Source organism: Mustela erminea, chromosome 16 (genome assembly GCF_009829155.1).
Source record: "Mustela erminea isolate mMusErm1 chromosome 16, mMusErm1.Pri, whole genome shotgun sequence".
Classification (NCBI taxonomy): Eukaryota; Metazoa; Chordata; class Mammalia; order Carnivora; family Mustelidae; genus Mustela; species Mustela erminea.
Genome location: NC_045629.1, coordinates 35,779,072 through 35,923,250, shown reverse-complemented (window position 1 = coordinate 35,923,250; position 144,179 = coordinate 35,779,072). Strand labels below are relative to the sequence as shown.

The 144,179-nt window shown below is 38.8% G+C and overlaps 2 protein-coding genes across 4 annotated transcripts; one reads left to right on the top strand and one right to left on the bottom strand.

Moving 5' to 3' along the window:
* The first annotated feature begins 54,077 nt into the window (after window positions 1-54,077).
* Window positions 54,078-65,492, top strand: CA1 (carbonic anhydrase 1). Its single transcript, XM_032316801.1, has 7 exons — window positions 54,078-54,211; window positions 55,047-55,244; window positions 56,782-56,900; window positions 59,543-59,638; window positions 61,730-61,792; window positions 62,854-63,009; window positions 64,777-65,492. Exons 1-7 carry the CDS (start codon window positions 54,175-54,177, stop codon window positions 64,891-64,893), a joined length of 786 nt encoding a protein of 261 aa, XP_032172692.1. The 5' UTR covers window positions 54,078-54,174; the 3' UTR covers window positions 64,894-65,492.
* Window positions 65,493-92,709: 27,217 nt separating this feature from the next.
* On the bottom strand, window positions 92,710-141,267 carry CA13 (carbonic anhydrase 13). Of its 3 annotated transcripts, none has more exons than XM_032316556.1 (8): window positions 141,058-141,267; window positions 136,525-136,722; window positions 128,714-128,832; window positions 122,502-122,597; window positions 120,929-120,991; window positions 120,243-120,398; window positions 93,318-93,400; window positions 92,710-92,867 (listed from the first exon to the last, which is right to left on the bottom strand). In XM_032316556.1, exons 1-8 carry the CDS (start codon window positions 141,092-141,094, stop codon window positions 92,804-92,806), a joined length of 816 nt encoding a protein of 271 aa, XP_032172447.1. In that variant the 5' UTR covers window positions 141,095-141,267; the 3' UTR covers window positions 92,710-92,803. The 3 variants fall into 3 exon arrangements, 2 of the variants coding, with proteins under 2 accessions (XP_032172447.1, XP_032172448.1); XR_004279674.1 differs by having other exon boundaries at window positions 92,853-92,867; window positions 93,236-93,400; window positions 141,058-141,266; XM_032316557.1 differs by lacking the exons at window positions 92,710-92,867; window positions 93,318-93,400 and adding an exon at window positions 107,998-110,231 and having other exon boundaries at window positions 141,058-141,261.
* Between the last annotated feature and the right edge of the window lie 2,912 nt (window positions 141,268-144,179).

Here is a 144,179-nt window from a genome sequence, read left to right as displayed (position 1 = left end):
TTTGGCTAAGCATGATACCCTCTAGTTCCATCCATGTCATCACAAATGGCAAGATTTCATTTCTTTTGATGGCTGCATAGTATTCCATTGTGTATATATACCACATCGTCTTTATCCATTCATCTGTTGATGGACATCTAGGTTCTTTCCATAGTTTGGCTACTGTAGACATTACTGCTATGAACATTTGGGTGCACATGCCCCTTCAGATCACTACGTTTGTATCTTTAGGGTAAATACCCAATAGTGCAATTGCCTTCACTATTTTTAAAGATGATATTCCCTCTGTTTACAGTAAGTCTGAATTTAGTCCATAGTCAGTATAGGCCACCTCCATTCCTAGCATTCATGTCAGCTAGGAAAAATCCTACTTAGTTACTTTTTTTTTTTTTTAAAGATTTTATTTATTCATTTGACAGAGAGAGTGAGAGAACTCAAGGAGGCAGAGCAGCAGAGGGAGAAGGAGAAGTAGGCTCCCCACTGAGTGGGGAGCCAGATGCGGGACTCAATCCCAAAACCCCAGGATCATAACCTAGCCGAAGGTAATTGCTTAACCAACTGAGCCACCCAGGTGCCCCAATCCTACTTAGTTTTTCACATCTTCCAATTCAAAACACCCCTGCCAGATTCAACAATCTTATTTTCCTCTCCTTCTCTCCCTTACCTCAGAGTTACTCTCTTCTCCACACTTCTTAGCATTTTGCACCTATCTACTTTTTAGCAGTTGTCACATTATATTGAACTTAATTTGCATTTTCATTTCCTCCACTACACTGTATATCTCCTTGAGAAGGGAGAGAAATCCACTCATTCTACAGTAGCCAGGGCCAAAGACAGGTCCATACATTTTAGTTGCATGACTGTATTTATTTTCTTTTTTTCCTTTCTTTCCTTCATTCCTTCCTTCCTTTTTTCCTTTCTTTTTTTGTATTTATTTTCTACTAAATTCTTATCAAAATAAAAACATAGAAATGTTACACAATATGCATGAGGACAATATTTAAGTTAATTTTCAATCATGTGTTAGCACTGTGCTAGCATTAAGGAAACAAAGTTGGTCATAATTGAGCTTATAAAAGAGATAGGTTAAGGTCATCATAAAGATTTGTGGGATAGGTAACCCCCAAATGCTCTGATTTATCAAATCCTTATTTTGTTCAAAATCCAAAAGGTCTATTCTTATTGGAACAACTACATTTAAGAAGGAAGCTATGAAGGAGAAAATGTTTTTATTGAATAGCAATTCTGTCTTGGCAAATGAATTTATAATATACAATCCTGCTCAAAGACCATACTTCTGGCTAGCAGACATAACTGGATAAATTTATGCAGTGGATTAAATTTGCTTTATTATCCCAATGTGTTCTTTTCTTTTTTAAAAAAAATTCTTTATTTTAGACAGAGAGTACATGCACGTGTGTGGGGAGAGGGAGAGAATCTTCAAGCAAACTGCTGAGTATGGAACCTACATGGGCTCAACCCCAGAACCATGAGAACATGACTTGAGCTGAAACCAAGAGTCAGATGTTTAACCGACTGAGCAACCCAGGCACCCCAGTGTTCTCTCCTTTTTTAAGGTACCCACAGTAAGCAGGTTCTCTTGGATGTGTAGAATAAAGACCATCCATATAGCTCAAGCAAAGGAGGGTAACTGTAAGGATACCAAGACTAAAGCCAACAGGATCCTTATTTGAAAAACTGTGAGGACAACAACTACAGGACAACTACAGAGAAGGGAACTGGAAGGGTGATAACCATATGATCTGTCCCATCGCCAACAACAGTCCCTATGTTCTGCCCCTAACCCCGTTCCAGTCACCTACCTTGGTGCTCTCTACCACTACTTACTCTATGTTTCTCTGCCCTGAGGTCTCTGCTTACATCAAAATTAAAATTTTCATGACTTTGGCCTGACTCCCTCATGGCATCTCTCAGAGTAGCCAGTCAACTTCTAGTCTCCTCTGTCAGTGTACAGATATGCATCATTTTTCTGAATTCAAATTCACATTTGTCTAGAGCTTTCCACAGGTCTGCTCCCAAGCTATGCGCCAGCCCTGATACTGGCTATCTCACTCTTTTGGAAAACAATGTTGTGTCAGCATAAGACTGAAGGATGAAATTTACATTCCTTTGGAGCTTTTCATACTCATTAACTTAACCTTTGTTTTAAAGAGAACAGGAACTTTTAAGATCCTAATTGGTTGACTTTTTTTTTTTTTTTTTTGCTAGATAGACTTTTTTTTTTTAATGACTCAACTGTGCTCTAATCACTATATAAAATCTTTTGCCTTTTTTTTTTTCTTTACAACACTGTTGCAATGGCCATATATTAGCCATTACCCATCTCCATCCAAGATGGCGGGTTCAGAGGTGAGGCTTTCAGACTTGAGCCTCTCCAACTACTTGCCGCTTCCTAGTTGCAAAATTACCTGCCCAGTATTTCCATCCTTACCTTCTTTCCCTTTGTCACACAGACACAGACACAGACACACACACACACACACACACACACACACACACACAACATTTATCTGAGCTCTGAACCACAACTCTATCCACATATTTTTCTCAGTTTTCCTTTTATGTCTTCTACACTTTCCTCTTCACCTATATCTTCTCAGCAGGCAAATAAGCTTGATTCACTCACATCTGACAACATACAAAACTAAAAGCCACCAATTACCCTGTCCTCTCCCTTGCCCTCTCAGTTTCTCCCCTAGGAGCAGTTGGTCTACCCCCTTAACACAACCTGTTCTCTTACCATTCAGTGTTGCACTTGCTGAATTTTGCATGCCTATTCCACTGAATCTGTATTCTTTAGGGTCAGCAGTTATTCATTAACTGCAAAGTCCAGTGAATACTTTTCAGCCTTGTTCTGGGTCTATTCCAGTTGCTTTTGGTGCCAGGTTTTAACTTCTTTCCCAATTTTTATCCCCCACCCCTGCCCTTTGGTCTCATCCAGTGACTTCTGGCACCTGAAAAGTCAAAAGAGTTAGCTGGGTAATACAAAAATAGTAGCTGCAAGAGGCAGAGGCCAGTCCTGCACCTGGGGTTGGGTTCGTGGTAACTGGAAACTAAGGGAAAGGGTCCTGAGAATTGAAATCCAGGTATTTTAGCAGGAGGTTCAGCCCCCCTGGTGCTTTAGTAGTTCAGAAATGAGTCCCCACCAAGCTAAGTCCCAGATTTCTGAAGAGGGCACACTGGCTGATTGGAGCTGGCATCTCAGGGCAGGAGGCAGGTGGTTATAAGGTGATTCCTTGAGTGTGGTAACAAACTCAAGATGGGAACTGACTGTCCCTTTCAGGTTTAATAACTATTTCTGGAATGACTCCAACAGGAGTATGGAGCAAAAGGGGAAGGAAGAGCCCTTTCTCTCTCCCTTGGCCTTTTAATCTATCAGGAGTCCAGGCAGCAATGGAGAAACGTGGTTTGCAGAGTCCTAGTCCCAGTACCAATAAGCAAGAATGGAAGGACAATAGCTGAGTACTTGGCATCCAGACAACGTCCCTATTTGAGGAAATGCCAATTTCCTCATGGAATTGATGGTTTCATGATGAGAAGTGGAGCCCCTGCTTCTTACTCTGAAGGATGAAGGGGGAAGAGCACTCATCTCTCTGAGCTCTCTGCAACTAGAGCATCTCTGTTCATACAAATTAATGCGCCTCCTATGAGTTTATCCCTGGAATGAGAGGTGGAAGCGGGGACAGCACAGAATTCATTTCAGGTGTGGCTCTGGCAGCATTGGAGTCCAATGTCAAGAGGCAGTGAGTGATCTTAAAGGAAGCAGTGATGGCAACCAATGACAGGTCCAGGAATAGCAGACCACTGGTGGGGGTGCCCATGGTCCAACAGTGTCAGCTCTAGCCACCCGGTGTCCCCTGGTTTTTCCTCTAGTCTGAGCTTAGTACTTTAGACTTCCTGAGAATTCTGGAAGCTAGGCAAGCATCCTTTCAATTAACTCTTTTCTGCTTCAACTAACTAGCATCAATTTCTATTGCTTGCAAAAGTATCCTGCCTAGTACACTCAGCATGCTCTCTCATATCTCATGCCTTTCCCATTTTGCCATTTATGAGAGTCCTAAATTTCATTTGTCTTCTTACTTATCTTCCTCCACTCCCAAACAGATGTAGGTACTTCCATTGCAAGGAGGGCATATCTTTACAACAGCAGAGCTCATTTTGCACTTTTCTCATATGTTACCATGTTTTCTCCTCTAGTGCTAAACTTGAATTAATGAACGAATGGCTTTAAATTCTTCAACATTGCTCATGTTTAGTTGTTAATGTTTAGATATTTTCTTGTACAACATGAATCATAACTATTAGTGTCAAGATTCACCCTTCAGGGCCAAGCTACCCCAAAATTTCAATACATAATATTTAGAAAGTTACAAGTGTTTCTCTCAGATCTTAATCTTGTTTCCATCCTCTTTCAGTATACACCTTAGGTTAATACATTCACATATTTCCCTGGAAGTTATGTTTATTAATCAAAACATTGACTTCAAAAAATTATAAGCAATGCAGAAATGACTCCTTTTCACAATGTCCTATGCATTATCATTTACCCATATTTATGATATTTATACACCGCATCCATGCTGATGGTTCCTTTAACAACAAATGATCTAGGGATCTAACATCACTTTTTCCTTTTCCGTGAGCCTCCACGATCCCAAAGTAGAGGAAAGATTCTGTTCCATGTGCCATTTACAGAGACGTCCTGTGTAGTTAGATGATTTTTCTCTGTCCCTCCTCACCCTCACAATGCCCTACATAGCCACTGACAGCCAACTGTGGGTGGTTCTGAAAGATCTCCAGGGCTAGCACGTTCCTTTTCCCTTTTACAAATCTGATTTCTCCAACCTCTATGACACTCTGTGCTGGCAGCTTCCTAGAGTACAAAGCTGATCCTTGTGCCGATACTTTGGAGCATGCTCTGCAGGTTATGTTAGAATAGAGCTTAAACCTACAAGCCTTGGCACTCCTAAACCAGAGAGTTAAGAGAACTGATAGCCTTTTTAAAAATTATAATCTAGAGAGAGAGTTCTAAGGGTCATGTGCTTTAAGGGCATTCATGGACCAAAAGTTTATTAAACATTTACTGTGTGCCCAGAACTTTGCCCTTACTTTCAAGTCTGAGCCCAAGTATCCCTGAATGGATTCATTACCCTCTTCTTACTACCCTGGTGTAAATGGAGGAAAAAAAATCTTCTGTTTCTGGTTTCTCTAGGAAAAGCAAATAGATCTATATTTTCTCAATAGAGTGAGGTGGGGCTCATTCTCATCCTTTTCCACCTATGGAACTATACTTAAATGAATGGAACTTTGAAAGACTGATTGGCACCTTGTCAGCCACAGAAAGGCTCAAGAGGACCGAAACTAGAGAAATGAAAAAGATTGATTAGTTTTGGCAGGACTTAGAGTACAAATTTTGCAATTTTATGAGCACTATTCCAAAAGTCTTCCAATATTATACTTTGTTCAGTTGGTGGAGCCCTTCATAGTCATATTCACAATGTAAATCATTTGCATCTGGCTTATTTTATTTACTGTGTCCCAACACATCTTGAATGAGAGAGTTGCAGAAAATAATAGGATTGGCTATATTCTCATTTTTTTCTCTTTGCTGTATCTGGAACATATCTCCATAATAAAATTTTCATGATTGAATTATAAGCATTCGTTTGCATTCTTGTCACTTCCATGACTCCGCACCCTCACTGAGGGTCAGCTTGGCGCTTACTCATCTTTGTATACTCAGCACCCAGCCTACTGCCTGACCCCTAGAAGCCACTTAATAAATGGTTTGTGAACACTTACGTAAAAATTTCTGAAAATTCAAGAAAGGTAGACAAGACAACTCTTGCCTTCAAGTCTGAGTAGAGAAGAATCATATACATTGCATAACTGGAAAGTTACTGTAAGGCAAGTAGTCATGCCCAAGACAGTATTCTGTCCATTTTGACAATGAGGATTAAGGAATTCCAGAGAAGGAAAAGCACCCATGTTAGGGTTCAATTGGCCTGAGCAAGGTTTCATGTCTAGAATATTGAGGTGGAACCGAAGAGACAGGATTTGAATTAACAAAAAGAGTAAGAGTTTTCCATATAGTGACAGAAACTAAACAACGTTATGGAAATGGAAATTTATAGACAATATTAATGATTATATTATAAGTCTGTTGGATAGAGTCATGAGAAAAAGAAAATTTCTCCTGCTTGGAAATCCCTTCTATTCCCTTCCCCTTTTATAATATATATTCCATCCATTCTTCAAGACTGTGTTTATAACGCATTTCCCTTCCCCAGCTGAGCCCTAATCATGCTCCCTTGTAAGAACTATTTCCTTTACATTTTTTTCCTGTGCCATCTGGTGCTTCAAGTATACTACATTTAAGCAGGTGAAAGTAGTGGAAAGAGGGTCCAAAAATGAACATTTCATTAGTTTTAGCTCTTCAACCTACTGGTTTGGCGATTTGGGCTAATCATTATTCCTCTCTGTGTCTCAGTTTCCTGAATAATTTTCAAGGTCTTTACCAGACATAAGAATCTTAAATTTTTCTTTTGGGACTTTTAGCGGCAAAAGTGAAAAATACCAGAAAAATCTTCCAAATCCTACCAGTTTCCCAAACTCGTAAATACTTTATAACCAGTCTGTGTCTTATCCAGGTTGGGGAGGTCTTTCATAGCCTTCTCTAGTTACACAAGGTATTCGTTTAGTCTCTCATGTCAGATTGCCTTGCTTTGAATTCAACTCTACCACTTTCTAACTGTTTGACCATGGCAAGTTGTTTAACCTTGCTTTCACCATACACTAAATAGGGCTGTAAGAGTACCTGCTCCACAAGCTTGTTGTGAGGTTTAAAAGAGGTAATTGATGAAGAATTTAGCACATGGATTCCCAGAAGATAGCAAAAAGAAGTGATTTTTCTGCCTCTCTTCCAGTTTGCTAAGACAGTGTTCCAAGAATTATGACTATCTCCAAAAGCAACTTAACCCATTAACTTTGCCATACTGACTTCTCCCACATTCTTGGTCTTTCAATTTCCAAGCTGCTCTCTATACACTTTTCAATAAGAAATGTTGTTTATGGCACCTGGATGGCTCAGTCATTAAGTGTCTGCCTTTGGCTCAGGTCATGACCCAGGGTCCTGGGATCCAGTCCTGCATCAGGCTTGCTGCTCAGCGGGCAGCCTTCTTCTCCCTTTCCCACTCCCCCTGCTTGTGTTCCCTCTCTCACTGTCTCTTTTTGTCAAATAAGTAAATAAAATCTTTAAAAAAAAAAAAGAAATGTTGTTTAACTTGATTCACAGGCAGCAGTAGTGAGGAGAAATGAACATAGCACCTATATTCAACTTCAGTTTCTAGTTCTTTCACTACTAAAATGTAAATGTATGTCCTACAAGTACTGAAGTTGTGTTGCCCTATATTTAAGGTCCTTCAAATTAATCAACCCAAAATTAATGAGACTGAGGAGTGAGGACTTAATTTAATAGGCAAAGAAAAATATATAAATTCTTAAGAGATGAGTAGACAAGGAAGTGACACTTCAGAAAAATTCAGTGTTTAGCAAAACTAGAGTTCAGCAAAAAATGGGGTGTGAGATATACTAAATTTGAGGGGGGAAATGGGTCTTCTGTTTCACAAATGTGTATATTCTGGTGATATTAAGATGTGTTATTTTTAGAAACACTTGGAAAATATGATCTTACCCAAGGACCAAAGTCTAATTAGTAGAGTTCTACTCTGGGAAACAAATTTAAAAAGGAAGCATGGGAGGGACAAAAGGGCAAAAGGATAAAGGAAAATGGGAAAGAAGGAAGGAGGGAAGGAAGGGAGGAAAAAAAGAAAGGAAAGGAAAAAGATGGACCAGAAGGTGCCTTTTTGTCAAAAAGCTCTATTGCTATAATCCCCTGAATAGAAGTTATAAACTGAAGTGTTAGTTTCTGACCTAAACAGATTTTAAATAACAAGGTTTTCATATATGCCTAGGTTCTAGAATTCAGATTAGTATTTTGAAGAGTGTGGGGTAAGGCTGGAAATCATTGTTTCAACAGTATTTCACTTTCAGAGGAACAAACAGACTGAAACCTTTGAACTAACGTGTTTTATCTTCAGTAACCGGTCATTGAAATACCTAGTGAGTAATGTATATTTTGGAAACTAAGGCCAAAGCATAGCTGGTTTGGATAAGGCAAATAATTTAGCCATTTTAGCAACTATTCATAGTGAATACAATGAAGTTCCATTTTCCTTAACCAAAAACAAAAAACATAAAAATGAACTGCTTTGCACTAAAAACACCTGGAAAATAATAAATTCATTTTTCTCCAAATATAACATATTTTTAAAAACGGAATTCACCATTTGAAAAAAAGACATAATTCCTGGTAATTACTTAATCATTTCTCAATTTGATTTTTATTCAATTGATTAAAGACTATGCTTTATTATTCATAAATCCAAAAATAGAATACTTAGTACCTTAGTACAGTTCTATTTTCATAATTATAGTGAATTAAATGAGGAAATGTAGCACTTTCTCTTTTTTCTCTGAATAAGGATTATACGAGAAGAAAGTATCAGAAAAAGGGAACAAACAATGGATTTTCATAAAAAGAAGAAACCTGATGGATAAGAAAGAAAGAACTGGACGAATTGGTACTTTCAGATCCCTTTGGAGAAGCATACTACTGGTTCCTAATTCAGCTTTAAGAGAGAACAAAAGTCAGATATAAATTCCTATGGTCCTGTAAAATGAGCAGACATACAAATACTGCAAACATGTATCAGAGTAATCATCTTGAGCTGAGGCAAACATAGACAAACTATGGAAGAGGTCATACGCACAATAAGTAAAATAAGAATTTGTCCTCTCATTTTCCCTTCTAAATTACTGTTTTTATTGATACCCATATGTCTACTGCCTCAACTCTGGGCCTAGATACTATTTTCCTTCAGCTTTTTAACTGTGCGTATTTGAAAGGTTCTTGAATGTAATCCATTATCTACAGCTCTGTGCCCACCTGCCATGTCTATAATCTCTCCGATGCCTCTGTTTAAAAGAGTTGATTCCTTTCAGACCTCTTAAGTGAACCAAATTTGCCCATGCAGAATTATGTATATAACTATGTCATACCTGTAAGGGAGTTAGGTATATCACTTGCAACTTTATCGAAGATGAGCTATCATGGCCTAGGAATGTAGAGTCACTTGCCCGAAGTCTGAGTAATTTACTGGCAGAGGCAATATTTCCAATCTATGTTCTCCTTCCTATTGTAAGTTATTTTTTAATTTATATGAAAAGTTTGACAAATTGTATTATGGCTTCATGTCTTCCAGCTGGAGTACATAGGACTTAGGAACACATGAAAATAATTCAAGGAGTAAATTCAATGACATGAGTTTTAAAGGTCTCAGTTTCCAGATCCTTACATTCAATGCGTGCTTTCTCTAATACTCATTTGTCTAAGAATGCTCTTGTGGTTGAAAACTTTGATACCCTTTCTTGTTTTCACTTTCATAATTGACCATCTCTCACTTTATAAAAGAAAAGTATCTTTCTTACCCTTTTCAATTTTATCATGCATCACCGCAGGTAAAAAAGGACAACCCAAAATGTTGGTATCATTCAGACCTCCCTTATACCAACACATCAGACAGCATAGTGAGGCTTTGTAACTTTCCTTCCTATAAATATATTTCTGTTGAGACAAAAATACAATGTTAAGAAAAGAACATTTTTATCGATCATTGCAATATTCTGAATAAGATTATGTTATAAAGTGGAGGGAAGTGATACATTTTGCTAATGACCTCTTGTGTTCTATCCTCCAACTATTGTCCAACTATTCATTTTTTTTATTAACATATAATGTATTATTAGCCCCAGGGGTACACGTCTATGAATCGCCAGGTTTACACATTTCACAGCACTCACCATAGCACATACCCTCCCCAATGTCCATAACCCAACTACCCTCTCCCAACCTCCTTCCCCCCGGCCACCCTCAGTTTGTTCTGTGAGATTAGAGTCCCTTATGGTTTGTCTCCTTCCTGATCCTATCTTGTTTCATTTACTCTTTTCCTACCCTCCAAACCCCCCATGTTGCTTCTTGACTTCCTCATATCAGGGAGATCATATGATAATTGTCTTTCTCCGATTGACTTATTTTGTTCAGCCTAATACCCTCTAGTTCCATCCATGTCGCCACAAATGACAAGATTTCATTTCCTTTGATGGCTGCATCATATTCCATTGTATATATATATACACATCTTCTTTATCCATTCATCTGTTGATAGACATCTGGGTTCTTTCCATAGTTTGGCTATTGTGGACATTGCTGCTATAAACACTGGAGTGCAGTTGCCCCTTTGGGTTCCTACATTTGCATCTTTAGGGTAAATACCCATTAGTGCAGTTAGCAGGTCATAGGGTAACTCTATTTTCAACTTTTTGAGGAACCTCCATGCCGTTTTCCAGAGTGGTCAACTATTCATTTTTAATTATTACAAAAACTGTTTTCCTGAGGGAGAGTCCTATGAAGCAAAGAAGAGTATCTGTAAGAAAAATTAAAGGTAATGTTTCATTTCATTTCTTTTCTTCCTCCCTCCCTTACTTCCTCTCTCTCTCTCTCTTTCTCTTTCTTAAATCTTTGATCCATTTGATGTTTATTCTTGTGTGAGGAATGAGGTATTAATCTGACCATATCTTTTTTTCAAATGGTTTTCCTCTTTACCCAGAAATTTATTTAAAAGTAGATCTTTTCTCTGGGTGATTTAAGATGTCACCTTAATTATATACTAAATTTGTGCATGTATTTGGGTCTATTTCTGGATTTTCTATTTGATTTCACTAAATTGCCTATTCATGTGCCAGTACCACACTGTGCTAATTATAGCCAATGGAGCTGTTTTTAAAAGAAAAAAAAAGAGAAAGAGGAGGAGGAAGTCAGTAGGACTTCTCCCAGATGTCCTAAAAATCTTGAAATTTTCCTAGAAACCCTAAAAGCCCATATTATATTACTGAATTGATAGTAACTATAAAATCCTCCAATACTTTGAAAATTGCTCACATTAAACTGCATGGGTATGAGTTTAAGAAAATAGACTTGGGAAATCAGGATTAAGGAATAGTGAGTTGGGCATATGGAAGCCAGGGCCAGAAAGGAAAACATGATCTGTTGGACAGTTCCACTTTCCAGAAAGGAGAAAGTTTACCAGTTCGGTGGGGGACACAAAGTTTGTTGTGTTTTTTTTTTTTTTTTCCTGTCACTAACACCTAAAAGTTTTAAAAAAATCTTATAGAAAGAGCTGTAAGAGAATTTAACATGAATAGTGCATAATATGCATATTTTAGGATTATAACTATAATTCAGTTCTTATCATTACTTACACTAGAAATATATAATATCTTATTTACATGTAGCATGTTAGATTTCAGAAGATTTGGTGAAGGTAGAGAAAAAATTGAGTGAGGACCACTACATTTACAAATGAACAAATCAAAATGTAGGAGGTTTTAAATCTTTAAATGGACTCCAGGCTCGGAGTTGTGATCATTCATGAAAAAGGGCTATTATTAATCAAACATTTTAGATAGAAAATCTAATTCAGCTCAAAAGCTATGCATACAAATATACAAAATTTTTGTATTTTTTAAAGTAATAGCAGCTACAGTTTATTGAGAACTTGCTAAATTCTAGGCACTGCCTTGATACTTTAAGATGTTTTATTACTTAAGCTTTACAAGCATCCTATGCAGTTGGTATTTACAACCACTATTTTAAAAGATAAGGAAACTAATCTATGAAATATTGGGAATTTTATCAAAGACCCACAGTCATGACTGGTTCATGGTGGAACCCATCGCTCTGACAGGTGACTAGACTTCACACAGCAGGGCTCCTAATAATTGATACCTGCCAATATGGTACCAATATAGCACATGATATGAATAAAGTAATGTAAAGTCAGATATACAAAAGAGGGACATTTTACCACAATATTTATCTCTTTTTTTTAAGATTTTATTTATTTATTTGTTAGAGAGAGAGAGAGAGAGAGAGCACGAGCACAGGCAGACAGAGTGGTAGGCAGAGGCAGAGGAAGAAGCAGGCTCCCTGCCAAGCAAGGAGCCCAATGTGGGACTCGATTCCAGGACTCTGGAATCATGATCTGAGCCGAAGGCAGCCGCTTTACCAACTGAGCCACCCAGGCATCGCCACAACATTTATCTTTGATTGTTTATTTAATCATTTATCTTCTAAGAGATTAGGCTGATCTCTTTTCGCTGGTTTCCTTTTTGTCAGAAGCAAACTCAGTGTTGCATAATATAAAATTACCTTTCCGAAAGGCAAGGTAGTCAGAGAAAGCCAGCAAGGATATGATACCGGACATTAAACATAGCCTCAGCCAGACTTGGATTTCAGGTGGAGCCACTTGTCTGCTGAGAGAAATGTCATCGTCACCAATAAGGATTTTTAGATTCCAGTTTCAGAGGCCTGGACCCTGAGTGACAGTTCCAAATGGCCAATTAAACTCTGAGATCAGAAAGAGCTTCATTTTGAATTTTACAGTCATGGCACGAACCTAAGAGCAAGATGGACCGATTGTACATTTGCAGACTTGGATGCTTTCACAATGATGACAAAGTAATCAACATTCATCTCTCCTTCCTCTGAGATTTATAGAAAACACTTTATGGGGGACATTTTCTTACCTATAGAGAAATGCTGTCTGGCTTTAGTGTCACTCTAACTTCAGGACTGACTCAGAAGCTTTTATGAACACTAAAGAGTTTAATATTTTTTCCACAATAATGCATGTTTAAGATATTATAATAACAAAAAAAGTTAGAATAAAATACCTCTAAGCCATTCATAACCAATTCTAAACTAAAGTAAAAGCTGAACACAGAATTTACAAATTATCTAGATTCTATGTCTCTCCTATAAACCTGTTGGCCAGTTATTAAAAGCTGCATGAGGAAAAAAGTAATGCGGAAAAAAGCTACATATGATTTTTAAAAACAAAAGAACTTGAACACGATTGCACTCTAGTTATTTATAAAGTTTTCATGTTTGTTACCTATGCCTGTTATCCTCTGATTTAAAAAAAAAAAGTTTACAGAGGTTTCTTCTTTGAGTATATTTAAATTTGTGTTCTAAATTTTAAATAAAATCATAGCATTTTGGGTTTTAGTGAGCACACACTTCCCCTTTAAAAAATAAAAATGAAAATGACTTAAGAAAAAATATGGGGAAAGTCAATACAGAGCGCCCTTTTTATCATTTTTGGTGATCAACTGATCAGTAATCTAATTTGTCTTACACACACACACACACACACACACACACACTTATCTGTAGATCAGTTAAAGTAAACCTGGAGCTCTATGCTCATCCCCTGCTGACTCCTAGTGTCTTGACCTTGGACCTTTTTTCCTTGAGTGTCTGCAATTCCAGGCTAATGCATTGCCATTACCCATGAGTAGTGCAGGTTGTCTATGGCTCTCAAATATTGCCCAGGTCAGATTCTCTCAGTCCAGCTATGTGTCTTCTGAAATGACCTTCAGCCAGGCTGATCCTGGCATTTATATAAGAACAGAATATTAAAACATACCCTGTGCGTGTTTAAAGTTTATACTCACTGCTCAGTTATTTCAGAAACTTTCTAGAACAACTGCTCCATCTTCAAAGTGTTTGCAGACAGGTGTCCTGGATGGACCGTCCAAGAGGGTCAGAAGCCATCATAGCATTATTTAAAGTCAAAGCATGTCAGTGATGTTATTCACAGAACACAGTCCCAAAACTTGTAGGTCATTAAGTCCACCTCTGTCTAATTCAAGAACTCCTTCTCTACCATTTATGGAAGGAGGTAAGAGAGGAAAAGAGCATGGAATTTGTAAAATCAAAAGGCCTTTACCTGAATTATGACACCAACTCCTTCAACTCTTATGTTACCTTTGATCTTAGGCAAACCCCAAGCCATCTGAACCTTAATTGTACATGTAAGCCCTCAGGTACATAGTAAGTGCTTAGTAAAATAATTAGTGAATAAACATGACAATAACATTAGACTTTCAAAGTACTACAGATTTCCAAATCATTTCCCCAGCCCCCGGTCACCACTCACCACTCTTCCATTTCACACCTCTGCGATTTTCAAGTTTCTAAGGTGTCTCATATAAGCAGAATCATATGTGTATTAGCTTTTCAAGTCTGGCTTTTTTCACTTACCAGAGTCCTCAAGGTTCACCCATGTTGTAACATGTATCATTTCTTTTGAAGGCTAAATAATAATTCATTATATGTACATGCCGCATTTTGCTTATCCATTATTATGTCAAGGGACATGTGCATTGTTTCCACATTTTGGTTATTGTGAACGATACCACTAGGTACATGAGTGTACAAATATCTATTCAAGTCCCAGCTTTCAACTATTTTTGGTATAAATGAAGGGGAATTGCTGGACCATACAGAAGTTCTATGTGCAGTTATTAGCAATCACCATACATTTCCTGCAGTAGCTGCACCATTTTATATTCCCACAAACAATGGGCAAGAGACTTCTAATTTTCCCACATCCTTGTCAACACTTGTTATTTTCTAGGTTTTTTTGGGGGGTGGCGGTATATTTTGTTTTGTTTTGCTTTGTTTTGTTTTGCTTTGCTTTGCTTTGCTTTGAATAATATACACCTAAGGGCTCCTGGGTGGCTCTGTCACTTAAGTATATCCTACTTATGGTTTCGGTTCAGGTCATGATCTCACGGTCTTGAGATCGAGCCCACCCACTCAGGGAGGAGTCTCCTTCCCTTTCTCTTCCTCTCACTCTGCCTGTCCCCCAGCTCATGCTCTCTCTCTCTCTCAAATACATAAATCTTTAAAAAAAAATAATATCCATCTAATGGGGGCAAAGTGTATCCTTTTTTTTTTTTTTCCCCAAAGAAAAGCCCCCAAACCTGGTTTTCCCTGGACTCAGGTCTGAATTTCAGCTTCGCCATGTTATATGGTTGATTTACTCAATTTCTCTATGCCTTTTGTTCCCTTATTTGTAAAATAGGGTAATAATAAGCTTGTCTCTCTTGGAGCACCTGGGGGGCCCAGTGGGTTAAACCTCTGCCTTCAGCTCAGGTCATGGTCTCAGGGTCCTGGGATCGAGCCCCGCATTGGGCTCTCTGCTCAGAGGGGAGCCTGCTTCCCCCTCTCTCTGTGCCTGCCTCTCTGCCTACTTGTGATCTCTCTCTGTCAAATAAATAAATTAAATTAAATGTAAAAATAAGCTTGTCTCTAGAATTGTTTTGAAGCTTTGGTGAAATAATATATGTGAAAGTTTTAACATGGCGTCTATACCGAGAAAGTGGAAATAACTTTGTTATTATTTATTTAATTTCCTCACTCATGTTCTTATCAGCAAAACCTAGCTTGGGGACCTAACACACAGTGTTTAATAAATATTTGATTATTGAGCTTTAAATTATCTGCAGACCACAGTCTACAGTTTTTTCAGCTACTGTGAATATAGGAGTTCAAAGTTCCTTAGCTTAGAAGAATTGAATGCATATAACAGAACTTCGATGCTCTGTAACTCACTGAGTGCAATTAAGTTCTTATCAATATAATGCAGTCTTTATTGTTCTCTAATGTTCTCTCATGCTCAGGGAGTGATTTTATTTTTCTCATAAAGTTGTAAATGAAGAACTCTTTCTGGGTATTGCTTTAAGCAAATATTTGTCCTAGGTGGACTCTACCTGACTATGGCTGGCAAGATTTGGGTGCTCAAAGTTCAAGATGGAATTAATGGTATGGGCTTTAAGATACTGCTTCAGCTGGGCTGATCGCCACTTAGGTACACTGCATGTGACATTAAAGCCTGCAATATTCGGATACCCCATTCCTAGGTGGGACTTAGGTTCATAAAAATCCTAAAATGGTACCTAAAACTGGGGTGTGTATGTCTATGTCTGTGTATCTGCAAATACATGCATTTCAGGGGACAAAGATACAACATCTATTATAATCTCAAAGAAGTGTATGACCAAAAAAAGATTAAGAATGACAGATCTAGGGGCAAAAGCCTCTGCCTTCAGCTCGGGTCATGATCTTGGGGTCCTGGGATCGAGCCCCGCATCAGATTCTCTGCTCAGCGAGGAGACTGCTTCCCCTTCTCTCTCTGCCTACTTGTGATCTCTCTATCTGTGTCAAATAAATACATAAAATCTTAAAAAAAAAAAAAAAGAAAAAGAAAAAAGCATGCCCTGGAGCACAAGATCCATTATCAAGCCAGAGCCATAAGTTTAGAGAGAGAAAGCCAGATCTCTATACAAATTGTGATATAGGTTCAGGTCTTATGCAAGATAGAACCCCAATTATGAGGACTAAGCCATAGAATTAGTTAACCAGTTCCAAGTGTCATTTAAACTGGTAGGATAATTTAAGTCTCCTTTGAACTCCCTCTACCTACAGACAAGTTTGATCCATAGCCTGCAGATCAATCCTAAAGGTGGTAGTTAGGTCATAATAGCTGGCAGCCATACAAAAAGGCAGCAGGAATCACACTCACCTGAAATTTTATATGTTAGATGCAGGAAACCAAATATCATAGAATTATGATGTCAAATTAAAAATTCCAAAAGTATCCAAAATAGTATGAAAACTAAATTTAATACCTCTAACATTCATTAAAATGAAAAGGGCTTTTATTTGTATCTATCGTTCATGACTTAACTACCCTATTTTTGTGTTTTGATCTGATAAGATCCCATTTGAAATTGTTCATCTTTCTTTTCTTTTCTTTTCAATTTTTTATTTACCTTCCAGTTCGTTGAGACACCTGGGTGGTTCATTCATTAAGTGTCTGCCTTTGGCTCAGGTCATGATCGCAGGGTCGTGGGATTGAGCCCCGCATCGGGCTCCCTGCTCAGCTGGAAGCCTGATTATCCGTCTTCCACTTCCCCTGCTTCTGTTCCCTCTCTTGATGTCTCTTTCTCTGTCAAATAATAAAATCTTTAATAAATAAATAAATAAATAAATAAATTCTAGTTAGTTAACATATAGTGCTATATTGGTTTCAAGAATGGAATTCAGTGATTCATCACTTACATATGATACCCAGTGTTCATCACAGCAGGTCCCCTCCTTAATACCCATCACCTATCTATCCCCTCCCCCACTCACCTTCTTCCATCAACCTTCAGCTTCTTTTCTATCATTAAGAGTCTCTTACAGTATGTTCCCCATTTGTTTTCCCCCCTTCCCATATGTTCATCTATTTTGTTTCTTACGTTCAACATATGAGTGAAATCATATGGTATCTATCTTTCCCTGACTTACCTCACTTAGCAAAATACATTCTAGCTCCATTCACATAATTGCAAATAGCAAGATTTCATTTTTTTTGATGACTAATATTCCAGTGTGTGTGTGTGCATATGTGTGTGTGTGTGTACTATTTATATATATATAATATATATATATTGTTGATAATGCTATAAACATTGGGGTGCATGTATGCTTTCGAAGCAATAGTTTTGTATCCTTTGGGTAAATACCAAATAGTGTAATTGTACCGTAGGATAGTTCTAATTTTAACTTTTTGAGGAAACTCCATACTGTTTTCCAGAGTGGCTGCACCAGTTTGCATTCCCATCAACGTTGCAAGAGGGTTCCCCTTTCTCTGCATCCTCACGAACCCTGGTTGTTTCTGTGTAGTTAATTTTAGCCATTCTGACTAGTGTGAGGTGATATCGTAGTTTTGATTTGTATGTCCCTGATGATGAGTGATGTTGAACATCTTTTCGTGTGTCTGTTACCCATCTGGATGTCTTCTTTGGAACAATGTCTATTTATGTCTTGTGCCCATTTCTTAACTGGATCATTTTGGGGGGAGGTGTTGAGTTTGATAAGTTCTTTATAGATTTTGGATACTAATCACTTATCATCAGATATGTCATTTGCAAATATCTTCTCTCATTCCTTAGGCTGCCTTTTAGTTTTGTTGATTGTCACCTTTGCTGTGCAGAAGCTTTTTATCTTGATGAAGTCCCAATGGTTCATTCTTGGCTTTTGTTTCCCATACCTCCAGTGACATGTCCAGTAAGAACTTGCTACAGCTGAGGTCAGAGAGGTTACTGCCTGTGTTCTTCTCTAGGAGTTGGATGGTTTCCTGTCTCATATTTATGTCTTTCATCTACTTTGAACTTATTTTTACGTATGGTGTAAGAAAGTGGTCCAGTTTCATTCTTCTGCATGTGGCTGTCCAATTTTTCCAAAATCATTTGTTGAAGATGCTTTCTTTTTTCCATTGGATATTCTTTCCTGCTTTTTTGAAGATTAGTTGATCATATAGTTGTGGGTCCATTTCCAGGCTTTCTGTTCTGTTTCATTGATTTATGACATTGTGCATCCTTAATATAGGACTGATAAAATAACTTCTGGAAAAGGACAAAAAATAAGTACTGACTAAAAAAGGAAAAAATCCTAAGACATAAAAAAAAATAGTGTATCTGTACACATTATAGAGATAGTACTTAATGTTTTTAGAAAGCTGAAATTACTTTCTATTTAGTTTGTATAAGTAACAAACAACTCTACTTTTATAAGCAAGCCAAGCCAAATAGACCGAGAAATGATTTCTGAGTTCCATGCTTATAGAAATAAGTGAGGATGTTTCACTGTCTAACTACAATAAAATCACCCAAAGTGACCATAAGGATTCCATCAGCCTTATTTTAAAAATTAAAATAAAATGGAAAAAAGAGAAACTTTTGTTTTTAAAATTTTAAAGAACTTCTGAAGCTTCTGTCCTAGAAGGGAAATTTCTAAGTCTGGAGGACTTTGACTTGGTTCCTCTGATTCTCACTCTTCCTATGGTAACACTGTCACTGTGATTCTTTTCTGCAGGAACCTTAGTGAAGTCTGAACAAAGCTTACCTTCAACTTATTCCCCTGCAGACCTGAGTTAGGAAGGGATTTTCAAAGAGAAGGGGAAAAAATATAAACGAACATGAAACACAAGTCCTGATGGGCTTGTAACACACTTCACATACAACCATGCCTCATTCTGTAGCATAGTCTTCACCCCTTCTACATACCATCTAGCCCTAAGGAAGGTACATCACAGGCACCTGGTTCAGCTCCCTTGCCTTTCAGTTCTCAGTCTAATTCCAAAAGCATCAGTGCGTGTGATTTCTTACCACACAGGAAATGGATACCTCAACATCTATGCAGCCAAAACCCAGAGACCTTAGCTTAGCTGGTCATATAAAGATACTAAGTTTAGTCATATATAAGTTAGTTAGTTGGTCATATATAAGCTACTTATAGAACTATAATCCTGACCTCTAATACAGGTCAAAGACTATCACAGTTTCTTAATCATAAGCAAATGTAACTTACAACTCGTAAGGAATACACTAACATGAGTTACAGGAGTTGAGGACGAATGGAGGACCTCAAGCTCAATCCACCATACAGAGTGCCCTGGTGGCTCTCAGCCAGTTAAGCATCTGCCTTCAGCTCAGGTCATGCATGACCTTGGGGCCCTGGGACTGAGCCCTGTGTTGGGTTTCCTGCTCAGCGGGGATTCCTTCTCCTTCTTTGCCTCAACCCCTCTCTGTTGCTTATGCTCTCTCTGTCTCAAAAAATAAATAAAATAATTTTTTTTTAAAAAAGATCAATCCATCAGAGTGCAGAGTGCCCTTCAGGTAGAGACTAAAAATACAGGTTGTTCATTTGTTTCCTATTAAGTACAACTCTTACAGCATGTCAAGTTGGAATGAGGGATCCTGGGAAGATGTTCTGGCCAAAAATCTCTTCTTTGCTGTCCTGTACTGTTTCATGACATTCCTTTGTTTACATGTATTTCTTCACTTTAAAATCACCATGTAAAACACAGATGTGACTGGGAGAAGTTAATTATGGTTACTAAACCATTTTCTGTCATTAATACAGAATTTGTGAATTTGTTTCAAGATGGCTAACTAACCAAGGTTAGAAAAATTTGGACATGGGCTGGAAGTTGTAAGAGATATATTATAGGCAATCTGGGATGACTTCGAAAGTAGTATAGCTACGTGGTAACGATAGGAATCTGTGAACCTATAAAAGAGAATACCATGAAAGAGAAAATGGATATTTCACAGACCTGTTAACAAACGGCAATCTTGACCTCTGCTTTCCCCTAAAATGAGTAAGAGCTTTCACAATGTTATTTTATTTTTTATTTTTTTATTTTTTTTTTTATTTATTTATTTATTTATTTATTTATTTATTTATTTTTATTTCCAGCATAACAGTATACATTATTTTTGCACCACACCCCGTGCTCCATGCAATCCGTGCCCTCTATAATACCTACCACCTGGTACCCCAACCTCCCACCCCCCGTCCCTTCAAAACCCTCAGATTGTTTTTCAGAGTCCATAGTCTCTCATGGTTCACCTCCCCTTCCAATTTCCCCCAACTCCCTTCTCCACTCTAAGTCCCCATGTCCTCCATGCTATTTGTTATGCTCCACAAATAAGTGAAACCATATGATAATTGACTCTCTCTGCTTGACTTATTTCACTCAGCATAATCTCTTCCAGTCCCGTCCATGTTGCTACAAAAGTTGGGTATTCATCCTTTCTGATGGAGGCATAATACTCTATCCCCAGGGGTACAGGTCTGTGAATCACCAGGTTTACACACTTCACAGCACTCACCAAAGCACATACCCTCCCCAATGTCCATAATCCCACCCCCTTCTCCCAAACCCCCTCCCCCCAGCAACCCTCAGTTTGTTTTGTGAGATTAAAAGTCACTTATGGTTTGTCTCCCTCCCAATCCCATCTTGTTTCATTTATTCTTCTCCTACCCACTTAAGCCCCCATGTTGCATCACCACTTCCTCATATCAGGGAGATCATATGATAGTTGTCTTTCTCTGCTTGACTTATTTCGCTAAGCATGATACGCTCTAGTTCCATCCATGTTGTCGCAAATGGCAAGATTTCATTTCTTTTGATGGCTGCATAGTATTCCATTGTGTATATATACCACATCTTCTGAATCCATTCATCTGTTGATGGACATCTAGGTTCTTTCCATAGTTTGGCTATTGTGGACATTGCTGCTATAAACATTCGGGTGCATGTGCCCCTTTGGATCACTACGTTTGTATCCTTAGGGTAAATACCCAATAGTGCAATTGCTGGGTCATAGGGCAGTTCTATTTTCAACATTTTGAGGAACCTCCATGCTGTTTTCCAGAGTGGCTGCACCAGCTTGCATTCCCACCAACAGTGTAGGAGGGTTCCCCTTTCTCCGCATCCTCGCCAGCATCTGTCATTTCCTGACTTGTTGATTTTAGCCATTCTGACTGGTGTGAGGTGATATCTCATCGTGGTTTTGATTTGTATTTCCCTGATGCTGAGTGATATGGAGCACTTTTTCATGTGTCTGTTGGCCATCTGGATGTCTTCTTTGCAGAAATGTCCACAATGTTATTTTAAAGTAGTATCTAAGATGGCCATGCAATCATTATGTACCATTTAATTGCAACAGGACAGAAACTTAGGGAGAAGGGCCCGAGATCAGAGTACAAGTCTTTTCGAGGAGAAGGAAAGTGGCTACTTGCTTGAAAATGTCCGTAGGTGTCCTGGTCTGCCACTGAGCTGCACGTTTCAGATTCCAACTGCAAGGGAAGCATTTTTTGAGCCTCCTTGGAGAAAACCCATGACCCCAAGCCCTCCTGTTGAAGTTCTGTCCAGGACTTGGTATTGGTCCGGGGAGAAAGTCTGGCTTCATTTCTGGGAGGCAGGACCTTGTTGGGAAAGTTGTAAGATTGACATGATGGTGACAAGTCTGGAACCTCTTGGCTTGAAGGCATAGCTCTTGCAACATCTTAGGGATGGCATGCTGCCACCCAAAATATCTCAAAATTATATTTAACATCTTTTTTCTTTTTTTCAATACAGTTTAATTTTAAGAAAGACAAAGGGTTGGTCTTGAAAAAATTATAGAGAAACCCAAGAAAGCACACTGTGCATGTCAAGTGTCTCAGTCACAGTGAAATGCAATCATCAAAAAGGCATTAATGGTTTGTTTTATGCAAAGAAAATGGGAAAATATACTTCCATATGCTTAAAGGAATTAAATACCGCAACGAAAGACAGAAGTTTTTTTAATTAGAAGTGCAATTTACAAATATTCTCCCTTTTCTTTTCTTCCAATATGCTCTGTTTTTTTTTTTTTTAATTTTCTAATGTGACTAACTAGCTGGAAACCGTACAATTCATATTCTCTTATAAACAATGAAGAGAAAATAGATAAAACTTGACATATAAGTAACTTTCTATTTTGCTTGCAGGCTTTGGATTTGTTCAGTGCATTTGTAGTATCACAACAAATGCAGGGTAACAGGGAGTTCAGCCGCAGTATCGTTTTTTCTTAAACGGCGGGTAATACCTATTTTCCAATCCCGTATCAGGTAGCACCTGTATATCTCTTGCTTTTATTTCTGTTCTTGCTTTTGGAGATATCTCGGTCATTTCTGACAAAGGGCATATAAGGGATATTTTTAAAGCAGCAGTTCTCCGAGTGTAATTCTCAGAACTACACCAATAGCAGCAGTTGGGGATTCATTAGAAATGCAAATTATCAGCTTCCGCCCCAGACCGATTGAATCCGAGACTTTGAAGGTGAGGCCAGGCAATCCGTGTTCTAATAAATCCTCCAGGTGATTCTGATGCATGCCAACCTTTGAGCCAGTGATGTAAAGAAACCATGGAACAAAGATTTTGTGTGTTGCAGAACTATGACTCCTTTTTTTTCCCTAATCACTAAATATGAATGTTTTCACTTCTTATGCCATGGAGCTGAGTGGGACTTTTTCACCTTGGTTTTTTCAAAGACATTTTTTCTCACCTAAGAGTGTAATTGTCATGTCGATCAGGTGAAATAAAATATCTTTCCATGTGTTCCTCTGGTGAGGAGATTCCCCAGTTTTTAAGGTGATAAAACAGTTTTCAGAAGGAAGCACATTGGCTGGATTCACATGTGTCTGTGGATGGAGGAAAACTGCAGAAATGGTTCTTGTTCCTTTTGTGAATTTTTAAATAGGAGGTTTTTAATTAAAAATTATTAAATAATTTTATTACAAAAGTAGTTAATGTTTATAGACATAATACACATGTAAACTGAATAAAAGCTCATTGCCTCTCTCATCTCTCCCCCCTTCAATCATATTCCCTTAGAGGCAACACATGATATGAGACTGGGGTTTAGCCTTCCTCTCACTCTTCACTGAACGCATGTGTATATATAAAAAAAATTATATACAAAATCAACCTCATATGGTGCTGCTGTTCTGTCATTCATTTTTTAACATCTAAAATAATACAAACACAACTGCCTAGTGTCAATATTTCATCCATCTACCTTAAAGTTATTTCAAAATGCCTGCCTTTATACACCCTGATTCAATTAACATCCTTGTACCTATATTTCAAATTTCTCCTGTTAGTTTTTCAGTAGCCCGAAATCTCATCTGAAGATGAGATTTGGGGCCCCAATTCTATGTCCACTTATAATTTAAATAAATATTCTAAACCAATGATTCGAACACTTCATGTTTAGTATTTAAAGAATACTACCTAGGTTTTGAATTTTTCCCCCATCTTAGTGGTCTCCCATTGTTTTGATTTTCATCTTCCTACACAATCTTCCTACACAATGATCACGTAGAATATCTTTTCACATACTAGGGGCCATTGGTGAGCAAAGGGCCTAAAAAGTCTCTTTTTGGAGGCAAAGGGGGAAAGGGGTGACCTCCGTATGTTCCAGGAGAAGAAAGGGATGGTAGGCTTCTTCCCTCCTCTGCTGTGTGGATTAACAGGTGCAGCTCAGAGTTGCAGTTCTCCCCTGGGCCTGATGGAATTGAAGGCTGCACACTGGAAGCTGGCAGAGGCAAATTCTCTCCAAAGACTAAGGGGGATCTACTGGGCTTAACTGGAGAGGGCTCATGGATGTGCAATCAGATTGTCATCTTTCCCAATATCTAAGTTTTCTCCATCTGTGTGCTCAGAGATTATGGCCACAGTTGTTCTCCATGAGCTAAAAAATAAAGTAACAAGTCCAGGCTATACTAAAGATAAAAGAGAAAAAAAATTTAAATATTAAAAGTGGATCAATGCTTATAACTTTATTTAGAATAAAACACCTGCAAAGTCTATTAAGTGCTGTACCAATTCTTCCAACTGCGAATCTTCAATTGAAAGTTCTGTGTGCGGATGCGTGCAGAACACTGCGGCATGAAGACCATATTTGCCTTCCCCAGGCTGCAATGTGAGAAATTCCTTTTACCATAATAATATGAGGGCGGCTGTGTCCAGCCAAGCAGGGTTCACTTTCTTAAGTCATGGAGGTTTATCAGGTCAGGCAAAGTTTCAGAATCACTTAATCTCACCTTTCATCAACCATTATGGTGGAGCTGAAGGTATCTAATTCTAGATTTATGTGCCCGTCATGTTTTCATGTTGCTCTGAAGTGATGCACCAGTAAGTGCACTCCCCAGATAATAGGAGTTATCCTTTCTCATAACTGATGTCAATGAGACTCTCAAGCAGATACGGTAACTCAATTCAGAGATCCCTGCCGTTTTATAGACTGACGATCTAATTATCCTGCTTCACCCAAAGCCCCTGCCCCATCTGCCCTCCCACCATCTCCTCTTGGACTTCTGAGCTGTTGGAGCTTTTCTCATCCATCTTTTGGTCCTAGAGGGAGGGCAGAGGGCTGCCTACAAAGCCCAGGGACAGCTGTTGCTGCCAGTCCCATGAGCACACACTGAGCACACACCTCCTTCCCAGGCTTCTCTCTAGCTCTCTATCCACAGGCCCCTCGGCTGCCACTGCAGAGTAGCTAATGCTTGGGCTAATTTGATACTCTCTGTCACAGTTTATGATCTATTAAAAATTGAAACTTATTTATTCTCCAGTTAGAAGGTTTCAAGTTTCTGGTACTAAGATTAGACCAAGTCTTAGGTAGAGAGATGATATCTCTTCCCGAAAATGGTGTACTAAGATTCTGGCACATTTTCCAGAGATGAGATATTTCATAGCTTCGTGCATATTAGAGCAGTCTTACTTGATTGAAAATTCTGTTATTCCAGTTCTTTGTGGGGCTTATTCTGGTGGGCTCCAAGTCTTTGTTCACAGTATCACAAGTGATACATGGAAATAAATGAATAAAGTCACCTCATTTGTTGATCTATCCCAACTTTTAACAACTGTTTATTGAGTATGATTGAGTATCTGCTAAAGGTAGTGGAAGATTCCTAGAATCTTACCATTTAGTGGCCAGACACTAGTGGGCTTAGACCCTGCCCCTCAGTGATGGGTCCGATATTAACTGCCATATTGGAGGCAGGAGGAACAGTCATGAGTTCATTGAAAGACAGAAGAGCTCAGAGTACCAGCAAGTCACTCAGTGCCGATGCTTTATCAGAAAGACTGACGAGATGAGTTTTTAGTTAACACAGTAACATTTCCACACATATGACTTGAAAGTATGTAAATCTGCATTTCTTAAATGACCAGCTGATAGAACATTTGACAGCATCTATTATCTGCATGAACAGAAATATTTATTGTGCTGTGCATTTGTGCATAGGACTCTACCAGGGCTGGGAAAAGATGGGCAAAGGTTAGTTTTTAAGTTAAGAAACTGGAGTTTTTTTTCATTAGTTGTAAAAGCAACAAGGGACGACTTGAAGCAAATATGTCGAGAAAGAAAAATGTTCCCTTTACTTTCATTCCCAATTGTGAGTGAATAGATGTGCAACAAAGTACCAATCATAATGACTTAGCAAATCAATATAGACTTAATAGCTCTTATTAAATGTGACTCACATCCAAATCAGTCTGATTCACTTTCATGGTATTGTGCCACAGGGGAATAAAGGTGAACAGTGCCCATGGATGATTTTATTGGTAATCTTTTTGCCAAACCACACATTCTTAGTTCTTCTCAATCACTCTGTTTTTTTTGTGTGTGTGTGTCCATTATTGACACCAGCATTGATTGACGTTTTCTTCAAAATAATATACAACATGTTATCTGCTTAAAATATCCAATAGGATCAGTGGGTGACCAATCAGAATTTTAAAAATTCAGTAAGATCACCAGATAAAATAACAGTGTGGAAAAATCCACTTCTTTCTGCTATATCAACCATAATCAATTGAAGAATATCCAAAGAACAATATACTTCACAGTAATAATAAAACTACCAGCTTATAATATTATTTCAACTTCCTCTTCTTCCCTCTCTGCCCATACCTGCCCACACACACACAATTACACCTGCATTTTATTTATTTATTTTTTAAGATTTTATTTATTTATTTGACAGAGAGAAAGAGCACACAAGCAGGGGAGCAGCAAAGGGAGAGGGAGAAGCAGGCTCTCCGCTGAGCAGGGAGCCCGATGCGGGGCTCAATTTCAGGATTCTGGGATCATGACTTGAGCTGGAGGCAGTCAATTAACCGATTAAGCCACCCTGGCACCCCTATACTGGCACTTTAAAAAGCAAAATCCTTAGATCTTTTTCAGCTCAAGATGAAGCTAATTTCCCTGAATCTTTTTTCCTAAATGTGCCAATCCAGCTATGCCCAGGGCTGAAATTCATTCCCATTTATCCAGTTTCCTCCTCAGAGCCCCATCTACCACCACCAATCTCCACCACTATTTAATGACTCCTTGAAAAGTGCTCTCTGCCTCCACTTACCTTGGGCTGAGTAATGACCTCCAAAGATGCCTATACCCTAATTCTCAGAACCCATGAATCTGTGATCTTACAGGGCAAAAGAGAGTTTGCGGAAGTGATAATAAATTAAGGATGCTGAGATGGGAAGATTATTTTGGATTATCCAGGTTGGCCTAATAAAATCCCAAGTTTCCATATAGGAGGGAAGAGCAGAGAGAGAGAAGATGCTTTAAGCCAGCAGGCTTTAAAGATGGAGAAGGGGTCACACGCCAAGAAATGCAGGCAGTTTCTAAAAGCTAGAAAAGGCAAGAAACCAGAAAGCCACCAGAGTCTCCAGAAGGAACATAGCCCTGCCAACACCTTGATTTTAGCACCAAGACTCATTTCAGTCTTCTGACCATCAGAACTCTTAAGAGAATAAAATTCCATCCATTGCTTTGATTCAAGCCAATAAATTTTTGCTATGTGTTGCAGCACCAATAGGAAACTTCTATGTTCCCTCTAGGTATCATTTGCCGCAAACCTAGGACCATAAAGCTGTTCAGAGAGAGGGAACTTGCATGATCAGTTGCTCACCTCAGGGTGATAGTAGTTGGAGAACACGTGCTAAGAGTGCAGGTTGGGAGAAGAAAGGAAGTGGAATCTGAATGGAGCTTCTAGCAGTGAACTCCCACTGCATTTCAGGTATTGTGCTAATGAGTGTTGATGATCTTTAAATTGTGAGCTCATTATTTGATCGTTATTTGTGGAAGTCCTAAATTATGCCATCTTCCCTTCAGAGAGGTCAGTAGCCAATGACCATCACCAAATAGTTCAGTTCTCCTGTGAGACTTGGCTCAGTAGGAGAATCATGGGTTCAGATTCCAGGGACCCAAGCCTCAGAATTATTATAGGGTTAAAGAAGATAAAATTTTCAAAATCCCATAATTTTTTTTAATCTTTCTGGAAGGATTTATGAAAGAATGGCTATGGGATTTGTCCCCCAGATGAGCTGATGTAACGGGATGTCAGGGGACCTAAATTGTTCTTTCTGTATCTTTATCTCTTGTTTTGTTTTGTTTTGATTTCTTCTTTTTAATCAAATGTTACAACCAGGAAACATATTGTGTATGGAACATCAGCACACACTTCCACATTTCTTCAAGGAATTTGTTTTATTGGTGTATCATATATAATACCAGTAATTGGTTTCGAGCCAGTTATGTTTATCTTGGAACTCGTTCTTCCAAGAATCTGGATGTTCCAGGGTATCTAAAAGAGGCCAGGGCTCAGAGATACTACCTGTGCTCACATTATCATGAGCCTTAGCTGAATGAGCTTCATTGCAACTCCCACTGAGCTGTCCACAAGCTGAGAAGTACCACTGCAAGCAGCTGCCACGGGGTTTTGCGCAAATGAAGAGATACAGAAAATAACCCTTTAAAAAATTGTTCTCTTCCTTTCTGAAAGGCTTTCCTTTCTGCCTCACCTCAATTTCCAAGTAGTGTCTTTCTCCTTTCAAACCTTCCCCACCAATTAAGATAAGAAAGATCCTGATGTTAGCATTAGCATTTGGTTGAACTTCATTTTTGGTTATGGGTTAGCTATTCCAGGTCTTTCTATTTTTAAGTGTAACTTGAATTTCCCCAGGTTCCACCCACCAACCTATAAGGAGAAATTAAGTGACTGGTCCCTTGCTCTGACTTGCTGGACTAGATTCCCCCACCCTTCTATGCCAGTCGAAACCTCATCCCTGTTCATTCTTGGCATCCTTCAAGAGGTTTCAGATGCTCTGAAACATGTCTGCTCTTGTTCCTATGGTGGCCTTATTTAACTCAGTTTGAAAGCAATTTGAAAGAGGTGCCACCCCACCAGCTTGGCTACTGGCAACCCCCCAGGAAGGCTACTTCCCTGACTAGGGGTATAATTGGTGGTTCTTTCCCAACTTCAAGGTATCTAGTGACACTTGACTTCTTTCAGTTCTCACTGTGTTCAAGTTTCTATGTAGTGTTTTGTGACCTGATGGGCTCAATGCACCCAAATTTTTGCAGTCTGTCACCTGGACCCTTAACCAACTTTGCTTTGCCCTGTGAATCTCACAAAATCCATCTGGAAGATAGCCCCTTTGATTTTACCTGCCATATTTGTTTTTTGTATTTTTTTTGTTTGTTTAAGAAAATAAGAACTTGTTGATAGTTAAAGTCTTTAATCTACAACTCCCATTCCCTCCCTGTTTTCCTTCCTAAAGGTGACAACAATCACCTGAAATTGATGTATATTTCTCAAGTATATTCTTTGTGATTACTACATAATACAGATCCATAAATTATATGTTGCATTGTTATGCATGCTTTAAACTTTGTACAATTTGTATTATACTATGTGCATTGTTCTTCAATTTAACTTTTTTTGCTTAACTATGTTTTTAAGATTTATGTGTTGATACATGTAGTTCTGTTTATATCCCCTCATATGATAATGTCACAATGTATGTCTAGTCTCTTGTTGGTTGATATTTAAGTTATTTCCAGGAAAGTTTTAGCTATTAACTACTATAGAAATGCTTCAATAATTTTGTTTTTGCTTGTAAAGGGATGTGAAACATTTGCAAGTGTGGAAAATTTAGAATGAGGAAGTACTGTTCTTTAGAGATCATAGTTTTAGTTTTTGCTCAAGGTCACAATAATTGGGTAGAGTTTGGGAGAAATGTGGTAGGAGGACAGAGTTGCTTTCCTGGGACATCCCTTCCTTTCTTCTTATCTTCTCCCTAAGTCTCACAACTTTTTACTTCCTCATTTTCCTGCCACCAAAACCCCCCTTTATGGTCAATCAAGAGTCCATCCAATCTCTTATAGTGAAAATAGTCTGCTTTTGGGATTAAGCAGATCTGAGTTAAAATATTGCCTCTACCTCTATGAAAGCTTAAACAAAGTTGTATAATCCATCTAAACTTATTTTTTCTCATCCATTAAAATTAGAGTACTATTTATTACTCTATAGTGTGGTTGTGAGGAGTAAGAGATAATAGCAGGGTCTTATAGAAAAAGAACTTGTCAGTTTCAAGGCCTGAGGCTTGAAATTGGTGCAGAGACTTTCCTCTTTGTTGAAGCAGCAGTAGATAACCTCCTAGCTCATCTCTTCAGAAATAATTTCTTCCTTCCAACTGTTAACACTTCCCACCACATTTAATATAAACTAACTTTATATGTGGGAGACCCTGAGTGATCGCTTCCCGTCCACTTTTCTAAACTCACCTCAAACCATTCCCCCCACAACTATGTCTCAGCTCTGCTTCAGCTCTTTTGCATGTAGCAGACTTCCAGAAACTCTGTGACTTGAAACAACCATTTTTTTTTTTCATGACTCTATGGAGTGGCAATGAGGGGTAAAAGGAATAGGAGGGTTGGTTTACTGGTTTTGCCTGGACTCATTCATGCAGCTGTATTTAGTTAGAGGATTGGCAGGCAACTAAGTTCAGTTGGGACTCTGGGATGACCAGGCTTTGCTCTCCAAGTAATATTTCTATTTGGAGGAGACAAAACCAGGTAGGACTTTCCTCGTGGCTCCTCTCTGTCCTAAACAAGCACATATCAAGCCTGTGCTTGTGTTATGGTGAGGCCCCAATGGACAAAAAAGTCACAAGGTTAAGCCCAAAGCCAATAATGGGAGGGGGCTACATTAGGGCATGGATACCAGGAAGCAGGGTTCACTGGGGGCCATGCATGGGACAAGACCCAAAGGCCAATTTTGTTTCCCAGAGTGAACTGAGATTTTTTTTTTCTACCTTAGCATCTTTGCATAAGTTTCTTCCTTTATTCTTTCAACAAGTATTTAGACACCCACAGATACTGAGCAAAATGTTCAGGGCTCATGCAGTTTTCCTTCTAAAGGGAAAAAGCACACAATAAGAAAATCCAAAACTAAACAAGAAAAGTTTTGTGGTGATTAGAGCTCTGAAGAAATAAATCAGGATGGTAGCAAGTGACTAGCAAAAGAGGACAAGTTAAGTTTAGCGAGGTCAGGAAGGCCTTCTGAGGGGATGACACTGGATCTGAAATTGGAAAGATGAGAAGAACCAGTCATGTGATGTTATAGGCAAGGAGTGTTCCAGATAGAAGAAATGGCTCACACACCTCTACCACTGCCCTACTGCCCCCTCCTCCTCCTTGGTTGCCTCTGTGCATAGCTGGTGCCTTCTCCTCTCAACCTGAAGAGCACTTCTTTCCCTAGACTTTCTCGGTCTGCCTAATCTACAATAGCCCATTCCTGCCCCTGTTGCTTCCCACTTAATTTACTCCCTTAGAGAATTTACAGTTTTCAGTGATTTGCTTGTTGTTTACTTCTTTCTTATAAGTCCCCAATAAACTATTACGCCTACAAAGATTTGGCCATGTCTGTAAATTTCTTGAGTAGTCTCGTGTGATTATTCAATAATAATCAATGATAATTGTTAAGTGATGAAAAAAATAAACTAAAATAGTAAGTCCCGTAGACTGGAAGTGTGACCACAAGATGTCTGGAGCAGGATAGGTTCTTAGGCCCAGTTCTTGATGGGCCCAGACTCCTGTTGGGTTTGGGACCAGTCCACTGTGCAGGTTCTTTCTGGAGGTTTTATTTTCAAAGGGTCTTTGGAATTTCCCTGACTCTGAGCCTAGGTCAGCCCTGCCCTATCCAGCCCAAACATTTTTAATAAACTTAAATCATAAAGACAAAGTTTGGGGTATTGGTCCTTTTTCCTTAAAAACTCTCCTAGGAATCTTATATAAAATTCCTGTCTTTTCCTCCTGCTATCTTCAAATGTTCATGGCAGAAAATGACATAATTCTTTGATATTAGACACCCCCTGCCATGAAGAATGATAGAAACTACCAAACAGAGCGGGCATCCCAGGCCAGGCACCTGAAACATGGTATCATTAACCCTCACTACAATCCTACTGAGTAGGAATTCTTGTTTCCATTTTTCAGGCAAGGAAACAGAGACTTAAAGATACAAGCAACTTCTACAATGTCACACAAGGAGTAAATTGTCCCCCAGGGCAGTCTCCCCAAGTCTAAATCTGATCATCTTCCTCCATCCATATTGCCATTGTGGTGACACACCCAACATAGGGGAGGAAAATGTAGGTCCAGTATGCCTCACTTCATCCCTAAAATCCAAAACTTCCTGAAAACCAAATTTTTTTCTGCAAGAAACCTGACCTGACTTGTCCAGAACTCACGTGTGAGCGAAACTTGACCTGAACCGATGTGATGCTACTTATGGTCCTTATTTATTCCACTTACTATGACTATTCATACATTTTGCTGTAAAAATTGTAATGTGTTAAATTATAGGATGCTCCTCCAGACCCCATTACTTATGTACTATCTGAAATGTATTGCTCTTATAAGATCTGAAAAATTCTGAATTCTAAAACACATGTGGCTCCGAGGGTTTCATACAAACAACAGGAATCTGTAGTAAGTCATATTTATGAATGACTTTATACAATTATAACATAATTATACTACCAGTTTACAATGATTAAAAGTAATCTGAATGTCTCTCAGTTGGGGAATGGCTAAATAAACAATGACAGTCCATGCAACAGAATATTATAAAGCCCAAAGAAAATATTCTTTACAGAGTGATTCCAACACAGTAAGTAGAAAAGGGGCCAAAAATGTTTGTATAGTATAACACTACTTGTATTCTTTAAAAAGAGAAAATATATGCAATTTTCTCCACATATCTACATCAAATATCTCTAGAAGAGTACAAAAAGAATTGATAACTTTGGTTCTCTCTGGGATAGAGAATGTGAAAGGGTTTTTTTTTTTTTTTAATGTTGTACTCTTTTATATCCTTGATTTTAGAACCACCTGAACTTACTACTCCCCAAAATGAAAGTTATAAATAAAAATATTCATAAATGATTTTTCACAATGTGGAGAAACTCAAAACGTAAATGCTACCCAAGTTAGCTGAGTCACGCATAGCCTCGTGTTAGTCATTAGTGTGGCACATAATTAATAATGGCCCATGTTCTTCTTACTTGCACTGTTTTCTCATTTAGGCAAGACATTTTTCCTCACACTTCTGATCACTGGAGAGCTCACACTGGCCTCTGTTCCCGGCTCATGGAAACCTGTATTTTCTCCTGTTTCTCAGCTCCTGAGACCTAAACTCTTCTCTGGGCTAACCTCTCGGCCTCTGGTCACCTGAACCTGAGCTCAACTAATGGTTGGTATCAAGTCACAGAACTGGGTAGAAGAGGATCCTCAGCTGGAAGGGGGGCTGAGCTGACAGGCAGGGATGGGTAGGGCAGGAGCATGCGTCCTTAGGCAGGTTGCCATCAGTGCTCATGGTGGACCATCTACCGCAAGTCAAAGGCAAGGCTAGAGTCCATGTGGGAACACTGGGGCGGAAGTCCAGGGAGCAAAGCTGCTCCAGACGGCACCAGACAGAACTAAAACCAAGCATACCGGTGTAGGTCTGACACAAGCTAGGCACCAGAAACAGAGTCCAGCTTCCAGAAAAGATAGGTTCACACACAGTCACTGCAGAATGGAACCATAACATTCCCCCTGGCCTGCTTTTAAGCATTTTTCCTGCTGGGGACAGATAAGAGAGAGAAGGAGGATTCTATACGTGCTGCTTGGTAACATACAATAGGGCAGAATGTGGTGCTCTCCCCTCTTACATTTAGTGCTGTTTATCCTGATTTTATCCCCAAGGAAGCCATGGGTCACTGAGTTCCCAGCAAACTTTTCCCATCCCTACATGGAGTTGGGTTGAATAATTTTGATGGCAGCCCTGAGGTTTAATGAGGCAGGCTGGTGACATCAGTGACAGCAGGTGAATAACTGTGAGTTACAAAATAAATTCACAGCTAATTTCAACAACCAGACTTGTGGTGCCTGAGGCAGTGCCTGACTGCCATGGTGCCATTTGTTTTGTTCCTTGTTCATATTATGATGAAGGGATTAAGTTGTGCTCAATTTAGCTTCATCTAGACACTGCAGTTCAAGTCATCTGTCAGAGCTGCGTTTCAATCCTTTGGAATTGAATAACGGTATAAAAATCTCTAAGGTGCCTCTATTTATCATCAATCTTTTCATTGGGAAAATTGCAGCCAAGAAACAGATAATATATCAGGTCCTCACCCGTAGGTTCTCTGCAGAGCTAGTGAAAGGACTGGATTTTCAAGCTCGCTTTGCAAGAGGCAAATAGGAAGGAGACTGAAAGCAAATCATACATCAGTTGCCTTGGGCAGGACACCTGCCCTGTCAGTCTCTGCTACATCCAAATGGAAAAATGGGGGATCTAGGATTACCTTCACGCAATGCCAGTGGCCAAGGCACTGAAAGGTCACATCTATTATCGTTGGCATTTCTCTCCTCTCTAGGCTGTTTTTTGAGTGTATGTCATACTCATCTCATACAGAAGGTATGTTCATCATGCCAGAACATGATGCTAATATCTGATCTAATAAAAGATACCCTATCTTTCTTCTCTTCAAACTTCATGATGTCTACCTGCTGCTAAAAATGATTCCTTTCTTCCTCAACACTCCAACTTTATGTTTTAAGGACTTGAAACCTTAGGAAAAGTTTTATTTGTCACCTTTTATTTTAAAGTGACACTAATTCCTTTGAAGCCATTATGGTAACCAAAACAAATGGCAGTCAGCCCCATGCCCAGAAGTGACTTTATGTTATAGTCAAGGCTCCTTTGGAAGAAGCCACTGGACTTTATTAACAATATCATGTTTACCAGCAGAGAGCTTGGGGTTATATGGGTGGTATCAAAAGCTGAGGGAGGACTAGAGACACAATCTTAACCAAAATGCAAAATTAGGATAGAAAAGTGTATGACCAGCTGATGCCAGCTGCAAGCAACCACACAGTAGAATCTCATCCAACTCTCCAGGGAGGCAAGCCATGGGAACTCTTGGAGCCTAGACAGGACCAATGAAAGATCACAGTGTAAGAACGCTGAATGTAAACCTAGCTAGCTAGCACCCTCAGGAATTACCAACAGGAGGAATTGATAATACTGCCAGGAATTCATCTTCTCCAGATCAGATCACTGCATAAAATCAACTCTATTTGTGCTAGGAAGTCCAAATTCACAAGCTTCATTCTAACTGGAGCTTGGTTCTCAGTCACAATGTCTCTTAAGGACTCCTTTGGATTCTTTGGGTCTCCATTTTTAAAAGCATTGTTGATATGAACCTGGGGAGGTGTTTTTCCTGGAGTTCTGTCTCACCAGACTGGTTCCGGCTGCCTCCTGGGTGATGATGGAAAACTAAGGCACTTGCCAACATGTCATCCTCTCATTTTGTAATCCTTGGGCACTTGGCCAAATGTTATGTGGAACTTTACCAACTAGTGAAATGCAGAGGCTGGGGCAGTCTTAAAGGATTTAGGACTATTACTGCAATGTCCAAATATTGCATGTTAAAGAATTCCACCACAGGACCAGAGAAACTAGGTATAAGGGAATGCGATCAGAAGGTTTTCTTTCAATAGCCTTTCACTCTTACCCCTGGTGTTTTGAGGTCTGAGGCCACAGTTCAAGCAACCTCTCTACTCTTTTCTGATTCCAGAAACTGAAGGAGCCCTCAGACTGCATAGGAGAAACCCTGTGCACTCTCTCTATGGAGTTGTTGCTAAAGGAAGAATTAGACTTTAGAAGTCCTTAAAATTCTTCACTTACAGCCAAACTCATCTAAGATATCAGCATAGTGTAAGTTGTATATTTAGGTAGCTCTCACTTGCCTGGAGCAACTTGAAAAAATATCTTAAAAGAAAAATAGAGGAGACTCAGAATAAGACATATGGCCTCTAACAGCTAAATCGATTGCCCAAGTAAACTTTTGTATAAAGAGAGACAAGTTCAGGAAGGACTTTCATTAAGAGCTTGCTGTTTCATCTTCAGCTAAAAGGACAGGAATCTTTTCTGAAATCTTGTTGTGGGTAGCCTAATATGTATTTACTGTTTTCTTCTTCCAGCTCTAGAAATATAAGGGAAGAGGAACTGTTATGCTCTATCCTGTGCTCTGATGCTTCACCCCCAGGACTAGAAGAAATAAAGTAAATTTTTGTAGAAATGTGGAAATAAGCATTCACCAGTTATACTGAAACTAGGGGATTTGAATCACATGTAGCGTGGTTTCTCCAGAGAAATGTAAGGAAGGTGGGCATTGAAAGAGTCTGAGAAGGGGTGTGTGGGATGACTCTATGGGCCTAACTAGACTGGCTGTAGAAATGCAAAAAACCACAGCATCCATTTACTCAGGAGCGATGATGGTCCTTATCACACCCTGAACCCCCTCAGACAAAACCAAATCCTACATTATTGGGTCTATTTAGGGAAACTATACTGACTGTTTTGGGGTAAGAGCTCACCATATCAGTGAACCCTCATAATAATGAAGTAAAAAGTGATAGAAGGAAAGCTACTGTTAATTTGATTTTACAATTTGTCATTGTGGGAAGAACACTTAGCAGAGTTTGAAGACTCAGTGTTCCAGTTCTAACACTTACTTTGGAGTTTGGATACATGGTTTCATTTCCTCATCCATGAAAACCTCTTTCTTCATTTTGAACTGAAGATACTAAAACAGGTTCTCCCCCACCCACAAAAGTCTTAAAATTTATAAATAAGATCATATGCATAAAAGCCCCCATTCTAGGCAGCTAATCTAAAAGAATCTCTTTCTTGAAAAGCACCTGTAAACATTCCTTTTATTCCTTATTCATTACTTAGAAAATGCCCTGGGGACATTTATGTCTCATGGTTTCAAAGCTGATTAGCTAATATATTTCATCAATCAAAGTCTTAGAAACTCTGATCCAGCCCTGTGTCCTCAATTCACCCCAGCATTTGACTCTCTCATCCTATTTAACCACAGCCCATGCAGTGTTCCATTATTAGTAGTACATTCAGTTAAAAAGAAAAAAAAAAAAAACTCTCTGTTACTGTGTATCTGCAATATGGCTTTATCTCTAATAATCATTAAAAAAAAAAACTTCAAGGTGAGTATTATTAACCTAGTTTACAACAAAGAAAGGGCATGACTCAAATAAATTGGGGTGCCTGGATAAGGGATTTTATAGTTAATGCTAACACCTGAAAATAGCTGCAAAGGAAAAGAAAGTCTTTAGAAACTGAAGGAGCATTGTAGATACTATTTCACCCCATTAGGTGTCTTTGTTCACTCTATTAAGATCAATAAAGAGGGTCTCTGTAATGTACTTCTGTGCACTCTGCCCTTGAATGAGTCATTTTGCAAACCACTGGTGCAATCAGTGCTCTTGCCATTTTCCTTTTATAGACCTACTGGGACAGTCACTAGTTAAGAGTGAATTAAAAAACAAACCCATGCCGGCAGTAATGAAAATTTCCACTACTAAAAGGCATTTTGGTTAATGTACCTGTCTCTACTTACCATGGATCTGATCTGAGCATTTAATTAAAAAAAGAGCTGTAGAGAAGTTCACCATTCAGTACTTAGCAAGTTGACCCAACAGATAAAACAGTTAAAATGAGTTAACAGGGGCACCTGGGTGACTCAGTGGGTTAAAACTGAAAAAAAAGAATTTCTTTTTTTTTTTTTTTTAAGATTTTATTTATCTATTTGCCAGAGAGAGAGCAAGGGAGAGAGCACAAGTGCACTAGTGAAGGAAGGGATAGGCAGAGGAAGAAGCAGACTTCCCGCTGAGCAAGGAACCTGATGTGGGACTTGATCCCAGGAATATGGGATCATGACCTGAGCCAAAAGCAGATACTCAACCGGCTGAGCCAACACAGATGTCCCTAGGAAAAAAAAAAAAAAAAAAAAATTTCTTTCCTGGAGTTACATACTAGTAAACAAGCATTAAAGGATTGAAGAAATCTTGCAGGGAAAAAAGACTAATTCATAAAATAGTATATTCTGAAGTAGACATGAATATTCAGTATTTTTCTAAAGGAAAAGGCATGTCAGGAAAACAGCATTCAGGGTCTCAAAAAAGTGTCATAAAAGAATCTAAATGTTTTTAAAAATACCACCTGGGGGGCACCTGGGGGGGCTCAGTGGGTTAAGCCACTGTCTTCAGCTCAGGTCATGATCTCAGGGTCCTGGGATCAAGTCCCGCATCGGGCTCTCTGCTCAGCGGGGACCTGCTTCCCTCTCTCTCTGCCTGCCTCTCTGTCTACTTGTGATCTCTCTCTGTCAAATAAATAAATAAAATCTTTTAAAAATATATATCACCTGGGAAGTTTTTGTTTTAAAAATACTGATTCCAGAGACAGTCCAGGACGGCAGAGGAGTAGGAGATCTTAGGTTCCTCTGGTCCCTGGAATTCAGGTGGGTAGCTATCAAATCATTCCGAACACCTACAAACTCAACCAGAGATCTAAGAAAAGAATAGTTGTAACTCTACAAATAGAAACATGACCACTTTCTGCAAGGTAGGAGGTACAGAGAAGTGAATCCAAGGTGATATATGGGAAGATAGCCCACTGTGGGGTGAGGAGGCTCCATAAGCCAGCTACCTGAAAGTGGTACAGCAGCAGAGCACAAAATTAGAACTTATAGAAGTCTACTCCTGTAAGAGACACCTCTGCCTGAAAAGTGCCCAATTGGCAAAAGGGGGCGGAATGCTAGGTGGGATAATGTGGTCTCAGTAACCCCAGGGTCACAGGCATCAGGCATCAGAATACAGAAGCCAGCTATAATCAGTGAGCCTAGGAATGCGGTCTCTGCTGGGGGTTGCCATATACCATTAACAGTGGCACAGTCTGGCAACTGCTTTCCAAGCAAGGCAGAACTACAGTGAGAACCTCCCTTCCTCCTTCCCCTGAGAGGAACAACATGGGTGTGCACATAGGAGTCTGCAGGGTTTGTAGACTTCAGACGGGGTCGCATGCCTGAGATAGAAATGCTGGGTCACAGGCATGGAGTGAGCTGGAGACCAGGGAGACAAGAGTGATTGGCTGCTTTTCCCTTAGGGCACACTGAGGAGTGGGAATCCAAGGTTCAACTCCAGATCTGGAGACTAGGAGGCCCTCATTTTCATTCCCATCCTCTAAAGTGGCACAGAAAGCCTTCAGGGAACAAAAGCCACATAGAGCAATCCAGAGCCACTTACTCAGCCTGGCATCCTGCAAAGGGCAATGCAGTTCCATGGGTGGGGGAAGGCTGTTAGGCAAAGTCATTTGAGAATCAAAGCAACAGGCCCCTCCCCAAGAAGATCAGCCAAGACCAAGTCTACCGATCAGTAAGAACTTCAAAGCTCCAGCACAGGGGAAAATAGTATAGAGAATTCATGGTTTTTTCCCCACAATTCTTTAGTATCAATTTTAATTTTTTTCCTCTTTCCTTTTTCAACCAATTTCTTATTTTATCAGCTCTTTTTAAAAATCTTGCTTTAATTTTCTTTTTTTTTTTAAAGATTTTATTTATTTATTTGACAGAGATCACAAGTAGGCAGAGAGGCAGGCAGAGAGAGAGAGGAGGAAACAGGCTCCCTGCTGAGCAGAGAGCCCGATGCGGGACTCGATCCCAGGACCCTGAGATCATGACCTGAGCCGAAGGCAGCGGCTTAACCCACTGAACCACCCAGGCGCCCCTTTAATTTTCATTTTTACACTTACATTGTATCTTTTCATTGTATTTAATTATATATATGTGTAAGTTTTCCTTTCTTTATAATTTTGGGATGCAGTTTTTCTTTTTCTTTTTTTTTTTTTTTAAGATTTTATTTATTTATTTGACAGACGGAGATCATAAGTAGGCAGAGAGGCAGGCAGAGCAGGAGGGGGAAGCAGGCTCCCCGCCAAGGAGAGAGCCCGATGCGGCCCTCAATCCCAGGATCCTGAGATCATGACCTGAGCCGAAGGCAGAGGCTTAACCCACTGAGCCACGCAGGTGCCCTGGGAAGCAGTTTTTCTTAACAAACAGAACAAAATACACCCAGAATCTAGTGTATGACTCTACTCTCTTCACCTGTCTGAGAATTTTCATATTCTCTCTCTCTCTTTCTTTCTTTCATTTTTAATTTTTTTAGTTAAAGTCTTTTTAAATTTTCCTCTTTATGGTTATATTCTATCCTTTCATTGTATTTAACCATATATATATATATATATATATATATATATATATATATATATGCACACACACACATATTTTTTTCTGTTTTCAGGTCTGTTCTGATTTGTTTAGTGTATATTCCTCTGGGTCATTGTTGCCATTTTGGTATTTTGTTCTTTTGTTCTTATATTCTTCTCTGGACAGAATGACAAGACAGAAAAATTCACCTCAATAAGGAACAACCTGGGTGGCTCAATCAGTTAAACATCTGCCTTTGGTCATGATCTCAGGGTCGTAGGATAGAGTCCTGCGTCAGGCTCTCTGCTCAGTGGGGAGGCTGCATCTTCCTTTCCATCTGCCTTCTCTCCTCTGCTCATGCTCTCTCTCTCTCTAATAAATAAATAAAATCTTAGAGAGAGAGAGAACAAGAGTCAGTACTGACTTCTAGGGCCATACCTAATCAGTATGGATGTAAATAAGATGCCAGAACAAGAGTTCAGGATAATGATTATGAAGACATTAGCTTGGCTTGAAAAAAACATAGAAGACACTAGAGAATCCCTTTCTGTAGATACAAAAGAACTAAAATCTAATCAAGTCAAAATCAAAAAGGCTATTAATGAGATGCAATAAAAAATGGAGGCTCTAACTGCTGGGATAAATAAGGCAGAAGAGAGAATTAGTGATATGGAATATAAAATGATGGAGAATAAAGAGGCTGAGGAAAAGAGAGATAAACAAATATTGGATAACAAAGGGGAATTCTAGAAATAAGTCAGACAATAAACCAAACAATATTAGAATAATTGGGATCCCAGCTGAAGAGGAAAGAGGAGAGGAGGACAGAAGGTCTATTGGAGCAAATTACAGCAGAGAACATTGATATTCTAGGAAAGGAAATAGGTATTTGGGTCCAGAAGGCTCAGAGAATCCCCCCCAAAATCAATAAAAATAGGTCAACACCTCAACATACAATAGTGAAACTTGCTAATCTCAGAGACAAAGAGAAAATCCTGAAAGCAGCTTGGGACAAGAAGTCCATAACTTATAAGAGTAGAAACATTAGATCGGCAGAGACCTATCCACAGAGACCTGGCAGGTCAGAAAGGACTGGCATAATATATTCAGTGTACTAAATAATAAAAATATGCATCCAAGAATACTTTATACATCAAGGATGTCATTCAAAATAGAAGGAGAGATAAAAAGCTTCCAGGACCAACAGAAGCTAAAAGAATTTGTGATCACTAAACCAGCCCTGCAAGAAATATTAAAGGGGATCCTTTAAGTCAAGAGGGAGCCAAAAAGTAACATAGACCAGAAAGAAACAGAGACAATATACAGAAATAGTGACTTTATAGGTAATACAATGGCACTAAATTCATATTTTTCAATACTTACTCTGAATGTATATGGGTAAAATACCCCCAATCAAGAGACACAGGGTATCAGATTGTATAAAAAAACAAGATCCATCAATATGCTGTCTGCAAGAGAGTAATTTCAGACACCTTCAAATTTAAAGTGAAGGGGGCGGAAAACCATGAATCATGCTAATGGACATCAAAAGAAAGCTGGGGTAGCAATCCTTATATCACACAAATTAGATTTTAAACAAAGTCTATAATAAGAGAGGAGGAAGGACACTATATCATAATTAAAGCATCTATACAACAAGAATATCTAACAACTGTAAACATTTATGCCTCTAACATGGGCACAGCCAATTATGTGAACCAATTAATAACGATATTAAAGAAACATATCAAAAATAATACAATAATAGTAGGGTAACACCACACTCACTGTAATGGACAGATCATCTAAGCAGAAAATCAACAAGGAAACAAGGGTTTTGAATGACACACTGGACAAGATGGACTTCACAGATATATTCAGAGCACTCCATCCTAAAGCAACAAAATACACTTTCTACTTGAGTGCACATGAAATGTTCTCTGGAGTAGATCACATACTGGATCACATATCAGATCTTAACTGGTACCAAAAGACTGTAATCATTCCCCACATATTCCAGACTACAATGCTTTGAAACTTGAACTCAATCACAAGAGGAAATTTGGAAAGAACTCAAATACTTGGAGGTTAAAGATCATCCTACTAAAGAATGAATTAGTCAATCAGGAAATTAAGGAAGAATTTTTTAAAAATTCATGGAAACAAATGAAAAATGGAAGGTTCAAACCTTTGGGATGCAGCAAAGGTGATCCTAAGAGCAAAGTATATAGCAATACAAGCCTTTCTCAAGAAACAAGAAGGGTCTCAACACAACTTAACCCTACACCAAAGGGAGGTGGAGAAAGACAGTAAATAAAGCCTAAAACCAGCATGAGAAGAGAATTAATAGAGACTAGAGCAGAAATCTATGAAATAGAAGCCAAAAAACGGTAGAACTGATCAATGACACTAGGAGCTGTTCTTTTAAAGATTTAATAAGATTGGGGACGCCTGGGTGGCTCAGTTGGTTGGACGACTGCCTTCGGCTCAGGTCATGATCCTGGAGTCCCGGGATCGAGTCCCACATCGGGCTCCCAGCTCCATGGGGAGTCTGCTTCTCCCTCTGACCTTCTCCTCGCTCATGTTCTCTCTCACTGTCTCTCTCTCAAATAAATAAATAAAATCTTTAAAAAAAAAAAAGATTTAATAAGATTGATAGACCCCTGGCCAGACTTATCAAAAAGAAAAGAGAAAGGACCCAAATAAATAAAATCATGAATGAAAGAGGAAAGATCACAACCAACACCAAAGAAGTACAAACAATTGTAAGAACATATTATGAGCAACTATATGCCAAAAAATTAGGCAATCTGAAAGAAATGGAAGCATTCCTAGAGATATATAAACTACCAAAACTGAAACAGGAAGAAATAGAAAACCTAAATAGACCCATAACCACCAAGGAAATTGAAGCAGTAGTCAAAATAATTTCACAAATAAGAGTCCAGGGCCAGGTGGTTTTGGGGGGGAATTCTACCAAACATTTCAAGAAGAGTTAATACCTATTCTTCTAAAGCTCTTTCATAAAAAGAGAAATGGAAGGTAGATTTCCAAACTCTTTCTATGAGGCAGGCCAGTATTACCTTGATCCCAAAACCAGACAAAGACCCCACCGAAAAGGATAATTACAGACCAACATCCCTGATGAACATGAATGCAAAAATTATCACCAAGATACTAGCCAATTAGATACAACAGTATATTAAAAGGATTATTCACCACAACCAAGTGGGATTTATTCCTGGGCTACAAGGGTGGTTTGACAGCCACAAATCAATCAATGTGATACACTTCATTAGTAAAAGAAAGGACAAGAATCATGTGATCCTCTTAATATATTCAGAAAAAGCATTTGACAAAATACAGCATTCTTTGATTAAAATTCTGCATAGTGTAGAGATAAAGGGAACATACTTCAATATCATAAAAGCCATATACAAAAAGCCCTCAGCGAATATCATTGTCATTGAGGAAAAACTGAAAGCTTTTCCCCTAAGGTCAGGAACATGGCAGGGATGTCTACTATCACCACTGCTGTTCAACATAGTGCTAGAAATCCTAGTCTCAGCAATCAGACCACAAAAAGAAATAAAAGGCATCCGAATGGGCAGATAAGTCAAACTTCACAGATCACATGATACTCTACATGGCAAGCCCAAAAGACTCCACCCCAAAATTGTTAGAACTCATACAGGAATTCAGCCAAGTGGTAGGATAAAAAAATCAATGCACAGAAATCAGTTGCATTTCTGTACACTAACAATGGGACAGATCAAAGAGAAATTAAGGAGTTGGTCCCATTTACAATTGTACCCCAAACCACAAGATACCAAAGAGAGAAATGATCTGTACTCAGGAAACTGTAGAACACTCATCAAAACAAAATTGAGGAAGACACAGGGACACTTGGGTGGCTCATTCATTTGGGCTTCTGCCTTCAACTTGGGTTGCGATCCTGGGGCCCTGGGATTGAGTCCCACATCAGACTCCTTGCTCAGTGGGAGGCCTGCTTTCCCTCTGCCCTGCCACTCCTCCTGCTTGTGCTCTTACTCTCTCTGACAATAAATGAGAAAAAGAAATTGAGGACAATGCAAAGAAATGGAAAAACGTTCCATTCTCACAGATTTGGAAGGACAAATATTGTTAAAATGTCTATGCTACCTAGAGAAATCTATACATTCAATGCAATCCCTATTAAAATACCATCAACTTCTTTCACAGAGATGGAACAAATAATCCTAAAATTTGTATGGAACTAGAAAAGACCCCAAATAGCCAAAGGAATGTTGAAAAAGAAAGCCAAAGCTGGTGGCATCATAATTCTGGGCTTTAAGCTCTGTTCCAAAGCCATAATTACCTAGATGGCATGGTACCAGTACAAAAACAGACACATAGATTGATAGAACAAAATAGAGAACGAAGAAATGGATCCCCAACTCTATGGCCAACTAATCTTTGACAAAGCAGGAAAGAATATCCAGTGGAAAAAAAAAAAAAAGACAGACTTTTCAACAAATGGTGTTGGGAAGATTGGACAGCCACACGCAGAAGAATGAAACTAGACCATTTCCTTACAACATACACAAAAACAGATTCAAATGGATGAAAGACCTAAATGTCTGACAGAAATCCATCAGAATCCTAGAAGAGAACACAGGCAGCAACCTCTGTGACCTTGGCTACAGAAATTTCTTCCTAGACATGTCTCCCAAGGCAAGGGAAAGAAAGGCAAAAATGAACTATTGGGAATTCACCAAGATAAAAATCTTTTGCACAACAAAGGAAACAGTTGACAAAACCAAAAGACAACTGACAGAATGGGAAAAGATATTTGCAAATGACATATCACATAAAGGTCTAGTATCCAAACTCTACAAAGAACTTACCAAACTCAACACCCAAAGAACAAATAATCCGATCAAGGAATGGGCAGAAGACATGAACAGATACTTCTCCAAAGACGACATAAAAATTGCCAACAGACACATGAAAAAATGCTCAACATCACTCATCATTAGGGAAATATAAATCAAAACCACAATGAAATGCCATCTCGCATCCGTCAGAAGGGCTAAAATTAACAGCACAGGAAACAACAGATGTTGCTGAGGATGCAGAGAAAGGGAAACCCCCTTACACTGCTGGTGGGAATGCAAACTGGTGCAGCCACTCTGGAAAACAGAATGGAGGTTCCTCAAAAGGCTGAAAATAGAGTTATCTTATGACCCAGAAATTTCACTACTAGGTATTTACCCCAAAGCTACCAATGTAGTGATCTGAGGGGATACCTGCACCCCAATGTTTATAACAGCAATCTCCATAATAGCCAAACTATGGAAAGAGCCCAGATGTCCATCAACAGATGAATGGATAAAGAAGATATGGTATACATATACAATAGAATACTACTCAGTCATCAAAAAAAAAAAAATGAAATCTTGCCATTTGTAACAAGTTGAATGGAACTAGAGGGTATTATGCTAAGCAAAATAAGTCAATTAGAGAAAAACAATTATCATATGATCTCACCCATATGTGAAATTTAAGAAACAAAACAGAGTATCACAGGGAAAAAAAAACAAAACGAAATCAGAGGGGTAGACCTACCATAAGAGACTCTTAATCTTAGGAAACTGAGGGTTGCTGGAGGAGGAAGGGGTGAGGGGATGGGGTAACTGGATGATGGACATTAAGGAGGCCATGTGATATTATGAGCACTGGGCATTATATAAAATTGATGAATCACTGACCTCTGTGTCTGAAATTAATAATACATTACATGTTAATTAGTTGAATTTAAATTTTTTAAATTACACTTTTAGAAAAGCAGGGTTAGGTGTATTGGGCATCCAATAGATACTTACTAGACTTATGTAAATACATACATTGTTGTGAAAAATAAAAATAGTTAATAGGTTTCAGAATTCTGGAGGATCAGGTGGGGAGAAAAATATAAATAGTTCAAACTTTGTTGTAAAGAAATACTTTAACCAAATTGGTATAGTTTACAGAGATAGCTTAATGGGAAGAAAAATAGGGGTCTTCTCAGTCTGGAAAAGAAAACGTTAAGGCAATTATTTTTTCATTAGTGTTCTAGAAATTTTAAGTTATGTGTTCATATGATCTTAAATTTAATAAAATCTGAGCTTTAGCAAAAAATACAGATTCCAGGGCCTCATATGCAGAGATTTTGATTCATCAGGTGTTATATACTCTTTTAGCATAAATAATGTATTTGTTCATATAATCTAATGTTTAAGAGGAATGCTAGACAGAGTCTTAATTACACGCTGGCATCTTCAGAAGTGGCTACTCAGCGTATTTGCAACTGAATCAACACTGAAAGGCTTGTAGTTTACTATAAAATATGTTAGACATAATTTTGTGCCCATGAAATTAGCGGTAACAGATTTGTAACTGAGTAGGGAAATTTTGCTAGACCTATAGCTCTTGCATAAACAAGATATATTAATGGGCAAGTCTAGTATTTGAATACCATAAATGTATTTTGTAAGTGAAGGCCCCACTCGGCCCCGGTGGACCCAGACGCCTGATCCGACAACAAAGTACACCCGTCATGATGTCACCGAAGCCTGTTTAGAGTGAGTCCTTCATACGAGTGGCTGGTGGGTGAGCCTCACTTGTAGTCGGGTCTTCTTGACTGAAGTCATATGGACATTAAGGAGGTCATGTGATATAATGAGCACTGGGCATACAAGTGCTCAGTGAGACAGACAAGTCATATGACTTATTTTGTGCCTGTTTGCTAATCATGAATGTACAGTTGGAGAGACTGGTCAGAGACTTGCTCACATTGAAACGTATCTTTTGATAATTAGATTGCAGAGCAAGATTCACATAACCCTCAGATGTATCTAAAAAGCCTAATGATACCTGGACACCTGGTAGCTCAATAGGTTAAGTCTCTGACTCTTGATTTCGGCTCAGGTCATGATCTCAGGGTCATGAGATCCAGCCCCTTTCAGTTCTCCACACTCAGCAGGGAGTCTACTTGAGATTCTCTCTCTCCCTTTACCCCTCCCTCCCATGTTCACCTTCTCTCTCACTCTCTCTCACACAAATAAATAAATCTTGAAAAAAAAAAATCCTATGATACTTCCTAACAGAACTTGATACTTCTTAGTCATCCAAATCAACTTAGGTCTTTTCACAAAAATAAGGGATGCATTTAATTTAATTCACACACATGAATTTAAGGCAGGTGACCTACAGACTATACATTACGAAACACTATTTTAAAAGGTCATATTCAGCTACAAATGTATTTTTATTTTTTATTTTATTAATTTTATTTATTTATTTATTTCACAGATAGAGATCACAAGTATGGAGAGAGTCAGGCAGAGAGAGAGAGGGGAGGAAGCAGGCTCCCTGCTGAGCTGCGAGCCCGATGTGTGGCTCAATCCCAGGACCCTGAGATCATGACCTGAGCTGAAGGCAGAGGCTTTAACCCACTGAGCCACCCAGGCTCCCCTACAAATGTATTTTTAAAATCTAGTCTTTAATGAAAGAGCTTAAGAGCTAATGAAATTGTTAAGGGCATTGGCAGAAACTTTTTTAAAATCTTAAGGTAAATTTTAGGTAGATGGTCCCAAAAAAGTTTGCATGACAGATATTTTGACAAGGTGACTTATATGACTGACCTTAACCTCCTTTAATATTTACCTCTGAGAACTTATCTTCTTTCATATTTACCTGTAGGATTTAGTTTAATCTGTGGCAAGCAGATTTTTGTTACGCAATTGTTTGACTTTCAGGCCATACGCAATCACTTGAACTACTTTTTTTTACTTAATCAGGTATTGATCCAAGAGTTAAAATCAAACTTTTTAAAAGGTTTTTATTTATTTGCTAGAGAGAGAACTCACAAGGGGGCGGGGGGGTTGGTAATACGGTAGGCAGAGGGAGAATAAGGCTCCCCATTGAGCAAAGAGCCTGATGCGGAACTCAATCCCAGGAACCTGGGATCATGACCCAAGCCAAAGGCAGATGCTTAATGGACAGAGCCACCCAACCATTTCTAAAATCAAACTTTTTTTTTGAGGCTGAAGGCAAAAATTTACATACATTAAATTTGCATGATATTTTATGGTTTACAAAGCATTATTCATGTTATTTTATTTTTAGGTGAAAAATATTGTTTAAAATGTCATCTGTTATAAAAGTACTCAATAATCTCACCAAATAATGACAAGAGATAAGACATAAATAGTGCTTTGTCAGCTATAAAAATAAATATAAAGATGGTACAATTAACCCGCTCAGGTTACCCACTCATCCAGTGAAAGAGCTTCCTAACCATTAGCTTAAAAATGCACAAGCCCATGTTCTTAATATACACAGTATATCTTTCCAACTTGTAATTTCAATAAGCACATCAGTCAACTAGATATATTTAAAATGTAATGTTTTTAAAAATATGAAATTGTAAGAAACTGTAAAAACTGTTTGCTGTGAATTAAAATAGTTACCGATGTAGAGTTGATTCCGATGTAGAGTTGATTGTTAATAAAAAAAATTGACTTATGCATTAAAAATTTGCACTCAAAAATGTGTTCCAAGGGGTGCCTGGGGTGACTCAGTCGATTAAGCAACTGCCTTTGGTTCAGGTCATGATCCCAGGATCCCAGCTGGGATCAAGCCCCACATTGGGCTTCCTACTCAGTGGGAAGCCTGCTTCTCCTTCTCCCTCTGCCTGCTACTCTGCCTACTTGTGCTCTCTACCTTTCTCTCAAATAAATAAATTAAATCTTTAAAATATATATATATATGTTCCAAGACAGGAAACATAAGGTTGAAAGTTTTTTCTTTAATTACAGTAATATAAGCGAAGAGAGTATGGTTCTTTGAAATTTTTACATCAAAAGTTCAAACCACATTTGAAGAGTTAAGTTTTGACACTTACAAAATGTCCAAAAATTTGACACTTATGAAGACCAATATTCTCACTCTCCCGGCAATGACTGACAGAGACGTGTCAGATGGTGCATTGGGAAGGCACAGTCCCTGCTAAGCATTCTGCCCTTCTAAGTCTTTATAAAAACACAGTAACTGAGGTTAATCATTCTCCTTTCACTTTGGTGAAATAGTATTGAGCACCACTGTTTTCCAGGCATGTTGTAAGTGAATTCAGTGGGTTTTAAAAACTAAAACGGACCTATCATTATGAAGGTGTCATTGTAGAGATGGTTATAGACACTAAGGAAATAAATAAATAAATTTCAGAACGCACACACTGTCAGACTGCAAATAAACGTGTTATCAATGAAAGAGGACAGAATGATATACCAGAGTCACTGAGAAGAGGAGAGATATGTTGGATCTGGAGGTCAGGAAAAATGGTCTCTGAGGAGGTGATCTTGTGCGGAAGTCTAGATACAGAACAATCCAGACAGAAGGGACAGCAGATGCAAAGGTTTTTAAACAGGCAAACAGGCTTAATATGGATGAAAATAAAGACATCCACTGGAAAGAATAAAGTTGGTAAGACATTTTGTTACAAGAGGAGAGAAAGGCCAGTTTGAGGGAAATGATAGCTGTGAAGTCCAGATAAACCACTTAAATTGATAGATCAGAATTTCCAGTTGTCTTACTGCAGAAACATCTGAACGAGTATCACCATTCTGCAAGACCCTCTTCTCCACTAGATATAAGGTTTATCTTGCCACCCTGAACAGTACCCCTTCTGGAGGGGCAGGGAAGTTAGAAAGCAATGTGAGAGTCATGCCAAATTTGAGGGACAGCTGGGTGGTTAAGCGTCTGCCTTGGGCTCAAGTCATGATTCCAGGGACCTGGGATGAGCTCCCCACTCAGCAGGGAGTCTGCTTCTCTGTCTCCCTCTGCCCCTCCCCTACCCATGCTTTCTCTCTCTCTCTCTCTCTCTCTCTCTCTCAAATATAAATAAATAAATAAATAAATAAATAAATAAATAAATCTTTAAAAAATAAAAATGACACTTGATTTTCTTATTTGGGGGGAAATAGGGATCCCAGGGAAGCCACTCATCCTTGTTGGAACTCTAAAGCTTTAGAGAACAGCTATATCCTTTTGGAATTTCTTTCCAGGGACATTTAGCAGATCTCTACCATAGGAGGTACAATCTTCCCAAGTTTACATCCTTCTACATCAGAGAATTCTTTTTAATCACAAACTTAAGTTCGAGAGTCCCTACAATTTCTTCACCTACATCTTAGCTTTAAAAATGTTAAAGAACCTATCAGAGGAAAATGGTCATTTAGGAAACAAGAAGGGAAAAGTTCAAATAAGAAATGCTAAGACTTTAAAATATAATGTAAAATCAGCTAAAAATGGTGTCTAAATTTTGTAAAACACTGAGGAAATGATGCTGGTTTTTTAAAAAACAATTCAGGGCACTGAAAAGCCTTCATCAAAGTTAATTGATGTTGCTCAATAAATAAACGTAATAGTTAGCTGACTTTAAAGCAAATGTTTATAGGCAGATTGTTAAAAGCATGATGGCATTGAGAAGAGGAAGCACACACGGGCTTTCAAGGTAATCAGAAAGGGGTTAAAATCTTGGTTCTTCTCCTTGAGTTTTGTGACCCTCAGTTTTTTCTCTTCAAGAGTGAGGGAGGTGGGGGGCACCTGGGTGGCTCAGTGGGTTAAAGCCTCTGCCTTCAGCTCAGGTCATGATCTTGGAGTCCTGGGATCGAGCCCCGCATCTGGCTCTCTGCTCGGCAGGGAGCCTGCTTCCTGCCTCTCTTCCTACTTGTGATCTCTGTCAAATAAATAAATAAAAATCTTAAAAAAAAAAAAAAAAAGAGTGAGGTAGTGAGGGGCACCTGGGTGGCGCAGGGGTTAAGCCTTCAGCTCAGGTCATGATCCCTGGGATAGAGCCCCTCATGGGAATGAGCCCCATGTAGGGCTCCCTGCTAAGTGGGGAATCTGCTTGCCCCTTTCCCTCTGCCCCTTCCCCCACTCATGCTCTTTCTCTCTCTCTGTCTCATAAATAAACAAAATCTTGGAAAAAAAAAAAGTGACATGAGACTAACTTAACCACTGGGTCTACTGTGAGGATCGAAGGTCATTATTTCAAAGACTTGGCAGATTAAAATTGCTCTTTATACAAAGTCTTTTCTAGCCAGCCTACTAACCCCTAGCATGAGTGCTCGGGGAAACACTTCTTCCAGTAACAGTCAATCTTCCAGCACAGTTGATATTTCTGTTTGTTTATTGCATGAATTTTATTTATTAAGAAGGTCAAGAGATAAAACTGTAGCACAGAGTTTAAGAGTGGATCCCCTTAGGATAATTAACATTTCATCTTTACATTTTTTTTCTAGAATATTTGGCCTCTAAAATTCCATTTCATAAGGTAACGAAGGAAAGCTTTCCTTTCTCCCCCGCAGCCCATTAGTACGTTTTCATCAAATTTTTTAACTGAACCAATAAATTATTAAAGTTAAACCTTCTGTGCCTCATACTTTCAACATTTAAAAATCTCTAAAGTTTTAAAATATTTTTTATTTTTATTTTTTCTCAGCTTTATTGAGATATAATTGATATATGATTTGATACTTCTTAATGTTCTTAGTTAAGCAATTCTCTATGAAAATTACTTATGTACTTTTGCATTACTTTTTTAAAAAATATTTTTCCATCAGCCTAGCTGTTCCTGACTCATTTTGAAGTATGTTTATACTTATCTAGAGTATTTTATCAGGAAAAACAAATAGTCTTCTTCAATGCTTGATGGCCTGAGGAAATAAAGTGTTAGTTTAGAAGAGCAGAAGCTGTGTAGATTGAACTCTTGATGTGAAAAGCAGTGCAAGGATCAAAACCCTGAAATGGGACATTGGTGGGGGTGGGAGGCTATAGGTGAAAGTGAAATGAGTACAAAATGAGACATCTTGGATTGAGTAGGGGTATTAAGCTGAAAGAGGCAAAGCTGGTAAGCAGAAAAAGGGGGATAAAAGTAAAGGGGTATTCATTCAGTTTTCCATCTTTTCTCTGTATAGTTTCTCCTTGTACACAAACACACCCAGGCATGTATTGTAACAAAAGATCCTAATAGTTAGGGCTCAAAGTAATTTTGTGCCAAAAACGTTAAAGGAATTACCATCCCGTATGAATGTTAAAATATCCATGTGATGAATCACCACATAATCATATAATGAAAAGAGGTCGTCTTTTTCAAATATGTTTTTCAAATATGCAGATCAATATGGTAGTTCTGTTTTTAGTTATCTTTAACAAGATAGCAACTATTAGGAAGCAAGTACAAAGCAGAGTGTGCCTTTTACAACTTTTGACTAAACTGAGACTCACAGTCTGGAATGAAATGAGCCCAACAATCAAGTCTGGCTAATGGTCATGTTGAGCCAGACCAGAAAAGATCAACTAATCTGATCATCCAGAAAACAGAATCAAGTGGAGGTCATTGGGCATTTACTGGCAGTGGACAGTAAAGACAGAGTAAAAGCTCTGGAGTTAGTTAACAGGTCTAGATTTAAACTCTAGGCTTATGGGATGTGAGCAGCCATTTATCATTTGTAACCCTAAGATGTGTCTTCACCTCTATAAAGCCTTCTTCTTAGGCAGAAGACAGATTGTAATGCCTAATTTGGTTATTGTGAGAATTTAATGAATTAATGCATGTAAAGTTTTCAGCACAGCATTTAAGATATACTGGGCCCTCAATAAATAGCAACCTCCCCAAAAAAATTTCCCTTTAAGTAATAGTTCCTTCTATCTACTAAAACGGGAGCTTAGACCTCTCCCCACAACGTTCACAAGACACAGTCCACTCTGTGTCTGGGGCAGCTGACCATGATTAGCCAAAAAGGGACAAACACAGTGTCTCTAGTCAGCCTTGCTAAAAATGACACCGAATCTTCCTCTTCCTTCAGGGAGCCCAGGCACCTCAGACAGCTGTAGAAGGTGAAAGGAGTTAATGACTACCACGGTATGAAAAAACATTACTATGGAAGCTCATTTTTCTGCTTGTATTTTCTTTGAGCATGTTTAGAGCCTTGAGTGTGTGGACCTAGCCAGAGTCTAACACATCCTAGTTGGTTTTCTTTGCCTACTTGGAAAGCCCAGTAGATCTTATCACTCACCAGGTGGCAATTCTCACCTTGGTTCAGGCTTAGGTTGGGCTTAAGAGAACTGTAGGTGTAAGAGGAGAATTAGGGGATCACCCATCTCATACCTCACACAGTGGGTATATTGAAGAAAGCAACCGGACATTGGGCTGAGGAAGTCTTGGCTTCTTGCTAGTGGTGGAGAAGTCCCTCAATATCTCTCAACTACAAAATGGTAATTCTTACTCGATAGGATTTGTGTGTGTATGTGTGTGTGGTGGTGGTGGTGAAATTGCTTTAAAAATCATGAAGAAGGGGCACCTGGGTGGCGCAGTGGGTTAAAGCCTCTGCCTTCGGCTCAGGTCATGATCTCAGGGTTCTGGAATCAAGCCCTGCATCCAGCTCTCTGCTCAGTGGGGAGCCTGCTTCCCTTCCTCTCTCTCTGCCTGCCTCTCTGCCTACTTGTGATCTCTATCTGTCAAATAAATAAATAAAGTCTTTGAAAAAAAAATCATGAAGAAATATACAAAAGAAAGGTTTCTATTCCAGGAGAGCTGAATTTGATGTGTAAATAAGTATTAGGCTATATTAAATTTCAATATTAATAAAACCGTCTCCACTTATAAATTCCAATATTGCTCTAAAATGAAATACTTTATTTTCATCCTGTGGGTCTCTGAAAATGTACTTTATGAAAATGTACTTTGTGGATAATATACATCACAAAGAATTAGTAATTTTGTTATCTGATTTTAAATTAACATCATGATATTAGTTACAATCATCCTGTAAATGTATGAACTCCTTACTAAAATACTGTTGGTAGTATTGCTTAAGTTCAAGCAAGGGTAACACTGGAAATATCAAGTGCACAAATCCATTTTGAATTTAGGAAACCCAAAGACTCATATATGATAATATTCAGCCATATCATTTACTAACATGAGAGAAATAGGGCTTGGTTTTATAAAACCTACAATTTTGATATTTCTCCCTTACAATATAAGAAAATAAAATAATTGGAACTGATCTGACCTCTGTGGGCTTTTTTTACTACTTTCTTTTTTTTTCTTTTCTTTCTTCTTCTTCTTCTTCTTCTTCTTTTTTTTTTTTTTTTTTTTTTTTACTTATCTATACTTCCTGATAGGCAGAGATGATGAAATAGTGGCCTATTAAAGGCAGAGAAGTTCCTATAAAAACCCACAAGTGGCGGTTTGACTTGTTTACTGCATGCTGGCTTGCAGGCAGTTATTCCGGGTATTATCTTTGCAGAAAAGAAAACTAAGTAGAAGATCATGGCGAGTTCCAACTGGGGATATGACGACAAAAACGGTAAAGTGCTTCTGCTTCATGTAGATCAAAATAATAGCTCATTGCTTTTCCCAACAAAAAAGGGTATAGAGCATTTAAAAAAATAAATAAAATAAAGTAACTGTATAGTCATAGGTTAATGGTTTGAATGGCCTGACTTGAATAATTATAATAACTTTACATGTAAATAGCACTTGTCCTTTGGGATATAGTTGTCTACAAAATGTGTTCTCTGTCTCTTCCTCTCTCTCTCTCTATATATATATAGAGAGAGAGTACTAATATATATACAGATATATCATATATATATAGTATATAATATATTATAGAGAGAGTACTAATATATATATCTGTAATATATAACATATGTATATATGTACATATATTAATATATAACATATTTATGTTATATGTATATTAGAAATCTAGTACTAATAGTAAAATAGTTACAGTTTTGTTGACAAATGTTTTATAAGAGTATAGAAAAGATGCATTCTCAAATGTTGAATTGATATTAAGTTAAACAGAATACCATTTAAGGGGCGCCTGGGTGGCTCAGTGGGTTAAGCCACTGCCTTCGGCTCAGGTCATAATCTCGGGGTCCTGGGATCGAGTCCCGCATCGGGCTCTCTGCTTAGCAGGGAGCCTGCTTCTCTCTCTCTCTCTCTCTCTCTCTGCCTGCCTCTCCATCTACTTGTGATCTCTGTCAAATAGATAAAATCTTTAAAAAAAAGAATTCCATTTAAGATACTTGAATAAATCATAATCTAATAAGCAAATGCTTAGTGGGAGTCATAAAACAGGGAGTCAAACATTTGATGAAATTTTGATTGTATGCATGTGTTTGCCTTGGTAGGTCCTGAACAATGGGGCAAGCTGTATCCCATTGCAAATGGAAATAAGCAATCTCCCATTGATATTAAAACGAGTGAAACGAAACATGACACCTCTCTTAAACCTATCAGTATCTCCTATGATCCAGCCACAGCCAAAGAAATTATCAACGTGGGGCATTCTTTCCATGTAAACTATGAGGACAATGATAACCGATCAGGTGAGCGAAAAGACCCTTCTGATTATATTTTCTTTGACCCTACTAAGAAAATTTAAACAATAGGACTTTAAGAAACGTAAATGCCATCCTCAGTCTTCTGTCACATGCATAGTGCATGTGTGTAAATTTGCTGCAATCTGGTGAAGCATTTTGGACTTCTGGAAAACCGCCAAGTGGTAAAGATGATTTTTGGAACTCCCAGCTTTGTCTTTTTTCAGCCCTTCTCATCCATGACACCATCCTATCTCTTCTGGTCTCTAATATCTTTATACTCACTTCATACTTTTTGAATAAACAGTATTTTTTCCAAGAAGGTCTAATGCTCCATCATAGTGAATATAGAAACTGAAAAGGCAAATATTTTCTAATTGGAATGAGGATGGAGGAACACAGTAAGAAAGACAAATGGACTGAAGAATTTATTTTTTGTGTCCAGAAAAATGAGTCTATCACTGTAAAGTGCTTGGGTACCACTAAGAAAATGAGTCTTACATAAATCTTGCAAGATTTATTCTGTGCATAAGGACACTTATCTATCTCCCCCTCCCCTACTAGACTGTAGTGACTGAATTCTTCATACCCCAGGCTTAGCACATTTCCTGCTACATGGTAAGGTTTTCATAACTGTTTCTTGAAAAATTTACTAAATGACAATTTCATAAGACAGCTCTATTGACAAAAGGCAAAACTTGTTTTACCTCTTTCCTACAAGGTTCTGAGTCTGAATTTTAGGCAACTTGGGGGTATGTCCATTTTTTAATATTAAGTTAGATCTGGTGTTATGAGTGTTTAATTAATCATAAGATTACATAGACCCTGAAAATGACACAGTCATTCAATGTTGAAATTTTTAGAGTGACCCCATTGCCCCCCTGGCACTTTCTCTTTTTTCCTGCACAGGCATCCTCCACAAAGGTGTCAAGATACTCATTGTGTCTTGACTAGTTACTTGACTCATTACAAAGTATGTCATGTGTAACTTGTTACTCAAAATAAATTATTAAAGATCTTAATGCATATTGTCTATATAGTCTTTGTTGAAAGAATGAATGAACTTGCACATTAAAGCAGATTCAAGGTAAGGCCGGTAAAACTGTAATTCACTCACCTTCCCGTATACTTCCTTGGCAGCAGGGAAAGGTAAAATTAGGAGCACCTGGGTAACACAGTCAGTTAAGCATTCGACTCTTGATTTCAAATCAGGTCTTGATCTCTGGGTTTGTGAGTTCAAGCCCCATGTTGAGTTCCACACTGGATGTGGAGTTTACTTTAAAAAAAAAAAAAAAGGAAAAAAGGAAACAATAAAATTACAACTCATGTGCTGAGAACTGTATATTATCAATGCAATGCTCAGAGACACACCGTACATATGAACACCATCATCATGGTTGTTGGGGGGAATCCAACAAGAAAAAACTTTGGCACTGGTGTTTGTTTTCAGTTCTACTTAATCCAATTTATTGTTGGCTTATGTTAAATGCAACAACAAGCAGGAGCTTATGATCATAAAACTAATAATGGTTCCTTTTTCTTCTAGTGCTGAGAGGTGGTCCTCTTTCTGAAAGCTATAGGCTCTGTCAGTTCCATTTTCACTGGGGCAGCACAAATGACTATGGTTCTGAACATACAGTGGATGGAGTCAAATATTCTGGAGAGGTAATGTAACTTAGTAAGTGAGAAGAGATAAATGCACTGAGAATTACTTTCAGAAGCAGCTGCTTTATTGCATAAGTCACCTTTATAATGGCTCCAAAGGAATGAGGATTCTCATCCCTATAAGGAATTCCCAGGCCCCATTAAAATCAAGCACACACATACCAAGTTTGGTAATAGAAGGAAATTTTTCATGTGAAAAAGGTAACCTGGAGTTGATGTCCTGAGCCCAGGAATCATCTCTGTCTTCAAAATGACTCAAAAAACTGTTATCTTAACATTAGGCTAGCCTCAAGAGGAGGTGCTGCTCTCCTTTAAAGCTCTAACTCTAAAGTAAACATACCATTTGCTTCTTATTCAAATGTTCAAGTTAGGACACACTGGTGGCATGGGTGTGGCCAGGCTGGAACACTTTAGTCAGACTCTACCAAGAGTGCAAGTTTAATCATAGGAATGGACACAGAGAGTAGCGTACACCTCAGTGAGGCTCTGAGGGTTCTTGCTGCCGGCCACCAACCTCCAGCCGCTTGAATTGCCCTCCCGTGGAAGTCAGCGATCCCTCTCAAGACACTTTGTCTATATACACATATAAAAATCAAGAATATTTATATCAATCTATCAATAAAGCATCTGGGAAATTGAAAAAGAATTTTTGCTCTTTATATGTATGAATATTAAATATAAATATAAATATATATATATATCCATATATACAGGTTGACTGTTTTTTAATTTTACAAAAACAAATGTATAATACATTGTGGTTTTGTGCCTCTTTTTCTACTTACCAATTTACCATAATCATTTTCCAAGTCAATAGAGTTAATTCCACCTCATTCTTTTAATTCTCATTCTTTTAATTTTATTTCAATATATGAATATATTGGAATTTATTTAACTGGCCCCCACCGATGGACAATTACCATGCTCTTTGCTTTTTGTTTTATTGGTTTTTTACTTTTACCAGAATGTGCTTCAACAAATGCATCTGTACATATACCTTAAGCACTAGTGAAAGCACTTAAATAGGGCAGATGTTTGTGTAAGAGGGATTGATAAGTTACAGCGTATGTGCATTTTTTTATTTTAATAGAAGATTTGGGAATTTTACACAAATATAATTGGCTTCATGTTACATTGTAAAGCTTGGCTAATAACTTTTAATACTACATAAATCCATTAACTGTTTCTTCCCCTTTTTCCCTAAAAAATTGAAAGTAGACTAAAGTCAAATGGGTTGGGAGCCTAAATTAATACTACCTTTTTAGAGGCATATCTGGTTGCACCTAAGAAGTCTTAGTCAGAAATCTCCTCACCTAATTTAAGAAAGATAAAAATAATCCCAGCTAGAGAAGAAAGGCACTTAGCCACAAAATTCAACATTCAACTGAGGACAGGAGGGAGGATAGGAGAGGAGCAGGAGTTGGGGCAAAGGGAGGAGGAGGAGAGAGAAGGAAAAGCAAGAGAGAGAGAGTGAAAGAGATTAAGTAAGTGGTATGTAGAGAATTAATTAATTTAAAGTGATATGATTGACCAGATGATCACTTTACATTGGGAGGTCAGAAAAAGATTCTTTCAGAAGTGGCATTTGTGTTCAGCCCTAATTCAAGACAAAAGGCTGTCACTGACAGATTATGGGGAGGGACATGCCAAAGAAAATCAGCAACCAATGCAAAGACTTCAAGTCATGAACCAAGCAAGGAATTTTAATATATGAGATGTGCTGAGAGATGGCTGTTGATAAGTGGGGAAAGTAAGAAATTAATGGTAACTATTGTACTTATTTTTTTTAAGATTTTATTTATTTATTTGACAGAGAGAAATCACAAGTAGATGGAGAGGCAGGCAGAGAGAGAAAGAGAGGGAAGCAGGCTCCCTGCCGAGCAGAGAGCCCGATGCGGGACTCGATCCCAGGACCCTGAGATCATGACCTGAGCCGAAGGCAGCGGCTTAACCCACTGAGCTACCCAGGCGCCCCAACTATTGTACTTTTTGATTGAGCAATTAGGTAGATGGTAGTACCTTTCCACAGATAGGAAAATGAAACAGGTTTGGCAAGGAGGAAATCAAGAGTTGTACTTTGGCCCTACTAAGTTTGAGAACCCTGTTAGACATCCATGTGGGGATATCAAGAAGATAACAAGATGACAAACATACATATTGGATATTCATATGTAGAGTTCCATAAAGATCTTAGGCTAAAGATAATGTCTTGACAGGTGTCTAGAGGTTCTTAAGAAAATGTTTTCTTGGCCAAGATTCCTAGACTGTCCAGGAATCCCTTCCTATAAAGTTGCTAAAAAAGGACCTCGCCTGACAGAAATTCTTTCAGATTTGTTGAAAGCTAGTTAGTTGGAATTCCTTGTCTTTCCATACAAAAGCAATTTTTAAAAAGGAGTATATTGAATAGTTATGATATTTTGGGAAAAGAAATTTTACTCACTGGTTCCATGGAAATTGCAAATTGCCTGCAATGTACGCAATCCTTCCACAAAGTGAGAAGATAACCTTTCCTATCCACTAGATAAATGTTCACATAAATGTTATCTAAGCCAAGACACATCTTCATATATTAACAAGTTAATTTATAATTTTTTGTCTTCACAGTGGTATAAATAACTAATTGACCACATTATCATTTTTAGCTTCACCTAGTTCACTGGAATTCTGCAAAGTACTCCAGCTTTGCTGAAGCTATCTCACAGGCTGATGGTTTGGCAATTATCGGTGTTTTGATGAAGGTGAGTTACAGAGAGTTACAGAGCTCAGCTAACACTATTTCTTACCAATCAAATATCAAAATAGCATAAAATAAGGCAGAAAGATATCTGAGTCTTTCTTTTTAAAAATTTTCCATTTTATGGTATTTTGCTACAGTTTTCTCTTGGCCTTTCCCTTTTTAAGAGAGAATTAAGTTTTTCCGGTAGGGAAAGAATGGGAAGGTGTGGAGTGGGAGGGAGTTTCTATTTTCCAAATTCCCTTTCCTGAACTTATTATCAAATTAATGTATCATTGGGGGAAAAATATTAAGAGGATTATTTTTCCATGAAGAAAGTTCAGTTAATGTTTAAAGTGGCAGATGTTACTTAAATTCTCTATGGGAGTGTCCCTTAAAAGTTTTGTAGGGAAGTTCTTATTAAATTGTGTATACTTGGATCTTCTTGAGTTCTATCCACCAAATCCCAATGTGCAGGTTTCCTCTCCCTCCCCCACCACTAACAAGCAACTGTTGGGCACCAGCAGCGTGTTCAGGAATTCAACTCATTTCTGACACTGTCTACACAGAGATAGCATTAGGTTCCCCAGGCTAAGGGTTCAGACTTGCAAAGGTTACAATCCCCCCACCCTACTTTAGATGTGATTCTCAAGCCCTGTTTGTTAGGTGCTCTTCTGCCTGACTGACTATAAGTCAGAGGTTCCTGAGACCTCTTCTTTGGGTTTGAAGAGGTTTGATTAATCTGCTAGCACAGCTCACAGAACTCAGAGAAACATTTTTCTTACTAGATTACTAGTTAGTTATACAAGAATATAACAGCATTACCCAAATGGAAAAGATGCATAAGGAAAGGTATGGGGAAAGGCAAAGAGCTTCCTTGCCCTGCCCAGGCACACTGTTTTTCCTGTATCTCCCCAAATTCACCAATCTGGAAACTATATCCAGTCTTTGTGGGTTTTTATGGTGACTTCATTATTCACTCATTGTCAATTTACTCATTATTTACTCAATTGACCATTGGCCATTGATTCAAGTTCTAGCCCCTATTCCCTCTCCCATCCCCAAAGGTCTGAGGGTGGAACTGAAAGTTCCAACCCTCTAATCACATGGTTGGTTCTCTTGGTGACCAGCCCTCATCCTCAGATTCAGTCCCTAAGTCCCCTAATTAACATAAGAGAAGACACCTTTACTGCTCTCATCGCTTAGGAAATCCTGAGGGCTCGGGAGCTCTGTGTCATAAACATGTTTCTTATTATAAATGTCACACTTAGGTGGCTAACTTTTGGAATTACAGTAATTCTAGTTAACCTTTATTGGACACTTACAACACATTATACACTGTACCAATTATAACTAATAAAACGGGCCAAAAGTAAGAGGTTGTATTTTGTGTCACAGTTTTGCTAAGTTCCTAGATTTTGACTTGTGTATCCTTGAACATCTTGCCCATATTAAATTAAAACTGAGCTTTTTGTTTGCCACTTTCTCTGTGCTATGAAAAATGACACACAGAGAGCCATTTTAAAACGGAGCCATAATAACATTTCCAAGAGAACTGTCTTGCACACCCTGCTTTCTAAACCTTTGAACTGGGCCAAACGGCCAACATTCCGAGAAGTCAGCAAGAACAAGAATATCCCATTTGAGAGATCTGATAAGACTGAACTTTTGCATAGTGCCCACTTCAAATGACCCATCAGTGAAGTACGGATGCCGTCCTGTTTGTCAGCACCAATGAACTCCTCTCAAAACCACTGACATGATCTCCCTTTTCTTCTATAAAATCCTTGAATCTGTGTCCTGTAATTGGAATGTTATTTGGCTTTCTACCCCAACATGTGCATCACGAATTGCAGTTCTTTGCTCTTAAATAAACACTTTGCCTCTTGAGCTGGTTTCTTGTTTTTAGGTTGACAGGGGTTACATGTTATGAACAATTTATAGAGGACAAGGGCCCACAAGGACATACGCCCAGCAAAATTCCTTCTCCTAAAACAGTGATAAAATACCTTACCTTTCTTCAGTTACTGTTTTTAATTGAAAAAAAATTAGCTAAACATAGTTTGACTTTATAACAATATCTAACTCACATTTTATTTATTTTTTTAATCTTCAGGTTGATCAGGCCAACCCAAGACTGCAGAAAGTACTTGATGCCCTAAACGCAGTTAAAACCAAGGTCAATAGACTAGATACATCGGTTTAAAACAGAGAACAAGAGTTCACAGAACTATTGAAATCATTTGATTATGTATTTGACGTGGGGAGTAGGAAGACTAGAGCAAAAGTTACCAATTTGAAAAATCAAGGTACTACTAGATATTACTTGCTTCTGAGAAGGTCTCTCACTCAGGTATTTGTTTTGTTTTATACTTTTCCTTTTCCCAGTTTTTTTTTTTTAATCTATTTTAGCAGCATGAAATTTGGAGAACAGGTTCCATAGCCATTCAAATTTTCTTTAAAAAACATATCTAACTAAAATGTGACTTTTTTTCCCATTTCACAAAGAAAATGATCTCTGCTTCTTTAACAGTACAAAAAATGCAGGAGTTAAGGGTATTATTCTGAGATATAATTAATAGGCCACACATAAACAATCAAAAAAGAATATAAGAATAAATAGAAGAGGGCTAAAACTTAACCAATAAGCATGTCAATAATAGATTTGTCACTGGAACAGTATCTGACTTCATTCCTAAAAAACAATAAGGGTTTTATTTTGGAAATGAAATATCTTTTAGAGAGAATAGATTATTTAAAAACTATCTAACCTTTGTTTATGTTCCACCAAATGAGGAAGAAAGAAGATTATTTGGCCAAATGTCAGTGTTGCAAATTTTCAGTCTTCTACTACTTTTTTTTTTAAGATTTTATTTATTTATTTGACAGACAGAGATCACAAGTAGGCAGAGAGGCAGGCGGAGAGCGGGGGGAGGCAAGCTTCCCACTGAGCAGAGAGCCCAATGCAGAGCTCCATTCCAGGACCCTGGCATCATGACCTGAGCCAAAGGCAGAGGCTTTAACCCACTGAGCCACCCAGGCACCCCAGTCTTCTATTACTTTTATTGTTTATATTTTCAAGCACATCAGTGTATACTATATAGTAGAAAAATTAATTTAAGTCCCAGCTAAAATCTCAAGACAGTGTATATGCCAAAATAATATAACACAGACATCATATATGTATATGATGTATTTTATATCATGGTATAATTATATTACTTTTCTTTTTTCCTCCAGAACAAACGAGCCCCATTCACAAATTTTGACCCATCTACTCTCCTTCCTTCATCCCTGGATTACTGGACCTACTCTGGCTCTCTGACTCATCCTCCCCTTTATGAGAGTGTGACCTGGATCATCTGCAAGGACAGCATCAGTATCAGCCCAGAGCAGGTAGAACATCAAAGGTGGAAGAGTGGGAACTAGGAGAGCAAAGCACTAACACCACTTCAGTTCCTAGTATTAATGGGGGACGTTATGATTTCAAATAGATTTTTGAGGAGTTTGTTTTCCATTCCTACTGAAAAAAGATTCATTTCTGACATAAGTCTGTTAAAGAATAATAAAGAAATGTGCATTGTAATACTGCTTTTTACTTTATATAGAAAAAAAAACAATGAGATTCTGAAGTCCTACTATCTTTTCCACCTTATTAAGGAAAAATCCAACTCTGTTGAGTGTCATCCTAAAAGTTTCAGAAACAAAGAAAAGATTGTTACGGGACCTTCTACTAAGAATTTGGGGAACTATGCCTCACAACGCTCATACCCTGAGAGCTGACAAAGGGTTTTGTTGTTGTTGTTGTTCTTTTTTTGAAGCTTTAGTTATTAACTCTCCAACAAAATATGTCTTTAATTATAGTTTATAATTATATTAATAACTACCATTGATGGAGCAACTCCCTTCATTAGGTGCCTTACCTAGGTTTTGTCAACCAATTCTCATAAAAAACCTATAGGACAGGCAAAGAACATAGCCTACTGGTAATGGCCGCTTACTGAGTGTATGCTGCATGGTGAGTACCATTCGGAGAACTTTTTACGCACTAACCAATTTAATCTTCACAACAACCCAAGGTCAATAGCTGATAGTGTTTAATATTTTTTCCTATTAGCTATTTAGGGAGTCTGCTTCATACTGCACTATCCATATAAAATCTTACCTATATTAAACCTATACTTAGTATTGAAATGTTGAGGGCATGCCAGTTTTTTTTCAGGTGCAATCATTATTTTCACTTTTGATGGAGTCAGTGATTTTTTTTTTCACATCTCCATAGTTTTATAAGCCAGTTGATGTATTTGTGGATCTCTTAAAAATCTGTCTATATTATGGGGTGCCTGGGTGGCTCAGTGGGTTAAGCTGCTGCCTTAGGCTCAGGTCATGATCTCAGGGTCCTGGGATCGAGCCCCGCATCAGGCTCTCTGCTCAGCAGGGAGCCTGCTTCCTTCTCTCTCTCTCTGCCTGCCTCTCCATCTACGTGTGATTTCTATCTGTCAAATAAATAAATAAAATCTTTAAAAAAAATCTGTCTATATTAAATGACAGGTTTTTTTGGCAAGGTGACGTCTTAAGTAAAAGGTAGGAATATATTTGGGGGTGGGAAAGTGATTATCATAAGAGCTGATAAGTTATCACACATTGTGGTCCACAAAATAAGCCTTCAGCCATAGCTTAAGTCACTCTAAATAGGCTAGATTTTTAGCAGAATAGGACATAAATGCTGAGAACAAACTGATGGTTGCCGGATGGGAAGGAGTTAGGGATGGGCATAATAGATGAAGGGGAGTGGGAGGTACAGTTATGAAATGAGTAAGTTATGGGAATAAAAGGCACAGCACAGTGAAAACAGGCAATGTTATTGTAATTTTATCATACGGAAACTGAGGTAACAAGCGGAATGTCACTCACCCAAAGTAGCCCAGTTGATATTCTGAAAAAGTTAGCGTTCTATTCCAGCCCATCATTAATAATCTAAACCAAATACCTAGTTCAAATAAATGTGAAGGTATTTTTTACTTCCTCCCTTCCCCCTGGTGAGACCGTTGCAATCAGCAACTCCGTTTTCTAAAAATCAGTGTATTAATAATACTGGAAATAAAGTGTTCTGTGTAACTTTAATAACCTTTGCTTCTTTAACTCTTTCATCCTCCCTCCCAGCTGGCACAGTTCCGAAGCCTTCTATCAACTGTTGAAGGTGACAAAGCTGTCCCCATTCAGCACAACAACCGGCCACCCCAGCCTCTGAACAGCAGAGTAGTGAGAGCTTCATTCTGATGGGACCAGGAAGGAACTTCTTACTCCAGGAACACTGCCCTGCTTCGGACATAACCCAGTAAAGCAATTTTTAAGAAACGCATTCATTTCAATACTAGCAAGGCAGCATAGCTGCAAATTCAATCTATAAAGCAAAGTTTTAATTTTTATTCTTAATGTTTAATTCAAATAATAATCCATAAGCTTGTAAAACTTGTCCTTAAATTCAAGTTTATTTTTGTGAAATTCTTTATAATTGCAATTAAATTATACTAAATAATTTCTTAGTGATTTGTATCTGTTTCCATTTTATTCAGTTTTGTTGACCAGTAAAATAGCTTTATCCCTTTCTTGTCTGGTATGTACTCTATTTTTTTAAATGTTAAATAATCAGTGGCCCATGTACATTCCAAAAATCTTAAGTGCCTTATTTGTAATATCATTTTGCCTTAAATGTAATAACCTAAGAGTAGCTTGAGATGAAATATTGAGAAATTCATTTTCTTACTCTTGAAGGCAGCTATATAGCTAAGATTACAACTGTAATTAATATTATTACACTGGCCCAATATTGCTATCATCTGTGTTGTCTGTGATAAAAATGGTATCTTACATGGGAAGATGTTGCTTCTGGTTATTGCTTCCACTTTCCCTCCTCCCATTAGCAAAGCCAATGCCCCCCCCCCATTATTATAACAAGTTAGCTTGACTAGAGAATCTATAATGAAGAAGCTGAAGAATATTCACCAGAGAATGGTTTATAAAAATGATAGAGTCATTTGGACTTAGAATCATATAAAAACATCATATAATCTTTTAGTCAGAGGTGCCCTTAACCTGAAGTCAGTTGTTTCTGAAGTCATATCTACATCCAAAATTTAAATCTTGGGTCTTGTGTCTTGTGTGTAGTCTTGTGATTTAGTTTAGTTTCCTCCTCTCTGACTAAATATAAGATATCATATTAGAGACCAAAGCAGTAAACATTCCAATATCTTAGTGTTGTCTAATGTTACATAATCAGTCAAAACTTCTCAATAAACATAAACATAGTTTAAAAAGACAGATCAAGCAGGTTCTTCATTGCTCTGAAGAAGCCTTTCTATAAAGGTTGTATTAAAACCATACTAAAAGACTTCTTTTGAATTTTTGGTCTGGGGCCCAGAATTTAAAGAATCCTATTTATTGAAATGTAATAGATCCAAACAATACTTGTGCCCTGCTCCCATAAGCATCATATAAATAGGAAATACTTTCTTTGCAAAAGTCATTTGTGTATATTACCATATATTTGCCAGATACTGAAAAAGCCTGAAACAGTGACACCTGTCCTATGATCTTCTCATTTCACATGAGTCACATTGAAAGGACTTTAATTCTAAAGTTATCAAGAATCATCATGAGAGCCAAAGAAAGAGCGGTATGATTTTAATTTGAGACATGTATCTGCATAAGATATAAAAGGTATAAAAAGTTTTTACAAAAAGATACCTGCAAAATATAGCCACTCAAGGCACACAGTGTTTGAAATATTTTCTAGAAAGAAATTGAGCAACTTAAAAAAACAAATTTCACAACAGGGAGGGGCCTGAAAAATACTTAAATTCATCACCCATATATATATGTATATTTTTAAGAAAGTTAAAATGGATTCTTGAATTTAAATATAAATCTCTAAGTCATGCTATGGAGAAGACAACAAAGTGACAGAAGATATATGATGACCATCAAACTTTTCCCTAAGCTGAATGCCAACCGGGGAGCATGTTTCCCCTTACTTCTTCTGCCAGAATTTCATTTATTTGGCAGAACTCACGAGGTGCATTATGGGGGCTTTCCATGTGTCTCTGAAGTAGCCGATGAAAACAGCTGCTCAGATACGTGGACAAGACATTGGATCATCTGAGAAAGCAACTCGTATGTTTCTTTGACTCACCCTCCTGCTCTGTGCCCTCTTCCCTTGCCAACATAGGTAAAAGATTTGAACATCCTTCAGGGATTTTCTGATTTTTCCATGACGTTTGGCAGCTGACCTTCTTCCAGTCATCCAGAATGACAATGACAGCTGAATGGCGCAGCACCAGGCTCAAGGGTAAAAAGGTGCATCTACTCTCTGCCATTTTCTGTCTTATGCAGCCCACCATTCCTACCCTTGCTTTCAGAAATGGTGTGCTGAACATTGATGGCATCCTTTTGCTGATTTGTGAGTCCAAGATATTTCCCAAAGTGTTCATTTCTGTATGTTTTGGAAAATAACTCTAAGAACATTAAATTCATCAAGGGCAGAATTAGGGAAAGTGAAAGGAATGGAAACAAACATATTCTTTAAATTTAATTTTGTACATGACTCAAAGGAAGAAATTTCTATTTCTTATAACACTTGTTACACTATATCCAGTGGTTCCTCACCATTTTGTGGTCACAGATTCTATGAATATGTAAGTAAAGCAATAAAACTTCTCTCTACCTCCCCTGAAAATGTAAATAATTAGATACAATCAAAATTTAGCATGGAGTTTCAGAGTACTTAGAAACTCAACCCCTTTCTCCTTTTGTCGTTACAAAGTCAATCCTAGACCACCGAGAGGATTCTGGCTCTAAACGACAAAAATAAGTTGAACTACAATCGGACTCCAGGTCTCTCGATTTTGCTTCCTATTTTAACATTTATTCTTGCTTTTCTATGTAATTCTTTATAGGAGGTTTCTAGATGGAATGAGTTATATATCTAGTATAGTTCATGAATTATCTTTTTGTTGTTTTTCTCTTTTACAAATATTATGTTGAGTTGGTATAGGGTCCCATTGCCGAAGAGATATAAAATAATAAAAAAGAAAGAGAAATTAAACTTTAGTGAATTGTTTCATTTATTAGTGGGTAAACTAACAAAAGCTTACATGTGAGAGTACAAAAGGCGTAGAAAATTCAATTGAAGATCTCATCAGATTAATAATAAGCCCGATCTCTCTGAAAGTCATCAGCATTCTTTGTATCTAAGGCCTTTAACACATATGGAAATACTTATTTCATGAACATAAACTTGATGATTAAGCATAAATAACAAATGTTTATTTATATACTGTTCTCGGTGAGACACTGTATTAGGATTTCCTCATTACTCTTACTAGATTTGGTTGTTTTCAATCTCAGTAGGTAGGCAGAGACAGACACACATAGATATAAATGAATAAATGCATTATTGCAAGACTGGTCTACTTTGACAAAATAGAAATGCAGATATTTAATCTACTACAAGAATACGGTTCATTATATGTTCCTCGAATTATATGGACATATTTATAAAGCTAAGGAGAATACATATAAAATAAAAGAGATTTGAATAGATATATACCATGTTTAAAACAAGTTAGGAGAAATGACCATAAGCATTCTTGCTTACAAATCTTGATTTCAATAGAGAAGTTACTCATGGGAATAACTTAGAGGCTTAAAGGTATGTATGTGTCTACTCTCACACAGATCAAACTGGAGGTTGCCAGCTGAGAGAGGGGCAAGGGGATGGCCAAAGAGGTGAAGGGGATTAAGAGGAGCAAACTTCCAGTTATAAAATAAATAAGTCATGAGGTTGTAATACACAGCATAGAGACTATAGTCAATAATTTCGTAATAACATTACCTATGACAGATAGAAACTAGACTTATCGAGATGATCAATTTGTAATGTACAAAAATATCAGATCACTGTGTTGTACACCTGAAACTAATATAACATTGTATGTCAGTTATAATTCAATTAAAATTAAAGCATAAAAAAGAATAAAGCCCTAAACTAGGGGAAAAAGATACTCAATTAAAATTAAAGCATAAAAAAGAATAAAGCCCTAAATTAGGGGGAAAAGATACAAGCATACTCACATCTTGTATCTTTACAAGTATCTTTAGTATCTTCATACTAAGAGTGAACTGATGGACAAAAAGGTCATGTTTAAAGGTGTTAGAATGCTCCCAACACTAGTGCCCTTGCTAGAAGTTTCTCACAATGGCATCTGGGATGTTAATGCCTTTGCTATGAGAAGTAGAAATAGCAATTATGTGAGAGAGGAATAGTGTTTAAGTGGCATTGGTTTTTTTCCCTTCAAAGACTAGAGAATATGCTTTTTTCAAATCATTAATAAGTATTTTAATACCCTTTAGAGGCAGACACATGTTAAGCTATTTGGATGTGTTATTTTTCCAGCATGTTAACAGATGACCTAAATTATCAGCAGAATCAAACATGCACGACAGAATCACATCAGGCAGGAATAATATTTAGCTACTTCAGAAAAAAAAGACCCTTATCCATACATCACAATAAATTCAAGGTGATTAAATTTTTCAGTGAATTCCATATATTAGAAAAATAGGTAAATATTTCAATACCTGATTGAAGAACCTTCAAAACACCAAAAGTAGAAACCAAGAAATAACAGAATAGTTGGTTGAACTATGAAAAACCTTAAAATATCTGGGCCCCTGGGTAGCTCAGTTGGTTAAGCAACTGCCTTTGGCTCAGGTCATGATCCCAGAGTCCTAGGATCGAGTCCTGCATCGGGCTCCCAGCTCCACAGGATGTCTACTTCTCCCTTGGACTTTCTCCCCTCTCATGCTCTCTCTTACTGTCTCTCTCTCTAATAAATAAATAAAATCTTTGAAAAAAATTAAATATCTAGGTAACTAACAATAGTAAAAAAAAATAAAATTAATGAAAATAAAAATGACAAGTGGGAGGGTGCACCTGGGTGGCTCAGTCAGTTAAGTGACTGCCTTCAGCTCAGGTCATGATCTCAGGGTCCTGTATCGAGCCCCACATCAAGCTCCCTGCTCAGCAGAGAGGCTGCTTCTTCCTCTCCCTCTGCCCCTCACTGCCACTCGAGCTCTCTCTCAAACTCTCTCTCTCTTTCTCTTATAAATAAATAAATAAATAAATAAATAAATAAAGCCTTTTTTTTTTTAAGACAAATGGGGGAATTTTTTCAGTGTAATGTTATCCAAAGGAACAACAGCCTTGCCGTAGAAAAAGCTCTCATACATTAAGATAAAAATTAAATTCCCAAGAGAAAATGGAAGATAGGAATGAGCAATCAGTAAAGAAAAGACATGATCAATAAATACATGAAAACTTCTCAATCTTAGTAATCACAGAACTACAGAACAAAACCATACTCTCTGATTCTTGTTTTTTTTTTTTTTTAAGATTTTATTTATTTGACAGAGAGAGAGAGAGCACAAGCATGGGGAGCAGTGGCCAGAGATAGAGGGAAAATTAGGTTCCCCAATGATCAGGGAGCCCAAAGTGGGGCTCGATCCCAGAGCCCTGGGATCATGACCTAAGCCAAAGGCAGATGCCTAACTGACCGAGTCACCCAGGTGCCTAACACTCTCTGATTCTTTACATATAAAATTAGTAAATACTTTTTAAATAATACATAGTGTTGTCAATGATGCAAGGAACTAAAAACTGTCATACGTTGTTGGGAAGAGCATAAAGTAGTGCAGTCTGTTCATGAACAATGCTAAAGTTGTGTTCCAGAACAAATATTATCAAAAATCATGTGGGGTGCCTGGGTGGCTCAGTCCATTAAGCATTTGACTCTTGATCTCAGCTCAGGTCTTGATCTCAGGGTCATGAGTTCAAGCCCCATGCTGGCTCCATGCTAGGTGTAGGGACCACTTAAAAAAATAAATAAATAAAAACCACTGGGGCGCCTGGGTGGCTCAGTGGGTTAAAGCCTCTGCCTTCAGCTCAGGTCATGATCCCAGGGTCCTGGGATCAAGCCCCATATTAGGCTCTCTCCTCTGCGGACAGCCTGCTTCCTCCTCTCTCTCTCTGCCTGCCTCTCTGCCTACTTGTGATCTCTGTCTGTCAAATAAATAAATAAAATCTTTTAAAAAAAATTAAAAAATAAAAACCAGGTAATGAAACACTAGGTTCAATGTAGAGAAGTAGAGTTAAATGGTAGAATTCCCATAGCTGGTTACAAGCCTTCCCTAGCACGGAGTGCCCCACAGAACACTATGCGAGCATCTCCCCACACTCTTCTTTTTTGTCTTGTTTCATAATTCTTAACTACCTGATTGATCTCTTCCTTCAGACTATAAACACTACAAAAAACAAGTGAAAAGAAAAAAAAAAGCAGGAAGGCAGTGATCCATCTTATCACTCATCTTATCACTCATCTTTGTATCTCTTTGAAGAACTCAAAAAGTTAGAGGATATAATGAGTGCTTTGTGTATTTGACTTGAACCCAGATGTAGCTATTCTGGCTATAAAAAAAATAACAATACATTGTCTCAGAAAATTAAGCACAATCAGTCTAACAGCAGTTTCTGGTTTGTATGCAGGGAAAAAATCACAAACAATAAATAATTATCACAGACATTTGAAAAATGATACTCTAATTCTATTCTTATTTATTATTTCAAATGTATACTAAGTAGTTCATACGGATAGCACTACACTTATGCACTTTGGTTTTATAATTCCTTTATTTCTTCAGTCATTTGCTAAGTGTTTACCACTCAAAGAGCACTATGCCAATGTTACTAGGAATACAGAAATAGATAAAAATAGACCCCATCACAGAGGAGATAATCTATTGGCAGACATACCCATGTCAATAACTGTAAACCAAAATAGAATTAAATTTATACTGATATACATGTGATCAAATGCTATAGGAAGGCAGAGGGAAAAAGGATTTAATCTTAACTTCTTCTTGCTATTTATCCAGCAAGGTTTTCCTACCCATGTATGAGCTACAAATTTACCTGTCTTTCAGGACACAACCCACCTACTTCAACAAGTTGGAGCCCGATAGTAGGGTTTGAAATCTATCATCAACCTTGTGTCCTGATATGAAGAATATACTAGGAGAATAGTGAAATTCAGTGGAAAGCCGTCTTGGTTTCAAAGCAAAGTATGTAAGAGTAAAAGCAGCAGACAAAAAATAATAGACCTCACAAAGCACAAGATAATGGCATTTCCTAAAGAAATCCGGGACCAGTTGGGAAATCCAGAATGTGGTCACAAAATCAAAGCTGAAGTTGAGAAGCCAGGCTTCAGTTCCTGGGTAAAGTGAAAAATGGCTAAGTGCGACTTGCTGTCTGTCCATATCTTGGGGAAAGTGGGCTATGGATGCCTAGACCCAGACACAGAGCCCAGGCAGAAGCAGCAGTTACAAGAACCAAAGCACATACTAGCAGCAGTGGCCCTGAGTAGGCGTGGAGACCCAGGATAAGGCAGGACTTCTCCCTCGATTTAAAGTCATAGTAAGTTTTAAGGTGCCTGTGTGGCTCAGTAGGTTAAACATCTGTCTTCAGCTAATGGCATGATCTCCAGGAGCTGAGACCGAGCCTCACATCACGCTTCCTGCTCAGACGTCAGTCTACTTCTCTCCCTCTTCCTCGGCCCCTCCCCACCGCTTGTTCTGGGACACCTGGGTGGCTCAGTGGGTTAAAGCCTCTGCCTTTGGCTCAGGTCATGATCCCAGGGTCCTGGGATTGAGCCCCACATCAGGCTCTCTGCTCAGCAGGGAGCCTGCTTCTCTCTCTCTCCCTCTCTCTCTCTCTCTCTGCCTGCCTCTCTGCCTACTTGTGATCTCTGTCTGTCAAATAAATAAATAAAATCTCAAATAAAAAATAAAGTCAGGGTAAGTTTTAGAGACAAGCAGGACTGAGCATCAGGTGGGCCAGTGGACCCAGCTCTGATGAAAAAACAGATATAAGAAGCATGAATTAAAAGGGACCTTTAAAGAGAAAAACAGCACGATCCCCATTGTCGGCAACTGTCCAATTTCCAAATTTTCAAGCTACATTTGTTATAAATCTGTCCCCAATCAGTTTTGAAAGGTTACCCGAAGTCAAATAAAGCACAACCAAACAACAACAAAAAAGTTATTTTAGGTTAAACTTGATTTGGAAATAAATGAGTCAGCACTTTAAAGAACAAAGGGAGCATTCTGTAAACTTACAGTCTACTCAGAAAACTCAAGGATTCCAAACGTTTCCCACTGGGCAAAGTAGACACAGAATCCAACTGAAGGGCAGTGTGGAATATACAGAAAACTTGTTAATGAGCTATATATATATTATAACCCAACTGTCTATAACCTGATGGAACTGTGAAATAAGCCAAGAAACGGCTCCTATTGGAAATGAACATCGTTGTGTTCTGAGAACTGAGAACTTGATATGTCTATCTTTGGTATCAATCTTTCTCTGGTAAGAATGTACCCACTTTGCAATTCCAAGTATTAAAACAATATATTCAAATTAATTCACAGTTAAACAAAGGCATGTGATAGTGCAGTTAAAATGCTGGAGGCATTGGAAACAGGAATACAACTCACTTCAGCAAACATTTAAACAACTACAATGTTCTAGGTCCTCCTGTCCATCCAGCTTCTTGCCACTTTCCTAGACTCTCTCAACTTCTCTCATTTCCATTACCACTACCCCAACTTTGTTTGGGTCAGCATTATTCCTCCCTGGGATAATTGCTATCCTAATTGCTACGTTCTTGCCCTTCTCCAAACATGGACTCAATCTAAACCAATTCCTCCCTTGTAAAAACCCTTTAATGTTCTTCCTTGTTTTTTTGTTTTGTTTTGTTTTAAGATTTTATTTATTTATTTGACAAACAGAGTTCACAAGTAGGCAGAGAGGCAGGCAGAGAGAGAGGAGGAAGCAGGCTCCCCGCGGAACAGAGAGCCTGATGTGGGGCTCGATCCCAGAACCCTGGGATCATGACCTGAGCCAAAGGCAGAGACTTAACCCACTGAGCTACCCAGGTGCCCCTCCTCCTTGTTTTAAGATAAACACCTAATGGCTCTTAAGACGTGTGTGATGTGTCCCCACTTATCTCTTATAAGTGAGTGAACCTCAGGGTGAACCTCCCCCTCTCCCCTCAAGCCTCCTGTGTTCTAACCATGCAGATATGTCTGCAGTTGACTGAGCAGGCTATACTACTAAGTGCCTCAGTGCCTTTGCATATGCTGTCAGTGAAATGTCCCATAGTGCTCAACTCCTTCAAGACTCAACCAAATATCTGTCTCATATAAAAATTCCTTGGTCCTGGAGCTAGTAGTTACACAGTATTACCCTAAGACCAAAGCAAGAAGGACACTGCACTTTGGAGGACATCATACATCAGAAACACAAAAATAAATTCATGAAAGAACATATGGACACCTCTTTCTCTCAGGGTCTGGTGTTTAGCACAAGCAGAGCAAGACTTATAACCCTAAACATCTATTCCATGACTCGTGATTCAGACTCCACAGAAATACATCTTTATATCTCTAGCTGTACATCTTTGAAACAAAAGGCAACTGCAGCTGGGCCACATAAATGTTTGTTGGTCAGGCCACTGCTGATGTGGGAGACAGACCCTGCTGTAGGGTGTGGGGAGAATTTGAGCAGTGATCGTGTTTAGGCAAGAGAAGGCCAACAATAATCATGCTTTTCAAATAGCGTATGCGCAACAGATTCTTGCAACACAAACTGTTATTCCCAGTAGAGCCAAATACCCATTTTCTTGTTTGTGTATGTGCTCAAATTTGTGGTTCCAGAGCTGCTCACAAATTAGCAAGGATCCACAACAGCTACACATGGCCACTGAGGAACATTCTGCAACCTTTAACAATTCACATTACTCTTACATTTGTATATAAATAGATGAACATGTGTGATTCATCAATCCAATGTGCTACTACATGGGCATTGGTAACTAGAATTGAGAATCATTTTATTTGTATAAAACATTTAACACACTTTAGGATGACCTAAAGGGTATCGTGCTAAGTGAAATAAGTCAGACAGAAAAAGACAAACATCATAGGATTTCACTTTAAGTGGAATATAAAAAAAAAAAAAAGCAGGGGTGCCTGGGTGGCTCCGTGAGTTAAAGCCTCTCCTTCAGCTCAGGTCATGATCCCAGGGTCCTGGGATCAAGTCCCACATTGGGCTCTCTGCTCAGCAGGGAGCCTGCTTCCCCCTCTCTCTCTATCTGCCTCTCTGCCTACTTGTGATCTCTGTCAAATAAATAAATAAAATCTTTTAAAAAAATAAATAAAAATAAAAAACAAAGCAAATGAATAAACAAACAGAACGCAGAATCAGACCTATTAATATAGAGAATGAACTGATGGTTGCTAGAGGGGAGGGAGATGGGGGGATGGGCAAAATAGATGAAAGGTGGTGGGAGACTCAGGCTTCCAGTTTTGGAATGAATAAGCCATGGAAATAAAAAGTACAGCATGGGGAATATAGTCAATGAGATTGTAATAGCTTCGCATGATGATAGACGGTATAACTACTTTTGTGGTGAACATACCATAACATGTAAAGCCGTTGAATCACTATGTTGTATAACTGAAACTAACGTAATATTATGTGTCAAATATGTTCAAAATATATATATATATTCAATACAGTTTAAATATTCAAGAAATTGAATTATAAGTTTCAGCTTTAATTTTTTAAAAATTTTAATGTTTTACTTTGTATTTTATTTTAATAAATGAATATTTTATATAAAGAGAACTTTTAGAAAAAATATAAAAATAATTTAACTTCGGCACATTTGTTTTTATTTATAATTTGATGAAAATATGTTCAAATTTTATAAACTTTTGAATAGGCATCTATTTAGATACTTAGGTTACTACTATTAATAGTATATGGGGTTACCTAGGTGGCTCAGTGGGTTAAAGCCTCTGCCTTCAGCACAGGTCCTGATCCCGGGGTCCTGGGATGGAGCCCCACATGGGGCTCTCTGCTTGGCAGGGAGCCTGCTTCCTCCTCTCTCTCTCTCTGCCTGCCTCTTTGTCTACTTGTGATCTCTATCTGTCAAATAAATAAATAAAATCTTTAAAAAATAATATATAAGTTATATGAAAATCTTGATTATAAAGTCATAATTAGTTATTTTAATAACACTAAGGTCAGAAAAATATATTTATGGGTAAATGAATTTTATTTATGAATTATGCTTATTGTTATTTTATTACTTACCCAAACCTTGCCAGCCCTTCAATGGGATACACTGACATGTCCATGAATATTTAAATTCAGTTGTCTTTGATATCGTACCAGCTCTTAGTAATAAAAAATGCACATACTTTCAATTTTGTCATTATAAGAATAGCTTTGTGACATTTGATTTATAATGTTTAGATATTTGAACATATGGAATGTGGACCTTCATTTGTACCTCCTCCCAAGTCCTCCAAGCGTTAATAATGAGCCAGAGGTTCCCACAGCTACTGAACTTATGTCTCTTATGGAGGTACAACATTGTACTGTCATTATCTGTTCACAATTTTTTTGTTAACCACTAACCGATGATCTCAAGGGCAGAGATTTCTTCAGCTTTGTAGCCCATGTGCCTAGGACAATTCCTCACACATAGTCGGAGTTAAGTAAATTGGCTGAATTAATACATAAATAAAACAGGCCCTCATTGTTTAAGAGCATGGATTTATCTAGCTTAATTGCCCAGATTTGCAATCCTGGCTCTGATACTGTCTTTTAACCCAGAATAGTTCCCTTAACCTCTCAGCCCTCGGTTTCCTCATCCATAAAACAGAAATCATAAGAGTGCCCCCCTCATGGAGTTGTCACTAGGGTTGAAGGATTAAAAGTAATAAATAAGGTCATATTTACAAAGTTTAGTACTGTGGCTACACGTGAAGCAGTATTTACTAAATAAATCCCTAAATGAAATTCAAGAACACCTCTTCAAGTTACAGTCAACACCATCTCATTCATCACAACAACCCTATGAATCACACACAGTTATTACCCTCCCTTCACATTTGAAAGAGTTGAGGCTTCAAGGACTTTAGGGGGGAAAGTACCTGTGGGTAAACACAGTCTTCTTTTTTTTTCTTTTTTAAGGTGTTATTTAGTTATTTGAGAGAGATAACGGGGGGGAGAGAGCATGAGCAGGGGAAGGGACCCAGGATCATGACCTGACACGAAGGCAGACTCTGAACTGACTGAGCCACACACACACCCCTACAGTACTTTTTTATTTTTTTAATGCTAAATTTTATTTACTTTTTCTTAAATTGTCATGATGCCCTAAAAAGATTTCAAGGGAAAAAGTATTATGAATCTAAACAAAAAAGCAATAGACTTTTGGCAGGCAATAAATCAAAAAAGATCAACTATTTTATTGTTAAATATGACTGAAAGCAATGAGCTCAAATAGAAGTCACTAGCCCTTAAAAATACAACATGCACCTAAATGACCTCAGATATTAAAGTATTTTATGAGCACTATGGTATTTATTCTATGGTTACAGGAAGTACATGAGTTTTTCCTGGTGAAAAAAAGAAATAAAATCATTTCTGGCAGGTTGTTTTTGGAGCTGAGACAATGGCTTTAATGCTCCTTTCAAGAATGACATTAGAATTATCCTGGCATCATAGACATGTATTACTAAGTGACTTCATAGCATTTGAGGGGGTTCCCACGGTGTCTTATAGTACTGAGTTTATAAACTTTTCATGAGACATCCTCTCCCCTCAAGGGTTGTATAATCTCATAAGAAAACAAAATAGTCAGGCACCAGTTTTATAACATGTACCTGTTAACATGGCCAGAAATGGGAGAGATTTAAGTTTATTTCCCCGGGGAGTTTGCACAATGCTGTTTTTGCCCTCACAGGTTGAACTAGACAATATAGTTGGAAAAGCGTACTAAGAAATACAGGCAGTGGTAGTGGAGGAATCATACATAGAAGAAGATGAAAAGCCACTCACCTTATTGATGCAAGAACGTACACAGAAGTCGATTTGGTCGAGATGGTGACGTCATACTAGAAATGCCATTGATTCCTACTGAAATAGAGTGATAATTTACCAACAGAAAAGTTGAGGAGGTATGCTAGAATTAGAAGAAGGGTAGGGGCGCCTGGGTGGCTCAGTGGGTTAAAGCCTCTGCCTTTGGCTCAGGTCGTGATCCCAGGGTCCTCAGATCGAGTCCAGCATCCGGCTCTCTGCTGAGCAGGGAGCCTGCTTCCCACCCCCACCCCCACCGCCTGCCTCTCTGCCTACTTGGGAGTCAAATAAATAAATAAATAAAAACTAAGTAATAATAATAATTATTATTATATTATAAAGTTATTGTCATAATAATAAATTATATTATTAAAAATAATAAATAAATAAAATCTTTTTTTAAAAAAAGAAAGAAAGAAGGGTAGATAAAAGGGTCAGAGAGCCCCTCTGCTCCCCCCACCCCTGAAATTACAGTGCCTGAAATGGAATGTATTCTTCATACCTCGGGCCATTGCTTTTCTATTGGCTGAGCACACTTTATACTGTTTATATAGTCACTGTTCTACTCTTGAAGAGTTCATTTGTTGCATGTATTCAGCGTAGGTCCTGGATCACAGAGGCACAAGTGACAGTATTTTATTTTTAAGGAAAGGTATTAAAAGAACAGAGAGAACGTAATAGAGCTCCCATATTGCCCTTCTTCCCAGCACACATGACGCTTACAATTACTGATTAATGTCGGAGATTCCCATGAGGTCAGGCTCCTTATCATTTCACTGCCACGTTCCAACTGCTTGTCATGTAGTAGGTCCTTGATGAGTATTTGTTTATTGATAACAGACAATTCATTTGTCAATAAGGCAAGTGTGTTTTGTTTCTATTCTGAGTGAAATGTTGTTGTTCTTGAGGTAAGAAAAGCAGATTTATGGAAACATACAGAAAATGTCTGCCAGAATTCTAATATCACACTAGCAAGGCTTACTTAGACAATACACTGTTTTTCTTTTTTAATTTCCAAAATTTCCAAATTCCCAAACTTTTCTATGGGACAAGTCCACTTGAAGTAATATGACCAGCAAGAAAAGGATGGATTATAATTAGACAAGACGAGAAGAGGAAAACCCAACTGGCTGGCAGATTAAAGCAGCCCTCTGGACCTTCTTTCTTCCTTCCTTTCTTCCTTCCTTCCTTTCTTTCTTTCTTTCTTTCTTTCTTTCTTTCTTATTCCATTTATTTATTTAAGAGAGCAAGAGCATGGGGGAGGGGCAGAGAGAGAGGAGAAGCAGACACCCCACTGTGCAGGGAGCCCATTGTAGGGCTCAATCCCGGAACCCCAGGATCATGACCTGAGCTGAAGGCAGACGCTTAACTGACTGAGCCACCCAGGCACCCTGGACCTTTTCCTTATGTGAAAATTGGTGATTTTTTTTTTTTTGAGACTTTTCTGAGACAACAGTGATTTAAGAGTATCCCAAGGCACCCAATATTAAAGAACTAGAGGCAGAGCCCATATTCCATAATAATTCTGTTCACAAAGGGGGATGATTCTCCTGCACACCACATCATACCTCCCTGCCTCCACATATTCAGAAGAATAGCATAACACACTCTGGGCCTCCTTTAAAAAAAAAAAGAGTCCTCAACTTCTTAGAGAAGACCAGCAAGATACAATTCTACAAGGCAGCAAACGCTGGGGCGTGGTGGTGGGGGGGGGAGTGGAGGGTAGAAGTAGAGATGGTTCAGCAACGGTGGTGAATATTGTCTTTTAGAAATGAGATTTCTAGGAGAGAAAAAAAGGAAAAAGAAAGTTGTCTCAAGTTTAAATAATTAACCAGAGTATAAAAAAAAAAAAAAAACTTGAAAAATCTTGCTAATGAACTCCCTACATCACTCTGCCTAAAAAAATCTCTTCGATCATTTTCTAGTTTATTGGGATGAAGATAGTCATCTTTTCTTGCACACTTTTAACTTGATTGAGTAAAGAACCTAACTCTTGTCTCTGCATAGTTTCAATTTTTAAATGGCTTTCTCAATCTGTGACCTGATGTTTTTAGATTTGTTATAATTCCCTTCAGGACCTTGTTAGTGGAAGCCTCTGGAAAAACGGACTTAGAGACCAAACACTTGCTCAGCCCAATATTTGTTTCAGAAGTAACTTTAAAACTAATTTTAAAAGCCTACACATTTCACTCTGTGGTTTAACATTTTGAAAACTCAGTTTTAATATTTATTTAGATCTTAAAAATGAACAGATAGATGAACTAAGAGATACTGAGCTCTGACCTTAGGACTTCATTATTGAGAGCATACATGGTAATTAGATCATCTGGTCTTGTCAGTCTCCATGACGCCTATAGGCTGTGCAAGCCAAGTATGTAAAGTGTCAATGTGGAAAAAGACGATTTGGACATTTTATTAACAAAGCAACTGAAAGATTATCCTCTGCTGAAATTAACTCTGAGTGAATGCCTTTGTGGTGCACTAATGTCACCACAGCATTGTCTGCTGGCTCTCTGAACAAACAAGTCATCCATATGGAAAGATTTTGTTGGCAAGAGCGAAATTCGCATCTAGCAAAGTTTTTAAAAGCTGGTAGTAAGCACACTGAGCTCTGAATCTGGGTGGGCAAGCCGTATTGAATGCTCTGGCCTGGAAACCCTGCCCTGATAATCCCTGAGCTAAAAAAAAGATGCAGAACACAAAAGGCATCCCGACAGCGGGAACTGGCAACACTTTCCTTTTCTGTGACCAAACCAGAAGATTCGTCATTGCTGAACCATCTCCACTTCTTTCCCATCAGCATTTGCTGCCTTGTAGAATTGTATCTCATTGGTCTTTTCTAAGAAGAAATTAGAACTCTTTTTTTTTTTTTTAAAGACCCAGAATGCCATACTACTCTTCCAAATATGGGGGGCGGGAAGGTATGATGCTGGTTATGTGCCGGAGAAGCAACCCCCTTTACAAATAGAATTGTGAAGTTGCCACCCTCTGGCATTTTCCAGGATGTGTGGGTAGAGGATGTGGGGGTGCAATACAGGTTTATTGTATAAAAATGATAAAATACAAATGACCCCACTGAGTGACTAAAACTTACCCATAATCTTACCACCCAAAGACCACTATTGTGACCTGTGGTCTTCCAGAGTGGGGAGGATAGATAGAAGATACTACAAACTGAGACTTTATTCTTTTGTAATTTGCTTGTTTTGACTGTCAATCATTTACTAATACTCCCCCATGTCAATTAATGCATTTCTAAAAAATAGTATTTAATAGCAAAATAGTAGTTTAGCAGGAGGGTGAGCCAAATTCGTTTAATAAAGACCTTACAGTTAGACATTTGATTGTTGTCAATAGACTCTTGACAGGCAGATTTGTGCTGATCATCTTGCACAACATGTACATAAATATTTGTACACTGCTTCGATGTTTTTTTCCTGGTGTGGATTTACAAAATATGGAAGAGGGTGCATATCTTCAACTCCTGGGGTATGGTTTCCTCTGAAAGGCTGATGTGGTATCATACGGACAGTGAGGAGTGCTCTTCCACATGGGAATCACATTTACCATTGCTCAGGAACAATCAACCAAAAACGGGGTCTAATATTTTGATAAATAAGCATCTAATAGTTTAATAAAGAGAATCCGCTTAGGAAAAAAATAACACAAGGCTTTTGCTTTCTTTTGAGGAAAACTTTAGCTTTCCAAAACCTCACAGACTCACCTTAGCAAACACAGCCAGTCCATTGGGCCAATACATTATGTACTTGGGTCTGATCATCAGTGGCAGCTGAAGGCGCCTTCGGGAAATGGGTTCCTCATCTTTAATTTCAAGAGCTTTCCCCTGTCCTAGGGGAAATGGGACAGCATGATCATCCTTCCGCAAATGGAGTGTAAGGAATTCAGATCCATTCTCTCTCTTTCTACAGTGAAGTCTCAAGTCACAGACATGGCCACTTTGAACCATGGACCTTCCAGTTATGGCTTCTAGGCACAGAGTACAACTGCTTTCCTCTTCAGCACTTTTCCATGAATACACCCATGTTATCTCTCCTACATAATTTTCATAATCCTTTACAAAAGATATACCTCCTACATATACTCCTTTCTTGCCCTCTTTTACATTCCACACACATTTCCTTATTACACAGAATTCCTCCATCTATAGTTTAGTCTGTCTGAGTCCCCTCCTAGACGACCTGGCTCCTACTAAGAAAGGGCAAGAACTAGAGCACTGATGTTCTGGGAGTAACTTGGAGAATGGTAGGAAACACCTAAAAAAATGATTTAATATGCACAACACTGTGGGGAATTAATGGGCAGGAAGGATTTGACTTTTAATCCTCTTAAGGTTATTTTCTTAAGATTATTTATTTGAGAGTGACAGAAAGAGCATGAAATAAGGGAGGGACAGAGGAAGACAGAGAAGCAGACTCTCCCTTTGAGCAGGGAGCCTGATGCTGGGGCTGGATCCCAGGACCCAGAGATCAGGACCTGGGCCAAAGGCAAATGCTTAACTGACTGAGCCACCCAAGTATCTCTAGTCCTTTTTAAAATTTTTTAAAAATTTATTTACACAAAACCGTAATGAGATATCACATTATACCTACCAGGATGGTATTGGTGAGGATGTAGAAAAATTGGAACCCACTGAACATGGCTGGTGGGAATGTAAAATGCTACAGCCACTATGGAAAATGGTTTGGCATCCTTCAAAAAGTTGAACAAAAAACTACCATAGGATCCAAAAATCCACAACTATGTATATACCCAAAGAATTGAAAGCAGGGACTCAACAGATACCTATGTGCCAGTGTTCATTAACATTAGTCACAATAACCAAAAGGTAGAAATAACCCAAATATCCATCAACAGATAAGTGAGTCAACCAAATGTGGTGTATACCTGTAGTGAAATAGTGTTCAGCCATAAAAGGGAATGAAGGTCTGATACATGCTGCAACACGGATAACCTTGAAAATGTTATGCTAAGTAAACAAATCAGACACAAAAGGACACATATTGTATGACTTCACTATAGGACCTATCTAAAATAGGCAAATTGTTAAAAACAAAAAGTAGATTAGAGGTTACCAGAGACTGAGAGGAGGGAGGCATGGGGAGTTATTGCTTAATGGTTACAGAGTTTCTGTTTGGGGTGATGAAAATGTTTTGGAAATAGATAGTGGTGATGGTTGCATAACACTGTAAATGGAATTAATGCCGCTGAATTGTACCCTTAAAAATGGTTTAAAATTTTATCATGATTTATATATATGTATATGTTTTATCATAATTTTTAAAAAATCAATAATGCAATGTGCCAAAAACCATTGAGTTGTACACTTTAAATGGGTAAATTGTATGGTATATGAATTAGAGCTCAATAAAACTGTTCTTTTTTAAACTTCTTTTCTAAAAATTCTCCCTCTCTGCATCTGAATTACTATAGTTAAGAAGAAGGCACAAATAAACATGAAATATATTTTATAGTTTTTGGAATTATGTTTCAGGGACTTATTTTCCTTTTTCCTAGATATAGTTCCTGATAGTATAGAAAAATTCCTTACCTGCACTGTGCTCCATGTTGACTATATTTACTAACAAGGGTGCGCATTCCCATATGTAGCTGCTAAACTTACATTATTTGAATGAAACAACAGCTGATACTGATGGTTTCCATCAGAGCTGGTTCCTGCTGGGACAGGGTGGAAGCCATTCTCAGTGAAGCTAAGCGGAAATCAGCTACCCAGAAGCTGAGATAACAGCAGATCCTTCATATTAAAAATATTATAGCAGCAGTGTGCACAATAGCCAAACTATGGAAAGAGCATAGATGTCCATCCACAGATGAATGGATAAAAAAGATGTGGTGTATATATACAATGGAATACTATGCAGCCATCAAAAGAAATGAAATCTTGCCATTTGCAATGACATAGATGGAACTAGAGGGTATTATGCTGAGTAAAGTAAGTCAATCAGAGAAAGACAATTATCTATGATCTCACTGATTTGAGGAATTTGAGAAACAAGACAGAGGATCATAGGGGAAAGGAGGGGAAAATGAAACAAGATGAAACCAGAGAGAGACTCTTAATCTCAAGAAACAAACTGAGGGTTGCTGGAGGGGCAGAGGGTGGGAGGGATAGGGTGGCTGGGTGATGGACATTAGGGGGTGGGTGTGTACTATGGTGAGTGCTGTGAATTGTGTAAGACTGATGAATTACAGATCTGTAGCCCTGAAACAAATAACACATTATACGTTAATTTAAAAATAAAATAAAAATATATTCAGAAACATTTGAGGGAAATAATACATAGCCAGTTTTGCTCTATATGTGGAAAGAAAACCCAACTTTTGGAGGAAATCTTTATTGTGCTTCAATACTCAAGAATATGGAATAAGACCCAAAAAAGAATGACTCAGTCTTTATGGTGCAACACATCTGTTTTGAGGATGAGTGAGAAGCTTCATGATCCTTCTTCCTCCATTTACTGAATAGATCATTTAACATCTGACCTCTAGTTTCTCCTAACTTCCTACCTGCAGTTTTTCTTAGGTGAAATAGGAATAAAGAAATTCAACTCATGAGAATTTATATGATGTTTTCCAGATTCCCTAGACAGGAGCTAAGATTTTATTTTCTCTTTCTTCCAACAAAGCCATTAATTCCCTCCAACTGAGCCACACTACTGAATGGAAGCCGCATGCCAAAAGATGGCCGCCATAAAGAACAGCAATGGCTGCTCATTACATCCTTCTTCTGTGAGTCAGACTCAACTCTTCTTGTCAGGTAGTCATATTTATTGTCACAATGCATTCCTGTATTAGCTTTCTATTGCTTCCATAACAAACTACCACAAATTTAGTGGCTTAACATAAAGCAAATTTATTGTCTTATAGTTCTCTGGGTCGGAAATTCTACATGGTTCTCATAGAGCTAAAATCAAATTATTAGCAGGATAGGTTCCCTTTTTGGTAGCTCTAAGAGTAAATCTGTCTCTAACTTTTGCAGCTTCTAGAGCCATTCCTTGGCTCATGGCCCCTTTCCTCCATCTTTTCAGCTTACAGACATACAAATGGCCAACAGACATATGAAAAGGTGTTAATCTTCAGGGAAATGCAAGACAAAAGTACAATGAGATATCACATTGCACCTGTTAGGATGACTATTGTCGAGAGGACAAGAGGTTCACAAGTGTTGGTGAGGGTTTGGAACACTATTAAGGGGAATGTAAATTGTGCATTATTGGTGAGAAGGTAAAGTGGTGAAGCCACTATGGAAAACAGTATAGAACTTTCCCCCAAAACTAAAAATAGAACCACCATATGATCCAGCAATCCCACTCTTGGGTATATATATCCAAAGGAAATGAATAAGTATCTCAAAGAGATACCTGCACTTCCACGTTCATTGCAACATTAATCATAACAGTCAGGATGTGGAAACACCCTAAACATTCATCGATGTTTGGATGATGAATAGATAATGAAAATGTGGTCTATAATTTATACAATGGAATATTATTTATCTATAAAAAGGAAGGGAATCCTGTCTTTGTGACAATGCAGATGGACCTGGGAGATATTATATTAAGTAAAGGAGTCCAGACAGAAAGACAATACTATATGATCTCACTTGTAGATGGAATCTAAAAAAGTTGACCTTTGTAAAATGCTAGTTGACTATCTCAGGTGGTCCCCTTTCCATGTCATAGTTCATTAATGTCTCACTTGTCCAGACTAGAGGAAAGCCACAGTACATCCTCACTCCAAGCCTATGAGGCAGGCGTATATTGAAATTTAAAGATGGATGCAAGACTCTCTTCTGGTTATCTTGTTAAACTCTTTGTCTTCTCACTTTACAGAGAAAGGCTAAGAAGGTTTCTGTAGACACCTTTGCTTTGTTGCTAGTGCTATGGATTCCTAGGACAGCAGAGTCTCAACAGGGTCTGGAAGTGCAGGAAGTAGCCTCTCTCTCTGTATTTCTAACACCACAGCTCTACTCCCTGACAGGATGGTCCACTGTGGGAATCAAAGGGAGAATCAAAACCCCCATTACATCCAGCAGAAATACCCAGGATTGTACCTTTGCTGGCAAAGAAAGGAATCATTCTTAAACATACCTTTTCTGAGGAGAACAGACCAAAAATTAGATATAATTTATGTAGTCTTGTTACTTACACTCTTTTTTTTTTTTTTTTTTTTTTTTGCTACTTACACTCTTAAAATGCCAGTATCCACTCTAATGTCATAATGGAAAACACACCGAAATGTAAGAACATTTTTCTATTTTACCAATTAAATAAATGAACATAAATTACCTTATATATTTATCTCCCTCACAAGACTGTGGTCCCATTTGGATCAGGAGCAATGTCTTATTCAGTGGGTACTAGTGCCCACCACAAGGTCTGGCACATAGTAGGGACCTGGTAGAAGATGGCTGAATAAATAAATAATACATATTGGTAAACAACCATCACTTTTTTATTAATTTACCAGTGACTAAGCCTATTTACAAACAGATGAATTTGTTCAAAGCTATTTAACAAGCACCTATTGTGTTTCTGAAACTGTGTTACCTCTGGGCATAAAAACATGAAATGGATACATTAAAAGAAAATAAGCTGTGGAGGGGCACCTGGGTGGCTCAGTCAGTTAAGCGTCTACCTTCAGTTCAGATCATGATCCCAGGGTCCTGGGATTGAGTCCTTCATCAGAATCTTTGCTCAGTGGGGAGCCTGCTTCTCCCTCTCCCTCTGCCTGCCACTCCCCCGGCTTGTGTGTTCGCTCTCTCTCTGTCACAAATAAATAAATACAATTTTAAAAAAGGAGAGGGGAGAGGGCATCTGGGTGGCTCAGTGGGTAAAGCCTCTGCCTTCAACTTGGGTCATGATCTCAGGGTCGTGGGATCGAGCCCCATATAGGACCCTCTGCTCAGCAGGGAGTCTGCTTCCCCCTCTCTCTCTGCCTGCCTCCCTGACTACTTGTGATCTCTCTCTCTCTGTCAAATAAATAAATAAAATCTTTTAAAAAAAAAGGGAAAAGAAAATAAGTCCTAGAGATCTAATGCATAGTAGAGTGAATATAGCAAATAATATTGTTTCATAATTATACAACCTACAAAGAGGTTACATCTTAATTATCCCCACCATAAAAAAGAAATAACAATTATGTGAAATGATAGATGTACAAATTTTCACTACATCAGCAATCATGTCACAACACTTAAATGTATCAGACTAACGTGTTTTACATCGTAAATTTACATAGTATTATATGTCAAATACATTTTAATGAAATTTCTTTAAAATTAAAAATACATGAAATACAGCAGCAGTCTGCCAGGTGTGAAAGAGGCAAAAACAAAGAACTGTATTATAAGGTGGGCAGTGCTGTGAACAAAATACATGAGAGCAGAGTTGAAAAGCCCTTCATCATGCCCAGCAAAGAGAGAGAGATGGTCAAAGAAGTATTCAGAGAAGAGGTTACATTTGTGCAGGCTATTAAAGAGCAAAGAGATAGAGCAAAGAGTTTAATGGAAATGAAGAAAGTGTGAGCAAGACCAAAGGTGGATAAGAACAGAGCTTGCTTGGAGAATGGCCAGGATGTGTGGAGAGACCAGAACAGGGTGGGACCAGCCAGTGAGCAGCAGGAAATGGCACTGGAAAGGGGGTCAAGGCCAAGAGCACAAGGTCTTGAATGCAGGAGTTCTTGAATGCTTGGGCTCTACTCTGTTGGCCACATAATCCCCAACAAGGTGTATGGCCAGAAAAGAACACCACTGTATCTTGGACAGATGATTAGTACAGCAGGGAGGCAGCTGGACTGAAAGCAAGAAAGCTGGGGTGGGGGTGGGGGTGGTTATGGCCTGAACTAGGACAATGGACACGAGGAAAGGTTCCAGCCTCCAGAGACTCTCACAGCACACACACCATTTCCAGATTCATGGATCTGTGTCTGAATGGGGGAGCTCAGGTGTTCTATGTCTCATCCATCCAGTCCCTACCACAGCTCATAAAGCCAACCTTAAAATGAATTTTTCTGTGCCAAAAGGTGAACAAATGACTTTTGAGAGTTTAGAGATCCTAGCATCTCTTTAAACACACACTTAATAAGGATTTTGTCTTTGTTTGCTCCAACCTTAATGTTGGCATCTGTGTGACACCATAAACTGAATTATCTCTGCTTTATGAGAAGAGATTTTAGCAGCATCGGGCAGAGTGTGACATTCTTCAACCATTTGCCACCACTTTGAAATAAATGCCTGATGTTATTTGGAGCTGAGGCCATGGCACACTTGCTCCTAGACCTCTTTGCTGAGCTTGCAGGCAGAAATGCCGTTTGGAGGGTTTATATGTTTGAACAAGGAAAATAAATGCTTGCTTCTGGATGGAAAACAAATGCTACCCTTTATACTATAAAGCACATTGTAAATTACTACAACTCTGTGATTTTTTTTTTTTTTGCAACTCTGTGATTTACAAGCATCGAGTGACCCCCCCCCAGCTTATCTGATTCCCTCCATTTTCTGCCACATTATTCAATGGATAAAAAGTAAAACAAATTATCAAAACTTTATAATATGAAGATATACTGAAGATTCATTTTTGCAATCCCTAAAAGACAAAGTGGTCAGAGTTATTATTAGTGTGGAAGTGAGAACATGTGTAATTTTTTTTTCTTGTCTTTATTTTTCTTGTCTTTAATAAGTGGTTTTCTAAAGCCACTCTTTGTATGTGTTGAATATATTACATTTTCTTAATTGAACTTTATGACTGAGCAGCCCCAATTAAATTCCCAATCTCACTTTCAGAGGTAAGATCTCTTCTGGAGAGGTCCAGTTCTCCAAGCCAGGGCCCCTCAAATTCCAGGAGAACCCTGGCCTCTCACCTTTTCCACAGTCCTTGCATAATCTTTTGTGGATGAAGTAAATTCTGCTTCAACAGGATAGGAATTCAGAGTAACACCGTTTTCTCAGTGAGAAGAAATTCAGTGCTGCCAATCCAGCTCAGCCACATTTAACTCGCAGTTTGTTTTGGGTTTTGTTTGGTATTTGTTGTTGTTGTTTTATTTTTTTCCCAAACAGTCACTTGTGGTTTGAGGACAAAGGGCAAGTATGCTCACATTACCCTTGGCACTGGAAATTATTGGCTCCTGCAGGGTCGCTTGGCAATGCTGTGTGAAATGATTATAACGTCCATGCCCTTTGGGCCTAAATCAACTCCAGGAAATTTAAAGTAAGGAAACAAAAAAGGGGATTAGTAGGGTATGTACGAAGATGTTCATATCGGTACAACACTAAGAAGCAATGGAACTAGCCTAAGTGTTAAACAATAGTGGATTTATAAATCGTGGTATAATCTGTGATACTTAAACTTTATTTAGACAAGACAGTGAGACCCCGTCTTCACTGAAACATTTCCTTGGTCTTTGTAAGACGAAGATATACTAAATAAAGATTCTTTTTTGTAATCCCTAAAAGTTGAAATGGTCAGAGTTGTTATTGGTGTGGAAGTGAGAACATTAGTGAACTAGGATATGGCCTGAACTAGTATATATGTATATGTATATATTTTAGCTCATGGATATAAGCTAAAAATGTCAATGGATTTAAAATAGTTTATGGGGCGCCTGGGTGGCTCAGTTGGTTAAGCATCTGCCTTTGGCTCAGGTCAGGATCCTGGGTCCTGAGATCCAGCCCCACATCTGGCTCCTTTGTCAGCAGGGAACCTACTATTCTCTCTCTATCTGCTGCTCCTCCTGCTTGTGCTCTCTCTCTCTCTCCATCAAATAAATAAATAAAAATTATTTTAAAAATAATAAAATATTTTAAAGAGCAACTACTCTAGGAAGTTGAGGTGAGGCAGGAAATAGAAGTAGGCTGGAGGCCTGCTTGTTTGTGCCCCTACCCCCAAACCACCTCTGAAAACTTCACAGGGCACGGGGAAGCAACATAAAAACCACTGTGGCATCCTTTCCGTCATCACTACAAATAAGTGTGTAGCCACATAAACAAAATGTTTGAGACAATGTGTATAAAGTAACATTGGACGGGAGGAGTGCAAAACACCCACACTATCCACACCTCTACACGTATAATTGTATAAATGTGCGTAATTAGGAAGATTGGAAAGATGGTGGATATAGATGAATATAATAGGCCTTACTGTTGACGGTTGTTTTAGGAACTTACACCTCTCCTTAGTGGAAAGACATTTATCAAAGTCACAATTAGCACTAATGCTTTAAGCAATTAGCTCGGCCTTCCTCAACATTCCCATCTGTGAGATGGGATACACAGTATTTGTGTTGTGGGGTGACTGCGAGCCTCAGATGAGTTGTATACAGTGCTCAGAAAAAGTTTTATAACAAATTTTAGCTGTCCGTGGTAATACTGTCCTTCCAGCAACCCAGTTGTAAACATTTTTGAGGGAAAAGGAGAAAAATTTAGATTTAGTCTATCGGCTTGATTTTTGGCACAGCACAGTAAATGCCCACCCACACTGGCTCTAGACGGCTGCCCCTGAGCTAAGGCTCTCCACAGCTGTGGAAAAATCCCAGAAAACAGTGGCGAGGACTGTGTGTAGGTCCCTATGCCTCCACTTCTTACATACTTGATAAAAATAGCTCTTTCCTTCTGGAATCTATAATGTGATTCACAAAATCAGCACACCTCAAGTGCCATTCTTCTTGCATATATACTGAATTTACTTCAGGCTGTATATTCTCATGTACTCTGATGCTCTGTCCACGCACAGATCAGAGAAGCTACTTTTAAAAGATTCCAATATTTAAGTACATTGACCAAATCTTTAGTGGGCAGGAAAGATCTGCATCTACATAAATGTCTTCTGCCATTTAAAAATAAGGTCAGGTCCCCTCTCTACCCGCCTCATCCAAGCCTCTAATTTCTAAGGCTGATTCTGGTGTTTCAGCCTTCAATCAGCATAGCAGCTTCTTAAATACAGAAGTAGCATTTATTTTTGTATTAATTTCAATCAGTTAATCAGCAGACCCTACTGCGTTACTTGGTGTCTAAATATGTTGATTAAAGCCTAACAATTTTTGTAAAGCTACTCACTTTTGATATGGTATTTTAAAAATGCTTCCAAGCTTGGGGTGCCTGGGTGGCTCAGTGGGTTAAAGCCTCTGCCTTCGGCTCAGGTCATGATCCCAGGGTCCTGGGATCGAGTCCCATATCGGGCTCTCTGCTCAGCAGGGAGCCTGCTTTCTCCTCTCTCTCTGCCTGCCTCTCTGCCTACTAGTGATCTCTGTCTGTCAAATAAATAAATAAAATATTTTTAAAAAATACTAAAAAAAAAAAATGCTTCCAGGCTTACGTTTTCAAGAAAGCAATCTCTGGATCCCCCTCCCAACCCTGCCCCTTTTTTCTTTAGAACTTTTTTTAAAACTTTCATATGAAAAGTACCGTACATTAGCAGCGACATCTAGTGTCTTAATTTGGCACTGCTCGATGGTTCATACTTGTATCTCATACATTGACAGATTATGCTCATGCAAACAATAAGATTTATTACGTATGCCAGGACCTCTCATAATTCCTCTAAGTGCCTAATCTCATCTAAGACGCACAAAAATGTTTATTTTGATGCTATCTCTGCATGTGCACGTGTGCACGTGTGCATGGATTAGAAAAGTAAGGCCTGGAGAAGTGAAGACACTTGCCCATGCTCACAAGCCAGGGCACTTCACCCTCCTTCCTTCCTTCATGGTCACTGCCCTTCACCACCAATCTAAAAACATGCAGGAAAAAAGTGCTCAGATTTGACCTTGGTGATTCAGTTGCAAGAGGGTAGGACCAGAAACCCCAAGGCTTCTCAAAAAGAAAAAAAATATTTATCTTTGAGGGAAGACAAAGAAAAAAATTACTTTTTAAATTTTTCTTTAGATTTTATTTATTTATTTGACACAGAGAGAGAAAGAACACAAGCGGGGGGAGCAGCAGAGGGAGAAGCAGGTGCCCCGCTGAGCAAGGAGTCCAATATGGGGCTCCATCCCAGCACTGTGGGACTCAATCCCCGCACCCTGGGATCGCGACCTGAGCCTAAGGCAGACGCTTAACCCACTCAGCCATCCAAGCGCCCCTACTTTGTTCTTATACAAGAAAGCAGTGACCTGATTTCTCTAGATCCTAAAGCTAGAAAAATCCTGTTCATGCTCCCATGACTTTTTTTTTTTTTTTAATAAAATGTGTTTTTGGATTCCCCTTATTGTGGGAATAGCCTCTGAGGAATGGAGGCATGTGGGTGATGGAGGGTTATACAGGTGATCTAAGGGAAGAAAGCCAAACTGCGCAAGGCAATAGACTGTCTTTAATGAAATCTCCCACCCTTGAAGGCAGCAGTGTAGTCCTGACCCAATAGAAAACCTAGACTTTAATGAGGATTGAAGAAAGAATACCAGCTTGTTTCCAAAGGCCACTGTGAATCTCATTAAGAATGAGGCTAGTGAAAGAGAAGGAGGGTGTGGTAAAAAAGACAAAGAGACCTTTGTAAGAAAGTTTCTGATAAGAAAGCTTTTAATAAATAAGGCCTCCACATCTACTGACAGAGTGTAAGCATTGCTTAAGACCTCAATCTAGTCCATTTCCTTTGCAAAGAAGGAGAACAACATTCACAGATGGGACTCTACCCCATTTGAAAACATAGGAAAGGGGCACCTGGGTGGCTCAGTGGGTTAAAGCCTCTGTCTTTGGCTTGGATCGTGATCTCAGGGTCATGGGATCGAGTCCTGCATCAGACTCTCTGCTCAGCGGGGAGCCTGCTTCCCCTACCTTCTCTCTCTTGCCTGCCTCTCTGCCTACTTGTGATCTCTGTCAAATAAATAAATAAAATCTTAAAAAAAGAAAACATAGGAAAGGATGACATATTTATAGAAGAGAAGGGTGACCCAGCATTAAAGCAAACTTGACTCCAGGATATTTACATCCAAATTTGCTTCCACCACTTTCCCTGGTTTGTGCTGCGGCCACTTTCCCTGGTTTTGTGCTAAATAGAGGTATACAACAGAGGGCGCCTACAAAAACGTTTACTATTAGTGAATACTTCCTCAGCCTTCTCTCCCCTGGCAGCAGCACATACAGAGCCGGGTGGAATCTGTATGGTGCCCAGAGGATTAAGCAACATCCAGAGCAGGTGGTAGAGATGCCCCCGGAGGGAATGGTGGCCAGAAGATGCACCTGGAGGAGGAGAGAAAAGTGTAAGAATAGAAGAAATGACAGCATGAGTCGACCTGTCTTATTCATGAGCACCAATGAGACACTCCCTGGAAATACGTAGAAGTAAAGGAGGAGTGGGAGTCTTTGGAAAGTACTGGAATCCGGCACTAGCAGAAGAGAGTAAAGCAATGATTATGCGTTTCAAAGACCGGTGGTGCCAGATCTGGCGCGGGCCCGTCCACTCCCTGGAAGGTAAATCGGCTTTTCTTTTCCAGCAGCACCACCTGGTGGTTAACAGGAGGAACAACTCATGGCTGTCCAACTTCCTACTTCACCCACTACAGAGATTATCCTCACATAAATTTTTTAGTTTAGATTTTCTTTAATACCTGTAAAAATGCTCTCATTCTTCTTCTGTGTATTCTCCCTTTCAAACACCATTTACTGCAAGAACATCGTTTCCCTTCTCACCATCCTCTCCTGTGCTTCCTTCCTCTTCGTGTCTGACTCAGGCAGTGCTCTGGAAGATGCGGAGTCCGGGGCAAAGCGCCCACCTGAGTTTGGAAATATGGCATCTATTAAACTGAGTGAGAGTCTTTGAGTGAATCAACTACTTGACAGGAAATGTATACCTTTGAACACTGCGTGAAAACTTTTAGAAGCCTTTTGAATTACTAAAGCACTCCTGAAAATAGTCTGTGAATATGTATGTTGCTGCATCAACTCACATCTTGAAGACTGCAATATATTTTTTAAAGTTTTCTGGGGTGCCTGGGTGGCTCAGTCGGTTAGGGAGTTAAACAGCTGTCTTTAGTTCAGGTCATGACCTCAGGGTCTGGGATTTGGGCTCCCCGCTCAGTGGGGAATCCGCTTGTCCCTCTCCTTCTGCCCTTCCCCCAGCTCAAGCTCTCTCCAGGGCTCTCTCTCTCTCTCTCAAATAACTAAATAAAATCTTTTTTAAAAAATCTCTAAGAAAGAACGCACACTATATAGAGTAACAAAACTGACATGTAATTTTACACCTGGCTTTCTACAGAAGCACGAAACTAATCCAGAAAAACAAATTTTATATTGTGAATCCCTGTTATTTTATTTATTTTTCTTATTGAGATATAACTGATGTAACATTGTATAAGGTTTGAAATGTACAATGCGTTGACTTAATACATTTATATATTGCAGTATGAGTCCCACCTTAGATATGCTAACGCCACTCTCACATTACATAATTATCATTACTTTTTTTGCGGTGAGAACAGTTAAGGTCTAAGCTTTAAGCAGCTTTAAGTTGTAAAATACAGCCCTGTTGTCTTTTCATCACTAGACTGTGAATTTGATCTCCAGAACATATTTATCTTCCAGAAGTAAACTTTGATGAGCTATACTATTTTATTTTTAAATTTTTTAAAAAAAATTTTAACTTTTCAAACTGTGTTGTTTTAAATATGCATGAAAATATATTCATTTGTTCACTGAATAAATATTTATAGATGTCTAGCATGTGCCATATTAATTATAAATACATATTTATAGATGTCTAGCATTATAGATGTCTAGCATGTCTAGCATCACTATTTAGATGCTGGAAACACTGGCTAACAAAATAAATACCCTGTTCTTAGGAAGGGCACATTCTAGAAAGAACAGCGGACGGATGACATTAGAAATAAATACCATTATGGTAGGTTCAGTGCAGTGACAAAAACAGCCAAGCAAGGTAAGGAGAAAGAGAGTAACAGAGGGCTAATTCAGAGAGTAGGGTCAGGGAAAGCCTCTTTGAGGAGGTGACACCGGAATGATTAAGGAAGTGATCTGTGAAGAGATCAGGGAAGGCCATTCCAGGTGAAGAGAATCTCAAATGTGAAGGCTTGAAAAGGCCCGTTGGCAAAATAGCCAGCGTCTGCCCAGGAGTGTGAGGGGTGGGACACCGGAGGAGAGCAGGGGACAAAGGCAGCAGCCGGCACAGATCACAGGAGCCCTCTGAGCCATCGTCAGGCTTTGGCTGTTATCCAGAGCGAGAGGAAGTCACTGAAGTGTGGAGCTCAAGGCAATGAAGCCCTTTGAGCTACTTTTTCAAAGACTCACTCTGGCCGCTGTATGGGGAAGACTGTGGGGGCAAGACCAGAGCCAGGACACCAGTGGGGAGCCGTATTTTAAGAGCAGAGTCTGTAGCACTTGCTAACACGTTAACATGGTTTCAAGAGAGGAGTGAGATGATTGTGTTGTGAGTAACTGGTGGTGCCATATAAGGGATGAGATGGGAAGGGGCTTCTGGGTGGCTCACTCGCTGGGCGTCTGCCTTGGGCTCAGGTCATGATCCCAGGTGTCCTGGGATCGAGCCTCACATCCATCGGGCTCCCTGCTCCGTGGGAAGCCTGCTTCACCCTCTCCCACTCCCTCTCCCACTCCCCCTGCTTATGTTCCCTCTCTCTCTGTCTCTCTCTGTCAAATAAATAATTAAATTTTTAAAAAAGAAAAAGAGAGAGAGAGGGAGAGAGATGAGATGAAGCCCTGGGAGAGTGGGGGTTGCAGGGAAAAACACAGGAAGGCACGTGGACTCGAGGGATCTGTGTGGAAATGTTCGTTGTGAGATGTGTCAGGAATCCCATGGAGTCGTCTTCTAGGCAGTTGGATGTATTAGACTTTCAGGGAGAAGTTGGGGCTGGAGATATAAATATGGGTATCATCAGTATATTTAAATGTTGTTTTAAGTCAGAGGACTAGAGAAAAATCACCCAAAGAGAAGGTGAAAAAAGCACCTGGAGAGGAGGGAAGAAACCAGGAAGGATGTCTCAGAAGAAAAGTGAAGAGATAGAAACACATACATGTACATGCCTGTGGGGGTGTGTGTGTGTAGGTGTGAATGTGTATATGTATCTATGTATGAATGTATGTGTAACTATCCAGTGTATTCATGTCAAGTAAATAATTAAATTCATAACTAAGAACTTAGTATTTCTGATTCTTTTTTTTTATATTTTATTTATTCATTTGACAGACAGAGATCACAAGTAGGCAGAGAGGCAGGCAGAGAGACAGGAGGAAGCAGGCTCCCTGCTGAGCAGAGAGCCTGATGTGGGGCTCAATCCCAGGACCCTGGGATCATGACCGGAGCCAAAGTCAGAGGCTTTAACCCACTGAGCCACCCAGGCGCCCCTATTTCTCTGATTCTGTGCCGCCAAGACTAAAGGAGAATAAAGAAAGGTAGGAGAGAAGAAGATATTTTGTTGGCTTTGATTTATGACTTAATTAGAGAATATTTGCATATAACTTTCCTAAATGAAGTTATTACAGAACAATAGCATGTGATTAAATTTTGCCAAGACATTTGAAAGATACTGTCTGACCTGGTGATAAAATGACACATTTATAATAAACATCAGTTATAGGGACTAATTAAAGAATTAATCTGTAATTGGACATCAGCAATTAATAGATATGAGAGAATTCCTTTATTAAAAATATTTCAATATTTAAACCTTCTCAATCTTACTGATTTTTAAGAAAGATACATTTCCATTTCTGTATATGACAAGGAGTTCTTGCTTGGATAGGAATGAAATGTATCCTCATTGTAAGGAAAATAAAGACAGCTCTCTTTTCCTTTCTTCCTAAATATTGGCTAGAAAGTCAGGTTTGGCTCTGTGTTTTCTTAATAGAATCCTTTAAGTAAAAGAATAACTGGGGCTCAAATTTCACACTCCTGTGACCAGTGAGCAAATTCAGCTTAAACTGTGCCTCGGTGTAGCTGCAAAGCACACAGAACCCTCCATTGTTTAAGGAAGGAGCACTTCAAGCTTGTGTTTGTCCAAGCTCCAGTTTCTACAGGGAAAAACACAGAAAGTATATCAACCACACAACAAATAAAAGGAGCAAATAGATGTGGATTTAAGAACTGTTTTTTCACTGCTTGATCTCAGGATGTCCAAGGAACAGATGGAGAAACCCAAGCCAGAAGAGTCGCTGTGCCAAGAGAAAGGGGCTCTGTGAGGGACATGATATTCGGGAGACCCCTGGGGATCAGGGCTCCAGGAGTTTCATGCATCCCAAAGATTTTCATTATGTAACAACCCTGAAAATTGTCTTCAGAAGTTTTTATCACTGCACGACCGCTGCTTAGTCATGGATTAGTGATGGGTCTGACTCGTATTTCTCACAGCCAGTGCCACTATCTGCATCCCTGATTTCGTTCTTCTGCTTCTCGTCCCAGGTGGCTGAGAAAACAGTGCATCTACCTACATCAAAAGCCAAAGTTTCCCTAAAAGAAAATCCCATGAAAAGAAACAGGATGAAACAAAGAAACTATAGGGCTATATTGAATTCTTGTAGGTACGCTGTCTCGCTTTCTTTGTGTTCTTTTTTGTCCATTCATTGAGTAGAAAATACCATTTCCAGTCCTTGGGGAGTTTTTCTGAGACCTTTCCAACAAAAACTTGAGAATAAGGAAAGGAAGTTTAAAATTCTGTATATCAGGGGCACCTGGGTGGCTCAGTGGGTTCGGCTCCGGTCATGGTCTCAGGGTCCTGGGCTTGAGCCCCGCATCAGGCTTTTCCCCGCAGGAGGAGACTGCTTCCTCCTCTCTCTCTCTCTGTCGGACTCTCTGCCTACTTGGGATCTCTGTCAAATAAATTAAAAAAAAAAAATTCTGTATATCAACTAAAGAGCTCTAAGTGTTGGGCTTTGTAATCTGTACATTATGGATAAGAACAGACATTTTAAGACTCTCCTTAAAGGGCAGAATGACCCTCAGATCTGAAACTCTTACTGGGTGAATGCTGACACGTTGAAAGAAAGGATGTACCAACTAGGGAAAAGGTTGATTTGTCACACACACAAAAAAATTAGAAAATGAAAACTACAAAGGTATATAATAATAGGGTTTATCCGAACATGACCCAATGTTGAGAAACCATTTGCCAAGAGATCGAGTATTTTAGTCCTCCTGACAAAATTATCCATATTTTGGAAATAATGGCTAGGAGATACAGCCAACAAAATTCCATTTTTATCGTCTCACTTTGAAAATCACCCCTTTTAGTGAGCTGGTTGTGTTAAAACTATTCCAGGTCTGCTGATAAAAGACTTGTACTTCTATTTATCTTCTTTGTCCCGAATTCCATACTTGCTGAGCAAACACAATTTGGTGTTCTCTGTGTGGTGACCTTCCTAGTGGAATTCAATAGATGTTCTTTGACTATAATCATGTGCGCTGAGTATTTCAGCTCATATGAGATGCAGACAACACTCTAAATTGATAACTTGACTTTGTTGCTTTATACTGTCAAATTTGTGACCTCACTTATTATGAGTCTGCACCTGAAAAGGGAATTCATTGCAGTAACAAAGTAGACTTCTAACTTTGAAGGCGTGGCTCCAGACCTGGAGAACTTTATTAAGGTATATTAACTTAGGAGACTCCTTAGAAAGTAGCCATCTGGCCTACATGTAGCCATGCATACCCTCTTGCACTGCTATGACCTGGCAAGAAAGCTGCATTGTAACTCATGTGCCAAGATAGATTATTGCTCTTTTCCAAGAGAAGAAGCAAGAACTGGAAGGCAGGGCCCTGGGGAGGTAATACCCTAAGGGTAGAAGAGAAGGGATTAGGGGAAGGGAAAGTTCAATCAATCTAAAAGATGAAACTGGGAAAGGATAAAGAATCCTGGAGTTCATGGTCAGAACCATCCCATAATACACAAAAGGGAAAAGACAAAGGGCTGAGCAGAAATTGTTCAAAACTGAGGGCTTACAGCAGGAGGAATGACAGCAGGAGTAGGTAGGAAATTCCCATCAGCAGAACCCACGGAACTATGAAATTGGGACTTCAGGTGACTACAGTAAGTCATTTGGACTTGAATTCAAGAAGTGACCCAAACTTAGAGGAAATTACATTGTTCCTTCAGCACCTAAACAGGAATGAGTGCAAGTTGCTTGGCCTTAGATCTGATGTTGAGAAGTAAGGAGGACATCTAGAAGTACCTGAAGTAGCATGAATAATCCCATGTCAAATAATGTGAGACTGTGTGACTAGAATTTACCTTTTTACATCTCAGTAATATGTGTGCATATCCATATCTGGTTTTATTTTAGCATTAATAGAACTTAACTATTGTTTACTAGATCTGATCACAACTTTCTTACTTATTTATTTAGGATGGGATCCCGATCATGGCATTGTCCACAGGGTCAACTCTAAATCCTTTTGGTGTTGGGACCCTTTACTCTTGAAAGTTACTGAAGACCCCAAACAACTTTTGTTACTGTGGGTTATAGCTATTGATAGTCACTGCATTAGAAGTAAAAGTGAGAAATTATGAAGTATTTATTGGGGCCCCAGGGTGGCCCAGTGGGTTAAAGCCTCTGCCTTCAGCTCAGGTCATGATCCCAGGGTCCTGGGATGGAGCCCCGCATCAGGCTCTTTGCTCAGTAAGGAGCCTGTTCCCCCCCACCCCACTCCCCGCCTGCCTCTCTGCCAACTTGTGATCTCTGTCTGTCAAATAAATAAATAAAATCTTTTTTAAAAAGTGTTTATTAATTCAGTTCAAGATGATGGATTCATATAATGAATAACAAGTGAACATCACAGATTTTATGAAAATAATATTTTATAAAACAAAAAATGTAATGAGTGCCACTTGCAGTTTTGTAAAGCTCTCTAATATCTGGCTAAATAGAAGACAGCTGGATTCTTATATCTGTTTCTACATTTAATCTGTCACGATAAGCTGTTGGGTTTGAACTACTTGAAGGAAATCCAGCTTCGCACAGATTCGTAGCTGGAAAATGGAAGAGTTGGGGCGCCTGGGTGGCTCAGTTGGTTAAGTGTCTGCCTTTGGCTCAGGTCATGTTCCCAGGGGCCTGGGATTGAGCTCCGCATCTGGGTCCCTGCTCAGTAGAGAGCCTACTTCTCCCTCTGCCCCCAACCCCACTTGTTCTTTCTCCGTCTCTCAAATAAATAAATTAATCTTAAAGAAGGAAAAGAAAGGAAGGAAGGAAGGAAGAAAGGAAGAAAGAAAGAAAAAATGGAGGAGTATATTAAAAGCCCTTTTGGATAATTGTGGATATTCTTCTTTAGTAAAACACCAAAATTTAACAATATCTTCTTTAAATATTTTCTTAAAAATTACATAAAAGTAGACTGTATGAATAAACTCTTCATACTTTATTCTACTAAAATTTATGGGTCTGTCTTGCATTGCAAATAGATATTTTATCTGTGCATGAATTTGTAACATCATGCACTGTTTATTTAGAAAATATTGGTTCACCAAGTTATGCATATCTTCAAAATGTTGGCACAATTTGTTATACAATATCAAAAAAAATCACATTTAAAAAAAATTACCACTGCTCTCACCAAAAGTATCTTTAAGCATTGAGAAGCTGGCATGCTTAAAGAGCAGATATGTTTATCAAAATCCTAATTTTCCCTTTAAAGTTCTAATTTTATCATTGCCAACAAATGCCTTTAGTTGTTTTTCTTGAAATGAGAAGCTCACTTTGCTCATTTCCAAGAAAATATTTGCCATTTATCCAAGTCTGAGTATCCAGTTTGTCAGTTGCTCTTTTAAGTAGAAATGATGTTTAATGAAAAGAGTGTTGGGCTCTTGGCTGGCTCAGTAAGTAGAACATGTGAGTCTTGGTCTCTTGGTTATGGGTTCAAGCCCCACATTAGGCATAGAGCTTACTTAAAAGAAAGAAAGAAAAAAAAGGATGTCTAACTTAATTTGCAACTCAAACCTTTGCATAAATGCTTTCCTGAAAGAAAACTGCAGCAAAAGTTCTCGCAAATTTTCCATTATGTTACACCAAATAGTAAAAGAATGTGTACTCGGGAATTGAGAGTGACTATTAATGTTAACCTAATTTTCAATAATATGGGTATAATTAATAATTTTTACTTAACAACAAGGACATTCTTAAGAAAAATTGGCATTTTAAAACTGTACGTGGTGGTATAGAAAAAAATGACTCTGGTCACCATTACTGCCACAGCCTCAGTCATGCTAAGAAACAAGCAATTTTAACCATCAGTGCAAATGTCAAAGCCGTGGACAAGGCAATGGCGGACAGGCACAGAAGGAGAGAGAGAACCCCAGGCAGGCTCCATGCCCATCAAGGAGCCCGACAGACAAAGGGCTCAATCCCACAGCCCCAAGATCCCATCTGAGCCACCCAGTTGCCCCATTATATTTTGGTACTATTATAAAATAATTTTTACTTCACTGACCCCCTAGAAGTGTCTTAGGGGTCATGGGGGTCTGCAAAGCATTTTGAACCTCGCTGGTCCATAGCACAGGTTATGGAAGAAAATTATCTGGTTGTCCAGATGACGGCACTGGAAGATGGAAAGAAGAGGAAAGAAAGGACCGTGGCCCTAACAAGGAAGGGCATGATGTGTTTGGAGACCCTCCTGAGGGAGGGCGTGCCCATTTAATCACAATGCAACAACTATAATATATACCTCTACCCCCTTTTGTCTTGCATTACTTTCACAACTAACTAACTAACTAACTAACTAACATTTCCTTAGGGAACAAACCGCTTGAGTAACCTACGGACACTTGTTATTTCATCAAAGAATGGATTCCAAGATGTGCTAATTTTACATGTAATCAGAGTACTTATACTCATTCATGTTTTATTTATGCATGTTTGTATTTATTTATTTATTTTTAAAGATTGATTTATTTCTTTTAGACAGGGCAAGGACAGAGCGGGGAAAGAGAGTCTCAAGCAGACCGCTTGCTGAGCATGGAGCCCCACGTAGGGCTTGATAACACGACCACAAGTTCATGAGTTGAGCCGAAACTAAAAGTTGGCTGCGTAATGGAATGAGCCATCCAGGTGCCCCTCATATGTTCCTTTATTAATGCTTTCAACAAATACTTCCTGAGTCACCTGTAAAGACCGAGGCACTGTGAATCATAGTCATGATCAGTCCACATTGGTTGCTAGAAAGAGAAGGCTGAGAGAGATGAGGACAACAGCTAACAGAGACCTCTCTGCCCCCTTGGAACTGGAGAGAAGCCAGCAACAAACAGACCACAATGATCCGAATCCCACGGCCACGCGTGAGCCCTATGTGGAACACCGACTGAATTGGGTCCACAGGGAGCTCCTCCTCCCTGAAACTGCCAGGTTTGCCAGTTCCAGGTTGGCTCCTTCGCTCAGCCAATCCCCATCCTTCCTCACTTCTGTGGGAAAGTATTGATTTATCACTGTATCAAAGCACTAGCAGGACAACTTTTTAAAAAATCTTGTGCCCTTATTCAAATGTTGACCTTGCATTTGGCTTGAGAAATTTCACTCTCTTTTAGGTAGATAATGGTGATTTCCTGAAAGGTCTCAATGAGCTCGTGAGCTTTACTCTTTTAGACTTCTCTTCAGCCATTCATTCAGTACAGACTAGACATTTATTGTTTTTGCCACCCAGAATCTTTTCTCCCTTTCTCAGGTACTAGATCCCAGTTTCCTTTGCTGGAGCCAATCCTCCTCTGTTCTTAGTCTGTGTGGCTTGGGAAGGGGCCAATGTCTCCTACTTCCCCAAACCGACGTTCTGTCTGCTGGCCATGATGTTTTAATTAAGGATGAGCACATGACTCAATCTAGGCAAATGGGAATGAAATCCAGAACATTTTCTGACGTTTTTGAAGAAAGAAGGTCTCCTTTACTCTTGGTGTGATTTACAGGTGGTTTAGGTACAGAGGTGCAGGCTTCCAACCCTCCATTACGAAGGGACAGCCTGACTGCTAACGGAGCCCACAGAGGTAGAGACAGCCAAGAGGGAGGGATATTGAGGCCTGATCTTAGCCCCAGCTTCACATTACTGCTTTAGCCCTGTAGTGTTAGAGTTCCTATTGTTCTCAGACAGAAGAGTCTTCACTGATAATATCTCCCCACCCCCTAGTGCCAAATGGAAAACTACACAGAGAACTAGATAATCCAGTTTCCAAAATATCACACTTGCAAATCTTCATGCCTTTATTAATTTATCCGGAATTAATTTTTCCATCCTCTCCATGTTTCCTTATCACTCTACAGATAGCTGAACTTAAAATACTTAATAACATTTCATATGTTGCAATTTATTTTTCTACTCATTTTAGATTTTGAGATAAGAGAAGGAGCCATGTCTTTTTTAAATTTTTTTTTAAAGATTTTGTTTATTTATTTGACAGACAGAAACCACAAGTAGGCAGAGAGGCAGGCAGAAGGAGAGGAGGGAAGCAGGCTCCCCACTGAGCAGAGAGCCCAAAGTTGGGGCTTGATCCCAGGACTCTGGGATCATGACCTGAGCCGAAGGCAGAGGCTTTAACCCACTGAGCCACCCAGGCGCCCCAGAGCCATGTCTTAATCATCCTAGTTTCCTCATGGTTAACTGTAAATTGTTTCTGTCCATTTAATTCACACAGATGCCCATCGACATGCACTAATGCCATGATACATCAACTAATGCATTCTATTCACCATAGGTTTGATATACATCAGTTGTGGGGTGAGGGGTCAGGGTATAAGTAAGTATGAGACCTGTATCCAAAATTGTGAAGTAGTTGGAATTCACCTTGATTATCCTAACACTCAGGTAATTGGCTGTCTTGTATCACGTTAACATTCCTTCTGTCACAGACTCTATTCCCACCAAAAACTATCTCATCCAAAGTCAGTTACCTTCAAGTGCAAATGACTGGTGGCAACTTAAACAATTATCCTCTGAGAGGAGTATGCATTTTGATGGGTGTTGAAATCTTAATATAAAAAATTTAATCTTCTTTAGTAGGATTTGAATCAAGAGTAAGTTGTAGTTATCCAAGGCCCAGGATGCCTTCCCAGCCTCTGTAATAAGACCACTATTTCTTGGCCTACATTTTTGGCAGCCCCACTCTGAAGTATTAAAATTTTTTTTACTAACTATTCTATTCCATTGCCACTTATGGTGAAATGTGTATAGGTAAAGCTACATTTTCAATAACTTGTGTTAGAAATAAAGGAGTTCCTTATGAACAGCCCAGTGAGTATTTCAAGATGTATCTTGTTCTTCCTCTTTCTTTCCTTCCTGTTCCCTCCCCTTCCAGGTTCTTCCCTTCCCTTCTCTTCAGGAGTCAAGACAGCCCAGCACAGGATCTTACAGCCCAAGCTGAGTGAGAAGGGTATCCAAGCAATGTGGGGGTGAGAGGCTGGAGGCGGTGATGGGATACTGGTTACATGCAGAAGAACTGGCCAGATAAGTAAAGTGTTAAGGATAATGGAAGTCTGGTTTCTTAGTTTTGGAAAAGGGAATTACAGATATGGAAATAGGATGGGGCACCTAGAGGGCTCAGTCAGTTAAGCAGCTGACTCTTGGTTTCAGCTCAGGTTGTGATCTCAGGCTCTTGCGATCAAGCCCCACGTCATTCCCTGAGCTCAGCACAGGGTCTGCTTGAGGATTCTCTCCTTCCACCCCTCCCCCCAACTCGTGCTTTCCCTCTCTCTCCCTAAAATAAATAAATAAATCTTTAAAAAAAAATATGGAAACGAAGAACTAGACTGAACCCTGAAGTGTTGTATTGAAATTGGACATATGAGTGTGATATCGATAAATATAGAAATATAGGTGTTGAACCTGTATATACACACTATGTTTGTGTATGTGTGTGTGCACATTCCCAACTTCTGTCCATGTAGAGGATCTAGGAGTAGTAACACTCCAACAAAAATGAAATCATCTAGTATCCAGACTGGTTTTCTCAATACTATTCTCCACTTAAAGAAGCCAGGATTTCTTGAAGAAATGGTAGATCTCAAGCCTGGGGTATGGAAAGACTGAGATGAACCAGGAACATCAAACTGCTGTCAGAAAGTCAGGAAACAGGGACATGTCAAAAGGACACAGAAGTCATCCTGAGAGTGCTCCTACTGACCAAATAAAAAAAAAAAATCGTGAATAAGAGCTGATAAATGATGGGGCACCTGGGTGGCTCAGTGGGTTAAAGCCTCTGCTTTCGGCTCAGGTCATGATCCCAGGGTCCTGGGATCGAGCCCCGCATCAGGCTCTCTGCTCCACAGGGAGCCTGCTTCCCTTTCTCTCTGCCTGCCTGTCTGCCTACTTGTGATCTTTGTCTGTCGAATAAATAAATAAAATCTTTTTTAAAAAAGTTGATAAATGAGGTATTGTAATAATAGCAATAATGATAACAGATTATAGCTTATTGAATAAATTAGGAATTGCTAAGTCCATGCTAGAAAAAAATTAATTAAAGATTTAATGAGGGGGCGCCTGGGTGGCTCAGTGGGTTAAGCCGCTGCCTTCAGCTCAGGTCATGATCTCAGGGTCCTGGGATCGAGTGCCACATCAGGCTCTCTGCTCGGCAGGGAGCCTGCTTCCCTCTCTCTCTCTCTGCCTGCCTCTCCATCTTCTTGTGATTTCTCTCTGTCAAATAAATAAATAAAATATTTTAAAAAGAAGATTTAATGAGGAACTGAGTATTTACATAGTCTCATTGCAAATCCTCACACAAATATTTGTTAATTTACAAAGGCTAAAGGAGTCATTTTGCAATGGAGAAGCTTAGCAGACGCTGTCTTAATCAAGTGATGAAAGTGAATAGTCTCTGTAAGAGGAAAAATCAAAATCGGTTGCTTAATACGATGGAACGAGAAGAGCTCAGCATCCAGTATTGCTTTTGTGATATTCCTGCCAATGGTACATAACCTGACTCTACTCACAAGGAAACCTTGAACAAACCTAAATGGGGAGGGGGGGCATTCTATAAAATAATGGGCTTATAATCTTCAAAAATGTCAAGGTAATGGAAACCAAAAGACTAAAGGATGGTGCCCAGCTGAAGGAAACATGACAGCATGAACAAGCTATTCTCAAATGGATTAGGTGGTAATAATAATGCAATGTTAATCTTACGGGTTTTTTTGTTTTGTTTTGCTTTGTTTTTTCTTCAAGTTTTTATTTCAATTGCAGTTTGTTAACCTACAGAGTAATATTAGTTTCAAGTGCAGGATTTAGTGATTCATCACTTATATACAACACCCAGTGCTCATCAACCATTTAACACACCTAATCCCCATCAGCCATTTAACACACCCCCCACCTTCCTCCCTTCCAGCAACCATCAGTTTGTTCTCTATAGTTAAGAGTCTGTTTTATGGTTTGCCTTTTTTTTCCCCCATATGTTCATCTGTTTTGTTCTTAAACTCCACATGAGTAAAATCATATGGTATTTGTCTTTCTCTGACTGATTTATTTCCCTTAGCCTAATACTCTCTAGCTCCATGTCATAGCAAATGGCAAGATTTCATTTTTTTTGATGGCCAAGTAATAGTTCATTGTGTATATATACCACCTATTTTTTAACCATTCATCAGTCAGTGGACATTTGAGCTCTTTCCATACTGATTATTGTTGATAATGCTATAAATATCAGGGTGCACATATCTTTTTGAATTAGTATTTTTTAATCTTTTGGATAAATACTTAGCATTGCAATTGCTCTTTCATAAGGTAGTTCTATTTTTAACTTTTTAAGGAACTTCCATACCATTTTCCAGAGTGGCTGCACCAGTTTGCACTCCCACCAAGAGTGTGAGAGAGTTTTGCTTTCTCCAAGTCCTTGCTAACACCTCTTGTTTCCTGTGTTGTTGTTTTTAGCCATTCTGACTAGTGTGAAATGTTAGCTCATTGTGGTTTTGATTTGTATTTCCCTGATGATGAGCAATGCAGTGCATTTTGTCATGTGTCTGTTGGCCCTCTGGATGTCTTCTTTGGAAAAATATCTATTCCTGTGTTCTGCCTATTTCTTTACTGGCTTGTTTGTTTTGGGGGTGTTGAGTTTGATAAATTCTTTATAGATTTTGGATACTAACTCTTTATCAGACATCATTTTCAGATATCTTGTCCCATTTGATAGGTGGTCTTTCGGTTTTGTTGATTGTTTTCTTTGCTGTGCAGGAGTGTTTTGTTTTGATTTGGTGTCAACAGTTCGTTTTTGCTTTTGTTTCCCTAGCCTCAGGAGATGTGTCTAGTAAGAAGTTGTTACAGCCCAGGTCAAAGAAGTTACTGCCTATGTTCTCCTCCAAGATTCTGATGCTTTCCTGTCTCACATTTAGGTCTTTCATCCATCATGAATTTATTTTGGAATATGATGTAATAATGTAATAATGTGGTCCAGTTTAATTCTGCATGTTGCTGTCCATTTTTCCAAATAGCATTTATTGAAGAGACTGTCCTTTTCCCATTGGATATCTTTCCTGTTTTGTCAAAGATTAGTTGACCACATAGTTGTGGGTTTGTTTCTGGGTCTTCTATTCTGTTCCTTTTATCTCTTTTTGTGTAAGTACCATACTGTCTTGATCACTACAGCTTTATGATATAAGTTGAAGTCTGCAAACACGATGCCGTCAGCATTATTTTTCTCTTTCAAGATTGCTTTGGCTATTCAAGGTCTTTTGTGGTTCCATACAGATGCTAGGGCTATTTGTTCTAGTTCTGTGAAGAATGCTGGTGGGATTTCAGTAGGGATTGCTGTAAATGTGTGGATTGCTTTGGGTAGTATAGGCATTTTAACAATATTTGTTCTTCCGATCTGTTAGCATGGAATGTTTTTCCATTTCTTTGTGTCATTTTCAATTTCTTCCATAGGTATTTTATAGTTTTAGGAGTATAGATCTTTTACCTCTTTGCTTAGGCTTATTCCTAGCTATCTTATGGTTCTTGGTGTGATTGTAAATGACATCAATTTCTTGATTTCTCTTTCTGCTTGTTCATCACTGGTGTATAAAAATGCAATGGATTTCTGTACATTGATCTTGTTTCCTGTGACTTTAATGAATTTTTTGGTGGAGTCTTTTGGGTTTTCTACATAGAGTTTGGTGTCATCTGCAAATAGTGAAAGTTTAACTCCTTCCTTGATGATTTGGATGCCTTTTACTTCTTATGGTTGTTTTAGTATATTGTAGTTATGTAGGACAATGTCCTCACTCATAGAAAATATATACTAAAGTTTGTGCGATGATAGAGCAAAAGCAGTTGGTGACTTACTCTCAAATAATTCAGAAAAAAATATACTATGTTTACATTTTTTCTGTGAGTTTGGGATTATTTTCTATATAAAAAAGTGTAAAAATATAATCTCATTCTGTGTCTTGTATATACGGGCCCCGGATACTGTTCAAAGTTTGTCTCATTTTCTTTATTGTGATTGAATCCAACTTAAATTAAAATACAAAATGTTTAATGAACATAAATCCAATACATGTGTGGGAAACAAGAGAGATCTATACTAGTATTTATACTCTTTAATCTTTTTAAGAGATAACAACTGCAGCATACACCTAGACCTTTCGCCCTTATGAGATAGATAAATTAACAGTCTTCAAGAGAATCGGTGCTGTGTAGATGTTTTTAGTCTACTAAAGTCCAATTTGTAGCACAGACCAATGCAATACTGTAGCAGAAACCATAAATTACAAAGTAATAACTCTCACACAAAGTAATTACAATCCTCATTACACAACCCTTCCAAAAGAACAATGTACTTTCTCTGAGGAAACAGACTTCTTTCTCCCACCAGGATAGTTCACAACATGCTTTCCCAAACTAAAGAAACACCCTTCCATTCAACACTGGTATTTTTAAAACCATTAAAACATCTGGTTACACAATTAGATTCAATAATTATACCTTTAAGAAGAAAGCATTTTTAAGAGATAAATTTATTTTACTTGCACTTAAAAAAAGCATTTTTAAGACATAAATTTATTTACTTTATTTTACTGAGAGTGCATTTAATCACAAGCAGATTAAGATAATCGCCAAAGATATCAAGTAAAAACATTTTAAAACATTCAGTTCATTAAATAATTACGAGATGGCCATCTCCTGCAAGGCTTAAGCTAGATGCTGTGAGGGAAAACAAAAACGGCCAAGGTACCAGCATTAGACTTCAGGAGTTTATCTTCTGCAACTGAGTCCAGCATTATTACACAATTTACTGATACTCAGCTATCCTATCAAGAAGACTATGGCAGAATAATTTGAATTATCAAAATCTACATCCAGAGGAGGAATAGTGTCTGATACAAATTAACAAAAATCAAGGAAACTCGGCTAAACTTCTCTCAGATGACAGAAGTGTACCATGTGTTCAAGTCTTATATGTGGTTAATAGTGTCACGCCACTTGCACCAGCGAGAGCAAAAGGACGTTCACCACCCCCTTCACCAAAAACAAACAGAAATACACTAGGGACTATAGGTTAAAATGAATTACCAAGAGCCAGCTTACAAAATTACTTTTGCAATTGAGGGACGTGCATAAAAGGCGAGATGGGCTTTGCCAGGGAAATGGGTTGGAGGGTTTATGGATGGATTGTATATTTATATGAGACCCAAGTAAATATTTTCCACCACTTGGCAGAACAGTGACCTAAACAGGATTGATCCCTGTTCTGTTGACAAAACACGGGGAAAAAGTAAGCAACCTATCCATCAGGCCCTTGGGCTTCTCCGCTTGCCAGGTACCTTCCAATCTGTTAGTTTCAAACCAATGCATCTAGTCAATTATTAACCTGTTTATCATTAACATTACCGCATGAATGTGATATAGGGCATAATTCATTGAAGTTTATACAGTCACTGATATCCTGAGGGATTCCCAACAAAACTGGATGGGTTGATTTTGAGCTGTGGAGTAGACCCAGTGAGGATTATATCCCACCCCCCACCACGCTCATATTGTTCACCTAATTAAAGGTACCGTGCAATAGGGATCAACAGCGTAATCAGAAAAAAAATTCATTTTAAAAGGAAATATTATCAACTTTTTATGAATTGGAATGATACCAAGACATTAAGCAGACTTGCTTGTGTAGAAAAAGATATCACAATCTTATCATTCTGGAGAAGATTTTAATTGTTTGACCAAACATTACTGAGAGATATGGCTGATTCAAACTCTAGGGCAAGGGAACATTTTTAATGGACTCGGAGGTTTTGCAACGCCTGCCATGTTTTCACACAGGTTGAAGTAGATGCATGTTGTGGATCTCAACACACATCAACCAGTGTTTACTGTTTGAATACCCGTGAGTGCAAGTCTGAGATGGATGAGTTGAGTTAGCTTGATTACAGCAATCTGATCTTCCTTGTGGTGCTGAAGCTCAGAGCAAAATGGTACCAATCAATCAGAATTCTAGGAAAGAGCTGTTTGGAGGGATTTTTGTGTTTTGTCTTCTCTTCACAGACCTGTTCGGGGTGGTCAGCTGGTGACAATTTTTAATGGAAAGAGGCTCTTACTTTTCGGCCCTTCAGAGGCTGTGGTGGGCGGTGATTGCTCAACAAAAAAGCCGCTGCCTCGCCCTCCGCCGTGCAGAGGAGAGTGCGGAATGTGGCCAGCTGTTAAAGAAAAGAACAGTGTTGGCTTCAGCACAGAAGGTCACACCAAGGTTGCCGAACTGCCCTCCACTGAAAGTTATGAAACATAGAACCTTTCCTCTACCAGGAACTAAAATATATTACCGTAAAACTGTTCTAAATTATGAGTCATATATATAAGAAAACACCACTTCTGCTAAGTTCTCACCACTATACAAATACCTGTGGGTTCAAAAAATGAAGTACGTAAGCACTCTTCATCTGAGGACAGAGGTAATATGAGGAAACAGAATGTGGTTCAAAGAGGACATGTCTAGGATTCAGAGAATGTCACCTACAAAACGGGCTTCCAGAGATAAGTCCCAGTCCTCGGTCTGGCACCAGTTGGATGACCTTGGGTGCTGGTCTTCAGTTACCTCATCAATAAAGTGAAGCATTGGGTTATATGTTCTCAATAGGTAATAGTGCAATCACACCAAACACGTACTAGTACTCCAGTACCACAGAACCTCAATTTTCATGGCAACCTTGTGGTGTTCATCCTATAGAATATTGAGCTTTCAAGTACTGTTTTCGTTAAGCAATGATTTTGCTCTCACCATACTTGAGCCTTGAACAGCTAACTATGGTAAACGCTTGGATTGTTCAACCTCTGATAATGTTTAAATACAATTCCAGCGATATAGGCATATTTCTCATCCAAAGGGCTTAAATTTTCTTATTACAAAAAAAAAAAAAATGCTGACTTGTCTTACAAACTCATACAACACACAAAGCATCAAGAAGAAAATAAAAATTTCTGGTGATCACATCACAAGATATAATCACAGTTAACCTTATGGAGTACACTCTTCCAGATGTTTTTATGTATACAAACACGTGAATGCACACACAATTTTTCTTATAAAAATGGCTCAACTATCATGCTCTTTTGAAACCTTATTTTTTTACTTAATAGATATCCTATATAGCTTTGTATGTCAATAAACATAAATCTACACTACTATTTTTAATTGCTGAAGTTTTCTACTCTAGGCATGTTATATAAATTATTTAACAATTCCTTGGTGAGTTAATACTATTTATCAAGATTTAGCACTGGTCTACAGTAGTAAAATGAAGACTGGGTAAACTAGCTGAATAATTCTACTTTCCTGAAAATGTTCACCAAAAATGTATTACCAATTAACTCAACTACGTTTCTGGTGTTTCTTTTCCTATTTCACTTGAGCAAAGACAAATTATTAAATTATTGAGAATAAAAGTCCTGCATTGGACTCCCAGCTCAGTAAGGAGCTTCTCCCTCTGCCTGCTGCTTCTCCTGCTTCTGCTCTTTCTCCAACCAAAAAAAAAAAAAAAAAAGAAACTTTAAAAACTAGTCTCCATTCTCTAATCTGTGCTAGTCATTTAATTGCAGAATCAAGCAAATTCACACTAAGATAGGGAAACCTGGGTGGCTCAGTTGGTTAAGCATCTGCCTTTTCACCTCGGGTCATGATCCCAGGGTCCTGGGATCAAGTCCTGTATCAGGCTCCTGCTCATTGGAGAGTCTGCTTCTCCCTCTACCCCTCCCCTGTTTGTGCTCTCTCTCTCTCTCATGTAAATAAATAAATCTTTTTTAAAAATTCACACTAGGACACATCTATTACGTTTCCATCATCACCATTTAGTTGAAGACTAAAATATTTCTTGTACAGTACTAGCCAGGAGGGGAGGCAGAGGTGATGGAGGTCCTCCATAACTAGCAGGCAACGGTCTGTCAGCACACTCCACAGAGACAGGTTCATGCATCATATAAAGCAGCCATGTCTTTCCATAGGTGATACTTCGAGGGGTATAGATGGGCAAGATAAGACAAATATTTACAACCTACTATTATTCATATTTCATTAGACCGGATTATAGCTAGAGCCAGACGAGACTTGAATAATTCTCTGGGAGAGCCAAGCAGTGGAGGTAAATAAAATCTAACCTCTAGAGCCACAGGGAAAACACTCAGCCTTCTGCAGATCATGGGGATCAGGTCTGTCCAAAATGGCCTCTCCCAATGGCCGTGCAGGAATCCCAAGGCCTGAATCAGGGCACCAGCTTGCTGGCCTCAGCAAGCACAGCTGGCCTCCCAGTGACGCTGCCCATTCCTCTGAAGAGGTTGGCTTTTTTTTTTTCTTAAGATTTTATTTATTTATTTGAGAAAGAGAAAGGGAGAGCAGGGGTAGGGGCAGGGGAGAGAGAGAGAGAGAAGGAGCAGGGAAAGGGGCAGGGATCCCCAGGACCTCAGGACTGTGACCTGAGCCAAAGGCAGATGCTTAACCAACTGAGCCACCCAGGCACCCCCCTCCTTTGAGTCCTCTGCAAGTTGGTCATGGCTCCCTACCTCCGTAACACCTTAACCTCACAGGAATTTCTCTAGTTCTTTCTCTGACCTGCCTGTACATTTTGGTGAGATTCATTGAGCCAATCCTGATGTCTCACCAAACTCCTTCCCTTTCTGGCTCTGGATCTCCCTCTGGATCACTCAGTCAGGCTAGGTAGCGTTCCGTCCACCAGTCCCTGCTCAGATCTGCTTCTCTCGGCTCTGGCGTCCTCCACCACTGCACTAACCACCAACTTGCACACCGCTGGCTGGCCCTTACCAGTCTCGCCGCTCTCTGGGCCCCTGGGCTTCTTGCAGACAGAAAAATCTGCCACTCTGTCACGAGGGCTGATAGCATCTACACGAGTCCTGGCAGGAGTCTCCCCAGATGAGCCTGAAGGCTGAGGAGGGTGTGATCTGTTTTGCTGGTTTTCTTGGCTCTAATACTGAAAATTTAACATCCTTATAGAGCAACCCCAGTAAGCAGAAATACCTTGTCTGTTTTGTAAATCGCTTTGCTTATGCCACTCTAGAGCTTAAAAGTCTAATAGTCCTCCACTCCCTCCCAAAGCTGGATAGTAAAAGTAAAATGTCCCTTCCAGAACATGGTGGGCCAGGTATGGCACCAAGTCCCCTCACACACACCTCGTATCCCCATTTTAAAGATGAAGCACCTGAGGGACAGCTAAGAAGTTTCAGTAAAGAAGCTATCTGGCAAGTAAGTCCTACACTAAACACAGAACTATATTGCATCTCTATTTTTTATTTCTATTTTCCCCTAATCTCTTTTCATTAACTTTTTATTATGGAAACTTTCAAACACACATAAAGCAAGAAAGAGCAGCCGCGTAAGCCACCACACACTCAGCACCCAGCTTCACCGTCAAGAACACACAGACACCTTCACTGCATCCACACTCTCCTCTTCCCGCCTCCCCTCAGGCCCACACTGGATTACTTTGAAACAAATCCTGAATATCATGTCCTTTCAGGTGTAAACACTTCAAAATCGATCTCTAAAATAAGTAACATGTCTAACTCTAATAAGGCTTCCAAAACTAGTTAGCCTGGCTTCTGGAACCAGCGGGGGCCAACTGACTAGATTGTCTCTGATTACAACCACACCCGGGGCCCACTCGGAGCCAGTTTTGTCAAGGGCGATCCCAGAGTACCTGAACAAAGAGACGTTGGGGAGATTCTTAAAACTTCAGGTTACCGATCCTTATCCCCAGACATTCTGTGTGAGAATTTCTGATAACGCCCAAGGATTCACATTTTTGATAAGCTTCCCCAGGTGATTGTTGTATACAATAGAGTCTGAGAAACTTAGGTACAAAGGCACCCACATTTTCTGCACCTCCTTTTCTTGCCTTTAGTTACGGTGTCCTTTCTTGAAACTGCTCCTTTTCCTTTACTACCTCCAACCAGTCACCACCCTTTTCCTAGCCCAGATATCAGCACTTTCAAGAAGTCTTTTCCTGATTTCTCCAATAAAATAGTCTCTCCCCTGTTGAACTTCCGTTACACCTTATTTCTCTTACATATCAAGCACAGCTACTGTGTTACTGTTTTTTACGCATTTATTTTATCTTGTCTGTTAGATTATAAACTACTTGAGGACAAGGAACATTTTTAACACTTCTTTGTATCTTTTGCATTATGCCTTGCAAGAGTTAGCAATTATTAAACAACTCTAGAATTGACTTGCACTCGCCTATAATTTAGAACTTTAGTTTTTTTAAAATGTAAGTCAAAATTAATGTTCCAGTGAATGAATTCTTTCCCCATTTCCCATTTAGTCTAAAGATGCAGAAGTTAAGAAGAGTATTCCTAGATCATTATCTTTAATTATATAATATAGCATTTTACTATTTTAAAAGGACACTAGGTATTGCTTCCAGATCTGTTGGACTAAGATCCTACAGACAGCCTCCCTGTAGAAAACTCTAAAACCCAGACATAAATACAAAAAAGCGACAAGTCACAGGTCCTAGAGAGTAAAGAGAAGCAGGGGGACTCAGGTGGGTAGTTTGTGCTCACATGAAGGGCAGATGGAAGCTCTACAAGTGAGTTTTTATCTCTCCCAGCTTTTCACCTGAGCTGAGTAGAGTCTGCAAGGTGCACAAAGTTGCAGCAGAGGCAGAGAGAGGATCCTCAAACTCTATACCCAAGGACCATACGCGGCTGTACTGAGACCAGAGCTGCTGCACAAGAAAGAAAATTTGCAGTTTAAGTGCTGGAAAAAAAAAAAAAACCACAACCTACTCACACAAGGGAAATAATATTCATCAGAAAAAAATAACCAAATCCAGAATCTCTACCACTTCATGTTCATCACACCTAGAATACAATAAAAAATTACTTAACAAAGAAGCAAGAAAATGGAACACATTCTCAAAAAAAGAAACATCAACAGTCTGACCCAAGATGAACCAAATTAGGAACTTACAAGGTTTTTTTGTTTGGTTTTGGGTTTTGTTTTGTTTTTTTTAATAAAGATTTTATTTATTTATGTGTGAGAGAGTGCGAGTATGTGTGAAAGCAAGAGAGCACAAGCAGCAGGAAGGAGCAGAGGAAGAGAAGGAAGCAGACTCCCTGCTGAGCAGGGAGCCTGATGCGGGACTTGATTCCAGGACCCCGAGATCATGACCTGAGCTGAAAGGCAAGATGCTTAACCAACTGAGCCACTCAGGCACACACAGGGTTTGTTTGTTTATTTGTTTGTTTGTTTTTAATGACTACTTTAACTAACTGAGGTTTGTATATTAAACAAAGCATCTTTAATGCAGAGTAGTGGGAAGTCTCAGCAGAAAAATAAATATAATAAAAAGGAAGAAAATAGAAAATGTAGAACTAAAATAGAGAATTGCTAAAACAAAAAATTACCTGGTAGACTTAACAGTCAAATTGACATGACAGAGGAAAGAGCAAATGAACTTAAATATAGATCTATAGAAATTACCCATAGTGAAGAACAGAGATTTTTAAAAAAATATCTAAAAATTAGTCTTGGTGAAATGAGAGAGGGAGAAAAACCATAAGAGGCTCTTAACTATAGGAAACAAACTGAGGGTTGCTGGAGGGGAGGGTCATGGGAAGATGGGGTAAGCGGGTGATGGGCATTAAGGGAGGGCACGTAATGTAATGAGCTCTGGGTTACATGCAACTGACGAAACACTGACTCTACTTCTGAAACTAATAATATACTACATGTTAATTAAATTGGATTTAAATAAAAAATATCTTTTAAAATAGCATCTTGGGGATCTGTTAGATGTTATTAAAAGGTTAAATATATGTGTAATTGAAATATCAGAAGGAAAGGAAAGAGAAAATGGGGTACAGCATACCTAAAATTTAACTCATAAATCATCATGAAATGTGACAGCTACAACCATTACTTAGAGTATGAAAAAAAAAATCTGTGGCTTATAGTTAGGCAAAGATTTCTTAAAACAGGACACCAAAAGCACAATCTATAAGCGATAAACTGATAAAAATGGACTACATCAAAGTTAAGAACTTTTGCTCTTCAAAAGACAGTTTTAAAATAAGGCAACCAATAGACTAGGAGAAAACTTCGGCAAAACATGTATTTTAAAAAGGGTGTTATCCTTATTGTATACAGAACCTTTGCAATTCAATAATAAAAACACGAACACCCAATTTTTAAAAAGGAAAAAATGACTTCAACAGATATTTCACAAAAGAAGATATGTGCACAGCCAACAAACACCTGAAAAAAGCTCAACATTACTTGTCACCAGACAAATGCAAATTTGAAAAATCACATTTACTCACGAGAATGGCCAAAATTCAAAAGACTGACAACACCAAGTGCTGATAAGGATATGGAGGAACTTAGAAATCTCTGAGGGGTACAGATGGGCAAGATAAGAGCAACCCCAGTAAGGAGAAATACCTGTTCTAATGTTATTGCTGGTAACAATGGAAGATGGAACAGCCACATTAAAGGACAATAGGGCCGTACCTTATACAATTAAACGTGTAAGTGCTAGCTATGGCCATAGAACATGAAAATATGTGCCCACACAAAATTGTACGTGTCAATTATCCCTAACTTACAAAAATGTACAGCTGTTATTCAGAATAGCCCCAAACTGGAAGCAACCCAAATATCCATCAATTGGTAAATAGATTTTTTAAAAAGGTGGTACATCATAGAATATGAATAAATTTAAAGTAAGGTCGTATATCATAGAATATGAATATTCTAGGGATATAGAATATTCCTCAGTAACAAAAACTGTAAGTGAAACTCGAAAACATTATGCTAAGTAAAAGAAGTCAAACACAAAAATCTACATACTGTATGATTCCATTTAAATAAAATTCTAGAAAAGGCAGAATCCTTGTGACAGCATCTCAGAGACTGCCCAGGGCCATGGGTGAGGAAGGAGGTAGAATGCAAAGAAGCATAAGGAAATATTCTGGCAGAGGGATCTATTTTATATCTTGATCCAGTGGTTGCTGCATGGTAATATACGATAACAGAAACCATCAACTGCACATTAAACTCATGAATTTTACTGTATGGCAATCTCATAACAAAAGACCAAGAGAATTTTTTTTTCAAAAGAGCATAGAATTAAAAGCAAGTATTTCGCACACTGAAGTCAGCAGAGAGCCAATTTAGATAATTTAGGATAACCCAAAGAAACTTAGCAGAACAGCTAGCCTTCCAAAGAGAATGACAGATCTATTATCAAAACTATCTGAAAACAGCATATCTGTTTACTGGTCTGGCAGTTAAATTAAGCATTCCAATAAATGACTCTGGGAACTAAAATGGGCTTGAATCAAATAAAAGAAAATGAAAACCATGTGTTTGCCCTTCTGGTCAAACAGTGACTGGGCAAGAAATAGCAGTGGAAAAAAACCTAGGAAAAAAAATCGGCACTAACTAACTAAAAAAAGAATTTAATCTTCATAGCTAGTGACATTATATAGTAGAATTGGAAAATACACAAAACAATGTGTTTCAGGGACTTCAAAAATAAAGAGAAGCCAAAATTGGGATCAGAAATTATCTTTCAGAAATTAATTCTTAATTAAGTGGTATACTCGAAAGACACGTTCATTTCACTTTATATAAAAGAGATAAACACTGAATAATCATCTCAACCCTCTCATGTTTTAGATTTTCTTAATAACCTTATTATTTTAGAATAGTTCTAGATTTACAGGATTATTGCTAAGACAGTACAAATAGTTCTCATAAGCCCCACACTCCATGTGCCCTATTACGAATCTCTTACATTAGGGTGGTACATTATTCACAATTGGTGAACCAGTGTTAATATATTCTCACTAATTGAAGTCCATTCTTTATTAAGATTTCCTTTGTTTTTACCTAATGTCTTTTCCTGTTCCAGATCCCACCAGGAAAGAACCTTGCATTCAGTAATTATATTTCCTTGAGCATTTCTTGATGACGACAATTTCTCAGATTTACCTTGCTTTTGATAACCTCGACATTTTGAGGAGTACTGACCGGCTATTTTGCAGAACCTCCCTCAGCTGGGCTTTATCTGATGTTTTTCTCATGGTTAGACTGGGATTGGACTTCTGAAATATCTTTTGCTTCATTCTCTAACTCTTAAAATCACCATAATATCATATTAAAATAATTTGGATTATTATTCAGATAATCATTTCCATCTGATTAAAAATGAAAATGTCTGGGGCACCTGCCTAGATGGCTCAGATGGTTAAGAGTCTGCCTCCAACTTAAGTCATGATTTGGGGGTTCTGAGATGGGCCATGTCCAGGTCCCTGCTCAGCAGGGAGTCTGGTTCTCCCTCTGTCTCTGCCCCGCCCCCTACTGTGCTCTTTCATTCTCTCTCTCTCTGTCTCAAATAAATAAAATATTTTTTAAAAATGAAAATGTCTAAAAGTATTCATGCTAGAGTAGATGTAAGTGAATTTAAGTAGATCTCAGTGAATTATCAATCAAACTAAAGCTCTAAAGTATAGTTATTATTTTTTATACTCTACCTTATAAAAACCACATTAATAATTATTTTTAATTAACTGAGCCTCAAATTAGATACAGTAGTGAAACCACAGGTAGGCAGGCATAATTCCTAAACTTAGAGAGGGTCATTTTTGATTAAGAGCTTTAAGTATTTTAAGGAACTAAATTATATATTTTGATATATTCTGTTCTAAATGGCAAGTGGATTTTAAAAAGTTAATTTCCAACTGGCTTTAAGAGATAAAAATATCCTTGAAATATGAGGAAAAACATGAACTCTTATTATTACCACCTTGATGATATAATTTATTAATTGTTGCCCTTACCCTGTTCAAATTTAAGAAAGTAATGTAAAAGTGAACAGTTTAACACATGGAGGAAAGAAAAATTTACTCTGTTAGTAAAGCCACTGGATCAGTGACAGGTCCTTTTTCTTATGACACGAGGCACCTTATTCATGAGGGGAAAAGTCACAGGAATTTCCATGTCTGTCAAGCTCTGAACTTCAATCCACACTTTTACAAAATGTTTTGATCAATATGTTCCAGATTATTATTTGGCTTTAATCCTAAAGATAAGGCCAACAGAAATTGGATGTGCTCAACACGCCAAGGAAAAATGTTACCTGACATGACCTTGGCAAAGGTGAACGAGCTCTATCTAGTCTTTGGGGGTCAAACAGAAACAGCTAGGCAGGTGGGCAAGCCCAGAACAGATTACCTGCAAAAGTTACCAGCCTGTGTTCTTGCTAAGATGATGCAGCAAGTAATTTAAAAAGGAAAACAAAAAGCAAAGAAAACCCACTCAGCACAACATCCACAGAAAACATACATCCACCTGTCTGGTAGGTCAGTCACACAGGTCATAGACCCAAGCCAAGTTTCTGGGCATCCAAGCCAGTCCGAGTCTGCAGACGGCGTGGCTTCTCGTGGGGACTCCATATGTTTATCAGAAAAACAAATGAAGCATTGTCTTCACTAGAACAGCACAGGTAGGCACCCAACAGCATCTCAGGAAATGCTTACAGCCCCTCAAGCAGCCTCACAAAAGTTCTGTCCGCAAAAGCCAAGAAACCCATTGCTGTGTCACTGCTCACTTTCTTTCTTTCTTTCTTTTTCGGAAGATTTTATTTATTTATTTATTTGACAGACAGAGATCACAAGTAGGCAGAGAGGCAGGCAGAGAGAGAGGGGAAACAGGCTCCCCACTGAGCAGAGAGCCCGATGCGGGGCTCAGTCCCAGGACCCTGCGATCACGACCTGAGCCGAAGGCAGAGCCACCCAGGTGCCCCACACTGCTCACTTTCTGACTGCGACATCATCTGTAGGAGGAACAGGTCTCAGGACTGAGGTCAAAAAGAAGAAAGTCCCCTTTTAAGAATAGCCTTTCTCCTAATTTCCCTGTTTATCTACCAGCCTGCTTATATCTCAGCCCATAAAAGAAAACAAGTATAGCCTTTAAAGTCACCTTCCTCAGTGTCTGTATGCACGTTACATTTCTAATCACAGAAGGTCAAATAAGAAAGGGACATGAGTTTTACCCAGTCCAACTACCTATCTGATTAATGAAGGGAAAACACAGCCTTCATCATGTCCCAGAAATTAAGGGCAGGATTTTTTTTTTAAGTTTTGATCAAGTTCTCCTCTGGTAAATCAGGATCTACCTTGAAGAAGCGACATACCTGTTGAGAGCTGATATTTATAGGTTGTTTTAAAACAATCCATGTGACACTCTCAAGAAGAGGTGGGACAGTGAGGGAACCGGGATATGTCCAGTAGTCCCAGGATGGAGGAAGCAGAGATAATGGGTCAAAATTTGTGAATCGAGTTTGTTTACCCTGGTAGAGAAAAGAGAATTCCCACAAATTATAATGGGAGAGTTTGACACTGCCCTCCCAAAAAAAAAAAAAAAAAAAAAAATCCAATGAAAGACCATTGTGCTAGAATTCTTTAATTCGTGGAATTATTTAGTATCTGCCTTTGTATCTTAAAAAAAAGGTTTCTGTCTTAACCTAAATATTTTAGATGAAGTAGCACATTCCCTAGATTTATTTAAGAACACAAGATTTGTTTAAAATGTGTTGCAAGTTTTAGATGCTGATTATGCAACACTCCAATACCAGAAACTAATCATGGCATAGTTTTGTTAGTAATGATTTTAGGTAATTTAAGACCCCCCTCATAATTTTCAAAAGACAAATGGTAATAGGTTGATTCTGCTCTATTGATGAAGTATATTCCAAACCTGCTTCAAAGCAGATAGCATATGTTCCATCTGAACATATGTCTAAGTTATTAAAAGAAAGTAAGAAACTTCAGGAGAGAACAACAAATGCATTAGTCATTAGCAAATAATATTTCATTTTACCTTTTCTTTAATAGAATCCAAAATGTCTGTAATCTTTTGCAGTTGAGAATTATGTTCACCAATCTGAAAGCACAAAATTTCAGAAGAAATGGTTACTGTAGCAGAACAGGTCTGGTTCACTCCATTTCAATAATTGGTTTTGAATTAAAAAAAAAAAAAAAAAAAACCTACGCCAGCCCAGAACAAACAGAGATTGTTCTATAATGAAGCTGCCTTTCACCTGCTGACTTTATCATGCTAGAAGAATCTGAACAAGGTAATGTTACAGGTTCCTTGGCTGAATTTTAAGCTTGATTCCAAAACTAGTATTAATAGCTACATAGTTTTTCAGCTTTGTGAATGTTTAAGATACAGGTTAACTTAAGAGAAAACTCCCTTAGGAAACTCTAACATAATACTATTCAACCAGATGTGACCTTCAGATCCTAGAACCAAACTGACTCTTGAGACATCAAAGCATTAAAAGAAAATATCTCCAGCAACACCTGGGTGGCTCAGTCCATTAAGCATCTGCCTTTGGCTCAGTTCATAATCCCAGGGTCCTGGGATCCAGTCCCACATGGGGCTCTTTGCTCAGCGGGGAGCCTGCTTCTCCCTCTCCTTCTCCCTCTGCTCCTTCCCCTGCATGTGCTCTCTCTCTCTCTCTCTCTCTCTCTCAAATAAATAAAAGAAAAGAAAAAATCTCCCACTTACCACCTAAAATGATTTAAGTTCCTGAACCAACATGATATATTATCAATGAGTAGAAATCATCATCAGAAAAATATATGTACCTCTCTTCATTATTATGGATGTCCTGAATCTACCTAAGCTTTTAAATCCTTCAGGATTAAAACATAATCTCTTGCCTCACTCGCATTCCACTGCCACCAGCGGACTTGGCCGCCAAAGGGAAGAAGCCAGCCGCTGCCATTCATCCCACCCTCCGTTCTGCCCTGTACTTCTCCCAGTGCCAGCCCAGCCCCAAGGGGTTACAACACTGCACAGAGTCAGTGGCAGAGCAAAAGCGCCGGCCCTGCAAGAATGCGGTCACAGTGGGAGCCGGACGGCCCAACCCACCCACGGGGATCATAACAAGGACACTTGCTTCACCACGTGTGAATATGAGACAAAGGAAAAGACAACAACAGTTTTTAAAAACTGATCAGTGTGTTTGAGACAACAGACCACTGTGGTAAAACTGGTGCTTCAAGATTGAGGAATTTGAACTTCACTCGGTCCTGTATCTCTAAATACGGTGTCATCAGGAAGAGACTAGAATAAAGATTTCCTTCTCGAATCTCAGTTGTTACTCCTGCTACTATTGTTGTGGCTGCGGCTGCAGCTGTTTCTGTTCACATAAAAATGATCAATGGACAATAAGAGAAGATATAAGACAATACTTCTAAGGTAGTTCTGGGCTGTTAGATAAATCATAAACTAAAACATAAATGTTTAATATAATTTCCAAAGGAAAACATTAAACTTAGAAGGAGTTTACTATTAAAAATGGTAAGATTACATTTTCCATGACTGAAACTCTTTATCCAACATGGCTGAGGAATTATTTAAAATGAAATTGGTAGATTCTCACCTGTAAAAATACTCCCAACACAGCTAGTCCATCTGGCTCATGAGCTGCCTCAACAAAGCTGGGGTATTTGTCTGAATTCCAATGAACAACATGGAGCTGAAAGGGACACAATTCAAAAAAATTTTTTTAAATCCTTAAAAACATAAATGAAAATGAAATATTTATATAGATATCCTGGGTTTGTGCACACATGTGTATAATGTCTTCTTCATAGAATCTTCCTTTTTGCTTTTGTCTAAAAGCCAAAGACAAGTACCACGGCCACTTGGAGTCTGTGGTATACTATAGGAAGGTCTACAGCACTAGTTAGAACATTCTGGAGCATCCTGCCAAGCCCCTCTGGTCCAAGCAATCTCCAACAATTGCTCCTGAGTGACTTAAGGCTCCTCCCTAACCTCCCACGGGTGGAAATGCAACAGAGCAGCCTTGGGTCAGATCTCGGCTGGTAGCAGAGTCCAGGAAACAAGCTTAGGCTCACAGGATGGGGGAGAAGTCAACTGATGGTTTGTAGTAACAATCCTGCTGCTAAGGACAGTACTGATTGTTCTTGAAACCGCCTAGTCAGATGTTCATCTCCATACCCGAAGACTTTTTATGACTGGAAAAAGCAAATTCTCCTTAACAGAACTATCTTAAGCAGTATTCACACATGTGTTACCTTCTAGAATTATGTTCCAATCCTTTGCTGATAGCAAGTTTTAACGGGGACAAAGAGACTATGTCTAGGAACAGGAATTAGGAACCAGGCACATCTGAGGATGAAAATGAGAGGCAGTTGGTGCTACTGAGGGGGGAGAAAGGAAAGAAGGGGAAAGGGAAGGAGTTGGAGGACCTGGAACTCTAGAAAACAGAAAATACACCTACTTCATAACTCTGCCCTCTTGCAAGTGGCGTCCTGCAAAATCCAAAGGGGTCCTAAAAGTTCTGCGACTGTACACAGTACCGTGTCCCAAACACACAAACAACTGTGAAAGACAACTGTGAAAGAATAACAATAAGGCAGAAAACCACCCCGGGGAGATCTTCATTCCTGATTAAGGGGAAGAACACACTACAATAGACACCAAAGGGCAATGTGCCAAACTCAAACAATTTGGCCATAATCAGGAGCATGCCATGCTGTCCAAGAACCCCTGTACTAAGGACTGACCTCAGATACAATCTCCTTTCAGTGAATCCTTCGGGCACCTCAGGGGGAAACACAGATGAAGGGCTTCATGCACAAGTCACCTTTCTAGCTGTCTCTTAAAAGAGAGAACTGAGTATGTTCAAAGTCATGGTTTTAATCCCATGCTTTAAATACAACTTCCTATTTCATAGGCAACGAATATGGGGGAATTTCTGGATAAATAAGAATGATCACAACCAGTGAGCTGCAAAACTATGAAACACTCCACCACCCATAAACAATCAAGGAAGGCTGTGGGATATAGAGATGGAAAGTACAAAGGTGGATCCCTGCGGTACCATGTTCTACGTTGGTGTGAGACAGCTGGAGGAGGAACGAAACCCGGAAGACCCTGGATGATGAAACAGAATCCATTTGGCTCACGAGACATTCCACTCTAAGGGAGGGGCTGGAAAGAACATTACAATTGTTTTAAAGGGCTCTGTGCCAACCCATCAGCTCACGTTGTAAGAGATGATACCAAAGAAAGAAAAAGAAGTGAAACGACATCTTTAGGTTCACAACTGATTAGAAAAGGAATATGTAACTAAAGAGAGATGACTCTATATAACCTTTTCTTGGTTAAAAAACAGCAATTATTTACAGGTGCCTGGGTGGGTTCAGTCAGCTAAACATCTACCTTCAGCTCAGGTCATTATCTTGGGGTCCTGGGATCGAGACGAGTGTTGGGCTCCTGCTCAGCAGGGAGACTGCTTTTCCCTCTGCCCCTCACCCCACTTGTGCTCCCACTCACTCTTTCAAATACATAAAATTGTTAAAAAAAAAAAATAAAAAATAAAAAACAACAGCTATTTAGAATATTATGGGAAACTAGAGCAAGAAAAATCTTTTTTTTTTCCAAGTCTTTCTCTCTCCCACACACCTTGCCTAATTAGCACCAACAGCTTCAGAGGGACTGATACAACTTGTATTAGCATTCATATTTGTTTTTGCAGCGTTTGGGAGTTTCTTTTTAAGATTTTATTTATTTATTTGACAGAGGGAGAAGCAGACTCCCTGCTGAGTATAGACACCTCCTCCCCCAACTTGGGGCTCAGCACCAGGACCCTGGGGTCAGGACTTGACCTGAAGGCAACCACTTAACCAACTAAGCCACCCAGATGCCCCACCATTTGTACTTGAATTAAAACTCAAACAAATAACAAATTCACATTTCCAGACCAACAATGACAGCTTCAGTGATTTAAGCCAATCGCAAGACCTCATAGCCACAACAAAATTGGAAATGAGAAGATTCTTTCCTATTGGAAATAATCTTTTTCTTTTTAAAGATTCTATTTATTTATTTATTTGTTTGTTTGTTTATTCATGAGAGACCAGGAGCACAGGGAGGGGCAGAGAGAGGGAGAGAAAATCTCAAGGACACTCCGTGCTGAGGACCCTGAGATCATGACCTGAGCCAAAATCAAGAGTCTGACCCTCAACCACTGAGCCACCCAGGTACCCCAATAATTTCTAAATTATACTATTATTCAACTTTAGCATTTTAACTGCATACTATTGATATGTAAATTATATTTAACCTGCCAAAAATCACCATTAATATTAAAATTATAGTTTTACTATCAACTACATATTTAATATGCTTATTATATAATCTGTACAAACTGTAATCAGATGAAGTTTTAAATAGGGAGTGGATTATTAGCCTACTTTTTATAGACACACAACTCTTAGGGTAAGGTTTTTCCATGATTTAGAACACTTTAATCTCTCTGTTAATGTCACAGGTCATGAGATTAGACTCAAAGTTAAATTTTTATATGGTATAGTCTAAATGTTTTCTTCCTTTCATTTCTTTTCTTCTTTTTTTTTTTTTTAAGTGGGTACAACTCGATGACAGTCATGAAATTAGGTACAAAAGTGGTGGGGAACACTAATTAAGAATCATTTCTACAGCTGAGCACAAAGGGATTCTTTTTAACCTGAAATTAAATGTGATTCCCAAATACCTCCATCTCCAGCCTGGACGTCTTCCTTAAACTCCAAGTCTGTACCTAATGGCCTTCTTGAATGTGAGCCTAGAAGGTCTAATGGACACCTCCAACTTGATGTGTGCGCAAGAGAAAGTCAGCTTCTCTCTGCAACTTGCTCCTTCCTGTACTTGCTCATCTGAGTAAGTGGCAGAAAGATCCCCGTGTTTGCACAAGCCAAAGTCTTAAGAATGTTTCTAGATTCCTCTTTCTTCTTTCTTCGATCTTGCTACCCTTTTCATTGGCAAGTCCCATGGATTTTCTTTCCCAAACATATCCCGGACTCCCCTTTACCTCCACCACTTCCATAGACCAAACCACCACCCTTGCTCATTTGAAATACTTCTTTATAAAATATAAAGTAGAACAGGACATTCCCCTGCCCAAAGCCTTCTATTGTCTTTATCTCAATACATCAAAGATAAATTCCAAACTTCTTACCATGCCCTACAAAGCCCAATAAGACATGGTCCTTGCCTGCTTCTCTAGGACACAGCCTCTAACCTCCTCTCCTTAATTCCAATCCCAGGAGCCAAAGCCTTTCACTTCCTAAATGTGCCAACTTCATTTCTGCACGAGGTCATCTGTATTTGCTGTTAAGCTGTATAGATTTGATGAGAAGCTGTATAGATTTTCTCATGGTGAGTTTTCCTAACTTTTTAATCATACTACCAGATCCCATAGTATTGTTCCTAACAAAGAATTTACCATATACCATTTACTTATGTGTTTATTGTCTGCTTCCAATACCCCGTCAATCCTGAGGTCTGACCCAGACTTCCTCATTCTCCATCAGCATTCTTATCTCCCACCAGAAACAAGGACCCTCTCCTCTCCCTCTCTCTCAAACCTAATCAATCAACAAATCCCACCAAAGCTGCACTGGCCACCAGCACTCCAATTAAGTGAGCCATCATCTATTATCCAGAACGACCCACAAAGCCTCCTCCTCACGGACTCTCCTTATCCACTCCTGCTTCAACCCAATTCATGCTCAAACTGTAGCATGAATATTTTTTAAATGCAAATACGATCACTTCACAATTCAAAGTGAGTTAATGGCTTCCCACCCATTTAGAATTAAGTTCACCAGCCTTACCATGATTGATCTTTGTAAAATCAGGCTCTCCAGCCTTTCCAACTTCACCTCTGGCATCTCTCCACTTCGTTCTTTGTGTGCTAATTCCACTGGTCATTCTGTTCTTCCAGTATGTGACTACCCACCCAAGTCCTCACACTTGAGTCTAGGCAGTGCCCCTGCTGTCTCTGCCCTTTGCCTGGCTCACTCCTGCTCATCCTTCAGGTTTAGGGTTGAGGGCCTCTTCCCAGGAAAACATTCCCTGGCTCATCCTTACTTCCTTCCAGCACGAGTAAGCTGGACAAAGATGGGCGACATGGTGGGGTCACAATGACTTCTTAAAGAGTGAATGATTCATGAACAAATAAACAAATAAAATAAAAAACAGCCTTAAACACATATTAAAGAATATACAAAACTCTAGTCAAAGTTTTATCTGTTTCAAGAAGGAAAGTCTACGAAGATGTCTCTTGTTCTATATGCAGGACTCTGAGCCTCTGGAAAATTTCAGGATAGGACTGCCCTTTTCAAGAAACAACCTGCCAGCTCAGATAAAACCTCTCGAAAGTATACTTTCAAGTTTATGACACGAGGAAGTATAACTATAAAGCAATGTGACTAAGTTTTTTTAGTTGCTTAGAAAAATTACAAAGCAGTAATCCAAAGCCAGCTCAATCCCCACAGAAACTTTCAGATTTAGAATAACGTGTTCAATTCAGAACATAAAACTTTAGAAAGCAACATGAAAACTATTCAGCAGATAATATAAACTGAGGCACCACACAGATTAAGGAGTCCCACTTTCTATATTCTTGGCATCTTTTATCCAGTGCCATGGAACACTTTGGATATACAATTTATTCCCTCCTGAAAACAGAGCAGGTCCCATATCCTAAGCAATTGGCCTCAAACAAGTGTTTTAAGTAGACAGATAGATGTTTTCGTTGATAGGCTCAAAGAATAGATGTACGTGTTAATGGAAGAGCAAAACTGGAAAGCTCTCTTGGCTGGATTTCTCTCAACAGCAGAACTATAAAAGAGTGTCTCAACTCCACAGCTTAGTAGCCATGAGAAAATGAAGAAAAACTTTACTTGCCTGGTAATGCTCTGCTTCACCTAGACAACTCATAAGCCAAATTACTGTCACTTAAAAAGCTTTGGTTGCATCACACAATAACTCATTCTCATCTCATAGAAAAGTTGGGTGTTAGCAATATTTAACAGTATTAAAACTTAAAGTATATTATGCTTTGTCATTTAACAGAGGATTAGAAAAAGTAGAGTAGTATTAATGAATGTAATTACAAAGGAATAACTTCCCAATTTAAAAAAAAGTCAATGAATGCTTTATTGCATTATGACTTCAATAATTAACAGAGATTCCCTTTTATACCTGTAAATATAGAGGTACGGTTGAGTTTAAAAGAGTTCCTGTCTTTGTACTGTAGAGTTTAGAAGAGTTCGTGTCTTTGTTTCTTTTCCCTGTAAGGAACTTCGCTACTTAATATCACTTCTACAAAATATGATATTAGTATACTCCTGTGTCTGGACCAAATAAGTACACAGTTGAACCCAAATCAAATGTCTCTTTCTCTGCCTTCTCCCTGGACTTTCAGGAAACACAACAGATATTCTAGAAAGAGTTTATAAGTTGGTATCAGACAGACGTGAGTTTAAAACCATCTCAACTGCTTCCTAGTTGGGTAAATTATTAATCTCTCCAAACCGGCTGTTTACTCATTTCTAGAAGGAGCACAATAACCCTAATCTCCCAGAGTTGGTGTAAGGCTCAGAAGGACCATGTTTATAGCTCTCATACTGATAAACTCTCCTATTGATGGAAAAAAGCAATATCAGACAGATTCCAAATTGGCTCAGGATCAATTTGCAGTCAAGAGAGTTGTCAGCTGGGTTCCTTATATCCCACCACCTAGGAAACCACTGAGTCATGAATATGTGTCCGATGGCTTACCTCTGCAGCATATCTCACTCCATCCACCACGTGTTCAGAGCCATGATCATCAGCAGACCCCCAGTGAAGGTGAAACTGTCGCAAGCGGTAGCTTCCAGAGAGAGGACCCCCACGCAGAACTAAACGCCAATATATTTCAAATTGTTAGCAAGAAGAAAATATTCATACATGCCGCTATAATCCACATCATCTCCCTGAATTATTCAACAAGTCCATGTCCACCAAGGAATTTTTTTTTTTACAAATGTGTCATTCAGTTTGCAGACAGGCATACAATTTAGGTATACGAGGAATGAATACAAACATTTTAAAAGGTTGGAGAGTCCACGATACAGATTTTTATGGGACATCTGGGAAATCACAGTGGTTTAGAAAGTAGAAGAAATTAGGAGTTCCTAAAGTAAAGAATGAGTCTGTTTATTGGAGGATGTCAGCCTCTCTGAATAAGGATGTGATATGTCAAGAGGGCCACCTTGAACTTGGGGAAGTAGCCCAGAAGCAATGGTTAGAGAACAGGTTCCAGCACTGAGAAGACTGCTCTTACTCTGTGATCTTGTATCAACTCTAACTTCAAAGCTATCCCTTTCGTGTCTGTCACCTCAAGATACTAAAGCTCCCTCCTCCTAATGCTGTTTTGAAAATAGAAGAAAAGTTCAATACAAAGAACTTATCATGACTGGTACACAACCAGCATACTGGACATGTTAGCTATATTACTATTCTATTGTTTTTAGGATGACTACAAAAAATTGGCCAAGAAGCCCATCTTCTGTACTTGAATTCTAACTTCCCAGGGAAACCTGGAATACAGGGCAAAATTAACTCTTTTTTTGGCAACAGAGTCATATCTTAAGTATACAGAAACCTTCTTAAGAGAAAACATAGTTCTAAACTGTCTCCTCCTAATTAATTTTTATTGGGCATGTTTAAAAGATATGGGGGGGGATAAGAAAACATTGGGTATTCAGTATACCATACGCATTACTAATCTCCCATCAACACCTGACAGAAGTGTTAGATTGTGAGCTGCAGCCTTAATAATAGTTTGATTTAAATGACCCTCCTCTTCAGGGATGTCAGATAGGGAAAAAGAGGTACAGAGTTAGAGATATCTCAAAATTGTCAGAAATGATCCATCTTATTAGATAAGAAACAAAAGATGTTACAGGGCTCCTGGATAGCTCAGCCAGTAGAGCATGTGACTCTTGATCTCAGGGTCCTGAGTTCAAGTCCCACATTCCACAGGGAGCCTACAGAAGCAAAAGATGTTAAGGTGTATCACGTGCAGTTTTCTACACACAGCAAGGGGAAAAAGGGAAAATACATTTGTCTAAAGCACACCCCTCGTGGGAGAGAAATGATCAAGACTGCTGTCTGTATTAACCAGTACAACTGAACTCATTTCTTCCTTACTCAACTTGACTCAGGCGAAGTTGAACATCAGTGATGAAGAGTTAGTGTGGTTGCGATCAGCAAACCTGGGAATAGTCCCAGATCAGCTACTGAATTATGTGATCTTCCAAAACTCACTTAAGCCTCCGTGGGCCTCAGCATTTTTGTCTCTATTTGTGATCGTTTGTCTATTTTTAATTAGGAGATTGGACTGATGCTCCTTAACTTCTACAATTATCAAAATTACCAAGGAAAAATACTGAACATGTGCAATAAAATTTGGGAGGATGTTGAATGACTGGAGGTTTCTTTAGACTATTTGGATCCGGATTTCTTTACAATAAAGAGCTATTTCCAAAGACCTCTGAAAAATAAAAGAGAAGCATTTATATCAGACTCGAGGGCTTGCTCTTTTGTTAGTTGCACTGTTATAATCAGAGTAGTTTTACTGCTTTGAGTCTCCCACTAAGAGTGATCATGAGGGCAGAAACTCTGACTGGGTCCCTGCTGAACCCATCACCTAAGCACGGTAACTATCACAGAGCAGATGCATGATAAATATTTGATGAATGAATGAATAAAATATTTGATCTGTCTTTAAACAGGCAGTCAAAGATGATTCACAGATGAATTAATTTAAAAGGCACATTTGCCTAAGTGACTCCATTCAGCATGGATACAATGGCATTCCAAATAAAAAGAAATCATTTTTTAAAATTTTTTCTTTTTTCTTTATTTTAATTCCAGTTAGTTAACATATAGTGTGGTATTGGAATTCAGTGATTCACCACTTACCTATGACACCCAGTGGTCATTACTTCCAGTGCCCTCCTTAATGCCCATCATCCGTTTAGCTCATTCCCCCCACCCGCCTCCCCTCCAGCTTGTTCTCTGTAGTTAAGAGTCTTTTATGGTTTGCCTCTTTCTCCGTTTCCATCTTATTTTTCCTTCCCTTCCACTATGTTCATCTGCCTTGTTTCTTAAATTTCACATATGAGTGACAGCCTGTGATAATTGCCAAAGAAATCAACAATTCTATTGTCCTTTTTTCCCCCCTTCCTGTAGCATAATAAGATCTGAGCTGAAACAAAAAGCCATTCCCTCACAGATAAAAAGCAGATTAGAGTCATCAATGTGGAATTAACTTTGGGAGAAGATGCAAACAACCTGGCTCAAGAGAAAGAAAGTGATACCAAAAACACACAGGGTTAGGGACACATCCAAGAATCATGGCTGATCTCTGGAAAGCCTACTCAGAATCCAGGGTTTAAAGCCAGATTAGCATAGCTCTGCTAGTTAAACAACAAAGATTGCCTTACACTCTATGTATCTTACTCCACATGTGAGTGTTTCATCTACAATATCCAAACTGGGCCCATAATCAGCAAATGTCTACTTATGAAGGAAGACATTCTCTTGAAGCAGAGCTCTTTTGGAGAAACACGGGTTGGGGAAAAGTGAGTCAAAATATTAAGGTTAATTTATCACTGACTTTGAGACAGTCTGTAAGAAAATAAAGAAACTATAGTATGAAATCAATACGGGCAACAAGAATTATTTTTAAGGAGAATGACTTCGTGTTTTCAAGGGTCAAATCATTCATCTTCCTCTGCAACTGAGATGAGTAAATAAATATTACTGTCTCCATCTTATATGTGAAAACGAATAATCATTTCTCCAAAATCACCCTTGGTATACATGTCCACTTATTCTTTCATTCAGAATTTTTCTTAAGTCTATTCCAAATAGAATACTCATATAAGAGGTCTACAGAGATTAAGAAACCTGAGTTAAATGCCATAAAAGTTTGGGAAATTTTTAATATCTTAGTAAAAGGGTCCTTGTCATTTGTTATATGCTGCAAAGACCAACAATGTTGTGAAACTAGAAATGTATATGTTACTCCCTTGAATTTGACTTTGTTAGAAATTTGCTAACCCTACTTATTTCATGAAACTACACTGTTGTCAGTGGTCTTAAATGATAGGCAAGGCTTGCAACAAAATCAGAAAAAAAAATTAATAATTAACACACTTGTCTATGCATGTATTTACTGCCTATTCCACCAAAATAAAAACTCTCTTAAGGCAGAATCTCTTGTTCTTTTTGCATATTCAGTGCCTAGGACAGTGTCTGCATCAGTAAAAACCACTAACATAGAATAGGAAAAAGACCTCATCTGTAGAAGCACTTCTCCATAGACTTTGGATTATAAGGTGGGTCCTGAGTAAGTGACCTAGGAATTGCTAAAGAACATGTTCTTATGACTCTGACTCTATAAAGTCATAGCCTAACCACTGAACAGTTCTCTGAAGTAAAGCTACGTGAACAGCACATCTGTATTTTGCTTGCATCTAGGAAAAGAGGAACCAAACAGCACAAAACTGTCAGGATTGTACTGTGAGAGAGAGACCAAGGCCATAAATGTTTCCGGTCCCCGGGGCCTGAATTCTTTATGGAACCAGGAAAGTCTTCATTCAATCTGGCTTCTTTTGCTCTGAGCATATGCACACCACGTTACTCTCTCATTGCTCATTTATTCAATGATTCTGAAGAGCTTACTTACAGGCCTGCGACTATGTTCAAGGCTAATTAAGTATGGGATGCTGAGTAAGGTCATCCCTACCCTCAAGGAACTTACAATCTAGTGAAGGGAAACATCATTACACTAAAGCTTTGTAATGTCTACATTGTCACAAATCAGCAATTCCGTTTCTTGCAGATCTGGGCTTCTGGGAGGGATCACACAACTAAAATATCTTTCCCCCAGATCTTTTTCTGTTTTGTTTTGTTATCTTTTCTTTTCTAATGTATAACTTCAGATCTTGTGAATTTGGTTGATTTCCCGTAGGCGACTATGTTCAAGGCTAATTAAGTATGGGATGCTGAGTAAGGTCATCCCTACCCTCAAGGAACTTACAATCTAGTGAAGGGAAACATCATTACACTAAAGCTTTGTAATGTCTACATTGTCACAAATCAGCAATTCCGTTTCTTGCAGATCTGGGCTTCTGGGAGGGATCACACAACTAAGATATCTTTCCCCCAGATCTTTTTCTGTTTTGTTTTCTTTTCTTTTCTAATGTATAACTTCAGATCTTGTGAATTTGGTTGATTTCACGTAGTTACCTAGAACAACGTAACTAGACCTTGATAACTAGACTGAACTGAGAAATTAATAATTTCTAGAGGTGAAAATTAAAGAATAAACACTGGACTCATCAAATCACTGGTATTCCTAGGAGGCCTTTCTTAATGAGAAATCAGCTTCCTTTTGATATCTTTAAAAAATTTCAGCACAACATATCTCATATATGGTAAAGATACAGACCTGTTATGTATTCTGTGTTATTATTAGTAGTTATTAATATTGTTAAGTGCTTACTATATGCCAGGAACTCTCATTTATTAAAATAAAAAATTAGGGGGCGTCTGGGTGGCTCAGTGGGTTAAAGCCCTTGCCTTCGGCTCGGGTCATGATCCCAGGGTCTTGGGATCGAGCCCCGCATTGGGCCCTTTGCTCCGCGGAGGGCCTGCTTCCTCCTCTCTCTCTGCCTGCCTCCCTGCCTACTTGTGATCTCTCTCTCTGTCAAATGAATAAATAAAATCTTTTTAAAAATAAATAAATAGGGGCGCCTGGGTGGCTCAGTGGGTTAAGCCGCTGCCTTCGGCTCAGGTCATGATCTCAGGGTCCTGGGATCGAGTCCCGCATCGGGCTCTCTGCTCAGCAGGGAGCCTGCTTCCCTCCTCTCTCTCTGCCTACTTGTGATTTCTCTCTGTCAAATAAATAAATAAAATCTTTAAAAAAAAAAATAAATAAATAAATAAATAATTAGTACAACAGCTTTTAAAAATTAAATATTCAAACAACGAATAATCCACTAATACTTAGGTGTCAAATGGTAAGTATTAATTGTCTTTTGGTGGTTTGTAATTTTATTGGGACTTCACCTATGTAGACTAACGTGTCCTGTACCATAATACCTTATCAATTTTCTTTGTCCTCCACGAAACATCATACCAAAAAAAAAAAAAAAATGTTAACTGAAACACACATTTACTGAGTACCTATTGTGTGCACGGCACCAAACTAGACAGATGAATAAGACAAAGCTGTTGCCCACAGGGAGTCTTCAGCTGAGTGGGAAGAGAACCAACCAGCAGTTACAATGCAATGTGGGAAGTTCTGTGATAGGACAAGTCTGAGGTGCCACAGTGAGAGTTGTGGGGCCAGTCAGGTGAGATTCCCAGAGCTGAGATCCTGTCTGAGTACGGAAAGCCCAGAAGCTATGGTGAAAATGCCCTTGTCTTTCCTTACCAGATTATTATTTCTCCTCTACCACAGCCAACAGGCCTTCTTCCCCCAGAATTTCATATCCTCCTGCCCCCTTTTTACCTTTTTTTAAGATTTTATTTATTTATTGACAGAGGGAAAGAAAGCACACAAGCAGGCAGAGGGGCAGGCAGAGGGAGAGAGAGAAGCAGCCTCCCTGCTGAGCAAGGAGCCTAATGCGGGACCTGATCCCAGAATTCTGGCATCAGCATCTGAGCCAAAGGCAGACACTTAACCAACTGAGCCACACAGGCGCCCCTGCCGCCTTTATAAAGTTAAATTTATAAAGTCCTTTATAAAGGACTATTAAAATTCTAATGGGTGACGCACCGGACCATGAGGAAGGTTTCATGTCTGGTTTCTTGACTGGTGGGATTCAGAGTTAATTTTGGTCAATAATGTCTTCTTTACAAAATGGAAACTGTTTTCTTCAAATCAAAGTGGTTTGCTACAGAAAGTATCTTTGTGTTTTTGTAGTTTACCAAAGAAAAAGAAAAGCTAACAATTTATTTTAACTATAGTGGTTTCTACTTTTTCACTGATTTAATACCCAGAATAACCATGAAACATTCTTTTATCTTGAGATAAAAGAATGAGAATCGTGACCCATATTTATGTAGTTTCTGTCTCAGAGGGTACTGAGTACTTCACAGACATTTCCAATTAACCCTGGTAATTTCACTGTGATCTAGATAAGAGAGAAACCTTCACATTGGGGAGAGGGCACACATTACCAATCACAGACACAGCGTCAAATCTGGAAACACAAACAAACTGATTCCCCTGGGTTAACCCAAAGTAGAGGGAAAACAGGAGGAAGAGGGAAAGAGACAGGGAGAAAGAGGAAGAAAGGAGGAGGGAGAGGAAGGAAAAGAGAGGGAGAGAGTAAACCTTAGTCATCATCAAATAAATTAGAGCAGGAATTTTTTATGACTAAGGCAGCTCACATTTATAAATAAAAAAACTTTGCAGTATCTGGGTGGCTCAGTTGGTTAAGCATCTGACTCTTGGTTTCAACTGAGGTCATAATGTCAAGGTAGCAAAATCAATCTCCATGCTCAGCAGGGAGTCTCCTTGAGATTCTCTCCCTCGCCTTCTGCCCCTCCCCCCACTCATGAGTTCTCGCTCCCTCTCTCTAAAATAAATAAATCTTTAAAAAAAAAAAGCTTAAAGCTTTAGATGAAGGACAATTAATCACTTCTTACTAGGAGTAAAACTAGGAGTGGATAGTCTCAAGTTTTTATGTTTGAGATATATGCAGTATCAAACTATGATTATGGATGGTATAAACTTTATACTCAGGAAGCTTGGACTATTTACAACGTACCCATCAACCATATCTATTAATACAGTTTCATAAAACTGAGGGCTTGAAGACAATTGAATATAGTATATAAAAAGTGAGTTCCCCTCTCCCCCTCCCCCGCAAGTTAAAAATACGTCTTAATCTTTCTTTGTGCATTTTTCCTCAATGCATTGATGAAAATACATCTTCTATGAATTTGACATATATGAGAAATTTTGTGGGCTTATAATTTTTGCTAATGATATAGTATCACATAAATACAGACTATTATTACTAACCTAAATATCACCTAATGAATAAATCTTCTTCCAATTTAGGATTTTTATAATTTAAATATATTTTTCATTAATAGACCAAATACAGCATTATCCTAATATTAAACTAAAAAATAATTTGTCAGAAGCCTTAAGAAGTATTACAAAATTTGATTCTCTCTAATTTCTCTCTCATCCAAACTTTAAACTGGATATAATCCATTCCTTGGGAGTTGATAATGCTTGAAGAAGGATTAAATGTTCATTTTAGGGAAATTCTCTTTTTCTACTTCATCTAGTTATCAAATTAACAAGTAAACTAAAATTTTATTCAGTTGGTCCATGACTTATTCACAGTGTGAAAGACATTATCCTATGAAACAGTCTAATAAAACTTTTATTACAAGCTCTAATAAAGTACTGATAAGAAACACACAATCCATAGGTATTTTAAATATGAAAGATAAAGAATCATAATCATCCAAGACCCTCGTCTCCCACCAAAAAAAAAAAAAAAAGAACCAACCTGATTTGTCCTCTGTGTCATCGAAGTCAACGCTGAAGGAATGGCCACTATTACTGATGATTTTGGCTGAGTTTGCATCATACTTGATACTAAGAGGTCGCAGGGAAGAGTCATATTTCACTTCTTTGGTTTTAATCTCAATCGGAGATTGCTGATCCCCATCAGCAATAGGGAAAAATTTATTCCAATGAATAGGACCTTAAATATATAGAGGCAAAAGAAAAGAACTAATTAAGTTACTTCCTTTACCAAACAAGTGCACTGTGCTCCAGTTGAAGGAAAAACAAATTAGATCATCATCTTCAGGGCATTTATATCTAATTTTTTTTTAATAAGACTAGCTGCTTTTATTATGGGTATGAAAACCTCCTGGTTTGCCTTAATTCATTTGCAATTAACCCTTATGGACAAAAAGCATGTACGTTTTAAAAAGTACTTTCTAGGGATGCCTGGGTGGTTCATTCAGTTAAGCATCCCACTCTTGGTCTGGCTCATGATCTCATGGGTCATGAGATTGAGCCCCATTCTGTTGGGCTCCCCACTCAGCAGGGAGTCTGCTTAAGATCCTCTCCCTCTGCCTCTTCCCACCCTCTGCACACACGTGTGCTCTCTCTCACTCTCTCTCTCTAAAATAAGTAAATCTTCATTCAAAGGTACTTCAAAGGTACCTTTCTACCAAACTACAAACAACAGCACATTTCATCACTGAAAACAATGAGTTTCAGTTTCAGCTCCAAGAATGATCTGCGGTAGCTCCAGTGGTCAACAAGTTCATGGGATGAAAGAATTAATGGAACTGAGAAAGCTGTGTAGCAAAAAAAGGGTTCAGTTCTTATTCCTATTTCTTTCTTCTATCGCTCACTGTTGTCCTCAGATGTCACCCAAGCCTCACTCAGTTGCCTCTGATGTGCAACAGGAACACTAAGGAAATATATAAATTTTTTATACAGCATAATCCAAATAAAATAGCTGCACCACATAAGGAAATGTAATATTGTTGATTATCTTCAGGGGAGTCAGGTAACAATTTCTTTCTTTCTTTCTACATTTCGGAGGGCCTTCTGAGGTTATTTTGCCAGTGTTACATTTGAATTCCTACACAAGGGACAATTGTCATCCTGATCCTCTACTCAAAAAGTCAAAATTGCATCTAGTTCCCAAGCCAGACATACTTGGTAAACTCACATGAACCAATAAGCGGGCAATTCCCTTGCCTACACTCTTCATTTCTCTGGGAGACTTGATTCAAGTTCTGTCTCCCCAAATGAAGAGCAAGATTGCAGCTTCAAGTAACCTCTAACTCATTTCAGACATGAGTAGTCACTTTATAGTTTAGAGGCTCTTCTTGTCTACTATGCCTGCAATTCACGCAATAACCACCAGGGCGGCAGAGCACAGGGCTACTGACCAAGTTTCTCCCTGTTTCACTAGATTTCTCTAATGTTCAAGTACTTATTAAAATGACACAGCATGACAATTAAACATTTGTTACTGACAACAACAACATTTTTTAAAAAGGTTTTATTTTTTTATTGGAGAAAGAGAAAGAGAGAAAATATGAGTAGGGGAGGGTCAAAGAGGGAGAAGCAGGCTTCTCACTGAGCAGGGAGCCAGACATGGGGCTTGATCCCAAGACACTGGGATCATGACCTGAGCCAAAGGAAATCGCCCAACCAACTGAATCACCCAGGTGCCCTACAACAAATATTTTTTAAAGATAAGATTTAGAATGACATTTCAAGAAATGCAAATACATCACAATTATCACCAGCTTCAATCTCCAAACCTAATGCTCCATATTACTCTTCAATTTGGCAAAGGAGAAAGCTTATGCTCTTTTCTTCACATATGCTTCAGGTATAAAAAGTCAGAGCATGACTATGTAACTATACACACAACTTAAAAACTCTTCTCTTATGAAGTGACACTTTGGACTTCAAAGCAACTTGAACATCAAAAGCCCTTGCCTACAACTTATTACAGAAAAAGCATTACGTTTCCTGATTTATTAAGTACTCCAGTTTACCTTTCTAGTACTTTCTCTGTGCAATCTAGTCCTTGCTTTAAGTGAAAAAGTTTTCCTATCTCACTGTCACCAAGTATGGCTTAACCTGCTAAGAATTAGATTTTGAATATGTGATGCATATATCACAAAATGTTGTTGACTTTTTTCTTTCTCTTCCTAATTCCTTTACTCTCCTATTGCCAATCCTTTATAACAAGAATATGTTAAAAGCAGAGGCAACCCAAAATAATATAAAAATAATCCCATTTTGCATAAATTATTCAATATCATCTATTAACCGCCATAGTTTAACCACCTTTTTAAAAATTTTTCCATCCAACTTTAAACCCATTTAAACATAGTTCTTAAGTAGAAATATATAGTGATTCTTCCACTGATTCAAGAACTTTTTTTTTTAAGATTTTATTTATTTATTGGACAGAGAGATCACAAGTAGGCAGAGAGGCAGGCAGAGAGAGAGGAGGAAGCAGGCTCCCCGCTGAGCAGAGCCCAATGCGGGGCTGGATCCCAGCACCCTGAGATCATGACCTGAGCGGAAGGCGAGGCTTAACCCACTGACCCACCCAGGCACCCCTGATTCAAGACATGTAGTTTTCAGTAAGTGTCACATTCCCTAACCTGAACCAATGAAACTATCACAGGTTAATGCAAGAACTGTTAAGTTTTTGGCGAAGGTGGTCCCCCCTTCCCAATGCCTCAACTCCGTTTTATCATTGCTACTACACCCAGTTTAAGTTTGCTTTCAACTGCTAATTCACTGCTTCTATCAGTGTAAACAGAAAACAAGCAACCAAACTTGCCCGGTCAGGTTCAACATATTTCCAGTAGGATTTTGTCACAGTTGATCTACTTACAGGTATGGTCCTTAGAAAGCTATTGCATCTAAAAGCTGCAAATGACCCTATAATTCTTAGCAGAAATATAAAATCACTCCTTGGTAGTGGCTTTTCAGAGATAAATTTTTTAAATTTCTGAAGATGAGCTCCATTGGAGCCACTATTTTCTAATATATAAACATATTAAAGAGTGACCAGTACTCACTGATTGAAAACACTCTTTTTCTTCCTAACTATCATGAGGGCACTGTCGATACCCAGTAACCATTAAATAACAAAAATTAAAACCATTTCAGCAAAGAGGGAAATTAAAAGAAATTTGTTTTGTGTTTTTTCCCCCAAACATAAATTGAAAAGTAGCAAAAGTATGAGATTATAATTATAGTTTTAGTCAAAAAGAAATTCACCTAAATTACACCTTTTATTATTAAAGTTCTAAATTTCATCTGCTGCCATTTTTAAACTGGCAAGTCAATCATAACCTCAAAAAGGCTACAATGACAAATGAAGCTTTTCTGTTCCTTTGTGAAAATAAACTTTCTATAAAATTTGACTGTATGGTACTGTCCAATAATATACATGTTAATCCAAGGAAGTATTATTATTATTATTCACAGATCTAATTTTGACAGTGATTCACTATCAGGCTTTCTTGGTGTCACTTTGCAGTTTTTTCAAATAATTGAAAAATTATTTCAAATAATTTTTTTTAGGATTTTATTTATTTGACAGAGAGGGAGAGATCACAAGTAGGCAGGGGGGAGGGCTTCAGGCTCCCTGCTGAGCAGAGACTACCCGCCCCCCCATGCGGGAGCTTAATCCCAGGACCCTGAGATCAGGACCCCAGCTGAAGGCTTAACCCAGTGAGTCACCCAGGTGCCCCTCAAATAATGGTTATTTTGATGATATAGTATATAGAAGAAAAAAGTATACATTTTATTATAACTGTCACTCCCATCATAAATACATGTTCACCAACATGCTAAAATTTGAATGATCCTGTCTCTGCAAAGAGAGTGTGGGAGAGGGAGAAAGGGTGAAGAAGTAGCCTGAAGTATAACTTCATTTTTTTCAGAAAGAACCTAAGTCTTCCTAAAGCTAACAGTACCAAATTGCCATGGCAATATTTTATAGTAACAATTTTAAGAAAATTGCAGTATTTTGGTGGCCAAGAAGGCAACTTCAATCTCCAGGGTTGCAATTCAATTATTAAAATTTCTTAAGTATAGCTTCAAATGTTTTGCATGATTTGCTTCCTCTAGGTGAATAATTAAAAAACTGAAAGCGAACTTGTCCTCAATTCATTAAAGTATGTCACCAGACTTCTAATCTCCCTGCCTTTTACTGATAAGTAGTTACTAGGGAAAGTGCTCGGCTTTTCAAAGGAAAGTGAATGGACGCGTGACGAAGATTTCGGGGTCCGGGGAATCTTCACGGGGGTAACGCACGCCAACCCTCACCCCCACCATCAATACCCGCCAAAAGACGCTTTTCCTGTCTACACAAGACTAAGCCTTCCCTCCACTTCCTGCATTCAGCTTTGGGGAAAGCCGCCCCATTTAAAGAGGAACCAAAAAGTTTCTCGCAAGTGCGGGATCAGCAGTGTGTGCTCTGTCCCCCACAGCCGCCCCCCGAGCAAAGCCCTCCCTCGGACCTGCAGAAGGCGCTCACCGTTGTGCTCGCCGTATCCCCAGCTGAGCCGCGACATGGTCCCTCGGGTGGGAGGCAGAGGAAGATGTGGCAGGGCAGCGAGAGGAGGGAGCGAGCGGGGCAAGCGCGCGAGCTGGCGGAGGCGGCGGCCAGCCTAGGGAGGGTCCGCCCGCCGCCGCCTGGCAGAAACCGAGCGCTGAAACCCCGGGGCCAGGGCGCTAACGACCTCGTCCGCCAGGGGGCAGCGGCGTGCAGGAAGGCGGCCGCACCTCTGAGGGCGACCCGGGGCGGCGGCGCTGAGCTGGGTCCAGGGGCAGGAGTTTGAACTCCAGAGAGCGAGAGTGGGCTTGATAGAGAGGCAGAGGGGAAGAGGCAAAGAAAGAGAGAAGGGTTTCCAGAGGGGATTTTCTGCCTCCTGAGAAGTAGTCACCCGGGGAAAGGGTCGCTTAGAGGGCTATCCTGGGAATGAATGAATCACCTGAGCCTGAAGCTGTCAGGCTGGGAGGCGGGGCTGCTCATGGAGACAAGGTCGTTGATGGTGGCGGTGGTGGTGGTTACAAGTACAACACAATAATGACGACGGCAACAGCCACAGAAATAATTTAGTTGTTATTCATTAAAGGCTTACCATAGGCCAGTGTCTGAACCAAGACATTTACCCCCATTTTGCCATTAGATCCTCAACATTCCTTTGAGGAAGATATTATAATTGCCCCAGAGGCTTAAGAGAAGCTAAGTAACCTGCCCCGGTCGGTCACGCTGCTAATAGGTCCCAGAGTTCCTACTAAAAAGGGTCGGATGTCCCTTCCCTTCCCCAGCCTGGCTCCGCGGCCCATTCATGCTGTTCCCTTCCTGTCTCTCACTCTGCAGGCTGTGGCTTGAGGAGTGAGGGTACCAACCTGATTATTGATTCTTGGCCCAGAAGTTCTGCTGCCCTTTTGTCCCCACTGAGAGGAGGGTGTTCATTCTGTCTTGTCTTGGATGCATGGTAGGCTTGCTGTCCTAGGGCTGAAAGCAGAGCTGAACTGACTCCAGAGCCTTGAATTTCTGTCCTAGAGTAGTGGGTGTTCTGGGCTCAGAGTGAAAAACAAAGAGAACTCTGAGACCTGCCAGGATTATAATTACTGTTCCAGCTGCAGAAGGGTTTGAGTGGGGTCAATTTGAAATTTCAGACCGAACTGTGCAGTGTTATTTATGGACAGACTAATGCAAAGAACTTCTCCATGGTCATATGAGCCTTCCATAAGAGATGTAAGAGTGGCTCTTCAATGATCCTCATCCACTTTCTCTCGCCATCCACACAGCAGCTGCTTAATGTGGTAATTGCAAGTCCCAGGAGGGTACCTCTTTTGGTAACCATTGTACTGTTTAGGGACCACTAAATAAAGATCAATTTGAATAATTCTTCTTTAGAGCTGACCTAAATACCCCATAGTGCAGCCTGCACTTCCTTCTGCTTCTATAAATCTTAATGAGGTTAGAATGCAATGGGAAAAAATTTTTATAGAGCCATAAGTACAATCAAATTTATGCTCCTCTTATACCTAAGGGAAAGCACAAGCTTTCTCTTCCATATTCTCTGGCACAATTGGGTTCATTTATGCTGGCATAATAGTGGCCAAACTTTCAAAGTTTTACCTATATTTCACTTTCACTACAAAAGACAAAATACATATATGTATATATTTATAGGCAAATACATATTAAAGTACTGAGCTCCAAAATACACAAAAATTCTTGAAAACTCCACAGTAAGACAACAACCTGATGAAAAAATGTTCCAAAGACCTTAACAGACATCTTACCAAAGAAGATACAGATATTGCAAATAAGCACATGAAAGATGCTCCACATCATATGTCACCAGGAAAATACAAATTAGGACAATAATGAGATAATACTACATACCTATGAGAATGGTGAAAATCTAGAACACTGGCAACACCAATTGTTGGCAAGGCTGTGGAAGTATAGGAACTTCCATTCATTCATCATGGGAATGCAGAAGGGTGCAGCCACTTTAGAAGACAGTTTGGCAATTTCTACAAAACTCAACACACTCCTACCATACGATGCAGCTATCACAGTACTCAGTATTTATCCAAGTGAAAAGTTATAAAAATATGCACATAAAAGCCACATAAAAATCTGCACATGGATGATTATAGCAGCTTTATTTTTAATTGCCAGAACTTGAAAGCAACCAAGATGTCCTTCAGTAGGTGAATGGATAATTAAACTATAGTGCATCCAGACAACTGAATATTATTTCACACTAATAAGAAATGAGCTATCAAGCCATGGAAAGACATAGAAAAACTTCAATGTCATACTGGTAAATGAAAGAAGCCAATCTGAAGACTACATACCATATGATCCCAACCATATGATACACTGAAAATGGCAAAACTATGGAGACAGTACAAAGATCAGTGGTTGCCAAGAGGGGGGCGGGTGGTGCTGAGTAGACAACGCAGAAGAATTTTAGGGCAATAAAAATACTCTGTATGAGGAGCACCTGGTGGCTCAGTCGGTTAAGTGTCCAACACTGGATTTCAGCTCAGATCATGATCTCAGGGATGTGAGATGGAGCCCTGCATCAGGCTCTGTGCTGGGCATGGTGCCTGCTTAAGATTCTCTCTCCCTCTCTCTCTCTCCCCTACTTCTCCTTACCACACCCCCTCCTTTTCTAAAAAAATACTCCATATGATGTTACATTGATTCATACATGTCATTATACATTTGTCCAAAGCCACAGGATATAAAACACCAAGAGTGAACCCTAAGGTACACTACGAACTGTGGGTGATAAGGATTTAAGTTCATCATTTGAAATAAATATAGCTTCTGGAGGAACAAGTTGATAATGAAGGAGGCTAAGCATGTTGGAGATTTTATGGGCTCTGTCTGTACCTTCCTCTCAATTTGTTGTGAAACCAAAATTACTCTAATAAATAACTTTTTTAAAAAAAATTAGCAAATTAGGAAGGCAACTATGCTCACCACTATACCACCAACGCAAAAATTAGCAAATTAGGGACACATGGGTGGCTCAGTAAGTTAAAGCCTCTGCCTTCGGCTCAGGTCATGATCCCAGGGTCTTGGGATCGAACCCCTGCATCGGGCTCCCTGCTTGGCAGGAA

What these genes read in the sequence shown, in the direction of transcription:
- CA1 (XM_032316801.1), top strand. Translation starts at nt 54,175, where the DNA reads ATGGCGAGTTCCAACTGGGGATATGACGACAAAAACG. An exon ending in TAAACGCAGTTAAAACCAAG is followed by an intron (nt 61,793 to 62,853) that starts GTCAATAGACTA and finishes TTTTTCCTCCAG; the next exon opens with AACAAACGAGCCCCATTCAC. An exon ending in TCAGTATCAGCCCAGAGCAG is followed by an intron (nt 63,010 to 64,776) that starts GTAGAACATCAA and finishes CCTCCCTCCCAG; the next exon opens with CTGGCACAGTTCCGAAGCCT.
- CA13 (XM_032316556.1), bottom strand. Translation starts at nt 141,094, where the DNA reads ATGTCGCGGCTCAGCTGGGGATACGGCGAGCACAACG. An exon ending in GGGATACGGCGAGCACAACG is followed by an intron (nt 136,723 to 141,057) that starts GTGAGCGCCTTC and finishes TATATATTTAAG; the next exon opens with GTCCTATTCATTGGAATAAA. An exon ending in TAAATATCAGCTCTCAACAG is followed by an intron (nt 93,401 to 120,242) that starts GTATGTCGCTTC and finishes TTCCAAACTCAG; the next exon opens with GTGGGCGCTTTGCCCCGGAC.